Source organism: Mesocricetus auratus, unplaced genomic scaffold (assembly GCF_017639785.1).
Source record: "Mesocricetus auratus isolate SY011 unplaced genomic scaffold, BCM_Maur_2.0 Super-Scaffold_15014, whole genome shotgun sequence".
Classification (NCBI taxonomy): domain Eukaryota; kingdom Metazoa; phylum Chordata; class Mammalia; order Rodentia; family Cricetidae; genus Mesocricetus; species Mesocricetus auratus.
Window position 1 is genome coordinate 7,375,546 of NW_024429186.1, and position 135,095 is coordinate 7,510,640.

General features: G+C 48.0%; 3 protein-coding genes across 6 annotated transcripts; 2 read left to right on the top strand and 1 right to left on the bottom strand.

Annotated features, from left to right (window-relative positions):
* Positions 1–5,629: 5,629 nt before the first annotated feature.
* Positions 5,630–92,219, bottom strand: Tdrd9 (tudor domain containing 9). 2 transcript variants are annotated; one of them, XM_040742379.1, is made up of 36 exons: positions 91,890–92,208; positions 78,013–78,119; positions 70,583–70,680; positions 69,003–69,224; positions 68,402–68,524; positions 64,877–64,957; positions 62,620–62,784; positions 59,568–59,671; positions 51,374–51,438; positions 47,631–47,685; positions 47,424–47,508; positions 46,510–46,567; positions 43,879–43,983; positions 41,647–41,744; positions 40,401–40,532; positions 39,102–39,267; positions 38,961–39,024; positions 38,826–38,889; positions 38,508–38,552; positions 37,722–37,775; positions 32,215–32,331; positions 30,716–30,823; positions 28,929–29,029; positions 27,656–27,829; positions 25,635–25,746; positions 24,380–24,592; positions 23,118–23,207; positions 21,651–21,911; positions 18,099–18,254; positions 17,055–17,125; positions 15,116–15,225; positions 14,275–14,371; positions 11,039–11,177; positions 8,937–9,055; positions 7,696–7,768; positions 5,630–6,337 (listed from the first exon to the last, which is right to left on the bottom strand). In XM_040742379.1, exons 1-36 carry the CDS (start codon positions 92,114–92,116, stop codon positions 6,236–6,238), a joined length of 4,161 nt encoding a protein of 1,386 aa, XP_040598313.1. In that variant the 5' UTR covers positions 92,117–92,208; the 3' UTR covers positions 5,630–6,235. The 2 variants fall into 2 exon arrangements, 1 of the variants encoding a protein (XP_040598313.1); XR_005876087.1 differs by lacking the exons at positions 5,630–6,337; positions 7,696–7,768; positions 8,937–9,055; positions 11,039–11,177 and having other exon boundaries at positions 15,116–15,286; positions 91,890–92,219.
* On the top strand, positions 82,828–84,839 carry Rd3l (RD3 like). The gene is made up of 4 exons (XM_005068315.4): positions 82,828–83,007; positions 83,144–83,259; positions 83,617–83,913; positions 84,209–84,839. Exons 3-4 carry the CDS (start codon positions 83,624–83,626, stop codon positions 84,501–84,503), a joined length of 585 nt encoding a protein of 194 aa, XP_005068372.1. The 5' UTR covers positions 82,828–83,007; positions 83,144–83,259; positions 83,617–83,623; the 3' UTR covers positions 84,504–84,839.
* A 2,000-nt stretch (positions 92,220–94,219) lies between the features above and the next one.
* Positions 94,220–102,524, top strand: Atp5mj (ATP synthase membrane subunit j). Of its 3 annotated transcripts, none has more exons than XM_040742381.1 (4): positions 94,220–94,349; positions 100,593–100,716; positions 101,536–101,559; positions 102,348–102,524. In XM_040742381.1, exons 2-4 carry the CDS (start codon positions 100,593–100,595, stop codon positions 102,380–102,382), a joined length of 183 nt encoding a protein of 60 aa, XP_040598315.1. In that variant the 5' UTR covers positions 94,220–94,349; the 3' UTR covers positions 102,383–102,524. The 3 variants fall into 3 exon arrangements, with proteins under 3 accessions (XP_040598315.1, XP_012967537.1, XP_040598314.1); XM_013112083.3 differs by lacking the exon at positions 94,220–94,349 and adding an exon at positions 97,114–97,262; XM_040742380.1 differs by lacking the exon at positions 94,220–94,349 and adding an exon at positions 97,811–97,941.
* Positions 102,525–135,095: the final 32,571 nt, after the last annotated feature.

Below are 135,095 nucleotides of genomic sequence, written 5' to 3' on the forward strand. Positions count from 1 at the left end.
TGCTCATGTCCATCTCCATCTTCATGGGTCACTGGCTAAACCATAAACCCAGGATGACCTAGAGGTCACATCTAACTCACCCTCTACTGAAACATCACCCTTAGAGAGGACAGTGAGATTGTGGGTGGAGATGCTGGGGACACCATTTAGCCCACTGCAGCATGTCACTGAGGAGTCTCCGGGCTTCTTGTAGTTGATCACTCCAGCCACCCTACCCCACCTGGCCACTCCTGCTGGGCCCCGGGATCTCCTCTGGGGTGTTTGCCCAAAGATACAGCACTCTGCACCCCGTCCAGCAGCTGTATTCCCAACAGGTCACTGGGCCCCACCCTCGGCCCCGCCCCACCCAGACTCCCGCTAGGCCACACCCCTCTGCTCCCCAGGCCATCCGCACAGGAGCGGACCCAGATGAGGGCTCTGTCTCCTGAGAAGGGCTCTGCTGTAACTCCCTCCATGCAGGGCCAGGCTGCGGTGTGGAGCTTGCTCATTTCACCGAGTTCCGTGGCTGCAGCCTGACTCCTTCCTCATTCTATGCTTCCGCTATCTCCAGGAAGTCCGTGTGTAGGACTGCTCAGTGCGTGGGCCAAAGCCTGAGCTGGAGTGCTGCCCACTGTCCCCGTCTTCTGCAATCCGGCTCATGACCCCAGCATTGCCTAATTCACCTGCTATGGGGCTGCACACAGCACGGGGAGCTCCCACGGGACGCAGAAACGGGGTGCTCGCCACTCAACTCCAGGGTCCCCACACTGCCTGGGACAGCAGGTGGCCAACAACCGTTTGCTGGAGGAATGCGCAGTCAGAAGCAGGGGCCACCTCTGAAGAACACGGTTAGAGACAAAGAAAGCAAGCCAAGCCGTCACCGGTTGCCACTTTTCAAGGCTCCTTATGTAAATGTACCACAGAGATCACAGTGACTTTAAAACACGGGGATACAGAATTGTACAAGTGGAGGCAGAGCAGTTACTTTCTATGCTGAAGTCCTAAGTGTACTGTGTGATCAAACCGCATCACCTGGTTTTTACAGAAAATGAATCCGTCTTTACAAATCAGTCATCGGGTAGGAGGAGCCATTTTTAGACTGAATGGTGAATGCGCTGATGTCGGCGGGAAGGGCGCAGAGCGTGTGCGGTAGTGGACCCACATCTGCTGCTCAGCGATGATCACGCATGTGCAGAGAAAACTCGTGATGGAGCAAGTGCGTCTGTTGTGTTGTAGTCTGTTGGTTTGCTAGGTATTTACCCATTTCCTAAGCATGGCTAGGAAGCAAGCAGGCATTCACATCTGCTGTGTCCTGTGCTGCTGGCCTGGTGGTCAGGGTGCACACCACTCAACAATCCACCTCAGGCAGCCAGCAGTGGCCCTGTGGTCCCCACCACACCCACTTCAAAGGCTGAACAAAGCTAGTCAGGGCGGCAAAGGCTTGTGCATTGCTAGCTCAGGCCTGCCACCTGCTGGCAATGGCTGGGAAGCACAACCCCAGGATCCCTGGAGACAGAAGCCTAAGACACATACTGGTCAGTGTGATTGGCCCTGGGAGACCGTGTGCTTTGGGGTGGCTCTGATAACAAGTGGGGGCCCATACTGGTGCAGGCACCCGACTGAGCTGCCAGTGTTAAGGACACTCCTCCAGGTACAGCATTTCTGACTCAGCAGATGCCAGAGCCCGCAGGCCTTTCTTACCTGTTCTCCCGAGCTCCTACTGTCCACCCACACAGGCTTCTGCTCCTCCACCTGATGTCCGCTCAGAGTGAGCGCATTCAACAAGAGCGGGCTGTGGTGTGCAGGGTGAGGTTCCTTCAGGGACAGACCCAGGAGGTACTGCACGATTGAATGACCCAGCAACATTCAGCTGTTCTGAGGATCGCTCGTGTTTTCATAGCAGCCTTACTATTTCACATCCCTAACAGTACACAACGGTTCCTTTTCCTCCGTAACCTCACCATCATCTCAGAAAAAAGTAACTAACCTGAATAGACATGCAATCTCAATGTACTTGTTTGGTTTTACAATTCTTGTTGGAGATCGGATTTTACTCTGTAGCTCAGGCTACCCTTGAACTTGCTGCAATACTCCTGCCTCAGCCTCTCACGCGCTGAGCTTCCAGGAATGACCCACCACGCCTGTAAGGGTCCCGCCGTGTAGACCTGGGAGTCCTCGACTTGAGTTCCTCCTCCCTCGGTCTTCCACATGCTGGAATTACACAGAGTCAAGTCCTAAAGTTTGAAACTCCATTTCCACGCATTCTGGTGGGCTAGACAAAAGCCAGCATTCCTTGGGAACTTGAGAGGCCACTTCCTCTCTACCAAAAGGAGCCATTTCCCTTATCAGTGGCAGATGGGCAAATTACCTGTGGCGCCTATTGGTAAACCAAAGCCCATGCCGGCTGTCTGGCCCCCTCGGCGTCACATTAACTGTTGGGCATTTCTGAGTCCATGCTGGCTAGCATCCTAGCCCGTTGTCAGCTCAGGGCTTCCCGCTCCTCTCCCAGCCTCATTCTCCTTTGAACCCTGCTTCGGCAATGCTCGCTTTGTCTCCCTTCCCCTAGCTCTCCTGTTGCTCTCACGGCAGGCCCAGTCTGGGGCCATGCTCACTCTACTCTCTCTCTGCTCTGGACTCTCCCAGACGCCCCTGGCTGCTCTCCGTCTCACACCTACAATAAAACCTTCCTCTTAACCACACCACGGAGCAGCCGCGACAGCAGTTTCTTTTACACGAGCATCCGCCGCTTCGGTACAGTCTTGATAATGGCAAAAGATGGGCTTTTTTATGTAGTGGTGGGTTATCTGTACTTCCTCTTTCGAGAAGTGTCTCTTCAGGCCCTTAGAGCACACGTAGGTTAATTTTCCTGAGTTCTTTGTGTATTCTGCGCATTAATTGTCAGGCGAGTGGCTATTGCCAGGGCTCCACCCTGCTGCCGCCTTTGCTGTGTCAGTCTTAAACCTGGTGCAGCTCCAGTAGTCAGTTCTCACTCTCCTGTGGGATCCCACTCAGTCTGTCTACAACGCTATCCTGGAGCATTTCCTCTAGTTCTCCCAAAATCCCAGGTCTTCCTCCAAGGTCTTTAATCCACTTGGTTTATATTCAGGGTGAGAGATGGGTATTTTCAATCTTTTTGTGTGGTTAGTCGGTGTTCCTGGCCACATTATTGAAACAGCAGTCTTTTCTCCATTGTGGTTTTTTGATATCTTCATCAAAACTTGAGTGGCTAAAGAGCATGCTTCCGAGTCCTCTGTTTTCTTCCAGTGGTCTGTGTGTATACAGTTAGGTCACTACCATGCTGTTTTGTTAACTATGCCTCTGTAGTTTATTTTAAAACAGTATGATGGCATACCTTCAGTGTTGCTTCTGTTTTACTTGGTTATTTGGGACCTTCTATGTTTCTCTAAGTGAATTTTATGTTTTTCTAAGGTTTGTAAGTGTTTTTGGTATACTGACAGGAAATGCATCCAATCTGGTAATTTTTGGTTAATATGTAAACAATTATGTTCTCAGCCCATGAACATGGGAAATAGAAATCTTCTCATCTTCTTGTGCCTCTAGTTTTATAATTTTCATAAAGATGAGGTTTATCCCTAAGGTTTTGATATTCTTGAGTGTCTCACTCTGGAGGGTAGGCTAGCCTTAATCTCAGCATCCCCTCGTCTTCAGCCTCCTGAATTCTGGATTAGAGGTCTAGGTTCTTTCTTTGATCTTTTTTTTGTCTTTAGGATACCATGAATAGAATTTTTTGTTTTTGTTTTTCTCATCAGGCTGATAACTGAACAGCTGGTGTGTGTGTATGTGTGGGAGTGTGTACTCCCCTTGTGGATCCTGGAACTGAACTCAAGATCTCAGACTTGGCAGCCAGAGCCTTTACAGGATGAGCTCTCTCCAGCCTCCCAAGACTTGTGTTTCAAATGTAGGCATGCAAACTATCCTTTCCCCTCGGTCCTGGGTTTTCTGTATCTCATGGGTTTCTGGCATGGCATGCCTCTGTTTTCATCTGACTCTAGCAGCTTTCAACTCCACAGTCTCTTCAATGGCACACTACCTTTCAAAAGTGTACTATTCAATCTCCATGTATCTGTATAATTTTAGGGGTTCTCTTTATGTTTATTTCTAACTTAATCACATTAGATCTGGTAAGATATGAGACACTTAGATGTTTTTATCAATGTCTGTGGGAATTCCACAGGGAGGTATCAGATGCCCTGGGGCTGGAGTTATAGCTGGCTGCAAGGCATCCGATGTGGGTGCTGAAATCAAAGGAAGGTCCTCCACAGGACCAGCACATGCTCCTAACCACTGAGTCATCTCTCCAGCCCCACAATAGCAAGAAGCTTCTGATTTGTTGTTAAATGCTAGCTCTATATCCTGGAACAAATATCCATGATCTGATGAAAGAATGCTTATTCTTTAAGTCTTAGTGGGACAGTCTGTAGATGTCTACAGTGTAACCTTGACTACTATGTGGATAATGTATCTATTAGTGAGTGTGGGGTAATAAAGTCACCTGCTGTTGCTGTTTGGGGACCCACATCTTCCTTTATGGTCAGTAGTTTACTTCATTAAATCTGGTTCTCAGAGGTCCGATGCATATGTATTCATTCCTGGTAGATGTCTAATATTATGTGACTTGTCTCTTTCTATGATGCTTGCTTTCAAATTCCATTTGCTTGGGATAGCATCTTACATCCTTGCATTTTCAGTCTGTTTTCAACAGTGAGGTTTCTTTTCAAGCCCTTGCTTTGTATGTGTGGCATGCAAGTCAAGTGCATACAGATTGCAGCACATGTGGAGGTCAGAGGAAACTTGCAAGCATCAGTTTTCTCCATCATGGGTTCCAGGACTAAAACTCAGGTCATCAGGCTTACGAGGCAACACTCTTCACCCACCCCACCCCGGAGTCTCTCATCCACCTGACAGTGAGGCTCCTGTCTTGTAAGTTTCCCTGCACGGCTGAACACCAGCACCGCCCCTTCACTCACCCCCACGAGTAGCTCTTGGCCGTTGGGGGGGCTGATTTTGGCTTTTTGTTCTCAGGCAGGAACATGCTGAGGCTGTCCTTGAACTCCCTCACGCCGTGTGCTGCAGTCGCAGCATGAATCTCTCACCTGGTTTTCCTTCTGTGTCACAGAAAATGGCGACAGATGCTTCTAATGTACACGTGAATCCTCCAAGAGCTGGGTGTTTTAAGGTATCTGTGATCTCTTCACCATCTTTATAAAGTCTTTTCAGAATGAAATACTTAATTGTGGTGGTTTGAATAAGCCCTATATTTGAATGCCAGTCACCAGGGAGAGGCACTATTTGCGAAGGATGGGAGGTTAGGGGGTGTGTCTTTGCAGGCAGCATGTCACTGGGGGTGGCTTTGAGGTTTTAACAGCCCATGTCTTGGGCTCTCTCTGCCTGTAAATGAGGATGTGGCGCCCTCTCGGCTACATCTGCAGTCCCATGCCTGCCACACACACCTGTTGTCACGCTCCCCTCCATGATAATAATATGCTAAGCCTCTGAGACTGTAAACAAGTCCCCAGTTAAATGTTTGTTCCTATAAGAGTTGCTATGGTCATGGTGTCTCTTCCCAGGACAGAACACTGACTAAGATACATACTAGTGTCCTCTGACCAAACACTACCAGAAACAGAAACAAGGTCCACCACTTTTATTGTTCCATCAGATACACCCGTTGCCAGGTCACATCTCTGATTCCCAAAACACAGACCAAGAGGCTTCACAAAACTACAGGTCCTAAACATACACAACCCAAGTTATAACCAAAACCACATACTTTCATGAGAAAAAAAAATCAGAAAAATGCCACATGGTTTTTAAACACAAACACACACACATGCATATTTGGGGGTGGGGGTTCATGTGTGTCCCCCATGGTAAGTCATCAGTCTGGCTCTCTCCTGCACCCCAGGCTAAGCCTGTGACAGGACGGGCATACAAGCATACTCAGCATGCTCTCCTGGAACTGGCTGCTTGCATTTACCCTCGGACATTTAAAGCTGAATACAGCTTTTTCCAAAACAAAAATCTTCTTTCAGAACAACTTTTTCCAAAGTATTTAATACCATGACCCGATTTCTAGAAATGACTAGACTTTCCCATTTTCCCCACCAAAACAGAAACACCACTCTCCACTCTGATGGAGAAGCCCTGGGGTGCAGCAGGAATGGGGGCAGCTGCAGGGGAGCCTCCAGCAGACCTCCACCACTGCCTACAGGGCGCCTGGGCTGGCACTAGCCTGTCACGGGCCGAGCACAATAGGCCTGTGAAGTTGGTACAGGGACGTGTTCCTCCCTCGGCTGCCTTCCTGGTCAGCCTGCTCCATGACCAGCTTTGGATCCACCTGGGTGGGCAGAGAAGAAGACCAAGTCAGGCTCTGGGTGAGACCTGTCTAAACACCAAATTCACAAAATTACATGCACACAGATGTGGACATGGAAGACAGAAGTGTTTTTTTTCCATTTTACTAAACTATTTCCAGATGCTTCTTCACTGTCATAATTCACACTACATATGTGATCATCCATTTTAATAGGCATTGTGGGTTTTAAATTTTCCTTTATTTGTGTGTGTATGTGTACGCACATTCAAGTGTGCAGGTATGCATGTATGTGTCACAGCACGTGTAAGGTCAGAGGATATATGACAGTTGGTTCACATAGCCCTAAGGGGTCATCAAGCTAAACCATTTTTCTGGCCCCGATCAAACATTTCTAAACTGATGTTTAGCAATAGGGCACTAGGTGAGCTTTGCTGAGAAACCCGCACGCACGCACTGTGTCTGTGGGAGCAGTGGCTGCGTGAACACATTTAAACCCCGCGTCTCTAAAGCTCACCAACAGCTTCCCATTGTTCCCATCATCGCTCCACCTGAATGGCCTTGTGTGACAAGTTGTGGCTGCAGCACAAGCCTGCAGTGCAGACAGTGACAGTCCTGAGGACCCAGACAGAAGCACTCGAGGCACAAGGAGAGGCAGCGTGGTCTTGGGTGGGAACAAAGCCCTGAGGGGCACTGTGACAAAGGACAGGAAACCTGCCCAGCTGGTGACGTACAAAGGCGTCCCTGGCTCTAGAGCTGACACTGAGAACTGCCCTCTGCTCCCTACCCTCAAACAACTCACTCAGCCTGTGAGCCTGGAAGAGAAGAGAAGCTAAGGAGATGAGGGCCCACCCTGCCGCACCGCTGACGTGTGCTCTGGTGCTGAGGTGCTGGACTGTAGTGACGGATGCGAGGCTCTGGATGACCAGGGCCAGAGGAAGGGGACGCTGGGGACACCCTTGTGAAACCTCCAGAGTTCACTGGGCTCTTTATGCCATGGAGCACACAGCAGGAAGGCAGCCATGCCCTCAGACCACCCGATTCAGCCCTGTGGCACATCCCCTCACCAGGCCTGCCTGCCTCTGCCCAGTCCCCTGCCATGCATTGCTGTGTCAGCCTGGCAGACACACAACACCCAGCCACCACAACTAAGGCACATGGCAGGAATGACAAAGCGTTGTCAACAACTACCAGTTGCCGAAGGGTCCAAGCAGGAGCTCAGCCTTGCCTTTCCCAAGCCCTGCCCTCTCCAAAGGTTACACAGAGGATGGCACTCAGAAATGGCTGTCTCCTCCATGGCTACCTGCCCGGCCTGGGTCTGAGCCGTCACCTTCCCCTCCCTCCAGCAGCGGGCTGCCCCTCCAGGCACCCATCCCACATACCTGGTTCCACTCGTAGGGTTTTTCATGCCACTGAGGAGTAATCTTCTCTCGAGGCTTCAACCGACAAAACAAGCTACAATTTTAAAAACAAAACCAAAATTAGCTGCTGGCTAATTTTGCTTTGTTTTCTTAAGACTAGGTTTTGCTTTGTAGATAAGATTAGTCTTAGATTTACTATGTATTCCAGGCTGGTCTCAAACATCTGACCCCTGATGTCTCCTGAGCTGTGATTAGAGGCACACACCACCACCTCCAGCAAATTATTTTAATCATTCATTAGCATTAAAAGCAGTAAGATGGCTGGGCAGTGGTAGCATACACCTTTAATCCCAGCACTCAGGAGGGAGAGGCAGGCAGATCTCTGGAGACCAGCTTGGTCTACAAAGCTACATAGAGAAACCTTGTATTAAAGAAAAATAAAAGTAGTAGGATGATCTTTTTAAAAAATGTGTATGTGTGTTTCAAAGTCTACAAATAACTCAGAGTTAGAACTATGATAGACTTTCAAAGTGTCAAATTTTATATACTTACAATAATATTTTAATGTATAATATGTTTAAAAGTGGATAAATATAACACAGCAGACTTTAGGGAGATTATTATATACATTACCTAAAATTTCCAAATTTTCAACAACAAAAATGGGAAGACATTCCAGTCAGGAAGGAAGAACACGTGACTCCACTCAGGAAAAAGGAGCAGGGACACAGGCTCAGTGAGCAATCAGTCCACAACACTTAAAGGTAGCGCAGCCATGACAGACGCCACCCAGAACTACAGCAAACTACAGTAAAAGACTTAAAATATGATGGCAATAAGATAGAAAATGATAAGATCAGAGAAAAAGCAATAAATTAATTAACCTAAAATGGAAAACTATATAAAAGTAGAAATTCTATAGTAAGTATAAAATTGAAATGGCAATTCCCCAGATGTTATTTTTAAAACATCAACTATGATGTGAAAAAGACACAATCTGAAGGACAGCGAGGACAAGGCTGAAGAAAATGATCAGAGAGCAGAGCACAGTTGTCTCTCTGCGTACTCAAAGGCTGAAGTCACATACTCACACGAGTGGGACCCACACTAGGAACTTACGTGTCACGTCTTGTAAGTGATTTAGAATACCCACACATCAAAACACACACACACACACACACACACACACACACACACACACACACACACAGGCTGCATATTGTCTAATACACCTTAACACTATGTCACCATATAAAACTTACCCTAGAAGTTTCTGGCGTGCATTTTCCTGTAACTGTGCAATTCTTTCAGGGCCAAGATACTTGGATCCATTTGGTCCATCACATACCAGCTTGTTGATAGCAGCCCTGAGAATATTAATCTATAAAGGAACAGTGACAGAGTTGTATTTCATCCCATGGTAAATAGGTCACAGCATTGAAAGCTGTGTTCTGTGACCATCAGTCAACAGTTTACAGAAATAACACTCAAGCACGCACAGGTCATGCGGGGCGGTGGTGGCGCACGCCTTTAATCCCAGCACTCGGGAGATAGAGGTAGGCAGATCTCTGTGAGTTCGAGGCTGGGCTGGACCAACAGCCTCCAAAACAATACAGAGAAACCCTGTCTTGTAAAACCAAAAAAAAAAAAAAAAAAAAAAAAAAGAATGCACAGGTCCATGAGCCCACATCCAATCAGTTACTTTGTTACAGCTGAGAGATCAGCTGTGGATGTTTAGATTAGGCCCATTATCCATTGCCATCCTCTTCTCTTCCAGGACCCAGGTCCAAGGACCACACTACTGAACTAACATGTCTTCCCTGGTATGGGTGGCTTCCCAGCCTTTCCTTGCTTTACAGATTTTGGCAGGTTGGAGGTTCTGGTTGGGAATTGTGTGGCACCCTTCCTGATCTGGTTGCCACGGTTGAGAGGGTAGGCACTGTTTGCTCACACTCCATAGGTCTGCCTGCACCATGGGATGTGGCCAGGACAGCGGGGCTGACAACTCTGCAGGGCTTCTTGGCTATAACATAGCTCTCTTACTCCTGGTTCATGTGGCCTCACCTGTCCTCAGAGGCCCACAGGACACACCTCAACCCCAGCTAACTTTATAAGAGCTGTTTTCCTCCCCTGAGTTATGCAGTCATTTATTCCTCTATTTAGACAGGTGGTATTTTACATCTGGGTTACAATCCAATATATTTACTTTGTTCAGCATGGTTTCAGCTCTGCCCGCTGGCATCTTTGCCTCTCGCTGGCTCGTCTATCCCTGGGTGCTTCTCAGGCTCCTTTCCTTCTGGCCTTATAAAATTATCGGGGCACCTACACTTCCTGTTCCCTTCCTAGAGTAACACGTTTCTTCAAGGAGACCTGGCTCCTTGTCAGCATTGAGGACTGCGGTGCGCAGTCTCATTGTGAAGACCCCCGTCTGCAATCCCTCAAGCTACACGGCTTCTCTTGTGTTCATTTTCATCATACTCAGTCGCATGCTTTATTAGTGAATATAAGAGCTGCTAATATATTGTGGATATAATAAATATCTTCACCTAGTGTGCAGCTTTTCTTCATGGTCTTATTTTCCTTCATAGAGAGAACCTCTGGTATGTACATCCACAGACTCATGCCAAACCAAATTTCCATGCGGGCCCTGTTTGTTCCTGGAATGCTTGGTTTCCATTTTGCAATTAAATCTGTGGTTGAAGGAGCACTGGCCAGGCCCTGTGCTCCTGCTGCAGGGGTTAGGATGGCGTGACCCGGCGGCTCCTCCTCCCTGTCCTCATGCAGCTGTTCAGCTGTACCAGGGCTTCTGAGAAGGAAATGTACTCTGGAGTGGCATTTCTCAGGGTAATTTTAGAGGTCAGTTTTTAGTGTTTTTTTTTTAATGCAAAAAGACATGAGGCACTAGAGTAAGTAAATATGAAAACAAAAAAAGAAAAACATCTTTCATTAGCATCTACCCACTGGCCTGGCTCACACTAAAACCACCGCACAGGCACACCCAGCGGGTCTGCTCAAGAGACAGACCCTGGTGGCGCTCTCCAGGGAAATGGTATGTATTCCCCTCTGCAGCAAGGCCAGGTGGGGTGGGGTTTGTTTCTGTACCTCCCTAAGTGTACTGGCAGAGAGAATCGCATCGAGGTCTACGCACCAGGAGACAGAAAATGCGAGTAGAGGCCATGGAGAAGCGGCGCCAGACAACAGGGCTGGGTAAGCAGGCGTCCTTCTGCACGCTGGTGCAGACACCTACACCATGGGAAGCAGGCAAGCGCGTCTCCACCTACAGCCTACAGCACTGTGGCAGAGGCTAAGTCACACGGTGACAGCAAGAAGGAGAGAAGCGCTTTCCATGCATATGCCCACTGACCTCAACGATGTCCTCCACGGTGAAGCACACATCAAAGGCCAGCTCAATGTCGTGCTCGGGCAGGATAGGGGCCTCTGTGGTTGAATTCCATCCCAAGCCACAAAGAACCCCAGTATAGCATTTCCCATCTCGGCCAACTCTGAAAGGCATTGAGGGATTAGGCTAAGCCACTGTCTCAAGATTAGGTGTGTGACTAATAAAGTTACTTGGTGTTTTTCTAGCACCAGTACGGTAACTAAATTATGTGATTCCCCAATCTTTACATAGAAATACAGACTAAATATCACTATAAGGACTATAAGTTAAATATCCATATTAACACAATGTCAGGTTCCTATACACATTTTTAAATTTTTGTGTTATGTGTATGGGTGCTTTGCCTGCATGTATGTAGGTGTACCACATGCGTGTCTGGTGCCCTCAGAAGCCAGAAGAGGCTGTTGGAGTTACAGATGGTTGTGAGTCACCATGTGGTTGTGGGACTCAAACTCAGGACCTCTGGAAGAAACAATCAGTGCTCTTAAACACTGAGCTTTCTCTTCAGTCCTTAATGCTGGGTTTGTTAGTCTCTCTGGAGCAGATGAAATCATGAGATATGTCCTTTATCAGCCCAATAAAAGTGAGAGAATCCTGTGTGTAAGCAAACTTAAGGGCTGAAAACCAGAATTGAAGCTTGTAAATTGGGTTTTAAGTTATTTGCTTTGTAAAACAGTCAGAAAAATGTCTTAGGTCTAGCAGGTGACTCTGAATAAAGGCACCTGCTGCCAAGTCTAACAACCCAAGTTCAAACCCAGGGACCCCCATGGTAGAAGGAGAGAAGTTCCTGCTAATTCTTCATGACCTCCATGTGTGCACTGTGGTACACACATGCAAAATACATATAAATTCCCCATGTCCTCCATGTGCACACTGTGGTACACACACACAAAATACATACAAATGCATTAAGATGGGCTGGAAAGATGACTCAGCAGGTAACAGCATGGCTGCACTGGCCCAGGACCTGAGTGCAGCTCCTGTCACTTACACGGAGCCTCATGACAATCTGTAGCTTTAGTTCCTGGGGAATCTTACCTCGCCTTCTGACCGTGTCTGGTGTACATACATGTGTACATACATGAACATGCTTGCAGGCAAAAACACTCATACACATAATATAAAATAAATAAATCTAGTATGTTTCTTAAATGCAATAAAAATTAAAAATGTTTCCTTAAATTCTAAATTCTTCTACATTATTAATGTAACTTATTATTTCAATTTATACAGCCCCCATTTACAACAGAGATAATAAGAAGTCATCACAGCACCCTGGTTGTTCGCATGCAGTAACACACATACATTTCAGTTTCTTTCTTTCTTTTTTGAGACAGGGTCTTGCCCAACAGGCCGGGCCAGCCTTGAACTCGCTATGCAGCCGCAGGCTGGCCTGCCCTCACAATCCCCCTGAATCAGCCTCTCAGCTCGTATGCATTGCAGGTATGTGTCATATGTGTCATCACACCTGGGTAAAGGTAATGCAGACTGCAGCACCGTGTGGGGTGAGTCCTGTCTCCTGTGGGGAAGAGGTGGGGTCTGGAGGGGGTTACCCAGGTCTCTAAAGGCAAGTTCTTGCAGAATTCTGGGCCCCTGGCCCTCCTTTCTCTCTCCCTACTCACTGCCTCGAGTGGCTTTGCCCTGCCAGAGCCCTCAACAGCCCCAGTCACACGCATGTGGCTGAAGCCTGTGACGCTATGAGCTGCAACTACCTTTCATCCTCTAACATGCTTTTCTCAGGCACGTTGTTGTAGTGACTGTCCTGGGTAGTTTGTGTCAACTTGGCACAAGCTGAGTCATCGGAAGGACACAGCCGCAGCTGAGGAAACGCCTCCATGAGATCCAGCTGTGAGGCATTTTCTCAATTAGTGATCAATGGGGGGGGGCAGGCCATTGTGGATGGGATCATCTCTGGGCTGCTGGTCCTGCTTTCTGTAAGAGGGCAGGCTGAGCAAGCCATGAGGAGCAAGCTGGTAAGCAGCTCCCTCCATAGACTCTGCATCAGCTCCCGCCTCCAGGATCCTGCCCTGTTTTGAGTTCCGGTCCTGACTTCCTGTGATGTGGAAGGGTAAGCCAAGAAAGTAAAGCCTTTCCTCCCCAACTTGCTTGAGTCATGGTGTCTCATTGCAGCAACTGTAGCCTAAGACAGTGACCAAAGTTAGCACGGCCTCACTCCCACACTGAGAATGCTATGAAGCCCTGTGTGCTGACACAAAGCCTAACAGAGTACTCTCATCACACAGGTTTGAACTGAAGTCTCTGTGGGGGAATCCACGGTGGATATTGGCACAAGAGCTACAACCTCCTGAGCAGTTCACATCTTTGCTTCCTGGTTCCCCTGGGGAGAGGGGCCGTCAGTATTCCTCATTGACAATTGGCCATCAAAATGCCCATGGATACCAGGATGCCACTTTTATTTACTAGTCCACGTTTCTAATTATGTCATTTTTTTGCCAAGTTTTAATTCTGTTCCCTTGCAATGCTGTCCTCACATTTACAGCATCTGAGCTGCTCTTTGAGTAAGTTAAAACACAAGAACAGGCACCCTTCTCCATCCAGTGTCCCCACAGCCCAACCAGCCCATGATTCTTGTCAGTGTGATAGAATACCTGACAGGAACCCTAAGTGCTAGGGTTTGATCTGGCTCAGTTTCAGGCATTCTAGTCCACTGTGCTGGGAAGACAGGGCGAGCCTCAGCTGCTGGTTCCCACCGCGGCAGGCAAGACCTACAAGCTGCCACCATCCAGGCCTCATCCCAAAGGCCCCAGAGTGCCCCAGGACAGCGCCATCCGAGCCTCTGGGACACTCCAGACTCAAACCACAGCAGCATCCACGCCAAAACCACGCGAAGTGGAAAATGCATTCACTACACTCAGCCTTCGGAATACCACAGCTCTCTGACACGCTGGCCATGACACATGGACCATCAGCTACTGCAGCAGCCTGGAACTTGCTGGCATCACTAACCAGAGAACCTGAACAAGTGTTACTTTGTCATCACTACAAAACTAAACTTGACAAGTCCAACCCTCCTGGGTCAGAGGCGATGAAGGACAACAAGGAAGACTCACTGAAGCAGAGAGGACGCCGCACCACACAAGGCGGGTCACGAGCGAGCTTCTTTGCAGATGCTTCTGTTCCCTTTCCCACCTAGACTGACCGTGCCAAAGCTGTACACAGACCAAACAGACGCAACCTACCTTAACTCCATCACAGGGGCAAACAGCATGCTGAGGAGCGCTGGGAGGCCTGGGATGTGAGGCATGAGGGAGGTCTCTCTCAGGAGCATGGTAGACCCTGCCACACAGTAGACAGCCAGCATCAGACCCAAGCCACACACTGCCTAGGGTGACAGGACAGGGCCCTGCTAACCCTCCCATCCCAGCTGGGTCATCTGCTGAGTCTGGTCACTCGGGTTCCCTTCAAGGAACACATGTCCTGCCTTTGGCTCCCACACATCCTACAGATAGACTCCTGGACATGCCTAGGCACTTACCCCTGAAGACAGTAACTCATCTAGTTACTGTTTTCTTTATTGTCTTGCTAGACTATCTCATCAGGATTTCCTACAGCCAAGAACTTTGTAGACAAGCATGGAGGAACAAGAATCATTTAATTCCCACATCCTTGTATAAAACAAAAAGTAGCAACATTTCATTTCTTAAATTTGCATTAGCACTGCACTCAGGAAATAGCTTACTGAAGGTTGGAGATACGGGTGGGTGGTTGAGAGTACCTACTGCTATGGCAGAGCACCCAGATTAGCTTCCCAGAACCTACAAGATGGCTCACAACCATCTATAACCCCAGTTCTGGGGATCTGATACTGCTTCTGACTTCCATGGGCTCCCGTATACATATGGCTCACATACAAACACTCAGCCACATGCAAACAAAATGAAATATTTTTCTTAAAAAAGAAAACAGCTGAACAGTGTAATATATAAGCCTAAATTCACCCACTAATCACGAGTGAAGTAGCTCCAAGTAATGAAGTCAAGGGAAAGGAGGAAACACAGACAGCGGAAGTCATCTCATTACCAGTCTCGTTAACTGAGAGCGACGCCGCCACCAGCATCCTCTGGTGCAGGTCGGCAGGGCTGTCACTGATGACGACAGAGTTGATGCTCTCCTTCTCAATCCACACACATCTGGGAAGAAGCAGCAGAGTCCAGCTGTTGCCCCACTGGCCAGGTGATAGAGCATGCCAGCCTGTAAGCGAGCCTCAGAAAGATGGCAAACGCTGTGACCCACACACAGTTCCCGGACCCCTTCTTGTGCCAGATCTCACCTTCCTTCCCCCCTTCCGGTGCCGCCCATATCAGAGCTCTCAAGTCCCCTTTGTACCCTTAGCCCCTGAAGCTGCTCCCTGACTTCCAACTGAGCGGGCAGTGTGGCCCATCCATCTGACCCACCGCCCCACTGCCTCTGGGCAGAGAGGGGCAGCGGCTCCACCAAGACATCGTCAAGCTTCTTGTCTGTCATCGCTGCTCTAACCGTGTCCCATTTCCAAACGAGCTCATGAAGGTGTTCACACCTCTTCTCTGGCTTCAGGTTACACTGGGAACCAGTCTCACAGGCCTACTCTTACCCAGAATTCAGTGTACTCATCACAGACTTCCCTGTGCAGGCAGGCCTCCCGGAGACCTGAGCACCTGCACTGCTACCAGGATGACTACCGCTAGTCCCCAGAAGAGCTCAGAGAAGCTGGAGTTTGCCAGAGTGGGCCTCACAAAGCACACGCGTCAGCGCCTCTCAGCTGTCTGCAGACTTCTGAAATCAGACTTACAGAACCTGCCCATCTGTCACCAAGTCTGCAGCCCCTTCTCCCGCCACCCAACTCTCCAGCTGTACTTAGAGTTCTCACAAACTGGCTATCCTCCAGTTCACAGTAATCCTCCTGCCTCAGCCTCCCAACTCCCAAGACTACTGGCATGAGCCACCATGCCATGAGTCCTACATTTCTTTTCAAAATGGTTGTGCTGGCTAGTTTCATGTAAACTTGGCACAAGCTAGTATTATCTGGAAGGAAAGAATATCAATTAAAAAAATGCCTCCCAGATCTCTGAGTTCGAGGCCGGGCCGGACCGATAGCCTCCAAAACAATAAAGAGAAACCCTGTCTCATAAAAACCAAAAAAAAAAAAAAAAAAAAAAATGCCTCCCTAACACCTGGGTGCAGGACATTTTCTTAGTACTTGATGGAGGAAGATCCAGCCCATTTGTGATTGGGTCCATCCCTGGGCTGTGGTCCTGGGTTCTATAAGAAAGCAGGCTGAGTAAGCCATGAGGAGCAAGCCAGTAGCCATCACCCTCCATGGCCTCTGCATCAGCTCCTGCCTCCAGGTTCCTGCCCTCACTGTTTTTGATGGCAAACTGTTTTATGATACTATGAGTAAAATAAACCCCTCCTTCCCCACGTTAAAAAACAAGTTCTCACAAATACCAACTCTCAAATTGAGGCCTATGCACTGTCCCCAGAGCCACCCTCAACCCTCACCCTCGAGCCTCCCATACCATAGCAAATACCTTGTAGCCTTGGATTCAGATGGCTCTCGAAAAACCTCAAGAATGGCCTTGAAAGTGTGGCCAGGACCCCTAGATGCTTCCACATATCCCAGGATCCTGTCAAGACCCCTGCCACCCTAACCCTGTCACTAGTTCTCTGTCACCATTCAACCTACAACATTATTGAAGATGACAACTGCTTCCAGAAAACAGGTCACTTAGCAGTCCCTGCACCGAGGGAATTCACCCCCTGCTGAGTGACAGCTATAAGCAGCATAGAAGAAACTCAAAACTGTCCACTGTAGAACTGTTTTCACTGCAGAGGAAAAGACAGCCTCAGATCTGACAGAGGAGGGTCTTCAGGGATGGGCTAAACATTCTTGCAGCTTATATTCAAAGCCAAGTTAGTTTCCAATGAGGTCTACAGATAAAAAAACAGAATATACATAATAGGAAAATTAATTTAGTCATACCTGAATTTGGATATTCTGGTCAGACTGTGACACTTCAACTCATAAGGGTTAAAAGGTCCATGGAGAACAGCCTGCATAAACAAAATATATGTTACCAATACACAATATGTCACTTAATATAAATGGTGGCAGTCCCAAAGTTGGTTCATACTTAACATTATTAGGGTCTGGTGGCACAAAACCTATCATCTCAGCACCCAGAAAATGGAGGCAGGAGGATTACGAGTTCAAAGCCCACCTGAGCCACCTGACAAGACTGTCTCAAAAGAAAGATGAAAAGCGGGGGGAAAACTAATTTTGCATTGGGGAAACAGGCTCAGAGATAGAATACTTGACTAGCATGAACAAAGTCCTGGACCAGCACCACAAAACACTAAAAAGAAAAGGGAAGGAGGAGAAGGGGAAGGAGACAGAAAGAGGGAAAGAGCAGGAAGAAGACAAGAGGAAGAGGGGAGGAAGAGGAGGATGGGTTAGAGATCTTTCTTAGGAATACAGGCTCCACTGGGGGAAACGGACAGCATTTCGAAGACCAGGGAAAGAGTGGCAGGACAGCTGAGCAGGTACCTGCTGCCAACCTGAGGGACCTGAGCTTGAGTCCCAGGACCCACATGGAAGAGAGGACTGACTCACACAGACAACAACAACAAGGAAGACCAGGCACACTCTCTGATCCAGCACTCAGACGCCGAGGCCAGATGACCTTCAGTGCAAAGTAGCCTGGGGTAGATAACGAAGCCCTGTCTCAAAGAGATGTCCAGTGGGTAAAGACTCTTGCTGCCAAGCCTAAGGGCCTGGGTTCAAATCCCCACACCCCACATGGTGGAAAGGAAGAGCCAACATCCACAAGCTGTCATCTGACTTCCACAGGTACACTATTGCATATGCATGCTCCGCTTAGAGACCTGAAATGTGTAATTAAAAATGAAAATAAAGAAAACACAACAGAAAGAAGGAAAACCCATCATGGCCACAGCGGCAACCCTTGGCAAGAAACGCAGAACAAGTAAGCTGTAAGAGCACGTTTTAAATAGGTCCTACAATCACCTTGCAGTTTGGAGCACCCAGCCGATTAGAAGCAAAGCTCTCCAGCAGAATCCGGATGAGGTGCTTCTCATCATCCTTCATAGGAGAGGACATAGAAGCATCCGGCATGCTTTCCACTGACTTAGCAAAGAAACCCTTGAGGACTTCATAGCTTTGCTGAACAGAACAAGAAATGTTTATTTTATTAAAGGCAACAATTGAAGCAAAAGCACTAATTTCATATAAATATATTATTTTGACTTGAATGTCATGAAAACAGATAATTTTATCAAGTTCATTTTAAAATTCAAACAAAAATAAAGATTTTAACTACATTTCTAACACAACAGGATTTTAGAGGAACAACCATTTTTGGAAAAGAACTAATACACATTAAAAGCAGCTACTTTACAAAAATGATTTATTTGTGGGCTGGAGAGATGGCTCAGAGGTTAAGAGTGCCAGCTGTTCGTCCAGAGGAGCTGAGTTCAATTCCCAGCACTCTCACAGTGACTCACAGCCCTCTGTCACTGCAGCCCCAGGGGCTCTGTGGACACCAGGCACATACAATGTGCAGACACACATGCAGGTGAAAACACCCATACACATGGGATGATTTTTTTAATCTTAAAGAATAATTTGTTTATTGCATACACTGGCTTACAAACAGCAGAGGGTCTGCTATGTTTATTAGATAAATACCAGAATGTGTGAGAAGGGAGGGCATGATCTCCTACAGCCCAGGCTGGCCTCAAACTTGATTGTGTAGCAGGGGATGGCCTTGAACTCTGATCCTTCTGTCTCTACCTCTTGAGAGCTGGGATTCAGGGTCAGCTTCACAGGCCCAGTTTATGGATCTCACTGTGTGCTCTATTTACAGACCACCTACTTTCCTATGCTGATCTGCAGAGGCAGGGGAACTCTGCCTCTTAGACACACGTGACAGTACCGGGCACTGACACACACGCTCTTCTGTGTAGTCAAGACACGCGTGACAGTACCCGGCACTGACACACACGCTCTTCTGTGTAGTCAAGACACACGTGACAGTACCCGGCACTGACACACATGCTCTTCTGCATAAACAAATGAATATAAACTCAAGACACTTCCAATCTCAAGAAGTTAAGACAGAGCTGGGCGGTGGTGGCGCACGCCTTTAATCCCAGCACTCGGGAGGCAGAGGCAGGCGGATCTCTGTGAGTTCGAGGCTGGGCTGGACCAACAGCCTCAAAAACAATACAGAGAAACCCTGTCTCGTAAAAACCAAAAAAAAAAAAAAAAAAAAAAAAAAAAAAAGAAGTTAAGACAGGGTCTAGAGAGGTGGCTCATAGCTAAAAGCAGGTACCACTCTTGCAGAAGTCCTGAGTTCAGTGCCCAATAGCCACATAGTTTCACAACTGCCTATAACTCCAACTTCAAGGGAATATGGAACCCATTTCTGAACTTGGGCACACACAAATATACATAATTAAAATAACAATTGAGCATGCTTATAGCCCCAGAACTGAGGAGGCAGAGGCAGGCACATCTTTCTGAGGTTCAGGTCTGCCTGACCCTGATCTACATAGTGAAAGCCACACTAGCCAGGACTGTATGATAAGACTCTGTCAGAAATAAATAGATATCCCTATTGACAGATCACATGACACTAGATGTTAGAGATCCTAAAATAGTCTACCAAAAAAACTTCTAGAAATGATAAACAAATCCAACAATGTGGCAGGTACAGAATCAACTTGCACAAATCACAGTTTGGTTTTTTTAATACACCAATAACAAACACACAGAGATCATGAAATCCTAGTGTAATGGGTACTCAGTGGTTAATTGGACTTAAGACCCACTCAACAGGAAAGAACTGATGCCTGACACTGGAAACCTTCCATGTACCTGTGGCTAGTGAGGCCATAGATCTTAGAGAAGAGCCTACTGCTGCCACTGTTGGGAGTGAATGCGTGAAGAGCAGACCACGCCCTGAGGGAATGTGTATGGTTGACAAGGGTATGGTCTGAGACCACTGAAAATTGGCAGTGCCGTCTTCTGCCCTGAGTCCAAATGCTGTGTGTAAGAACTAGGGCATACAACTGACTGACCAAGTGTATGTAAAAATTAACAACTGCAGCTGCCTTCTCCTAGTATATCTGCAGCCTGAGATCTCTGACAGGCAGACCTCCTGCCCAGATTCTTAACTCGGTTGGTGCCACTTCACCACAGTGAGCACAGCCCACCTGGCTGCCCCTTTTCTGGGCAAATGTGTGTGCCTGCCCCTTTTTCATCTCTTACCAGCCCAGTCAGGGTTCCAGCCCCCAGCCACAGGAACAAAGCATGCCACTTCATCAAACCAGCATATCCCTAAAGCCATTCTAAATGCGCATGCCTGCAAATAATTATGGCCTTCACACCTCACAGCAGACGGACATCACTTTAGAAAGTCACAACTGGTCAAATGCAGAGAACAACTAACTCATCAGCCCCACCTGAAGCATCTGTGACACCAAACCCACACCTAAGGCTCAGGGAACATGTGGGAGATAGGGTGGAAAGATTCTAAGAGCCAGAGGACCAGGAAATCTGCTTCAAGGTTGCTACTACTAGAAATGAGAGGGAAGTTACAACCATGAAACCTCAACATCATGGCTGCCTGAGCAGCCTGAAGACCTGAGCAATGATCACACCAACAGACACGCTAACCTGGAAAGAGGGAACCTCACAGGGCCCACCTCTGAATGGAGAGCTACAGCAAATCCATGACTCTTGAGAGGGAAAGTTAGTCTTCCATGGGGATGAGCCCCTAATTGGTTACCTAACACGTCAGCCCTGAGAACACACAAGCAACACTAAGAGGACGCAGCAGGTTGTATTTGCATATGTAACAATAACAAAGAAATAGAGGCCATGAATTTGAAAGGGAATGAGAAGGAAGGAATTGTAAGGAGGAGGAGGGAAACAATGTAATAATATTTTAATTTTGGAAAATTTGCAAATAAAAAAGCTTTAAAAGAAGTTAAAAGAAAATTTGAAATGCTTAATATACATGACATGTGTATTGACTACTTGGATTATGGAAATAATTTTTAGAATCCATTTAAAAAATAAAACACAAATACAGAATATTTTCAAATTAATTTTCACTTCTAAAAGAAAATCATTGATTAGAAAGCTTCCCAAAATAGCAAGCATCCACCATAATGCAGTCCCCAAGAAATGAAGAGGATAGTTTAGACCATTGGTTCTCAGTCTGTGGGTCTTGACCCCTTTGGGGTCCCATATCAGATATTTACATTATAATCTACAACAGTAGCAAAATTACAGCTATGAAGTAGCAACAAAAATAACGTTATGGTTGGGAACCACCACATGATGAACTGTATTCAAGAACCACCACATGATGAACTGTATTCAAGGGTCACAGTTAGGAAGGCTGAGAAGCACTGGTGTGGATGGTTCCAAAGACCACACAATGAACATCTCCATCCATCATCTGCCCTGTTCCTCAGCACTAGCAGAGAGGAAGGAGCGCGCTCACTCCCTGCCCGGCCTCCCCTCCCTGGCACACAGAGCAGCTCATACTTTTGACTCGTAGGACTCCTCTGCCAGTTCAGCATGGCCCTCCCTGATGAGCACATCTCTGATGTTGACGGCGTCCTGGCCACCTGAGCACTGGTACACGTCCACATGCAGGACACTGTGCACAGCCGAGAACACCTTCACCAGGAGTGGACAGCCGCTGACCAGGGAGGCGAAACGCCCATTGGCCCCGCCACTCCAGTGCTCTCCACAGATAAGAGACTTCGCTGATGGGCGCATTTTGCAGATTTTGAATTCTAAAGCCTTTGGGACAGAGAAAAGCACGCTCAAACAGTTTCATAAATAAACAAAAACACTAAATGTGACTTTGTGACTCAGCATTACTAGAGAAGTCCTGAAAACTATGAGTAGTGAGGGTTTCCCAGCCAAATAAACATGGCTTCACTTTCTAATTTTTAATTAATTTATTAACTTATTTACTTTGGAGAGAGTTTCATTATGGCTGGCTTAGAACTCACTATCTAGACCAGGATATCCTGAATTCACAGAGATTCAAGTGTAGGATTAAAGATCAAGTGTGAGGCGTGTGTCAGCCTGCCAGGCTGGCTTCATTTTTATCCACAGCATTGTTTAAAATAAATTTTAGTGTGTTCTTGCTTGGGAAAGAGCATGCAAGACTGGTCCCCAAGCTACTAACAAACAGTATCAGAGTTTTTGAGTAAGAATGGCCCCCATAGGCTTATACAGTTGAATGCTTAGTCATCAGGGAGTAACACTTTTTGAAAGGATTAGAAATATTTCTAACCAGGGGCTGAAGAGATGGCTCAGTGGTTAAGAGCACTGACTGATTTTCCAGAGGACCAGGGTTCAATTCCCAGCACCCACATGACATCTCACAACTGTTTGTAATTCCAGTTCCAGGGGACCTATGGTAAAACACCAATGCACCTAATAAACAAACAAACAAACTTAAAAAATATTTCTAATCTTGTGTGGCCTCGTTGAAGGAAGTGTGGTTTCAAAAGTCCACACTGGGTGTCATCAGCCCACACTGGGTGTCATCAGTCTCCCCCCCACACACACTTGAAGATCAGGATATAGCTGAGAGCTACTTCTCCAGCACCATGTCTGCCACCAGGCTCCCTGCAGTGATGATAGTGAACTAAGCCTCTGAAACTGTAAGCCAGGCCCCAATTACATGCTTTCTTTTATGAGTGGCCTTGGCCATGGTCTCATAGCAATGGAACAGTGACTAAGACAACACCACTGAATTAAAAGTTTTCTCTTGCTCAAAGTCAGAGCCTCCATACATTCTGGTTTCCTCCGGGACTAATAATGGCAGCGATACTCAATACTATAATAACACAGTTTTTAAGAGTAGATACCAAAGTTGGCTAGTGTAACCCAGCCCTTCTCTGTTATGCGCTTCATCTGTAAAGGCCAAGGCGACCTCTAGCCAGTTTCCTTCTGGTATCTCACGCTCATTTCACAGTATCTTCTCTACCTTACCTGAAACGGAAGCTCCAGCAACTGACAGGGGATCTCCCTCAGCAGATCTAGGTCTACGTGAGACCTATTCCCATAATCTACAAAGAACACCTACAAGATAAAGAAAACAAGTACTCTATAGAGAGGATCTCATCAAGGTTCTCCATGAACAGTGGAAATGCAGCAGTCTTCTTTGATTATGCAGCTACACAGATGGTACTCAGTCTACACACGACCAAGTCTACACATAACCAAGTCTACATACAACCAAGCCTTACACACAGACCAAGTCTATGCACAACCAAGTCTACACACAGACCATCTACACAGGACTAAGTCTACACACAGACCGTCTACACAGGACCAAGTCTACACACAGACCAAGTCTACACACAAAGGAATTCTTTCCATTATCATTCTAACAGTGATCACTCTGCCTTTATTTCTTTTGGTTGTTGAGATATGGTATTCTATGTATGTAGCCTTGACTGTTTTGGAACACACTATGTAGATCAGGCTGGCCTTGAATATACACAGGCCTGCCTCTGCCTTCCAAGTGCTGGTATCAAAGGTGTGTGCCACCACATGCGGCTGTTAAACCCTTCATATTTCATTCCTACCTTTAACAATGCAAGATTTTCTACTTTTCTATGTATGTGTGCCACATGCATTCAGTGACCATGAAGGGGAGAAGATGGAGTTACGGATGGCTGTTAGCCTCAGTGTGTGCTGGAAATTGAACCTAGGCCCTTTGAAAGAGCAGCCAGTGTTAGTAATTAGGCATTTGTAGTGGCCTGCCCTTGGAGTTCTGACAGGATACACCCTAAGCTGCAGCCACTAAGAGTACCTCCCATCCTTCTCTCTCCTTCTCTCTCTATCTGCTCCCTCGCTCTGTCTTGCACTCTCCTCTCTCTCTCTCCCTCTCTCCTTCTCTCTCCCTCTCCCTCTCCTTCTCTTCTCTCTCCCTCTCCTCTTCTCCTCGCCCCTCCTCTCCCCCTCCCTCTCCCCCTCTCTCCCCCCCTCCTGCAGCTCCTGTCCCCAGGGGCTCATCGCCTCTTTCTCCCCCTCTGCTTTCCCCTTTTTATGGTCCCTTTCCCCTAATTTAAAAAACCTCCACTTGAACTCTGTCACATGGCGTCTTTCTGTCTTGTGATGCTTTTTTTTTTTATTACAACAGCCAGTGCTCTTAACCACTGAGCCATTGCTCCAGTTCCAAATTTTTCTACAAATTTCTATGTTTATTTCCTTTCTTTTTCAGTGATCTGTTAAACAGAAAAACATACCTCAGCAGAATTTCCAGAAACATAAAGAATTTGAGCTCTAAAGTAGCTTTCCTTATTGTAGTCAGTAAAAGGTGCCAGGCAGACCAAGTCTGGATGTGGGTGGACAGGCAGAGGGACCAGTTCTAGCCGGTTTATCTCAGCAGTCAATTTTCTCAGAAGCTCTGCGTTCCTTTCATCAACCCTGTATCCCCAGAAGTGGCCCACTTCCACCACCTGCAAGGGAAGAGTGTGCACAGAATGAGGAACAGGCCTGTTTCTGCATGCACGCATGTGTGCTCCACAGGGTTCTAACAGCCTTGATGAAGTAAAGAGGCTTCATGTCAGCAACAGCAACAACTACACGGACCATATGCCGTCCTCGGAGGTGGACTCAGCAGGTCCAAGTCCTCAAGGTTTTGAGAGGCCTGGATTTAGCCCAGATAAGTCAATACCATGGGGACTCTGGTGCCCTCTGAGCTACTGAGTCCAGGAATAAGAACAGCATGTGAGGTCGGGCAGAGAAAAGCCAACACTGCATTAAGACCCACATAGCAGCTTCCCCACAGCTGCCTCAGGCCACAAGGACCCCAGTTCCCAGTCTCCACCTGCTTGGATTCCAGATTTCTACATGAGATTTCCCAAGGACGTGCAGCAGATTACAAGAGAGTGCACATACATGCTGATTTATGTTTTGTGCTGGGGTTTGAACCCAGGACCTCATACATGCTAGACATGAGCTCCTCTACTGAACACCATCCCCAGCTCCATTTTATTTTAAAGGAATAAAAATCATACCCAAGGAGCACTTTCAACACTAGTTTTATAGATATAAACAATTATTCAGCATGTATCACGCCAGCTAATTTTTTAGGTTTATCTTGTCGAATGTTTAGGGTCCCTTGTCTGTTGTTGTTGCTGAGAGAGGGTCTTAGTGTTTGGCTCTGGCTTGCTTAGAACTCTCTATGAAGACCAGGCTGGCCTCAAATCCACAGCAACCTGCCTCTGCCTCCTAAGTACTGGGATTAAAGGTGTGTGCCATCACATCTGACTACTTTAGCATTTTAAATAATTTGACATTCTAAAAATTAACTGATTCTAAAATAATTTCTCGCTTTCCATTTTATCCACATTCTAATTTCACAGCACAGTCATTCACACTCAGCCCCATCCACCAGATGAGCTAGTCAGAGCACAGCTGCACACATGAGCCTGTCTCACGCCGCATTCTACAGATGTGCAGTGGGAAGGGCTCTGGGGCACCCAGTGGCACTCTCACCTCAGTGACATCGACTGTCAGGAGGAGATCTGCAACTGTCCGGGGTCTGTCCAAGGCGTTGAATGAGACTTGCATGGGATCTACAGTCTGCTTCTGGAAGTCCACGTTCACCCTGAGTAGCATGGGTTTGAAAAAAGAAAATGAAAGTTAAGTGCGTAAAAACCTCACACATATGTGAATCTCCACTTTACCTACTCTCGTACTTCCAGTGCTGCAGTCTGGTCCTTCGTGCTGGAGGCCCTGCCTATGGGCTCCTGAGGGCAGTAGGATCCCTGAAAGGTAGGGCCTGGCCCCAGTTAAGACCAACCACGGACTAAAACTTCCAAAGCCATGAGCCAAAATAACTTTTCCTCTTGCAAGTTGATCATCTCAGGTATTTATCACAGAAATGGAAAGCTGACATGACCAGTCTGATCTCACTTCAAAAAGAAATTTTTGGTGGCTTCCTGGGCTGTCCTGGAAGCAGTGCATACCCTAATATTACCCACTCCCCTCCAGAGATACATTCTAAAAGAATAATATCTACTTTCAAGAATATAAATTCTAAATCTAGTGCTGCAATCATTTCTACTTCTTCACTTCAGAAAACTACCTAGAAAAAGGAAGGAGCCAGGATGTACTTGAGTTGGGAGAGTGCTTGCTGCTGTGACCAGCACACAGATGGAAGAAGGGGCTGAGGGTGATGGCCGTGTGGTAAGAGAAGCCCCGCCCTTCCAAAGGACAGCAGCTCAGCTCCCTGCACCCACATCAGGCAGCTCAGCACCACCCACAGCTCCAGCTCCAGGAGGACCCTGGGCCTCTAGTCTTCACAGGCACCCATGCACAGACACATAACTATGCATAGCTGGAAACAATACATGGGCCGGGGGTGGTGGTGTGCGTCTTTGAACCCAGCACTTGGGAGGCAGAGGCAGGCAAATCTCTGAGTTTGAGGTCAGCCTGGTCTGCAGAGCAAGTTCCAGGACAGCCAGGGCTACACAGAGAAACCATCTCAAAAAAACAAAAAACCATACAAACAAAAAGGCATAAATGCACTTGCTCGTTTGTTTGCTCAAAGTAGAGGCAGGAAGAGCAGAAGTAGCTCAAGATCATCCTCGACCACAGAGGTTTCCAGCCAGCCTAGGCACAGGGGATCCTGATCTTAAAAAGAATGGTGTGCTAATGTAAGACACATGACTATCTAACTAGCTCTAGAAATCGCCACCTCTTAGAGCAGTATGACAGGAAGTGCTACAGGATAGGAAAACAAATTTAATAGACATCGAAGTGTTCATCTTGAAACTTGTATCCTAAAATGAAGGGAAAAAACGGGGGGGGGGGGGGAGACTGGTCCACGTCTTCCTTACGTGGGTAAGCAGGCTGGCCATCACCTAGCGTCAGGCTAGATGTCAGCACTCTGACTTTGGCAAGGATAGACAGGTATCTTTGAAGACTAAAGTTACCCTGCTCCTAAATGATCAGAAACCAAACCCTGGGCTGAGGACATGGCTCCATTTATAAAGCACTGATACAAGGATGAGGACCTGAGTCCTCAGGGACCCCCAAACCCATGTAAGAAGCCGGCAGTAACGCCTATGCCTATGATCTCAGCACCATGGATGAGCTTCAATGTCACCAAGGGATCTTGTCTCAAACAGCTAAAAAAGACAGTTAACCACCCTCTGCCCTCCACACTGACACTAACAAGAATATAACCACACACTAAACAAGCAAAAACCCCAAACCCCACACTCTGGGTGGACCTAGAGTAGCTAGATGAAGGCACCATCTCTCCTTCACCAACTGTTCTTAAGCATTCAAGCTCCCTGGTTCCTAGAATTACAAAGATTACACAGATGAAGAGATACGTTAAACTTTGAAAAAGCAATAAACAAACCCAGGCATGGGACCTCTGTCAGTCTGAGGCCAGCCTGGACTACGCTAAAGTTCCAGGCCAGCCAGGGCTGCACAGTGAAACCCAGTCCAACAGTCATGTGGGTACATATTTGAAAATAGGTGCAAGTGGAATGTTCTGGAAGTACCTTGTGTTCCTGAGTTTGGACACCGACCCGCCTTGCACCTTGCCTTCGATCTCCTCTGCGGCATGAACACTGAGCTCAAGGGGCACTTTTAACTGGGACATCTTGACAGCCAAGCTCACAGCAGGCAGGGTCTTGAACCTCTCTGTGGGGTTCCGTGAAAACTCCACGAAAGCTCTGCTCCATAAATAGGAATCAGAACAGATTTATCAGATACCTACTAAAGAAGAGTCATGCACTAACTTCTCTCAGGGTACTGACTACTCAAAGTGCTAATAACTCTTTGTTTTAATGAATCAATAAACATATTAGCTGGTTTAAAGACAGATTATTTGCTAAGGGAAGTAAGTTACAGTGACCAGTCCCCGAAGCCAGGCCTCATCCTTGTACAATATGATGCAGAGAGAACAAAGCTCACACAAAGTTTCAGCCATGGGTCTTAGTTTTCACAATCACAGCACAGGAGCCGATTCCTGCTTCAAGACTGAACCATGGGTGCAGAATAGCACATTAATGTAAGTTTGACAAGACCATTTGAAATGGCTGCTAGGTTAGTTAGCAAGTAATGTTGACAAACCACCCCAGCCCTTCCTCCACTCACTCCCCAGCTGCCACCTGTGCCTGCAGAGAGCAGGCTGCTACATGGAGGAGGAACACGGTTTTTCCTCTTTGATTGCTGTTTTAGGTCTCTAACTGGTCCTGGCATAATCAAAAGAACACGCTTGCTTCCCCCTGAAATACTGGTGTAACATTTTCATTGTGACTAAAATACCAAGAATATGAGGAATGCACGGCTCTCAGTCGTCAGAACTCAGAAAAGGAAAACAAACAAAAACCCATTTTCTAATCAATTTAAAAACTGCCATCTTGTGCACATAAGCATTTCCTCTCAGAAACAAAAGCTTTGGTGGCTTTTTTAAAACTAACCACTTGTTACTGACCCGCTAATAAAATAGGGCCAAATAAACTGAGTTTCTGCCCTCTGTCTTCCAAAGTCACTTATGACAAATGTGTGTTAAAGAAGCACCTAAGGAGAAACAGGGCACGCATGCGCATGCTCTATGCCACACAGTGTTAGGGAAGCCTCCTGCTTCAGCACAGGCCAGACAGCTGGAAAGAATGGTAACGCCCAATGACAACAAGGTAAAGTACAGTTCCCCGGGAGAGGCCTTTAGGAAGCCCCACTCTACACACATGCAGCCCTCAGAAGAGACCACATACACATGTAACATGGGGTACTTCTGTGATCACGGTTGACTGCAAGTCGACTACTTACTTAGCACCGTCAAATACAATGGATTTGACTTGGCCACACTGTCTAAAGAGAGACTGCAGCTGTTTGTAGTAAAGAAATCCATAGGGAGGAATGTGCTTCAGCTGTAAGATAGAACACAGTGCACATCAGAGCCATTAGTAAGGACAGATACATTACAGACTCGGCCGATCAGTGTACCTAACAACCGCATGACTTTAAGTCATGACTTTTAATTAAAGAATACATAAAATAAAGGCCAGCTTTTCCCTTGTTCAAACAGTTCAAAAGTTGAATGCAGTAAGAGATTTTCTTTTTTGCTTCCATGTTGCTACTTTAAAATAAGCCCCCTGACTACAGTGTGAAACATCACACTCCTGATAAAGAAGTGAAGGAAGTGGACTGACTGCGCATCACCAAGGCTGTTCCCTCCCTCCTTCCTCACGGCAGCAGAGCCAGGCTCCTACCCAGCAGTCTCCACTGCACTGCATCACGGCATCCAGCACTCTCCGCCCTCTACAGGCTTCACGACCACTCATGCTCTAAGCTCTGGGTCCCATGAGGTGCACATGCCAGGCCTTGATTACCAGCTGCAGGCAGAGCAGTAAGTAAGAGCTCAGTCCACGTCCCACAGATTGCTCATCACAGTGTTGGGGTGATGGTAAAGCCGTTATTTTAAAGGACTGATGTGAAGCTCAGAGAAGAATAAACTTTGAAAGCACTTGGCTTGTCACAGAAGTGCCCAAGCGAAACGAGCTATGATTCAGTTTGCATGACGCATGGTCAGCCATGTGTCGAGTGACTAGGCGGCTGGCACTGGTCGTGTGTCTGAAGTAGGGTCCTTTGGGACCTTTGCACCGCACACAGCTGAAGGACAAACCCAGCAGGGGAACTGCAGAAGCTAATCAAAGAGCTTCCTCCACAGAGAGAAGCAACAGAAAGCATGGTGTCCAAGCTGTCAGGCCTCAGAGCTACAGAATCCAGTGGCGGACTTCTAAGTGGAAGTCTTTCCCCAAGCATAGACTGTGCCTTTTCACCCTTCTCTCTTGCTGTGTTCTTGGAAGACATACACTTGGAATGTTCCAGAATCTGTGGCTCTGTTTTGTCAATCTTCAGGCTGTCCACAGTTGTAAAAGTAGTATAACAGAACCCAGAACTAAAGCAGGTGACATCTGAGTGTGCACTATAAGCCAGAAGCTAATTTCACCAAGTGCTTTTCACTATCCTATTCAACCCAGGAGTCTAATGAAAGCCCAGTTCTAAACAAGTTCCAGTGGCCACAGCTACTGTTGTGTAAACAAATGACCCGTTATAAATGCAGCAGACAATGCCCCAGCTCTGCCTCCCAGGTCATGCTATTTGCATGCTATCCCTCGGTCAATACCCTCTAGTGCAGACTTTGAGGGGCTCAGATCTGAACCTAACATTCTCTAAGTAGTTCTGCTGGGCATCAGAGCAGGGTCACTGCTACCTAAACCACAACAGTAAACTGTCAACCAGTAACAGCGTACTTTGTGTACTATTGTTGTTAATTAATAAAGTGCTCTTAGGGCCTCAAATCCTTGAAACGGCACACGATTAAATCGGCACTCACCCTGAGTACATACGTATCTAGGCCTCTGTGTAAAGTGCGGTCTGTGAGAATGAAGAGGAGCGGGTACTGAAACAGAGGTCTCTGAGGGGCGAACCAAGCCCAGCATTCACACAGCACTTACTCGGCTGCAACAGCCCTTGCACAGGCTGCACCACAGATCATCACTTGGAAACCCATACTCACACCATTCTCTTGGGCAGCTTCCCATGGCACCTACCACAACTGTCGTCTTTGGGTCTTTGCCGGCCAATTCCCTCACTGCCATCTCCTCATCTGGCTGTCCAAAAGTAAAGTAATTTGGATAAAAAGCCCCTGCCAGTACGACCTGGAAAAGAAGCACACGTTCAATTCTTCTTCCCACCACGCTCTTCTCTCGCCCCGAGCATTGGCACGACTGTAGCACGCGGTACAGGAGGGCTGTATCTCTCCCGCACCGTTATTCCCCCATGACAGACGTACTACCTGGATCTTTTCTTCAGAAGAGCTGGATTGCTTCTGAGAGCGAAGCAAATGGGACCTCACCAACAGTGCTCTCAGCCCTTTCTCTCCCCTCACTCAACAGTTCCAACATGCTAGACACTCTCCCAGGTGTGCAGACACAACTTCAATTGCAGCTCCCCAGCCAGACACAGCTGGCATCTAATGCTCACATCTGAAGGCGCTCTTCAGGAAGAGTCTGCCCGCATGAAGCCCACTCACAGAAGGCTCTCCCTGGACACATGGTAATTTCACCCCCACAAAAGAACTAGTATTCCCATCATACCTGGTTTGCAGGCATCTACCTCAAACACTTTTTGGATTCATGTGGTGGTTTCAATGAGAATAGCCTCCACAGGCTCATGTATGAAGGACTAGGAGGTGTGGCCTCATATGTGGGTGGGCTTTGAGGTTTCAAAAGGTTCACACCATTGGCTCTCTCTGTCCCCTACTTGTGGGATCACATGTAAGCACCCAGCCACTGCTCAGGCAGCAGGCCTGCAGGCCTTCCTGCTCCCACGCTCCCAACCATGACGGTCATGGACTCACCCTCTGAACTGTAAGCTCTTATAGACTCTTTCTTCTACAAGGTGTCTTGGTGTTAGTATCTCTTCACAGCAGAGGGCAGTGATAAGGCCATGCCATGACAAGCCTACTCTGAAGGCCTATGACAGAAGCAGTGTTCACGTGCAAAGCACACATCTCCAGAAAGTTCTTGGAAGGCCTTGCCCCACAGATACTCATCAGTGTCATGATCTAGAGTTAAAAGTGCCTTCTCAACCTAAGAGTGCTGTTCCCCACACAGCAGCAGCAGGGCATTCTTAGTCTCTGGGTCTTACAGCAAAGGCCCTAATACTGATGCACCATTACAGCAGGGCTCACTGGGAAAAGCAGCAGGCTGGGGTCATACCACCACCAGGAAGGGCATAAACAAGGAAGGGCTCCAACACATAGGACCACTACGGCATCAAAATCTCAGGGGTACAGCTGGCACCAACAGCAGGAGAGGACAAGCACATTCCCAACCATACCTGAATAAGAGCAACAACAGTGTGGTAGCCACACCTTTTGTCCCAGCACTCGAAGGCAGAGAGAGGCAGGAAGAACTCTGTAAAGTCAAGGCCAGCCTGCTCTACAGGGTGAGTTCCTGGCCACCCAAGGTTACATAGTAAGACCCTACCTCAGAAAGAGGGAGGGAGGGAGGGAGAGGGGAGCCACTAAAAGGGAGCCCCAGCACACCTGCAGGATAAAGCGCTGCTTGTACGGATGCTCTTGGTCCAACACAGGATGGCGAGGATCCACAAACATGTTGAACTGTGAGATTCTGTTCTTCAGTTCTTCATATAGTTCAGCTACCTAAGGTGCACATTGAAATCCTCTGTCTCAAAGCACAGATGTTGCTCAGAGTAGCAAAAGCAAGTGCACACAGTGGGGAGGGCTATACATCACAACCACTACAAGCCATCTTGGTCAACACTAATGAAGAATCAAAGTGACAAAGGAACCGACAGTGCAGCCACACCACACAACCGTGCCCAGAGCCTCAGCTCATGCATGTGATTCAATCTACAATCACAAGCACAACCTGTAGCAGGCTTTCTTCAACTATCAAGGCCCGAAGCATGACACACAGACTTGCTGTTAATTATGAATGTTCCGCCTTAGATTAGGCTTGTTTCTAGCTAAGCTTTTTTTTTTTTTAACTTAAATTAACCCATTTCTATTCACCTAGGTGCTGCCCCAAGGCTCCTTTACGTCATCTACATATGGTCCATCTTGCTTTCCTGCTCCTCTGTGTCGTGTCTGTCTATCTGGCCCCTGGCTGGCTGGCTCCCCTTTTCTCTCCACCCGCCAGCCCCGCCTATCCCCCCCTCCGCCTAGCTATTGGCCATTCAGCTTTTTATTAGACCAGTCAGGTGCATTAGGCAGGCAAGGTTTACATAGTTAAACAAATGCAAAATAAACAAAAGCAACACACCTTTACATAATTAAAGGTAGGATAAACAAAAGCAACACATCTTTACACAGTTAAACAAATATTCTATTCTACAACCACCTTATATCTTTCAAATTTCTTCACCTTCCTCCCTGAATACATTCTGCTTTTGTAACTGGAAATATAGTATGTGCAGACATGGTGACACATACCTGTCATTCCAATTTAGAAAGATGAGGCAGGAGGATCTCAAGTTGAAGACCAGCCTTGACTACACAGTTCAAGGCCAGTGTGGTTCATACTGTAAGACCTTGTCTCAAAACTTTTTTTCAAAGCAAGGTCTTGCAGTATGAACCAGAGCACCAGATCTCATTATAGATGGTTGTGAGCCACCAGTGACTGCTGGGAATTGAACTCAGGACCTCTGGAAGAACAGCCAGTGCTCTTAAGCTCTGAGCCGTCTCTCCAGTCCTGGATTATTAGCTTTTTGTTTTGGCTTTTCGGGGAAGGGTTTCTCTGTGGCTTTGGAGGCTGTCCTGGACCTAGCTTTTGTAGACCAGACTGGTCTCGAACTCAGAGAGATCCACCTGCCTCTGCCTCCCAAGTGTTGGAATTAAAGGCGTGCACCACCACCACCTGGATGGACATTAGCTTTTAAGCTTTAGATATGCATGTGTTATCTAGAATATCCAGATGCTGCATAGCTCATTAAGACCAGGGGAAGAAGGAGGCAATCTTCTAAGGAAACGAAAACAGAATGCAGTGTTAAAAGCAGATAAAGGGAAACTAGGATAATTAAATGAGGAGGGAGCAAGGAGGACAGGGTAAAGGAGAGAACAAGGGGAGGCGTAATTAACATGGAAGACCATAGGGAAACCTCCTAGTCTAGAAGAAAATACATAAAAGGAATATAAACTGGGATATCATATAATATGGGAGCCAATGCCACAACTAAAAATCTTATGCTACCAAGGAAAATTCCCAGGACAAGGAATGGGCTGTATTTTGTTGAGTCATTGGCCAGAGTGGTTCCCCTCAAAACCATCACAGGTTATTTTTAAAATAACTTATTTAACTATATTTTATATGCACTGGTGTGAAGGTATCAGATCCCCTGGAACTGAAGTTACAGACAGTTGTGAGCTGCAATGCAGCTTCTGGGAACTGAACCTGGGTCCTCTGGAAGAGCAGCCAGTGCTCTTAAGCACTGAGCCATCTCTCCAGCCCCATCATTGGAGTATTTCAAAGTCTACTGGTTACCCTTTACAACATGACGGTAAGGCCCCACCACTGAAGACACTTATGTACTCAAACATGGAGAGACAGAGATAGTGACTAACTAGACGGCTCACCCTGATTAATATTCATAGCACTGAAAGGTACTACACATGCTACCAGGAGAAAACTCATCATCAATCTCTCAGCTACAACCCTGTGACCTGAAACAGAAACCTGCCTGCAAGATATTACTAGTGCAGTAGTTATGGGAGTAACCAAGTACTTTTTGATATCCTTTAAGGCTTCCTCTATGAGATGGCACCCACACCTGACTCTGTTAACAAGATCAAGCCCAGATGAGACAGGTCATGGGCCTAGGGGAAAACTAATATTCGTCTGCCAAATCAGTGGTTCTCAACCTGCAGGTCTCAGATCAAATACCAGATATCCTGCATATCATATATTCTTTAACAGTATCAGCATTACAGCAATGAAGCTGCAGTGAAATAATTTTATGGTTGGGGTTACTACAACATGAGGAGCTTATTCCAAACCTAGATATGACTCCTAATGACATATGGCTATACAAATAAATCAGGGCCTTTCTCAACCCTCATCAGAGAAGCTTCACCTTACAGTAGACAGGAATTACAGGAATTAGAACAGAGACCCACAACCGGGCAGTGTGAAGACAGTGAGACCTTAGAACACTCAGTCCTAAATGGGTTGTCTTAATCAAGCCACTCCTTTTCAGGGAATGTATGTGGAAGAGGAGGTAGAAAGATTTTAAGAGACGGGTGTTGAGGCGGGGCGTTGGTGGCACATTCCTTTAATCCCAGCACTCGGGAGCAGAGGCAGGTGGATCTCTGTGAGTTCGTGGCCAGCCTGGTCTACAGAGCTAGTTCCAGGACAGCCTCCAAAGCTACACAGGGAAACCCTGTCTCAGAAAAAGAAAAAAAGAGACGGGTGTTGGATGACTCTAAGGAAACAGCATCTTCCAGACACAGCAGGTCAGGAGATGAGGAGAATTTTGGGAAGTGTAGGAGAACAGAGTCGCGATGCTGCCTAAGGAATTGCTGGGGCGTTACCAGATAAGCCACAACCTCGTGGCAATACATAGATTGGTAGAAATGGGTTAGTAGTTAAGACAGAGCTAGACAATAAGAAGCCCTAGTCACTGGCCAACAGTTTCTTAGTTAATATAGCATCTGTGTGTCTATTTGGGGCTCAAGGGCTGTAGGACCAGCTGCGACAAAAACTCTCATAACAAGACACTGCCCATCAACCTCTGCATGCACACAACCAAGCACATACATGTAAACACAGAGACATGCATGTACAGACATACAACAGACATGCGTGTACACATAGACATCCATGTACAGACACAACACACAGACATGTGTGTACAGACACACAACACAGACATGCGTGTACAGACACACAACACAGACATGCATGTACAGACACACAACACACAGACGTGTGTACAGACACAGATACACACACACACCCCTATAATCACAGAATTTAGGAGACTAAGGCTCAGGGACTTAGAGTGCTAGGCTAGCCCAGGCTAACAGGGAAAACTGGCAATGTAGGAAAAATCCCCCTAAAAGCACTGGTGATAATGTTTTTGGTTGTTTGTGTTTTATTTTTTAGTTCTTTTGTTTTATTGAGACAGGGTTTCTCTGTGTAGCCATGGCTGTCCTCCAACTTGCTCTGTAGACCAGGTTGGACTTGAACCCAAGAAATCTACCTGCCTTTGCCTCTGGAGTGCTGGGATTAAAGGTGTATGCCACCACCTCTGGCTGTGATAAATGGTTGTATTCGTGAAGTCAATCAAGATAAAATAAACATATTTTCAATTATTAAACTGTTACCAAAGTTATTCCTGGACCTGGGAAAATGCTCGTCCTACTACTGTAGTCTAATCTAATTTAGTACCAAGCTCTAAATATGATATATGATGGCCATTCTTGGTTGTAAACTTGACTACATCTGGAATTAACTAAAACCCAAATGGGCACACCTGTCAGGGATTTTTTCTTTTTGTTTCAGAACTGGGCTTTATTTTTAATTTCATTTTACATTCCACCCCTCCTCCTGCCCCTCCCTTGAGTCCCCCCAGCCCACCCCCCCCATCTATTCCTCTCAATAGGAAAGCACTTCCATTGGGAGTCCACAAAGTCTGGCACATTAAGTTGGGGCAGGACCAAGCCCCTCCCCGCTATGTTAAAGCTGAGCATGGCATCCTCTCATAGAAAAAGGGCTACCGCAAGCTAGCTCATGCACCAGGGAAAGACACTGGTCCCACTGCGATGGACCCCTCGGAGAGTGCAAGCATCACAACTGTCTACTACATATGGAGGGCCTACTTTGGTCCATTGAGGCTCCACAGCTGTCAGCCCAGAGTTCATGAGTTTCCACAAGCCTGGTTCAGCTGTCTCTGTAGACTTCTGTAGATCTTAGGGATTTTTTGTTGTTATTTTTCAAGACAGGGTTTCTCTGTGGCTCTGGTGCCTGTCCTGAAACTTGCTCTGTAGACCAGGCTGGCTTCGAACTCACAGAGATCCGCCTGCCTCTGCCTCCTGAGTGCTGGGATTAAAGGTATGTGACACCAATGCCTGGCTGGGATATTTTTTCTTAAGTAATTTGAAGTGGGAAGATCCACTCCTAATCCAGATGTTTGAGTTAGGAAGATAAACTTTTAGTCACATTTTTTGAGGTGGGAAGGTCCACCTTTAATGTGGCCCACGCTGTCTGCTGGGACGTGGAAGGACGTGGAAGAAAGCAGCCTTTCTCTCTTTGTCTGCTTGCTCTTGCTAGCAAGCCCATTCTTTCAATAGCGTTAGAGCCTACTTCTTCAGGATTTCAGTGTATACACTGAAGACCAGCTAGGACAGCCATCTTTGTGGATTAAGTAACTACTGGATTCTTGGACCTTCTGTTTGCAGGCAACAACTGTTGGATTAGCTGGACCACACTAATAATAGTAGGTAGGTAAGAAGATGCATATGTGCATATATACATACAGAGATAAGTAAGCAGGATAATAAAGACAGATAGCTATAGATAGGCATGTAGGTAGATATGTAGTTGTAGATGATATAGATATATATTAATTCCCTAAGTTCTGTTCCTCCAGAGAACCGGGCTAGTATAAGCTGTGCATGTGTATGCATCCCCACATATACCCACAGCCTCAGGACAGCCTCACTATAAAGCTACCGGCAATCAAAACTCAGCGATGTTAAAAATATCATCAAGGTGGTTTACCGTTTACTCCAAGAATACAAATTGGAACCAACAGCACACAGCCCATGTGTTTAATATGTTAGTTAATTAGTTAGTAATGAAAACACCACACGCTTATCTTGATAAATACCTTAAATATGGCTGCCAAGATTACACCTGTTCATCATGAAGTGGCATTTGGAGCGGCTTTCTGGGGCTGAGCAGTGACCCAGGCCTCGTGTTGCTAATGGTGGGATGGGCAGGGATTGGCCCTGTGCCCCGGGCACTGCTGCCGCTTCATGGTCAGATCTTGAGTCACGATCTGCATCAACCCAGTCACGAATGTATAGCTTACCTCTCGGATTCTCTTTATTTGAATGTAATTGAGCCGTCCCCAGTCAAGTTCATCCTTAAACACACAAAAGCACAGTGTCCAGCATGAGGCCTGTGAGTCAGATGGCTTAATCAGCTACTATAGTATGTACGTCTCATCTAGAGCCTCAACAAGGACTGACTTCTGCTTAGTCAGTGCACTCGAGTGACCATTTATAGGACGTCCTCTGTAAGAGCTTCCACCATTACACTGAAGCCAAAACAATACAAGACCCAAACTACAAACACTGCACAAGGATGACTCTTCATATAAGTTTACCTGTCCCCAAAATCAAAGGCAGAGTGACTCTACTGGAAAAAGATGTCACACTGTACCAACAGAAAGATTAAAGACCCACTGTGGCACAGCAAAGCTACTCACAGACGTGCCTACTGATGGCTTTGGAGCCTACTTACTTTAGAAGAAAAAGGCTTATCTGAAACAAGAGATGAAATATAGGCTCCTGTGAAACTGGGGTCATTAAATCTGAACCGACTTGTTGAGCAGGCAGAGCAGTGCGAGGCAGGGCTCTGCTAGCTGGGCAGCTTCCTTTCCACAAGCAACTCAAGAGGAGCAGCCTACAATAGGACTTGGCCACTAATGTCCTGGCCTGCCCCTCCCAGATGACAGCATGTAGCAACTACCTTCAGTGACCTCAGGTCTTAGTGCCACCACAGTGCACAGGCAGTGACCAAGCTGAGACAGAGCTGCAGGGAATCTGATCATCGCCAGCCATCAGTGAGGCAACAAGGAGGGAATGTGACCAACCTTGGGATGCCGCAGCTCTCCTCGGTGTCTGCAAGCCTGCCAGGCCTAAAACAACATGATCAATTTCAAACTAACTCACTAGGTAATTGAATTTAATTCCAATGTCAACACATCTATAAATTTACTGTTTTTAATCAACTTTGGGAAGTTGGCTGGCACCCACCCACTGGTCCCTGCAGCACTTGTTACTTTGTGGTGGCCATCAGAAGCCCTTACCAACCATGAGAAGAAAGCACTCTCCACTCTCATAGCCAGGGTGTGAAAACTCACTGGGGCTTGTGAGGCTACCTCGGCCTCCGGAGGACAAGACAGACTCACCCTGAATGCCTCCACGAGGGCCAGGCAGTCACTCTTACTGCTACCTGAGAAGTGCACTTTGTTCCTGCAAACAGATTAAACATGTCACCTTGTGCCATTAGGAAGGTGGCCCCTCACAGGAAGAATGGTAAATACCTGTATCCATCCAGATGCTGCCGAAAGGGCATTGTGAAAAAATTCTTCAGAGAAAGAGCTGCCGCTAGGGATAGAAAAGAGAAGATGAAGGCCAACGGCAATGCCGACACACACTTTGCCCACACCTGGCCCCACACTTACCTATAATGAGACACTCATCCAGGCACCCAAATGCATGTCCCAGCACAATGAGTTTACCCAGCTGCTGGCTGACAGGAAGCTGTGCCAGCACTCTTCCTAAGAAGGTCAATTCGCCATCATGGGGGTTCTCATCTTCTCTCTGCCCGCTAACCGCCAGTGCTCCAACCTTACAAAGTAAGTTAGTGCCATTAATGACACTGATGAATCCCACACTCCTTCTCCTTACAGAGGAAATGCAAGACAGCCAACACATACCAGCGTCTGATGACTTAGGTTCTGAAGACAGCTAGGCTAACAGTAAAGGGCTAGCGGCTCCAAAGAGCTCCCGAAACGCACTCCTTCCGTGTTTTTAGGAAGCAGGTCATGTCACTAGGGGACAGCATGCAAGGAGACTTCCCCAAGTCCACACAGTCTCAAGCTTAACAAACATGGCACACAGAGAAAATGGGTCCAGTGGGTTAGTCACTTACCACACGCACTCAATACTCTAATAACCCATTTCTGAGAGGAAAACATTATTGGCATTGCAACTTTTGAGGGTCAGAAGCAGAATATCCCTGGCCCCCAGTGGGATACAGTTGACCTAGGGGCCAGTGAGGACACACCATAAGAGCTGAGCTAGAGTCAAGAGTGGTCCAAGGAGAACAAAGTGGGAAGAGCATTTTAAGCAAGGGATGGGCAGGAGGACTAGGATGGGATAAAGAAGCAAAACTAGAGAAAAAAAAACAGACTAGCGGTGCCAATGAGAGTGGGACACTTCCTAGGGCAGGACCACAGGATGGAGAGGAGGTAGGCTTCCCAGGTCAGGACCGCAGGATGGAGAGGAGGTAGGCTTCCCAGGGCAGGACCGCAGGATGGAGAGGAGGTAGGCTTCCCAGGGCAGGACCGCAGGATGGAGAGGAGGTAGGCTTCCCAGGGCAGGGCCGCAGGATGGAGAGGAGGTAGGCTTCCCAGGGCGGGACCGCAGGATGGAGAGGAGGTAGGCTTCACAAATACCAACAAGATAAGTCTAAAGAGCAGACCTGGAGCCAGGTGGCACACGCCTTTAATCCCAGCATCCAGAAGTCAGAGGTAGATAGATATCTGTGAGTTCTAGGCCAGTGCCTGCCTGGTCTACAAAGCTACACAGAGAAGCCCTGTCTCAAAAAAAACCAAACAAACAAAAAACACCAGACCTGGTACTAGAGTCACACACTGAGCATTTATAACAACTATTGCTTTAATAATTATGAAATTTAGGCTGCCCCACAAAGCAAAAGGCTTAGCTTTCCCATCACTAAGTAAGTCCACAAGTCTCACCTCCTTTAGAAGAAGAATAGTTCGCTCAATGTCACTCAGACTGGGTGGAGACAGGGCAGTTGCCAATAGAGCTCTTGGTTCCCCCATGTCAAGCAACTTCACTTTCAATATAGTGCTTCCCAATGGACAGCGCTGAAAGGAACAGAATCTCAGTTCAGAGATAAGGTAGCCAAACCCATTAACCTGCTCATATGACTTGTGCTCCAAAGAGAATATGCAAAGGAGAGGAGGGGAAGAGAAGCAACAAGAGAAGGGGAAGAAAGGAAAGGCAGAGGAGGTTGGGTGAGGCTGGGTGTGGCTGGGTATGGCTGCACACCTCCAATCCCAGCGCCTGGGAGACAGTGACAGAAGGCACAGGGACTTGATAACAGTGATACTACAAGACTCTGACTCAAAACAAAGGAGAAAGTGGGGGAGGAGAGAGAGAAGTCAGGCACAGAATAATGGTACATGCTTGTAACCCCATCACTTAGAAAACAGGCAAAAGGATGTTGAGTTTGAAACCAATCTGGGCTACACAGTAAGACTGTCTCAAAAAAGAGGTAAAGGGGAGAAGGCCAAAAGCACAAGAGAAAGAAGGAAGCAAAAAAGACATAAAAGGAAAAGAGGGGTATGAGGAAAGTAGAAGGAGAAAGGAGGAGAGGGAATTCTACAATCACTCATTATGAGGAACAGAGCATATGCCAGGTAACAGAAAATGGTATTATAGAGCCAACAGACTCTAGGCAACATCTGTCTCATTAGGGGGGTGGGGGCTGCAGAGGTGGCCTGGTGGTTAAGAGTGCTGGCTGCTCTCCCAGGACCAGGATTTGGTTCCCATCACTGATCTGATGGGTTAGAACCATCTGAAATGCAGCTCCAGAGGACCCAGCACCCTGTTTTGACCTCTACAGGCACTGCATGCCCCAGGAACTGATCATGTCCAGGGGAAGCATCCATATACATAAAGATCTTTTTTAATTTAAAACTAATCACAAGCGGGGCTGGGACTGTGAGATGGGTTAACAGGTGAATGGTCCCTGTCACCTAATAACCAGAGTTCAATCCCAACCTACACAGTGAAGTCCAGTCTCCCACAGTTGTTTGCTATCACATGCTCTTGCCACACACAGAGACAGGTAAATCCCTGCAACTCCCTAGCCAGCCACCCTAGCCTACTAAGAATATTAGTAATATAAGGGCCAGAACAAAATGCACAATGCCGAGTAGACTACACACAAAACAAACACTGAGTGAAATTCATTACCAACATCTCAGGCACGACATGGTCTGGAATAGAGCTGTCCCAGAAATCCTTGTGGATCAGCCTGTAACAGTATCCTTTAGACACCCGTCCCGCACGGCCTGCAAGAGAGAGGCTCAGCCCATTTGGCACCGATCACTTTGACATTAGTGTGAAGAGAAACAGCCATTAAACACTAATCAGGAAAAACCTTATCTTCTACCATACTAGAAACAAATTATTCTAATGCTATCCCAAGTAAGATTGTCCTAAAAAGTTAGAATAAGTTAAATTAAGTGTTGCCTTAATGTTTTAAAATCTAGTCCAAGTTTCAAAAACAAACAACTTGGTCAAAATGCAATAAAAACAAGAGTACTTGGAATGACACATTTCCTGGAAGATTTAGCTCAAACTAGTAAAATCAGAGCTCATTACAGAAAAGCCATTTAGCTAGTGACAAAAGTGTGACTCACCTAGTGCAAATGATATTTGGATCTGCCAGCTTGAGGAGCAGCCCCGCCTGCCCAGGTTGCCACGGGTTCTGTGTGTCCACCTGTCCTACTATTTCCACAAGGCATCCTTCGACTCCATCATATTAAATGAGAACTGTGCATGCCAAGAGCTCAGAGCCATGTTCATCCCAGGAGATGAGACACAAACTGCTACTTTTGTGTGTGACAATTACTATTTGTGAGGTGAAAACAAATCTTACAGGGAAAAAAAGAGGTGGGTCCTAAAAAGATACACAACTTAAATAAGTAAGCCAGGTGTGGTGGTGCATGCCTTTAATCCCAGCACTCAGAAGCCAGGAGGATCTCTGAGTTCAAGGCCAGCTTGTTCCACACAGTGAGTTCCATGCCAGCCAGTGCTTAACCATGTATGGTAAGACCTTGACTCAAAAACAAATTAAGGAAATTAATAAATAAATCTTTAAAAGGTAAGAGATGGAGACAAGCATTCACTGAGGAGCAGACAACAGCAGGCAGCCATGAGGAAGGCTGTTTAACATTATGAACCGCTGTGGAATTGCACATCAAAAATCAGACACGATGGCACAGGCATCCAATGACAGCAAAAATAAAAACTTGGTGACATCATCTGCCAGCAAGGGTGTGGTGGGCAAGGGGCTCACACACTGTGGAGGTCATAGAGTGGCCACTGTGGGAGCCTTTCTTTCACACTGATGACACTCTTGACGGCCAGGGTAGCACGGAGCCTTCATCATCTCCTAGCTCTCTCTGGAAAAGGTGCCTCAGGAAAGTGGGCAGAGGGCAGCAGTCAAGAAAGAGGCCTGAAGCCAGATTTCAGGGTCAAATCTCAGCTTTCCCTAAGGAGAACCTTGTGCCGTTGGTAACTTTCCTGAGTCTCAGAACACAACATGCTCACCTCACATTCCTTACAAAGGTGAAGGAGGAAGGAAAATAGCAAAACCAGTGTCTGTAAGAATGCATAGGGTACCTTGCTTATGCATATATGTGTTTAATTCTGAAGCAGTAACGTCCCAGAAGGAATTCTTTGGCTTCTGCCTACCTCCCTCAGAGGTCTCTATAAAACCGAGCCATTTCTCAGGATGTACCACAGACACTGTCCCCTAAAGCCAGCTCCTGCTACAGAAGACAACATCTGGGCGAGGCATGTTACAGATGCACTTCTTCTGTGGCAAAGCATGCCATCTCCCAAAGGCCTCGCCCCTGCAGCTCTGCCTAGGGCACGTGTAGGGTGGACTCCCTAGGAAAAAGCCCCTAGAAACAGCAGGGTTTAGAGGTGATCCAAGGGAAGCTAGTCAAAATCACCAAAGTGATCCACTTGGCTTCCATATCTCCTAAATACATTTTTTTAAAAACTTCGCCAGGAAGCTGGGCATTGATGGTGCACGCCTTTAATCCCAGCACTCGGGAGGCAGAGGCAGGCGGATCTCTGTGAGTTTGAGGACAGCCTCGTCTACAGAGCAAGTACCAGGACAGCCTCCAAAGCCACAGAGAAACCCTGTCTCGAAAAACCAAATAATAATAATAAACATAAAAATTTCACTCTGAAAATGGTAAGTGCTGAGATAATAATAGGCCATCTGCTCCTTAGGGACTGACCTTAAAACACTGGAAGAGAAAAACATGGAGGCAAAATTGACTAAGACTAAGTGAGATACTGATGCTTCACCTTAGAATCAGTCTCAATAAAGGAAGTACCTGATGAGTGAAAGTGCTAAAACAAAGTTCTTGGGAAGACACCCAGTGCGCTCTGCCAAGGACACCTTACCTTTTCTCTGGTCACAGCTGGTCTTCGAGGCCCAGCTCAGTCGCAGACTCTGATAGTTTGTATCCTCATCACAAACCAGAGTCCTGGTCAGACAAAAGTCTATAACTGCCATTAGGAAAAACAGTATAAGCACCATGTGAACACGGGATTGTAAGAACCCACAATGTGAGCACCAGCTCCTGGAACTGGCATGCTTGCAGAAAGTTGTGGAAACATGCTGACTGCTCACTGTCTCCTCTAGATCAGAACAGGAAGCCTTTGGGTCTTTGTAAGGCCCATATTACCATAAAGACCTGCCTGGATGCACCCGAAAGATTAGACTTACTCCTAAACATCATTTATACTGGAGTAGCTGGGACAGGCTAATGTTCTGGATTGCCTGGATTCAAACCCTGGGTTCCTGTCTGTCTGTCTACTGGTAACCACTTATATTCTGTGCTTCAAGATAGTCATCTATCAGCCCCAGGTAAAGGAATCCCTTCAGCTCCCCTCTGGACAGCACCTCCTGTCCTCCGTATGGATGAAGTTGTCCTTTGGAGAAACAGAAGGCAGACTTCTGGTCTACCTCCCATGCAGAGTGCCTCCTCACCGCTACTACCCTCCTCAGACTGTGCCAACAACTCTCACCACACCTGACTCCCCAGTCGTCTCATACACAACTTTTGGTGACTTCAAGTCCAGCAAAAACAGTGCTGATCTTTCTCACCTCTCAGGGTCTTGAAGTCTCCCCTCTCAACACCCTTACTTTCCACCTTGATATCGTCCTATTATCAGACCCTCTATCCTGTCAGGCCACAGCCCTTCCTCCATCCAGTGGCACCAGAGCACCTACCCTCTTTCTCCCACAAACACTTTATCCTCGCTGGAACTCGGATCTGCAGACTCCTGCCACCTTCTGTCCTAGCATCCTACCCTACCCCTTGCTCTGGCTACCTCTGCTCACACTACACATCACAATTCCTTGTAAGCTCCCTCAGCAAATGTCTCTGTTCCTGTCTTCAGAATCAAGTCAGACCTGAGCATGTCTACCCCCGTGGTGCTGTTCCCCCCTCAGGCATTGCCCTTTCCTCTCGTTTGCCTCATTTTGGTCTGCACCATGTGATGCGGGCAAACGCCGTGGTGCCTGGCTCTCTTCTCCACCTCACTCATAAAGCCGTCCTGCAAGGCCCTGCATCTGTGGCCCAGGCCTTGCCCGCTTTCCTCCTCACACTGGCCTGGAAGCCCTGACCTCTGTTGTTTCATGACCAGGGCTAGACGTGACTTGTATGTTCTTTTCTGGCCACTCCCCAAAGTTCTCTCCTGTCCTGCCCGACCTTTTCTCCTTATGCTCACAAACTGTTGACTTGTGCGTTACCTCTTTAATTCTCACTCCTTCTTGGTGCTCCTAAACTCTGCCTTATGTCTGAATCACATTTTTGCACAGTTCACTCCTCATTCAGTTTAAGCCTTTGTTCAACACCATCTACTCAAAGGGGGTGTTTGAATGAGATGTTCCCCACTTTCTGCAGCGTACTCTCTCAAGCTGTTTCCTACTTGTGGTTCAAGATGAGAGTTCCTGACTGCTGCTACAGCTCCCTGCTGTCTGCTATCTCGGGTCTACCATGATGGACTATTACCCTCCGGAACCATGAGCCCCAAATAAACCCGCTCTTTGACCAGTTTTATCACAGTAATATAAAAGTAATATCACCCTGTACTGGATAGTTTAATGTCAACTTGACACAAGCTAAAGTCATCTGAGAGAAGGGAGCCTCACTTACAGAAAATGCCTCTGTAAGATCAGGTTGGTGGGGTATTTTCTTAGTGATTAATGGGGGAGGCCCATTTCATTGTGGGTGGAATCATCCTGAGTGCATGGTCCTGGGTTCTATAAGATGGCAGACTGAGTAAGCCATAGGAAGCAAGCCAGTGAGCAGTACCCCACCTCTCCATGGGCTCTGCATCAGCTCCTGCCTCCAGGTTCCTGCCCTGCCTGAGCTCCTGTCCTGACTTCCTCCAATGATGGACTACAGTATGGAAATGTAAGACAAAAAAAGCCCTTTCCTACCTAAGTTGCTTTTGGTCATGATGTTTCATTGCAGCAATAGTCACCCGGAACCCTTTTCCATGTTTCTTTTCCTATATGTCTGTCTCTACATGGAACTGTAATTCATCTGCTGTTTGTCTCCCAGCAGACCATAGTCACAGTAATAATACAGTCTTTTCTTTGGCATAGCACTGCACCTCTGGCTCAATCATGACTCATGAGTGAGCTAGTGTACAAATACATGTATACCAGGCCATGGAGCTGTCCAGCATGTCTTCCTTCTAAATGACCTTCAGAAAACAGTGCCCAGCTCCTCCCTAATACTTGCCTACATTTCTATGACAAGATGCCACACCAGGATGCCCCAAATTCTGCTTCCTACAAGATCCCCTGAAATTCCCTGGCATCTAGAGGCAGCCCTACCTGAAGGAAAAGGTATGTTCAGAGGAAACAGTGAGAAGCCAAGAATGAGGGAGGGGAACTTAGTGAGCCTCTCTGAGTCTCCCAATCATGGGGAGAGGGGAGGGCACAGGACAACTCCTGTGTTTCCGTAAAGCCTAATGACGCTGTCTTTTACATGGGGAAGTGGGCAGAGAATCCCTTACCATATTTCACATCTGGGACTGTGACAGAACTCTCCGCAATGTTGGTGGATAGAATAATCTGTGGGGCATCAAACAAAACAGGTTGACATTTTCCCTCTGTCTGGGACTATCAGAAAAAAGTCTTAATGTTCAATATTAGTGTAAACTAGGAACTAGCCATCTTCATATTTCCTGCAGATCACAACTATAAAGGCGGCACTGGCTTGTGAGAAATCAGATACGGACAACACAAAGGCACTTTATAAAGACAGGTATAGCATGACCAAGGATCTGGCTCATGAGCCTGTTATGAAAGCTTTAGCGGGGAGGTGTGGAATTTCTAGAAGCCATAAAGCACAAACAGGTCAAATCCAGAGCATGTAGTGTTACCCTGAGCACCCAGAGTAGCATCCAAGGTCTAGTTTTGTCTAAAGATTCTAAACATCCTCAAGAATACCAGAGATTTGAGCCAAAAGCTCAAGGTCTCAGACCCTGGTCCTCCTGGACATCTGTTAGTAATGGTTTTTAAAAAACTACCTCCAGAGGATTTAGACCATAGCTTCTGGCAAAATCACCATCCCAAGGCAGCAAATCCCCAGCAACAGTGCCCTGGATCCAGGAATTAAGTAAATGAAAACCTTAGTTTTCCAGTGTACACCTATAACCTCAGCACTCAGCAGGATGGTACAAGAAGACCTCAAATTCAAGGCCAGTCTATACTACATAGCAATTCCGTGTCTCAAAAACAAACTAAACATCTTAACTTTCTGTAAAACTGATTTACAAAATAAAGTGAACGGGTACAGATTCTTATCAACGTGATTTGCCTGGGTGGTTCGACAGCGGTCTGGGATGCTCTTGGGAAGGCGGCTAACGCACCAGCCGTTCTCCATCAACAATGGTTCCATCTCAGCCTCATCTCCCCAGCTTCCTACCTTTCTGTACCCAGGGACTGGGCTTAAGAATACGTTATTCTGTTCTTCTAAAGTCACACTGGAATGGAGTGGATAGACTTGTAACCTAAGAAACAAAGCACTAAAATAAATATCACATGACACAGCAGACACAAGTCACTAGTCAGTGAGGTAATGACAGTTATGCAAGGCATGAGCTACAAAACAAAGCTCATTATTTACACACACCTTTTGTGAATCATGTTTGTGAGAAGTTCATGCATATAATTTATCTCACCCAGACCTAGAAGGAAAGGGGGAAGGCAAACGTGAATTTATTGCTAAAACATAAACCTTTAAATTAAAATGACAACTCATTTTTAAGACTCCTTATATCTTTATCCATCACACAGAGATCACATACTTTGCCAGGCCCTGCAAATATACTCAACAAAACAAAGATCCCTGCTCCCCAAGGGATCATGTAGTAGGCCATCTGCCAGAGGCTACTGCTGTGTGCAGCATGAACAACAGGCGAGCAGGGCAGGTGGACAGTCCCGGGAGGAGGTCTGTGATTTTCAGGGTGCAGCAGGTCAGTACAGCCCTCAGTAAGATGACATCAATTTGATTTCTCCAGGTCGTATGAGTCAAGTATGTGGCATTTTCAGCTGTTCACTTGAATGGAATCACGCTGTGTATAGGTGACACATTTTTATTGTCCATCACTTGCTGGGTGTCTAGGTGGCTTTCATGGCTACTGTGGTTAGAGCAGCAATGAACACAGACCAACAAAAATACCTGTAATAAGATATAGAGTCCTTTGGATATGTGCTCAGGAATTGTAAAGCTGGATCATGTGATAGGTCCATTTCTCAGGACTGGAGAGATGGTTCAGAGGTTAGGAGCACTAGCTGTTCTCAGGGATCATGAATTCATTTCCCAGCAACTACATGGTGGCTCACAACCATCTATGTGTTCTGGTGCCCTCTTCTGACCTGCATTGCAAGCATACATGCAGACAGAACAGTGCAGAAACAGATACCCACAGCTAAACAGAGCCATATTCCTGGAATCCAGTTGCTGAGAGGGAGGAGGGATGAGCAAAGGAGCCAAGACTGTGCTGGAGAAACGTGCAGAAACAGTTTACCCGACCTAGTGAGAGCATGGAGACCCTTGTCTAAAGCTGGGGAACCAGCATTGGACCGAACCAGGCCCTCTGAATGTGGGTGCCAGCTAGGAGGTCAGGGCAGTCTATGGGACCTCTAACAGTGGAGCCAGGGTTTATTCCTAGAGCACAAATGGACTTTGGGAGCCCATTCCCTATGAAGGGATACTACTGCAGCCCGGATACAAGGGATACAACAAGAAATAGGGCCCTAGGCCCTCCCCCAAATGACGTGATGGACTTTGATGATCCTCCAAGGAGGGCCTCACTATACTTGGGGAGTGGGTGGGGGATTGGGTTGGGGGGGGCTTGGGGAGGAACATGGGAGGGCGTGGGAATGGGGGATTGATATGTAAATAAGAGTGCTTCTAAAATAAAAATTTCCTCAGCTATTATCTTATTTTGAGAATGCTGTTTATTTCCTTCTCCCAGTTTTTAGTTGGGTTGGGGTTTTTTTTGGAGGGGTAGTTTTCTGAGTTCTTTATATATCCTGGACACCAACCCTTGGTCAGATGCATTTTTTTCATCCTGTAAGCAATGATGTCCCATTTGCCATGTTGGCCTTAATACCTGCACTGAGGCCCTGTTGGGAAAGTCCTTCCTTTGCCTATGTGTGTACTCCCTGCTGCCTCTACCTGACTCTGGGTGGCAGAAACTATGTTGAAGTTCTTGACCCATTGGAATTGATTTCTGTACAGGGTGTGAGATCAGATCAGTTTCATTTGTTACATGCAGTATCTAGCTTGATCAGCACCATTTGGTGAAGATGCTATCTTCTCTCCATTGTGCATGTCTGGCTTCTTGTCAAAACCCAGGTGGCAGTAGATGCATGGGCTCATAAGTGGGTCCTCAGTGTATCATTTTCATAAGCTGTTTTTATTAGTATGATTCTATAACACAACTGAAGATCAGGAATGGTGTTTCCTATAGCAATGGGGGTTTTTGTTTGTTTTTGGTTTTTCAAGACAGGGTTTCTCTGTGGCTTTGGAGGCTGTCCTGGAACTAGCTCTTGTAGACCAGGCTGGTCTTGAACTCACAGAGATCAGCCTGCCTCTGCCACCCCAGTGCTGGGATTAAAGGCATGCGCCACCACCACCTGGCTGTAGCAATGTTTTGGGTTTTTTTATTTAAATTAGAAACAAGCTTGCTTCACATGTCAATCCCAGCTCCCTCCTCCCATCCTCCCCCACCCCCCCACCAGTCCCACCACCCAATCCCCACTCAGTTCCCCAGGGAGGGTGAGACCCCTCCAATATAGCAATATTTTTATTGTTGATTGTTTTTGCTATTCTGGGTCTTTGTGTTTCCATATAAATTCTGAAATTATTTCTTTAATTTCTGTGAAGAACTACACTGGAATTTTGATGAGGATTCTATTAGATTGTTCTGGGTAGGGTGGCCATTTTCACAATATTAATCCGGCAGGGGATATCATTGTATTCCTCAATTTCTTTCTTCAGTATCTTAAAATTTTCATTGAACAAGTCTTCCTTTATTAGATTTATCAAGATAAAATAACTTTTCAAGGACCTTACCAATTCAATTTCACTTTTTAGCCTTTTGTACCAGAACTAAATAAATGTGTCATGACATTAACTAGCAATAATTTATCTTGAAACATATACATTCTTTCAATGTTTTCCTTGCCACAGCAGTGACTAGTGATGAGTGTTTGCTATATAGGCAATTTCTTTCCTTGTGTTTCCCAAATTTCCTCCAATGAACACACAACATGTCTCTTATCAAAGCAGTTTTTAAACCAGACATGGCAACTTCCATCTGCAAATGCAGCAATTGAGAGGCAGAAGAGAATCTCCAGTTCCAAGCTAGACTGAACTACACAGCGAGCTCCAGAGTAGTCCAGACCACACAGGGTTACATTAAAATCCTGTCTCAAAAACAAAACGGACTGCAGTGTAATTCAGTGGCAGAGTTCTGTCTAACAGATCTGCTCAAAAACAAGTCAATTAATGGAACACGTAAGCACATACTATGCCAGACTTGGATTTATATTAGCATAGAACAGAAAGTCACACATTTGAAGGTAAAAATATCACCTGTGAACATCTTTCTGGGACAGTGTTGACCTCATGCTAGGTATTACTGAGTAGCAGCATAACTATGCTGTTGCTTTTTCCTTACATAGTATGTGCACACAGAAGTCATTTGACACGTATATAAAAGATGCAAGCTACATACCTAATGGTTCTTCTGGACATAAAATGAGTCTAATTAGTAAACTAAATGTGGCAAAAATTTGAAAGCACACGTTACATTCCAAAATTAAGTTTTTAAGTTTCTCTTGTTGCATGCTTTTGTTCCCATCACTACATGCACTGACACTCATGTGGTCTGCATCCTACCTTTCAACAACAAATACATGGAGTACTGTTATAACTTCATCAAACAGGACTCCTTGGTAAGTCATTCTGACGAAGCACCATTAAACGCACTGCGTCTTTCCACAGGGGTCCAGGAGGAGCCCTTCTCTGAAGCCCTGAGAAGGGGCTGTGAGATGGCTTTGACTCATTAAGAGCAATGCACTGAAGACTGACGACAATGGCATCACCACACAGAGGGACACTCTTAACAAAGCAAACGTCTCACCAGGAATTGTGAAGCTGGCAAGACAGCCTTTAAAAAGTTAAAGTCTTCATTACCACTATGAATTCTCTGCAGCAACAAATGCTATGGTAATGAGTCAAACTGAGTCACAGTTGTTCATGTTCTCAATGTCTAAGAGAACAGGTAGGCATGACCATCATTTTTCACAATATGTGCTGTCCAGAGTATTAAAATTCCAGTCATAAAATTATGACATTCACACCTGGCAGAAACACCAGCACGCTGCTCCGCTCCGACACAAATTGGGTCCCCGACCAGGTCTTGTTCCTGTCAAAACGTGAGGTGAACAAGAGTGAATCAAGGCTCAAGGGCCCCTGAGGCGTGAGACCCTCACGCTACCAGCTCTGCTCATGAAAACTCTTGCAGACCGTGTCAGGTAACCTTCTTTAGTTCTCACAAACAAGACAGGAGGCCAGCCGGTGATCAGCGAGGGCTCTTGGCTTCCATTGCATTTGCCTGTGAGACACACATCTGCAAAAGTTTTCCTGGAACTTTAGACACTATAATCCAGAACCCCAAGATATAAACTTTAGAATAACTATAAGCAAGCTTTATTAAAGTCCATATTATTACAAAGTATGCTCACAGATGCAGGTCTAAGATCACACCTCCTCACTGCCACGCTTCTGAGTGAAGCAGGCCTCCCTGCAATTCACACCTTCCTCCATGCAGTCTAGGGACAGCAGTAGCAGACCCAAGGGCCCTGCACTGCTCTGGAGCCTACTCCCAGTAGAGACAGAAAGGAAACAAGCAACTTAGTAGTAAGACTGAAAGAAACAAAACCAATGCAGGATAAAGGGTTATAAGCTGGGGCTGGAGAGATGGCTCAACTGTTAAAGTAACCTCCACGTGCCTGTACACACGTGCCCCCTACACACACACACACACACACACACACACACACACACGCACGCACGCACACACGCACACACGCACACATGCACGCACACGCGCACGCACACACATGTGCACACACACACACGTCTAATCATCCATTCATTCATTTCAAGCTTTGACCATTGAAAATACCTACAAATACTGACAAACCAGTAGCAAAGTGTGGAGTCGGAGCCTGGGTGTCCTTTTGAAAGACAGACTCACATTACTCAGTGCAGGAGCCAGACTCCCTGGGAGTGCAAGTGTTTTTCTGGTAAGAAGCAGCATCAGAACTGGTAGATGGCCAGAAACATCTAAAGCAAGAAATCAAACAAGTGCCCAAGGACGGGGTGGGCCAAGGACGGGGTGGGCCAAGGACGGGGTGGGCCAAGGACGGGGTGGGCCAAGGACGGGGTGGGCCAAGGACGGGGTGGGCCAAGGACAGGGTGGGCCAAGGACGGGGTGGGCCAAGGACGGGGTGGGCCAGGCCAAGGATGTTGTATCATCCCAAGGTGGCCAGCTCACTACATTTAGGACAGCCGGGGCACATATACAAAAAAATTGACTAAAATTAACTTCATACTTTAACAAAAATGCATCAATCTTTTAAAAATAAGATGACAAGCCTCAAGTATTTGCAGATCTTTTCTGAAATAACTGTTACCCGAAATACATAAAGAACACTTAAACTCAGCATAATTCTCTCTCTCTCTCTCTCTCTCTCTCTCTCTCTCTCTCTCTCTCTCTCTCTCACACACACACACACACACACACACACCTTTAATCCCAGTACTAGGAAGACAAAGGCAGGCAGATCTGTGAGTTCTAGACCAGCCTGGTCTACATATCAAGTTCCAGACCAATCAGAATTGTATATACCTTGTCTCAAACAAACAAGAGATAAATAATTGGATTGAAAAATGGCCAAAAGTAAGCCGGGCGTTGGTGGCGCACGCCTTTAATCCCAGCACTTGGGAGGCAGAGGCAGGCGGATCTCTGTGAGTTCGAGGCCAGCCTGGTCTACAGAGCGAGTTCCAGGACAGCCTCCAAAACAATACAGAGAAACCATGTCTCGAAAAACCAAAAGAAAAAAGAAAAAAAGAGAAAAAGAAAAATGGCCAAAAGTAAACAAATTAAATAGACCTATAACCCCTATGAAATTAGAAACAGTCATCAAAAGTCTCCCAACCATAAAGAGCCCAGGGCCAGATGGTTTAAGCATAGAATTCTACCAAAACTTCAAAGAAGAGCTAATACAAACACTTCTCAAACTGTTCTACACAATACCCTCATAGTCAAACCACACAGAGACACAACTAAGATAGAGAATACTCAATAAAATACTGGCAAACCAAATCCAAGAACACATTAAAAAAAAAATCATCCACCATGACCAAATAAGCTTCATCCCAGGGATGCAGGGATGGTTCAACATAGGAAAATCCATCAGTGTAATCCATCAGATAAACAAGCTGAAACAAAAACCACATGATCATCTCACTAGATGCTGAAAAAGCCTTAGACAAAATCCAACGCCCCTTCATGATAAAGGTCGTGGAGAGCAGGGATACAAAGAACATATGTAAACATAATAAAAGCAACAATATTTAACCCCCAGAAACAGCTAACAAGGGTTAACTCTTGAATCCCAGACTGATGCCTGGGAATCCAGCATGGGACTGATCAAGACCCCCTGACTGGGGGTGTCAGTGAGGAGGCCTAGGGAATCTATTAAGCCTTGGGCAGTAGATCAGTATTTATCCCGAGTATACAAATGGACTTTGGACTCCCATCCAACAATGTGAGATGCACTCTCACCCTGAACTCTTAGGGGAGGTCTAGGCCCTGCCCTGTATGAAATGACAGACTATGGACACCCCCATGGAGGGCCTCACCCTCCCTGGGGAAATGAGGGAATATTGGGGGGGCTGGGGGACGGCACGGGAGGAGGGGAGGGAAAGGGAGATGGACCTGGAACTGACTTGTGAAGCAACCTTGTTTCTAATTTAAATTTAAATTTAAAAATAATAAAAATAAATAAATAAATAAAATAAAAGTGACAACGAGCCAACAGCCAACGTCAAACTAAATGGGGAGAAACTCAAAGTAATCCCATTAAAATCAAGAACAATACTGTCCACTCTCTCCATGTCGATTCAATGTAGTACTCAAAGTCCTAGCTAGAACAGTAAGACAACAAAAGAAGATCAAGAAAATACAAATTGCAAAAGAAGTCAAACTTTCACTATTTGCTGATGATATGATAGTTTACATAAATGACCCAAAAAAAATTCTATCAGGGAACACCTGATAAACACCTTCAGTAATAGTAGGATACAAGATTAACTAAAAAAAAAAAAAAAAAGTAGCCCTCCCATATACAGACGATAAATGGGCTGAGAAAGAAATCAGAGAAACAACACCCTTTACAATAGCCACAAACAACATAAAATACCTTGGGGTAACTCTAACCAAACAAGTGATAGACCTGTATGACAAGAACTTTAAGTGTTTGAAGAAAGAAACTGAAAGCTCTCCCATGCTCTTGGATAGGTAGGATTCACATAGAAAAAACAAAACAAAACAACAACAACCACCAAAAGCAATCTACAGATTCAATGCAAAACCCGTAAAAATCCCAGCAAAATTTCTCACAGACCTCGAAAGGACAATACTCAACTTCATATGGAAAAGCAAAAAACCCAGGATAGCCAAAACAATCTTGTACAGTAAAGGAACTTCTGGAAATACCACCATATCTGACTTCAAACTCTACTATGGAGCTACAGTAATGGAAACACCCTGGTACTGGCATAAAGACAGGTGGACCAATGGAACTGAATCCAAGACCTGGCTATCAATCCACACACCTATGAACACATGATTTTTGACAAAGAAGCTAAAATTATAAAATGGAAAAAAGAAATCATCTTCAACAAATGATACTGGTATAATTGGATATTGGCATGCAGAAGAATACAAATAGATCCATAGCTATCACCATATACAAAATTCAAGTCCAAATGGATCAAAGAACTGAACATAAAACCAACCACACTGAACCTCACAGAAGAGAAAGTGGTAAGTACCCTTGAACACAGGAGACCAGTTCCTGAGCATAACACCAGTAGCACAGACACTGAGAGCAACAATCAATAAATGGAACATCCTGAGATTGAGAAGCTTCCGTAAAGCAAAGGACATGGTCATCAGGACAAAACTTCAGTCCACAGAATGGGGAAAGATCTTTACCAACCCCACAACTGACAGAAAACTGATCTCTAAAAATACAAAAAACTCAAGAAAACTTGACATCAAAAGACCAAATAATCCAATAAAAAAATGGGGTACAGATCTCAACAGATGGAACTCAAATGGCCAAAAGACACTTAAGGAGATGCTCAACATCCTTAGTCATTAGAAAAATGCAAATCAAAACAACTCTGAGATTCTATCTTACACCTATCAGAATGGCAAAGATCAAAAATACTGATGACAGTTTTTGTTGGAGAGGATGTGGAGTAAAGTAAACTCCCATTGCTCATTGGAGTGCAACCTTGTACAGCCACTTTGGAAATCAGTACTGTGGTTCCTCAGCAAATTAGGAATTAATCTACCTCAAGACACAGCAATACCACTCTTGGGCATATACCCAAAGGATGTACACCACACCACAAGGACACTTGCTCAACTATGTTCATAGAAGCATTATTTGTAATAGTCAGAACCTGAAAACAACCTAGATGCCCCTCAACTGAAGAATGGATAAGGAAATTGGGGTACATTTACACAATGGAGTACTACTCAGCAGTAAAAAACAATAACATCTTGAAATTTGCAGACAAATAGATCTAGAAAAAGCCATCCTGAGTGAGATAATCCAGACCCAGAAAGACAAATATAATATGTACTCTTTCATAAGAGGATACTAGACATCAAGTGAAGGACAACCAGCCTACAGGCCACAACCCCAGAGAAGCTAGGTAACAAAGAGGACTCTACAAGAGACATTCATGGATCTGCCTAGGAAGGGGAAAAAGACCTCCTCAGTAAATTGGGAGTATGGGGGGTAGGGGAAGGTTGCAAGGGAAGAGGGGAGGAGAGAAGGGGAGTGACAGAGGACTGTATCACCCAATAAAAAAAAAAGACGACAAACATTAGAGCCTGGAGAATCCTCTGGAAGGAGGAGATGAAGGATTGTAGAGCCAGAGGGGTCAAGGACATAAGAAAACCCATTGAATCAACTAACCTGGGCTCATAGGGGCTCAGAGACAAAACCAACAAGCAAGATGCCTACATATATGTAGCAGTTGTGTAGCTTGGTCCTCATGTGGAACTCCTAACAGTGGAGCAGGAGCTGTCTCTGACTCTGTTGCCTGCTCTTGGGACCCTTTCCTCCTACCGGATTGCCTCAGCCATCCTTAACAGGAAAGGAGGTGTCTAGTCGTACTGCAACTTGATGTGCATGGGAGGCCTGCCACTTCCTGAGGGGAAACAGGAGGAGTGGATGGGCGAGTAAAGGGAGGGGCTGGGAGCAGAGGATAGAGGGGAAACTTCAGGTGGAATGTAAAAACAAACAAAAATAAATACAAAAAAAGAAAAATGGGCAAAAGACATGAACATGCACTTCTTGAAAGAAGAACGTAGGAACACTCATGCCCATTTTGACAGCCAAAACCTACAGCACATACACAGAGAACTGGCAAAGCGCACCAAGCTACAGAACTCCGTCACTTGGTGGTGGTTGTGCAACACGGTGCAGCTACATTGAAAGATGAGTCAATGGTACCTTACAAACGAATCATGATCTTGTCATAGACGCCAGCAATTGTGCTCCTTGTAATTTACTCAGATGAACTGGATATCCGCATCTATGTAAGCCGGCATGCAGGGTTTTTTTAGCAGCTCTACTCATAGTTTGAGACTTAGAGACAACTAAGATGTAATTTGGTAAATAAATAACTGCAGTCAGTATAAACAATGGAATGCTATTCAGTGATTAAAAAGTTGGGGCTGAGCAGATGTCTTGGTGGGGAAAGTAAAAGGGGGACCTGAATGCAGATCCCCTGTAGACTTGGCAGCTTGACCTACAATCCCAGCACAGTGGGACAGAGGAAGGTGGGGGAAAGCGGGCACCGGGCTCCAGGGGCCATGCCGGCCACATAATCTAGCTAAAATGGAGAGCTTTAAATTCAGTGAAAGACACAATCTCTGAAACATGGTAGAGAGCAGCCCAGGAAGACATTCAACATCAGTCTTCGGTTTCCACTGTGTACACACAGGGAGTGCACATACATGCATTCACTATACACATAAAAAGAATTATATAAAATAGCAATTGACTTACTGCTAGACGTGGAAGTGCACACCTGTAATCCCAGACCTGGGAGCCAAAGGTAGGTGGATCTCTGTGTGTTCAAGGCCAACCTGGTCACCATAGTGAATTTGAGGACAGCCAGGGCTACAGAGAGAAATACTGCTTCAAAACAACAATTAGCCTGCCAAGCCATGAAATGATAAACAAAAATCTTAAATGCCTTTAAAATTACTCCTGATTAGCCAGGCGGTGGTGGCACACGCCTTTAATCCCAGCACTCGGGAGGCAGAGGCAGGCAGATCTCTGTGAGTTCGAGGCTGGGCTGGACCGACAGCCTCGAAAACAATACAGAGAAACCCTGTCTCGTAAAAACCAAAAAAAAAAAAAAAATACTTCTGATTTTATTTAAATATTTTTCAACGTGTGTATGCGTGCACATGCCTGGGTATATGTATTATACCATGTGTGTTCAATAGTTACAGGTAATTGTGAGCCACGATGTGTAGCACAGAAGCTGGGTCCTATAGAAAGGCAGTAAGCACTCTTAATCAGAGACCCCTCTTCAGTCCCTTCAATGTTTCTAAGTAAAAATTCAATAAGAAAAGGCTACAAACCACATAATTTCAACTGTCTGATGTTCTGAAACAGGCAAAACTAAAAGCCATCCGAGATCAGTGGGCCCAGCAATGGGGGAATAATGGATAGGGGCGCAGAGGGGCCTGGGGGGGCTGAACTGTTCTGTGTGACACTGGAACAGGAGAGGCCTGGTGTCACACCACTGTCAAAACCCGAGAATGCGCGCAGCACTAGAACTGAGCCCATGCAAGCAGCACTCCAGGTGGCAGTGTATCATGTGACAAATGCCTCTGGCGAGGCGAGGGCTATGGTAGGTAGTAAACTAAGCTGTGAGCGTGTGGAGGGTGGCAGTCCACAGCTCCCTGCACGCTCTTGCTCAATTCCATTGTGCACAAGAAAAGTCTATGAAAGAAGAAAAACCCACGTTCACTGTGACTTTTGTTTTCACTTTTTGTTTTTTGTTTGTTTACATTGTGAAGCAGGGTTTCTCTGTGTAGGCCTGGCTGTCCTGGAACTCAGAGATCCCCTGCCAATGCCTCCTGAGTGTTGGGATTAAAGGTGTGGCCACTGCCTCGTGGTTCACGACATTTTTTTAAAGAAAGAAGTAGAATGAGAAGAGGAAAAGCTTCCCTGCAGAGCAACCTTAGGAAGCACAAAACAAAGAATAGATCACAGCAAATACACTAAGGACTCAGACACAAGAAGCCACTAGCCGAGCCTGCCAATACTAGCGCTGAGACCCAGGGAGCCCACTCAGTTGCAAGCAAAGGATTCCTTACACTCAAGGGCTTTATCTGTTGACTTAGATTTTTTTCAAAGGATGAAACTGAAATAAAATAATGTTTTACCCAAATAAAAGCTAAGAACATTTACCGACAAAGTCTCTGAAGGCTGTAGTCTGGGAAGAAGGAAAGTGAGCCAAGAAGAGAAGTCCAAGTTTGACAAACAAGGGTTAATTCAGGGGTGTCCTAAGACCTATAGAAAAAAAGTCACCCCAGTAATCCAGCTTTGGTTACTAAGGGAGGGAGAATATCTATCATCATTCCTTGTTTCTAAAATAATAAGTGCTATTTATGCGATGCAATAAAATTATGACCACAGAGCTTCAATAACATGGTATTTTTTTAATTACAGACTAAAACCAGCACTTAGAACCTAAGCTGTCCTCAAAAGAAAAAGTCTCAAGTTTTTGTTTGTTTTTTTTTTAACAAAGTTAAAAGAATGAACGCCTGGATTGCCTGCTGGGTGTCAGGAAATATCTCAGAAACAAAGAAAACAGAGGCAGAGGAAGCCATGTGCCTGGAGAAGCCATCAGCCCACTCTCTGGCTCCAACGCTAGCTTAAAAGAAAAGATCCTACAGCTGCGCCCAGCACGGCTTTGGCTCTTGTAAGTAGAAACCTGCAGAGTGACCGGCCAGTGACTGCTGACAGGTGCAGAGGTTCCTACCGCTGGGTGTGGGTACACCCGAAACCCAAGCGCTTGAGAGCAGGAAGGACACTCTGTTGTTATGTATCAAGACTGTCTCAAAACAAGCCCAAGTGTCTACAACCATTATCCTTCTACTGTAAAAGCATGAGACATGTGTATGGGTCACATAAGGAAAGTGTAAGCTAGAGGGGTCCTTACCCACTCTCTTTCATGTCCAGGTCATCAAACATCTGAATGAGAGAGATGGCAACTTCATAGACATCCTTTGTTATCACTGGCTCCTCCAAACGGTAGGGGGGAAGCTGGAAGATACAAAAGAGAGTGTGTAGATAGAGCTGCAGGGAAATTGCTCAGTGTGCTCACCCCTTTAGCCACCACTCTAAAAACACAATAACAACAACAACAAAATAATAATGCCACCTACAGTCGATCTTGAAGGCGCGTGATGGCCAGTGCGTGACGGCAGTGTCTGATGGTCAGTGCTGCCTGGGATACTGGAGCTGAATGGCGTTAAACGTCAGTGGCAACATAGATGGATCAGAGAGACCAAGCAGAGACTACTTTGAAGGCACAGGATAAATTGCATCAAAGGCCTAGGCAACTTGGGAGTTGTTTCCTATCCCCGAGTCAGTGCCCTTCCAGGGTCTGAAATCCCCACCTCTAAGGGCCCTGACATCACAACATCTACACACAGGAACCACCAGCAAAAGGTAGTGCCACACAATTGCTACAACACAGTTTTCAGAGTCTGCTTTATATCCTTTGTTTTCCACCAAGAGCATGGAAACATTTTGTTTAATAACTGGATCAACTACTGTTTATAAACCCTCATAACTGATGTTGGGATGAACTCACAGAAAGGAGTCTTCAGGTGATCAGAGTCAGTCATATAGAAACATTACAGCTAATGTCCAAATACCCATTTCCCAATACGAATACAATTCTAGTAACTTGACTGTGGCAAGCTCACTGTCATTTAATAATGAAGCACATCTAACACATGCATCACTGACATACCTTCATTTTCTACCCTATCCTAACAGTGACCAATATTCCATAATGCAACTATTCCAAACAGGAAACAGGGGAAAAGTCCATGTTCCACAAACCCCAACAGTGACACTAAACCCACCTAGAAGTCTGTCGTGGACAAGCTATGTAGAAAAAACATGTGACTGAGTCACAAGAAACTGCACTGAGTTCTAAAACCCAAGCCCTCTAAATTGCTGTTCTTGTTACTGGTGTTTAAGACAGGGTCTCATGTAGATCAGACTGATCTTCAACTTGCTATGTATTCAAGGCAGGGTTTGAACTCATGACACTTACCACTATCTCCAGAGGAATGGGATTACAGGCATGTGGCTAACACTGTCAGTATTCTCAAAAGACCAAGTAAGCATAAGGCGGACCTTGCTACATAGTGACCAAAGGAGCCGACAAATACAGCTTGGGCTAAGCGGGGTCAGTGGAGTTGAAATGGAAGAAACAAGAGAGGCAGAGATCATACCCCTCCTCCAGACAGACACTGGGAAGGGCCACAGAGAAACCAGGGACTGGTCAGGAGCATACGGTGAGTGGCGGAGGCAGACAGTGGGCCAGGGCCTTCAGGAGGAGGTGGACAGGCAGGGGCAGAAGGGCTGAGTGGCACAGACAGCCCTAGATGACGAGACCGCTCTAAGACTACAGGAGGAAGGATGGTGAGCCTGAAAGCTCTCCAATGCTGAAAACTACAGCAGAGTAAACACAGAATGTCCTTCACAGTTAACAGCAGCACGCAGGGTTTGGGAGTGGAGGGCAGCTTAGACATGGGCCTGAGTTCCAACCTCAGCACCTCCCCAAAATGCAGTCTATGTGCTCTTGTTTGACCATGCACTGAAACAGTCACCGTGTGCCTTCTAGATACCAGGCTATGTGGTGAGCAATGGTAAATCTCAGTGTGCCTTCTAAACAGCTGGACACAACCAACAGTTGGCCAAAGGGCCCTAGCTTCTAGAAGTCGGCTTGATCCATTCACAGGGCCTCAGTTAGATGCCCACAGGTGACCTTACCCTTTCTTCAGCATAATCACAAATGTCTTACATTGCTGTCAGATGAAACCAAGCCAGCACCTCATTTCAGGAGAGCCCACTGTTCAACACTACAAATATCTCTAACATTAGCTCAACTACTACTCCATGCAACTGGCCTCCATCCATCAAACTGCAAGCACATGTCTTCTTTGTCCCAGCGATCTCTTTCCAGGCTCAGAGGCTCCAGGAAGGCAAGGTCCACACAGAGGTCTCAACATGACAGAGGTCTAGGAACATTTTTGGTTGTGGTAAGGAGAGGGATGTCACTTGCACTAAGTTCGTCAATAACAAGAAGAGACACCCGGCAGTGTTGAGGGTGCCCGCGCCACACAGACTGTCCATCCAAAACTGCCTGCAACGCTGAGGCTGAGATGCCATGCCCTACAAGACACGCCATCGTGTGCTCAGCAGCATGTGTCAGGGTTGTCACTGCAGCGCTGTGTAGCAAGAGCCGAGTCAGAGAGCGGCCCCTCCATGGAGGAAGAGAGATGCAGAAAAAACAGTTCCTGATATAAACACATGTGGAAAGCTAGGAAAAACTATATGCAGAGAGCATGCCAACCATCTCTGCAAAAGAAGTGATGCTGTATTTGTCTGGCAGGCCCAGCGTGTGAGGAAGGATCCTAAGAGCAGTCTTACTGGACGGCAGTCTGACGGCAGGCAGACAGGAAAGGGACGGAGTGAGGCAGTCTGCATGCCTTTTGGGCTTTGGCTCATGAGCCGGGAATGGAATGCAGGGTCTCACACAGCTGCACACGCCCTTTCTCACTGAGCGCTCTCTATTTGGACTTCTCTGACCTCAGAATGTACCACACATGTGAAAGCAACTCTACACCAGCCTCTTGTGAAAACATGTTCCCAGTCTTACTGCCACAGTACAATTCCAGGTTCAACTCAATGCACCTCACACCAGAAATGCACATTTAACCAGAATTCCGTCTCAAGTAAATCTGCCCATCCTCAAGTGAATGGTCTCGATGGTTCCCATGAGGTGTGTGATGTGACTATTTACTATGCTTACAGCTTACAACAAAAGCCCAGCAGTCTACTCCCTTTAGGTCTCTCTGCCCATCCCCCACATGTCAGCTCTGACAAGTTCTAACGGGCCTTTTAGCAATGGAATTTACAGTTAGTCAGAAACCAAAGTCCATTCGCTATAGAAGTGCTGCATCCCAACCTACCCCACTGTGATAAATGTGCCCCAAATCATTCAGGTAGTACTCTTCAATAGCGTGGGGCTTGCCTTCCACTTCAAACACATATGCAGGATTCATCTTGTTCTGGACAGGGACAGCAAAGTAGTCTGCAAACTCCTTGCAGTTGATGGTGGCAGACATGAGGATCACCTGCAGTGAAGATAACTCCACCCATGAGCAATGCGAGCCACCTCAGAACCTCAGACCCACCTTCTCCGCCTCCCGCCATTTAGAAACCACTCAAGTTTTAGACAGAATATCTTGATTTTTTTCTGGTGTATTATACTAATTAAAACAGTATAAAAGAATGCTCAAGACTTTATAGTTACGTTAAAACTGTTTTTTTTCTAATGAGAAACTGTTCTATCCCTGGAATCCAAGTGGAAGTTGTCCTCTGAGCACCTCATGCATTGTCCCACACATTGTCACACATCACACATGAAAATAAATACAACTTCTTAAATATTAAAATGAGAAATTGTATACTCCCAACACAGGTGAACTGTGACACTGAGAATGAAAGCCTTCATAACAAGACCAATTTTAAGGAGTGAATTTTAGGATAGTGCAATACAGGAAAATAAGAGGAAACCAAAAGAAGATTTGGAAAACTCTGGCTGTAGCTGAAGAGTAGAGAATCCACAACAAAAGTTGTGCCCCAGACCCAGGAGCCAGCCAGCCTAGACCCAGATCACAGGGCTTGAGACCAGCTGCAGCCACGGGTTTGCCGAGAATACACAAGAGCTGGGGTCTCTAAGAAAGTCAGCATCCGCAGCACACCAGACATGCCCTGGAAAAGTGGCAGCAGTCCCAAGAGTCTGCCTGCTGGTCCTTGGTCTCCAGAGCTCTCTGGCTGTTGGAGAATACTGGTGTCACATGACCAGCACCTTTTTCCTTTGACATTAGACACAAACCAGAAACCATAGTGGCTAGATTTCATTTTTGAAAAAATATGTCTGGGACAGAGGGATGGCACCTGTCTCGTAAAACCAAAAAAAAAAAAAGTCTGAGACAGAGGGATGGCTTAGGAAGCCACTTAAGGTACAATGGTCATCCCCCGGGAATACACCCAGGCACAGTGGTGATACCTAGACATCGATAACACATCAGACCAGCCAACAATAGGTGCAACATGTAAATGAGGGACTAAGGCTCCCAGGCAGCCCAGTGTCTCCTGCCCAACACACATCTGGTCCAGGGTGCCAGGGCCAGAGGACAGCAGACATGTACAGAGGAAGCCAGGACACAGGGACAGGGATTTCTACCATGTGCTGCTGCCCTTACCTTTCCAAACCTGACAGCAGAACTCTTATTAAAAGAGAAATAATGGTTTCCTGAGGATTTTTAAAAATTCACAAATCCATCTAATACCTGACCCTACTATACTATATATAAGGTTCTATGTTTAAGCCAGGTGTTAGTGGCACATGCCTTGAATCCCAGCACTCAGGAGGCAGAGGCAGGTGGATCTCTGTGAGTTTGAAGCCAGTCTGGTCTACAGAGGAAGCTCCAGGACAGGCTCCAAAGCTGGAGAGATGCACGTTCCTTCCACCATTTCTGAAATGTGGTAGAATTTTTTTTTAATTAACTCCACTCTTAACTATCACTGAGAACTAAAAACATTTAATCAAGTTTATTAAACAATTAAACTGTAGCACAAATAATATAAACCTGGAGACAGATATTGGGGTTCAAGCTGAAGATCAGAAAAGCAAAACAGCCGCCACTAACTCTTACCTCCACCTCAGACTGGGATGATCCAGTCTTCACGAATCCTCATCATGGCTGGAGACTGACTGCCAGCTCTGAGACCCTGCTCCTGTCTTATAAACCCTCTAGCGCTGGATTAAAGGTGTGAGATCCCAAGTGCTAAGATCACCTTTCTCTTAAGCTGTTTCTCTTTTTAGACTGGGGGTGGGGGCGGGGGCGGGGTGGGTGGGGTGGGGGGATGGGTGTGATTACTGCTTACAGCTCCTGGTCCCAGTCTCTCACTGAGGGAGTCAGGGCAGGAACTGGAGGCAGAGACCATGGCTTGCCCCCTCATGGTTTACTCAGTTTACTCAGTCTGCTTCTTTTATCATTCAAAACCATTTGTTCAGGGATGGCACCTCCCACAGTGGGTGGGGTACTTCCACATAAATCATTGCTAACAGATGTACCTAGGTTTGTATCATATTGACAAAAACCAACCAGCATAGTACCAAACTGTTAAAATTGAAGCAAAATGAAATCTAACATTTACCTTCACAAAACGTGAATTTGTTCTCAGGAGCTTACGGACTACCAGTAGCAGGAAATCCATTTCCTCAGTTCGTTCATGCACCTACAAAATAAAGAGGGCATCAAGAATGCACATGGTTAGCCGGGTGTTGGTGGCACCAGCCTGGTGTACAGAGTGAGTTCCCGGACAGCCTTCAAAACAACACAGAGAAACCCTGTCTCGAAAAACCAAGAAAAAAAATGCACATGGGGGATGGCTTGGTGGTTAAATAATTTGTTGCACAAGTATGAGAATCAGAGTTCTGATTCCCAGAATCCATGTAAATACTAGGTAAACACACTAGGTCTATAATCCCGGCATCAGATGGTAGAAACAGGAGAATCCTCAGAGAAAGCTGGCTAGTCATATAGGAATCTCAGGTTTGACTGAAAGACCCTATCTCAAAGGACAGGTGGAAAGTGATCAAGGAAGATTCCAGATATAAACCTTGAGCTTCCATATGAATGAGTATGTATATGTACATGCTTGCACACATACCAACACACATGCAAACATGCTTTAACACATGCTTGCACACATGCATAGCATATACACATTCATACCACACATGTGGAAATGGAATTTTACAAAAGAATGCACATGTCACTTGATGAGAGAGTTAGGTAAAGAGGGCTTTCATGTCCCTGTGAGACTTTTAGCTAAACCAGGTTTCTCAAGTCAGTACAAGCTTTTTAGGGGACTCAACTCCCGTCCTGCCTATGAGGAAGCAAAGTACATCTGCTCACAAGCCAAAGGCAACCACGTGGGTCTCTTTGGGACCCGCTGGCATGATGGCATAGCAAGGTTGAGTCCCTGCTGATCGCTCTCTGCCATGACTTGTTATTCTAGCAAGTGTGGGTTGGATGCGTGACAGTCTAATGCTGGCTGGGAGCAGCGAGGCATGTTCCATGATGAAAAGAGCTGACACCCACAGGAGAGAGAGGAGGTCGGCCCTGGAAAAGACGGCTGGTCACAAGATGGCAAGCTGACAGAACACCACCACAAAGGACACACAGGGAAACCGCTGCCTCCCAGTCCTACTCAGACGGGGATCCAGACTCAGCCACCCAGGGACCCACCCATACCATCCTGCCCCAACTACAGCAGCAGGGACAAGGGGCCTTTTCCCAAAAGAAGCTTAATGAGGTCAGGATATATGAGTGCACGTAAGGACAGTAATATTATATCCAGGTAACTCCCTGCAAGTGGAGAGAAGCAGTCACTAAACCTCAAGGACAGACAGGCTTCCTTCCATAGAAATCCCTCTTGGCCCTGTGGTCCTGTACCACACTTCCTATCAAGCAGAAATCCAGGAGGCAAATGGCAGAAGGCAAAAAGTTATCTGCTTCTCGAGGACAATGGCTGGAAATCTTCACATAATGCTGTAAAACTTCATGAGTAAGATACTTCATCGTAGGAGCTCATTGGCCCCAGACTGACAGCTGAGAAACCAGCATAGGACTGTCCCAGACCCCCTGATTGTGGGTGTCAGTTAGGAGGCCTGGGCAATCTATGGGGCCTCTGGTAGTAGATCAGTATTTGTATCCCTAGCATACCAACGGACTTTGGGAGCCCATTCCACATTGAGGGATACTCTCTCAGCCTAGACACACAGGGCAGGGCCTAGGTCCTGCTCCAACTGAGGGGACAGATTCCCCCATGGAAGGCCTCACCCTCTCTGGGGATCAGAAAGGGAATGGGACAGGGGGGTCAGTGGGTAGCATGAGAGGAGGGGAGGGAGAGGGAATTGGGATTGTCATATAAAACAAGATTGTTTCTAATTTAAATTAAAAAAGAGCTATTTCACCCTCTCACCAACTCCTGAACACGTCAACACAAGCCTCACCTTCCTCACTTAGAAAAATCAAATCAAGGCTATTGCCGATAAGGGACCCCCCAAGGTGATTATTCAACTTCTAGGCCCCACCCCTAAACTTCAGAGTAAGGACCTCAGCTGACTGTGGTAGCACACATTTGTGACCCCAGCGCTTGAGAGGCAGAGGCAAAAGGACCAGGAATTCAAGGACAGCAGAGGCTACGTGAGATCTTGTTCCAGACAAAAACAGTGACAACACTGCAGCCTTTCCTCTGTACTTGAACCCAGCTTCTCTGGTCCTCCAGGCCAGCTCTTCCTATCCTGCTGCCTGTAGGACTCAGCCCACTGCCCCAATACACACATCATTTCTGGCCCCACAGGCCGTTCCTTAACAGGAATACGCAGTTCAGCAGACACGAGTCTCCTGGGACCTGTGAGGGGCTGAGAAGAGAAACTGGGACTTGCTCGTCTTCACAACCCATTCACATCTTTCCAACTCCTCTAAAAAAATGAGTTTCTTAGGACAGCACCATTTTACAGTAATTCGGGAAGCAGGGGGACTGTATGGGCCATTTCCAAACCTTCTGAGAGACCAGCAACACAGAGCATCTTGAAACACTCGTTGAAATTATAAATATGAAATGTACACTCATCATAGTGGTGCATGCCCTTAATTTGAGGAGAGACAGGCAGATCTCCATGATTTGAGTTCCAGGCCAGCCAGGGATACTTGGTAAGACAATGTCTCAAAAAAAAAAAAAAAAAAAAAAAAAAAAAAGCAAGGAGGAAGGGAGGAAGGGAGGAAAGAAGGAAAGATAAACATGAGTTAAATATTCTGTCCTAATGAGGCAAGTCCAAAAAGTACAGACTAAGGAGATAATTAGGAAAACTAAAACAAGTCTTTGCAGTAGCCTGGGGAAGCTAAGGCACGAGGATCATGAATTCTAGGCTAGCCTGGGCTACAAAGCAACACCCTGTCTGAAAAACTGAATAATAATAATAATAATGATGATAGTAACAACAACAACAACAAATACGGATTTGTGGGTAAAAGTGCCAGTCTGGTGACCTGAGTTCAGTCCCCAAAACCCATAGTAGGAGAACCAACTTCCAAAACTGTGTGTGGTACAACACAACACCACACACACACACACACACACAAATTTAAAGTAAGGAAAAGAGAAAGCTAAATCAGGCACAAAAACAGAGTTCACAATACTTTCTTGAAACAGCGGTTTTCAGAGTAGACTAATATGCCTTGCCTTTATTAAAGGGCTTCCTTCAGTGCTGGGGATAAACTCAGGGCCTCCCAATGGCTAGGTAAGCACTCCTGCCACTGAACCCTCAGCTCAACTTTTGAGACCACTGTTGCCTTTGATTGGGTGGGCTGAGGACAGCCCTCTCCACAGTGTGAACCGTGAAACTGCTGCCCTCGCTGACACAGGCCAAGGCAGCTCAGGCCACACAAAGACAAGCGCAGAAAATGCCCCAGTAAGGTGTCGTCTATAAGAAGCAGGTGCTGACCTCATCTGGGGCTACACCTGCCTATGGAGCGCTCTTCTAACAGGCAATCTTTTCTCTGGGGCCTCAACATCTCACCTCGAGAGATTCAGTCACAAAGGGAACAGGACCCTTGTTGCGAGGACGGCACCCACACCGTGCTCTGGGAGCACGGACCCCAGCACACTCACCTCGTCAATGAAGACGTGCGTGAATTCCATCAAACTCTTGGCACTTACAATTTTCTGAAGCAGGACTCCAGTAGTCATGTAAATTAACCTAGTGTCCTCCGTTGCTATTTTCTCTAGTCCTACCTAAATTTGAGGAAGGAAGAGAGAGAAAGGAAAACACAGGCTTTAATGGTTCCCATTTACTTACCCAAACAAATTATATCTCTTTTACCTAAGGAAGGGTATAAAAATCACTATTTCTGAAGATATGTAGGCTCCAAATTAAAGTCAGGTTCTCGCACTAATTTTTTTCTGTTTTGAGCAGGGTTGGCTTACTCAGTGATGCTGCCTGGAGTATTTTCATATGACAAGACCTTACAGACTATAAAGGCCTAAGCAAAAAGATTAAATAGTACAAAACACCATTCTGAGAATTCTCCCTTCTCTCCTATTCAACTGGGGAAGAGATTCAAAATTACTTTCAAGAATCTTACTTTCACTCCTTTTAATTATACCACAATTCTGTTCTTTCATGTCCAGTAGAAAATAGTTACACTCCAACATCAACTTACATAGAACGAGGAAGCGAACAAGAAGACAAAGTTGGCGTTCTGTGTCTCACCTGGTAGCCCACCAAGCCACCCAGAGTCCAGGAGCGCTCCTTACTGATCCACCTGGCAATGCTGCTGGCCCCAATCTTCCGAGGCTGTGTGACCACGATGTTGCAGAAGGCAGAGCGCTGAGTGTAATGGTCCAGGATGTACTGAGGGAGCTGGGTGCTCTTACCACTACCCGTGGCACCATGTATGATCACCACAGAATTGCTTTCTATCAAAGAAATAACCTGTAATTAAAGAAAAAACACCTGTCACAGCTGGCATAGGGTACACTGCCACGTAAAGTATTGTCACCTTCAGAAGGCTTTCGGGTGAGTCACTTTACACTCGCAGGCACTCCGCCACCTGGACATCACAAGAACAAGGACTACACATGGTTGCCACCTTTAGGATCAATCCCACCACCAGTAACTGGGTGCTTGGGGGCTGGCCGGGTATGAGTCAAGGCCACACTGTGCAGCCCAGTGCATAACTGGAGGCTGTCCTGGAACTCACTCTATAGACCAGGTTGGCCTCAAACTCAAAGATTCACCTGCCTCTGCCTCCCAGGTGCTGGAATTAATTGTGTGTGGTTACCACTACCTGGCTCAATTTCTTCTCAAACAAAAAAGAAATGAAAATTTCAAACTTGATTTCTATGGCTCTAAGTCTAAATGTCTACTATTTTAAAACTTTACAAAAAGAATGAATGTAATATTCTACTTTTAAAGAAATCTGTTGGTGGCTCACACCTTTAATCCCAGCATTCAGGAGGCAGAGGCAGGCAGATCTCTATGAGTTCCAGGCCAGCCTGGTCTACAGAATGAGTTCCAGGACAGGCTCCAAAAGAATACAGAGAAACCCTGTCTCGGAAAAATTAAAAATCTGTTATTATAGTCTTATAGGTTTAAAATTTCATCTCAAATTCTTGGCATGGTTTTTTTTTTCAATACAGGCTTTCACTGTGTAGTCCTGGCTGGCCAAGAACTCACTATGTAGACTAGGCTGGCCTCAAACTCAGAGATCCTCCTGCCTCTGCCTCCCCAGTGCTGGGATTAAAGATGTGCACCGCCGTTGCCTGGCGGAACATTTCCTATTTTATCTAAAACATTTTTCGCTAATAATGGTTTAAATATACTTACTTTTGGCCATACTTAATAGCATAACTTTGTAAAACCCAAGCATCCCACTGCTGGAGGTGGATCACACTGCTAACTATGTGTCCATGTCTGACTAACCCAACCAGGAAGCTGGAGAGAGAGCACCAGACCCCAGGAAACCCCAGTGCAGCTGAGATGCTGGGGTGTGCTCCTTTTCCATAACAAGACCTGCTTTGTATGCCTTAACCAAAAAGCTCCAGGGGGGGCACACTACTGTTGGCTTTCAGAGTGACAGACCACAGGTGAGCAGGCACAGACCAGCCTGGCCTGGTTTTGTGGTCTGTGTGACAGCGGCTGTGGCTTTCCTTCTGGCCTGTGCACGCTAAGCCCTTCCCCCACCCCACCCCACCCCACCCCCACCCCACCCCCACCACACCACACCAAGAGTGCTGTGCTTCAGACATTCATTCAAGTAGTAAAATCACGTTAAGAAAAAGTAATTTTACCTCTTCTTTGCACCGATTTATAGGCAAATCAGGATATTTATAAGTTGTCTCTGAGATACATGTCACATTGTTTAACTTAGCCAATGGTGACCTTAGACCTGTATTCAGACAAAACAAAGTTATTTCTTAGCTGAAAAGAAAGTAAGTCAATGATCTATCTAATCTGTATATATGGTTTATAGACACACACACACACACACACACATACACACGATAAATGTATTCTCTACAGACTGACAGTCCCTCCCCCTTGTTGGGTCCACTGTTGGTCTACACTGCCTGCCTCCTAAATTAACAAATCTGACACACGGCACTCCACACCTGACTCAATAGCGGTTCGCTAATGTGGGTTCTAATAGTACATGCCTTGCTACAAAACGAAAAACACAATTTACAAGATATGGGTGTGGTTAAAGGGGCTTGTTCACTGTGCTAAAAAACATTTGATATGGTGCCGGTCTGGTCCCAACTATTTAATACTCTCTTGTAAAATCTGTGCACCTGTGCCACCTGTCCTACAGGCCCGAGCCGCCTCTGGCCACCACTTGGCAAAGGACAAAACACAACCCTGGAGCTCATGCCAAGGACTTCTTTTAACCTTCAAACTAACTCGTAAGCTTTCCTGTCCCTCCCCCAGACCACCCTGTCTGGGAACCCCTCTCCCTCCACAGCCCCCCTTCTCTCCCCTCTGTCTCATCCCTTCCTGTGTCTACAGCTCCTCCCTGCTCTCACCTTAAAATTTTGTGGTCATTTTTTTCTTTTATAATCAGTCTAACAACTTGTGATTAATTTTTTTTTTATTTTGTGGTGCTGGGGCTCAAACCCCAGGCTTTGTGCCCCAACCCCTATTGTATATAGAGACACATTTAAATTTTGGGGGGTAATATTAAAGATAAACCCAGGTCCTCTCACACACTTCTCTGGCCCCCTTTTTCTGGATCAGGATCTGAGTGTGTAGTAGCTGCTCTTCACTTCACAACCAGCAGATCAAGATCTGTTACAATCTCTCAAGGACAAACTATTCCTTCCTGGGAAAGAGGGCCTGTCTAAGCTATCCTTAGTCCTGCTCTGTGTGGGCTCTAACTACCTTCCTCACTCGCTGAAGAGAGGGGGGGTATGCTTGTTTTGGGGGGTTTTTTGTCGTTGTTTTGAGACTGGATCTCACTCATGTAGTCCAAACTGACTTTGAACTCTCTATACAGCCAAGGATGACCTTGAACCCCACTCTCCTGCCTCTATCCCCTGAATACTGGAATTGCAGGCATGAGCTACCGCACACTGCTTTGCCCTGAAGCTTTGTGGTTTTTTTTTTTATGTCAAACCATTTTATTTGAGAAATAAGGATAACCAAACCTGCCATCATCATAGCCCAGGCAGAGGCCTAGGAGTCTGGTAGATCCTAAGCTAGAACACATCACCCACTCTTGGAGACCCCTACATGTCTGACCCTGCTCTTAGGGACACCCACTTGTCCTGACCCTGCCCTCGGGGATACCTATTATGTCCTGACCCCACTCTTGGGGACACCTACATGTCCTAAAGCTTTTGTTTTGTTTTGTTTTTTGAGACAGGGTTTCTCTGTGTAGCTTTGGAGCCTGTAAACCAACCAGGTTGGTCTCCAACTCAGAGATCCACCTGCCTCTGCTTCCCAAGTGCTGGGATTAAAGGCGTGTGCCACCAATGCCCAGCTGTCCTCAAGCTTTTAAGACTGAGTTGTCCCTGCTTTCCTGTGGTCAGGAAAGGAAACCAGAGCAGCTGTGCAGACAGTCACGGCGAGGACAGAGGCACAGCTGTGCAGTCACGGCGAGGACAGAGGCACAGCTGTGCAGACAGTCACGGTGAGGACAGAGGCACAGCTGTGCAGTCACGGCGAGGACAGAGGCACAGCTGTGCAGACAGTCACGGCGAGGACAGAGGCACACACACGCACCAGGGATGAGTGGGATGAGGCTGAGAGAACTAGTCAAGGAAAGATGGTGGGAATTCTTTCAAAACCACCGAAAGGGTGGCCAGTCTATATTTTTGCTAAGAAACTTTGAGCCTGGTTCATGGTGCTAAAGGAGCCTTGTCACTCTGACAACATCAGTGTGACTTATAGGACTTGGCTATATCCCTTTTGAAGGTTGCTACTTAAAGACAGAACACATGAGAAAAAAACCAAAAGCCCTTGCCACACTCTAAACTACAGCCCTTCTCCATAGAGTACAAGACATCACCTGACATTTTTAGGTCACTGGCTGCAGCAGACCTGACACAGAGCAATGCCTTCACTGACATGCCCCAGGGTGGACAGCAAACCAGGGAGCAGAAATGTTTATGTGGCTGTTGGCTTTGTATAAACAAAATAAAAAGACATCAACGATAATTTAAGGAAAACCAACAAATCATATGTGACAAACTGAAGCCTAGAAATAGACGGAAAATACTACAACCTCAAAATATGCTGTTCTCATTTTTCCATTTTCTTTATCTGTTATTAAAATATTAAAATATTTTATACAAAGTGGGAAAATACAAAAAAAGCATTAAAACCACTGTTCTTTTCATTATTCTGTCTCATCACACCATCAAACAAATCTCAGATCTAACAGAAATCCAGAGGTTGTACAGGGTCTAAGGAATGAACTTTCACAGCTAAAGTCAATGTCACCTGGGTGACACGGAGAACAGCATATTTCTTATCTTGAAATCCAGACACTATCCAGCCAGATATGATTGGTGGTGCATGCATTTGATCCCAGCATTCAGAGGCAGAGACAAGTGTGTCTCTATGAGGTGAGGCCAGTCTAATCTATACAGTGAGTTCAAGCTAGCCAGTTACATGGCAAGATGTCTCCAAAAATAAAAACAACCTCCCCTCCCCAATCTAGATATAGCCATACAAAGAGTAAGCTGAGTTACTGGATGTATACCTTAGCTAGATAATCTTCAAAATAATTAGTAAGACATTGTTTTCCCTAAGTGTGTGTGTGGGGGGGATAATGTTTTACATTCAAACTGAACTCAGCTTGAAGATGGACACTCCCTTCTCAGTACCCCCTCCTCAGCGTTCTAGAGGCTGCTCTCTTACAGGGGCACAAGAAAAGCTCACAGGGCAGGAAACATTAAAATATCCCCACATGAGGCTGCAGGGATGGCTCAAATGTTAAGAGCACTGACTGCTCTTCCAGAGTTCAATTCCCAGCACCCATATGACAGCTCACATCTGTCTGGAACTCCAGGTCCAGGGGACCCAACACCCATGGCAAACACCAGTGTGGGAGAATAAGCCCACACTGCGAGCTCGAAACACAGCTCAGTGTTAAGAGTGCACACATCTCGTGCAGAGGACCCGATTCAGTTCCCAGTGTCCACATGGGTGATTCACAACCACCTGCAACTCCAGCTCCAGGAGGACCTGACACCTCTGGTCTCTATGGACACTGGCACGCACGTGTGTATACTCACACAACAGACACACAGAGACACACACTGTAAAATAAACTATTTCTAAATACTTACACATTAATAACAAGTCATTGAGGCTTTTGTTGACCACCATCCAGGACAAGTGAACATGGCCACAGAAGGCAAAGCATGGAAAGGCCACAGTCTGAAGCCAGGCCACCCTGCTAGGAAAGACCCCACCTGCCTACTCAGTCTTCATCTTTGGGAAATTACCTACTTTTAAATATGGACAAGTATTCTAATGTAACACACAAGGAACTCAGTGTGTATCCTTGAATACTCTTTTTGCATACTTACAGTGAAATCACATTAGTACCACACCAAACTCAATGGAATTTAATGAAAGTGTTCTGTCATAACTGGACATAACGTGGTATTTGTGTTCAAAGCTGTGGTCCTGACCTAGAAACAAGTATCCATGAGCTTTCACTAAAAACAGACACTGAACTAGAAATAACCATGTTATCATATAGGCTTTCATCCACAGGCATCCACACAGGGTCACACCTGGGCCAGGGTAGTTCCTCTTAGATGTCCTCCTCAGATCCACACAGCTTCCTCTCCTTCATTCCTGAAATACCACCCCAAACTATTCTTGAAGCACTAATGGAGACTCCCATTTCCCTCCACCTCCATCCCCGTAGCCGTAAGTTCGGCCACTCCGTTAGATGAAAAGCTGCGGTTGCCTCCTTCCTATTGTATCCAATCTACCTGCCAAGTCAGAGGTCACCACGAAAGAGGTCTGGTTCCCGTTGTAACTCCTCCCTTAAGTGAGTTCCTCTACACAGGGTACTTCAGCCTCGATCCATGCCTTAACCTCCATAGCAAGGGCCACCCAGTGGTCACTGTGACAGAGGCATGCCAGCCCATACTACCCACAAGACAGCCACACCGGGACTTCTGCAGACATCCCGCCCTGACTTCACAGCTCAGCCGCAGCTCCAAGTCTTACCCCTCATAGCAGGGGCCATGCAACCACCACCACAGCAAGAAGGCACACAGCGAATCCCAGGAGACAGAAGGCCACATTAGGAGTCCCCTCCTGTGGACTCTCCACCGCACTCAGCTTTGGTTTCTTTACACGGTGTTCAGGAACCAAGTGTCAGGGGACCTCCTACGGAGCCACAAGAAACATCTGCTCTCCCAAGGCAGGAGGGGCACCACCAAGCTACAGTGCTTTGTGAGGACTCCAAGAAGGCTGTGAGCCCCACCATCCTCTCCTCTCAAGCAAGAGAGTGCTGTAAGACCTGACTGTGAGGGTTCTGAGCGTCACAACCCTTCTGAGGAACAGAGGAATGGCCGCATCTGTGACCTGCCACAACCCAGGATCACCTGAGGAGGGACTCTAGGTCAGGTTGGTGTGGGCTGTCTGTGGAGGGTTTCTAGGTTGTTGACTGAGGGGAAGATCCGCACGTTTGACGTGGGCAGCCCTGACCTGCCGAAGTGAAGGAAGCTAGCTGAGAAGCGGCAGACACAAGCGGGACACGGGCACATTCCTTCTTTACTGCTCTCAGTGGTGGATGGGCACAACTAGCGCCTGTGTTCCTGCCTCAGTTTCTCCTTGAAGAATAAAAGGAAAATAAACTTTAACTTCAAGCCAGGCGGCGGTAGTGCAACCTGTAATCCCAGCACTCGGGAGGCAGAGGCAGGAGGATCTCTGTGAGTTCAAGGACAGCCTGATCTACAAGAGCGAGTTCCAGGACAGGTTCCAAAGCCACAGAGAAACCCTGTCTCGGAAAAAAAAAAAAAAGCTTTAACTTCAATAAGATTACCAATAAGCTTGCTTAGAAAACATTAAGTTACACAGAAAAGTTAGCTGAAGGGTATTACCACAAACATAACTTTAAAACAGGTAGCATACTAACCAGATATCCTAGAAACTGTAAGAGTTCTATAAAGTGGAATTGTACTCTAGCATAATGAGATGTAGTTCTGGAATTTGTCCATTGGAATGTTTGCTCACTAAACCCCTTCCCCTTATCGCCTCAACTGTGAGCTGCTCACAGGGGCAGCTCTGCTCTGTCTCAGAGATAACTGTGACCGACCACTTCTCTGGACTTGTGAAGTCGCTTAACTGCTCGAGAGACCCAAACCCTGCCGTGTCTGCCTCTCTATCGCTTGCCTAGCCGATCCATGTACCAACCACGCTGGGGGTCTCCAGGACAGCTGTAAATGAACGCCAGGTAAAACACAAGAGGTGACTCCAAACCTACAGAGGCTGTAGAAGACTTGTGGCTGTGCCATAAACTCCTGAGCAATGGCTGGGGGCTACAGCGGGTGCTTGGCAGACAGTGTCTCCTCTTCAGTCTGTGTGCCTGCGTGGAGCACACTTCCTGGAAGAATCAATCTACCACCACTCTCAACGAAGGACTGCAACCCTTTCCTATCCTGTTGCTTTTGGTAAGGGTCTGTCACAGCAACAGAAATGCAGCTAGGACAATGGCGACAGAAACGCAGAGCGCATCGTGAAGGCTCTGAAGGCAGAAGCAGACGATGCCACCAAAGCAAGAGAAAACATCAAAGCACTAGAGGTTGTTTCTGCATTGAGGTGGCTAAGAATATATGACACAGTGACCATAAAAAGTTAAACACAAAACCAAGTGAAAGAATGGGTTTAAGCACTGTCTCCAAATTTTCCAGAAGTATTACCAAGATGTGGGTATAAACCCCATTACTAGAGATTAATATAGTGCTACTGGGTATCGACTGCATGTTCTAATTCTTACAAGGCTAAAGTGAAGAGGAAAATGCTTCCATTACCCAGTGACACCCTTCAGTGGGAGGGAGCATGGGCAATCGGGGCAGGAGCAGGCAGGCGGAAGAGCTCCGCGGCTTGGTGGGTACGAGGCAAAGCTCCCAGAGGAGCCTCTTCCACATGAACAGGGCATGGCACTAATAGTTAAAACAGCCAGAGCAACTTAGCCAAACCTTCACCAGTGCGCCCGCCAAGGGTGTTTAAGAACAATCTCAGCAGCCATGCACCAGCACATCTCAGTCCGCACTCACTCAGGAGGCGACGGCAGGGGACTGTCCATCTGAGGCCAGTCTGACTTGCACAGTGAATTTCAGGTCAGCTAGTGCAACATAGTTAGACCCCGGCTCAAAAAAATAAATACGATACTTTACTTTTTACTTCATATACTCCTACTCTTTGAAGTTCTGTCTTAATGTTTACTGCTAAAAGCACTCAGTCTTTGTATGTGTGTGCGGTACATCTACATCCATCTGTTCTGGTGGGTGTGCTCACGTGTGATCATGAGTGTGCATGTTCAAGTGTTCACATGCATGTGGAAGCCAGAGATATGCCAAGTGTCTCCCTCAGTCACTTGCTGTCTTAGTTTTCCAGACAGTCTCTCACAGAAGTTAGAGCTCACCCACTTGCTGGACAGTGGGCTGCAGGGATCCGCCCACTCCCGCTCTCCCTCGCAGCACTGGACCACAAGTGCACCCCGCCACTCCAAGCTTTGATCCAAACTCAGATCCTCATGCTCATGCCACGGACACTTTCCCAACTGAGCCATCTCCCAGCTCCTTCCTAAGTTATTCTGGTTTACTTTTAGAAATGGGAGTCTCACTGTAGCCCAGGCTGACCTGGAACTCGATTTGTAGACCTGGTTGGCCTCAATGTCAAAACAGACCCATTTGCCTCACTCAGCTTCACAAATGCTGAGATCAAAGGTGAGCACCACCACACTCAGCTAAAGAAATACATTAACTATCCTTAATAGTCAGGTAAGGGACCACTGTTTAGTCTTCCAAAGGACAGGTTTTTTAGGTTCTATATTTAAGATAGAAAAGAATTAACACCTTATAATCTACCATACACTCATTGCCCCCAAAAAATCTTAAATTAAGAAGCCTAAGTTGGGTCTGTTTTGTTTTGTTTTATTTTTAGCAAGATACTGTATTTCTTGGGAAGATGCTGTTTTAATGCATGAACTGTCCATGCATCCTATATAAGACATGGAAGGACACTTGCTTACCTGGCCCACTGGGTGGCTGATCCTGGCCATACATATCAAGTTCCTGTGCTTCAAGCTGTCTGTATTTGTTAATATATTCCATTTCTGAGCTCCTCTGGCTGAGTGACCTGCAGAGAACAGTAAAAAAACAGTCACCAAACTTCTACCCCCGGGGGAGTTCCTGAGTGGTTGTTTTATGGAAGTCATGGAGAAGATGCAAATGGTCAGCAAACCATTTTAAACGCTCCTATTCATCACTCCAGCTCTGTGGGGTCTGACGACCTTTTATGGCCTCCACAGGCACAAGGCACGAAAGTGGTGCACAGACACACACACACACACACACACACACACACACACACACACACACGAATTTTCTAATCTTTTCTTAACGAGTGAAATAAAGTGCATGGATACGGAGCATGGGGAAAACAGTGTCAGAAGAGAAGGGGCAAGGAGAGCTACAGGTAGAATAGCCATGTTAGGCATGTGGGGGAAAGCAGTCCAAAATGGTCCTGAGGTCCCGGAGTGTGCCTGGGGCTTTGGGTGGGAGGAGCTGGGGCTGAGGAGAGCCGGAGGACATTGCTGGCCTCAGCACGACCTGTTTTGGCCAGAGAGAGAAGAGTGACAACATCTGAGACCTATTTGAACAGTGACAGGGATCCTGGAGAGCACTTCCCAGATCACCAGCCCCAAGGCCAGAGGCCCCGAGGCTGTGCAGCATGCAGTGTGGGCAGAGGAAGGGAGGAAGCCCCTACAGTGCGCTCAGAGCCCACAGGGAAGGGAAGGCTGAGACAGGCTGACTGGTGAGGACGCCACAGCAAAGCACACCAAGCCAGGGTTCCCTATTTCCTTCTCCATCTCCAACCAAACTCACCCCAGCGTAGGGTTAGGCAAGGGAACTCGCTGTCTTAGATGGGACAGAGCAGCCACCAATCACCCACTTCCCTTTCTTCCTTCACCTTGCACACCGTGACCCACAGGGACTCTGGCTGGGAGAGCTTAGGGCATTTGTGACATGCCGGACTCACCCGTGCTGCTCAGGCATGGCCTGCCATCATACCTTACCACGCTATTGAGTAAATCAATGGAGACCATCCACGCAGGCCTTTTGCTCACTTGGACTCTCAGGACCTGTGAACAACTGAAGTTTGGAAAGACCCAGCAAGGGCGGCTACAGGTTTGTGCACATAAGAGCTTTTCTGGGGATGTTTGCAAGGGTTCTCCCTGTATAACGTCCTGGCTCTGTTTTGTTGAGTTTAACCAGTGGCTCCATTTTGGCACTGACAAGTCTTCTAATTTTTCTTCCACAGTTGCTCTGGTAGGATTTTTGGTAGCATACTGAACACAGTGGTAAAATGGGAGTCTTAGTTTGCCACTGTTGGCAGAGGACTCTTCATAGAGGCACTTATCATAAACAATTTACCCTTACTTGTATTTTGTCAAGTATTTTAATATTTAAATAAGTACATAGAAATGTGATTTTTAACTTTAATAAAATGAACCATTAACCCTGATTTTTTAACTTCATAGCAAAAGAATTTAAGCAGAAAAATATTAAATTTCCCACAATGAAAAATCCTTCTGTAATTGCGAACTAATGCTGTTAGAAACATGTCCAGTGGCCTGGACAATAATGCTGACAAAGTCATCCCTTGCTCCTTAGCCAGCCTTCAAAGGTCCCTGATTCTCTTTCTAGACTTATCTCTTTATGTTCTTTGTCATGTAACTTAATGTTGTACAGATACACATATTATGAACAATATAGCACCATTTCAAGTCACTGAAGACTTTATTTAATCAAGTGTAGCCTAGAAAAACCAGGATAACCAAAGCTGCAGAGACAGCTCAGCCGTTAACATGGTGGCATCAAACCTTCTTAACACCAGTTCCAAGAGATCTGGTGCCCTCTTCTGGCCTCTGCAGGCACTACACACGTGTGCAGACATACAAGCAGGCAAATGCTCATCCACATTAAATAAAAATGAAAAAAAAAGCAAACAAGACAATCAAACAGAAAATGACCCAACTGTTCCATATCTTCCATACAAAATAGCTTAATAAGGTTCTGTACATAAGTGGTCCATTTGTGAACTTAGAACGTAGCTGATAAACTATGGGAATCTGTTTTTAACCCTGATAAACAGAAAAAAATGTTTAAAGAGAATTGCCTATCATGCCTACAAATATGTTCTTTACGTGGCAGTAGGAGATTATAGAGACTGGTATCTGGCATCTGCGTCAATCCTAACAGTTCCAGAGAAAGGAGAAAGATGAAAACAGTAAAGTAGCACAGACTAAATACTAGAAGCTTGTTTTGTACAAGTGCACAAGTGTGTGCAAAGGAACAGTGCTCAGCGTGAACTGAGGAAGTATTAAAGGTCTGTCAGCGTGAGCAGTGTCTGGACAGATGCCAATACGTCAAGTAGAGAAGCGAGATGGCCCTCGACAAATCTGTGCCCAAAGACCAGCTGCTGTGGCTGATGCCAGTAATCTACTTAAGAGGTCTGATTAAAGCTTGAGCTATGTAATGAGACCCTGTTTCAAGAATCAATATACAAATCCCTGTTCAGAAGAATTAGCCCCCGGGGGTGGAGAGATGGCTTGGTGGCTAAGAGCACTGGCTGCTCTTCCAGAGGACCCAGGTTCAAGTCCCAGCACCCACATGGCAGCTCACAACTGTCTGTAATTCTAGTTCCAAGAGATGTGACAGCCCTTACACAGGCAGGGGAGATACCAATGCACATAAAATAAAAATAAATCTTAAATAAAAAAATCTAAAAAATTGTATCAACTAGAAAGTCCTTCCCCGACCCCTCATCGAGCTGAGGGGTAACTGGAAGAACGTTATCATAAACAACCTGTGAGGACCTCACTCATGCTCATTCATCTGTCCCTTAGAACACAGACAACCTGTAACGATCTCACTCACGCACATTCATCTTTCCCTTGGAAGCGCAGCCCATGAAATCGAACTAGAACCATCTAGTGAGCTGAGTCATCCCAGGTGCCACCCTCCAGACTACAGAGACATCAGTAAGGTTAGCTGAGCAACTGAGCATCAACAAATACAGGACATGTGGCAGGATTTCATCAGAAAACATTCAAAAAGGGAAAACTAAAACAAGTTCAAAGAAGAATAGACCCAAAAAATGTTGAAGAAAAAAAAAACAGAATTGAACAGGAACTAAAAAGTAAAACAAATACAAATAAAAGAAATAATAAGCGTTTGAGAAGTCAGTATATCTAAATCTTGGGAGTAGTGCGGTGATCCACACCTTTAATCCCTGCACTGAGGAGGCAGAGGAAAGTGGATCTCTAGGAGTTTGACACCAACCTGGTCTACACAGTGAGTTCCAGAACAGCCAGGGCTACATAAGTGAGACCCTGTCTCAAAACCAAACAAAACTGAAACTGCAGTGTAAAACAAGTGTCCTCGGCATTGGAGAGCGTCAGCAGGGAAGTTGGGTGGGGACAGTGGCGTAAGACGGAAAGAGCAGAAATCAGGTTTGTTCTCCTTTCAATATGGTTCATGCTGGTTACCACTTCAGAGAAGGCATCTCTAAAGAATTACAACGTTTTGGATGTGAGGGCGATCTGGCTGAGACATCTGTCACCCCACTGATCGACAGGGTTGATTGACTAGGCTGTCCTCCCTCACTGCTCGGTCAAAGAGGGTGACCTTCCCGGAACAGAGGAGGACTGGTCTTCAGTCAAGGATGCCTGTAGCTGCACCCCCCCTGCTAGGGCCGCCAAACAAGCTCTCAAGAACTACAAAGTTTCAAAGCTGCATGCTTTGGTACAATCTTGGTTTTTAATTTGGAAGGACAGTCTGTCACCATAAACCTCACCCCTTTCCCTCTCCTGCTATTACAGGCAACATAACGTGAAAGTCTCCTCACTGAGGGGAATGAATCCTGACGTCTGGCCTTTTCCAGACATAATAGGAATTGTAGCATGACCACACATGTCACTCTTGATCACACATGACATACACGTCTGATATGAACAATGTCTATTATTCTTGGTTCATTGGGAAGAAAAGCAACAGAAAAAAATAAAGATTATAAAAGGAAAAGCTACAGTTTCATCACTTGAAAGCTAAGAAGCGAAGACCTGCTATACTCTATCTAGCCTCTGTTTCACAAGACAAGCACCTAGACAGAAGAAAGGTACAATAAAGCCCAAGGACACCAGCCTTCAGTCAAGCAGTGGTTACCAATGTTTCGTCTGCAGCTCTGAGACTTGAACTCTGTATACAGCCTGATACTTCCAATACTCCTTCCTCCATATCCCAGCGCTGACATTACTGGCATGCAATGCTACCACCTCATTTTACGTGCTGCTAGGGATGGAACTTGGTTCACACATGCCAGCCAAACACTCTACCCAAGTCACACCCCACCCTGTATAGTTCTATTTGGAAGTTTGTACATTTTCTTATCTCTGCTTTCACTGATAACGCATCACTGGCTTACCACCATGAACACAGATTGCCAAATACACACTACTACCCAGGTGCTTCAGGGTCCTCTAGCATTTCAACTTCAACACACAGATTTGCTATTTTATAAGCAATAAATGAATGTAGAAAGTGATATCTGCTAAGCATTCCACACAGGACTGATGTCGCATGTGCTGCCCACTATTCTGAGGTACAATAAGCTTTTGTGGAGTGTGTGTCTTGCTTTTAGTCAGGTCTGATCTGCTTTTCCTGCTTTCATTAGAAGGGACAGTGACCTGGCTTCCAATGGCCTGAAAGTTAAGCTGGAGAATAAAAGCAGTGTGGTTATTTTTAGAGCGCTACGGGCATAAAAATACAGCATGGAGCTGTGACCCACAGCTAAGCACAGCAAAGCAGCACATCATGCGACAGCCTTCGCCTCGGCTGGGAGAGCGTCGGGAGTGCTCACACGCCTGCTTCCGTTCCGTTTCCAGAGACATTGCAGCTTACATCTGGGAGCAGCATTATAGCTGCCGGCATCTTTCACAAACAAAATAAGCTACATTCAAAAGGTAGACAACGAATGTAATTTGTGAAGATGAGATATATATATATATTTCTTTTAGCTTAGTTACGAGGTGAATTAGCAGGCATTCTCTCTAAATAACAGAGCTTCATTCCTAACATGGAAAGTTGTGTTTCAAACAGTTCCAGTGGGTAAATGAGGAGACATTTCCTTCAGTGGAAGACGTCCAAGAAAATGAGACCCACCTGAGTGAAGCAAACTCCGCAGCGTCCCCACAAACTCACCTACTCCTCGGCAGGTAAGCTTTACGCCTTCTGCACAGAGTAAGTCAAGAGTGGGTTTGCAGACAGCACTTTTCAAGACACGGAAACGTTAAAGCCCCCAAGAACTTCTAATAGCAAGTGTTATTTTCAGAAATTGCTCAATTTGTATTATCTTTGGTTTTATTTAATTTCTGTGCAGTTATATCTAAGTATTTCCAAAGGCTAGTTTTTAGCACTGACCTAGTTAGAAACTATAAGACTTTAATCCATGTTCTAATCTTATTGTGAAACTAGTGAAAAATTCATGAATTTTTTTCTGGCAATATTAAATTTTAAAAATTCACTCGTAAAAAACATTAATTTTCTGAAAGTAAACATTACTATCTCCACAGTCTAAAAATGCCACTTTTTAGCTGGATGAAATGGCCAAAAAATGATTCTTACAAGCAAACACATTATCCTGGCTCAGATATCGTGACAAAGACTCTGCTTCGGGAATTAGGATGGCATCTAAAGGAGCGTGAGAGATTAATACAAGAGATTGAAAATGAGCAGAAAGTGAAAAGAACAGGTGTTGATTACACCTGGCTGGGAAGCCCTCAGGCCACCATCCCAGCCCCTCAACAGAGGCAGCTTGAAGTTCTTTGCTCCCAAGTGCAGCCTTGTCAGATGGGAGCCATTCTCAGCAGGTACCAGACTGCCCTCATCTTGTGCATGAGCTGCCCCTGCCCCTCCTGCAGACCACAAACTGCCCCGTTCACGCACTCTTTAACCATACGTACCAGATACCCATCTGCAAAAACCCTATATACCTCTTAACAGCTTACTGGTAGAAATTTATTTCAATATTTTGACCTTTAACTACAAAGCTTTCCTGGTTACTCAAAAGGCCAGTACCTAGTACACGATTACATGACGTAAGCTGCATTTGGGAGGTAGGGTACAAAAGAAATTTCTAAACATTCACCCCTGAATCCCCCTTAGATTTCGAGAACTTCTGGCAGAAAATGATGTCCTTCCCTGGGAAATAGTCTACATCTTCAAGCAAGTTCTCAAAGACTTCCTCGGCAGTGCCGACAGAGGGGGTCAGCATGCTGGCCTGTGGGACTCTGACATCACCTCTTCCCCTGCCTCTGTGCTCCCAGGTGAAAGCTCTGAGAGGCCAGACAAAGTTGAAATACCCACAGTATCAAGTTATGTAGACAGAAATGCCAAGAACAGGTTTCCGTCCTGCTCACACAGAGTCTGGAACCTACCATACTATTACCCACCAAGCTAAGGAATACCACCATCACCTTCATGTCAGAGCGCTGAGCACTAACCAGAAGAAACAGCGATGTGACCCCAGATTTCTTTGTTACAAGGTCAGAAGTTGAAATCCCTGTGTCATCAACCTATTTTAGCAGCATTGTCTTTTAGCCACTCTAAATATTCAATATTTTCATTGATTAGTATGGTTTTAACTAAAATGTTACCTGCTTGTTAGAAGTATTTTCTTATTCCTCAAACACATCATAGAACTAAGGAAATCTAATATGTTTGACTTTTTGTGAAACCTAATTAACCTTAACTTTTTCTAAGAAAGCCCATGTGGAGAATAAATGATTAATGTGAACTTTTCCTTACAATGCAATACTGAAATGAAGTCAACCCCATAACTTGATGTTGCCCTCCACAGAAAAGAGAGAAAGGGGCCATGGGTGTGGAAGCAATCCTCAACTGAAAAGCACAGCAGTGCTTTCCCTGTTTCTGAGAGAAGTTCCTATGGTCGCAGGTAGGCGTTTAAGACAGCAAACTCGTGCCATTTGAGCTGGGCATGGAGATCAGTCATGAGGCAAGTGAGCCGCTGCAGGACAAAGGGAACAAACAAGCCCAGAGTAGCTTAGGGATGCTTAGGTTCCGGCCAGCATTCAAAAGGAAGATGAAAAAGAAAAGTCATGCCCTTTCTGAGTTCTGACTCAGATTCAACAGAACCTCACAGCAGCTCATGGGGACAGCCGGCAATCTCATTTCTAATCACGGTTAACAAATCCAGGGTTTTATATCTCAAGCTGTTTACAACATCTAAATTTGGTGAGGGATAAGATTAAAGATGTGTGGACGTGCATGCATTCATGGGTGTGTTAAGTACTTAGGACCTTTGGGGCGCTTCAGGTACATTTTATTGAGAATTATATGGGCACAATAGCTAAAATTTTTGGCTAGGGAATAGAGAAAATAAGTTCATCCACAGAAAAACAGCTGCACAGTACTTTACATAAAAGTTGTCATCACTAACCAGACCAATCTGTTTAGCAATGCTCAAGTCATTCTACATTCTGAGTACTATGCATAACTTCTCACTTAATCTGAGATGTTACTCTCACTTGACAAAGGAGTGAACAGCTCAGACAGGTTCAGTGCCTTGCCAAGTTCAAGGTAACTAGGAGAGCTGGAATCACACCCAGCCTGTCGCACCCCAACCCCAAGCTACTTTCTACATTCCCAATGCAAATAACAGTTGCCTATCTGACACATCCTCTTGGATGCTTAAAGGGAGCATAAAATCAACATACTCAAAACCAAAATCTCGGCAGGTTTGTTTGTTTCTTAAAGAGATAAAATTCAAGGAGTTGGGGTAGGGTAGAAAATAGCTCTTTTTGTAATGCACTTGTGTGCAAGCTTGAGTGCTGAATTTGACACCCAGAAACCACATAGAATGGCTGAGCATGTAGCATACACTCTAAAAGCAGATCTAAGGAGAAAGGAGACAGAGTCAGGTAGACCCCTAGGGTTTGCTGGCCAGTCAGCCAGCTTAGCCTACCTTGATAAGCTCCAGGCCAATAAGAGACCGTCTTCAAAAATAAAATATTAATAGGGCAGACGAGATGGCTCACTGGTAAAGGCACTTGCCAACAAACCTGACAGCCTGAGTTTAAGAGGCACAGAGAACTGACTCCTTTGAGTTGCACTCTGACCTCCACACATGTGCCATAGCATACACACAAACACACACATGCACAAACCCCAGACTAGCCTCTGACCCACACAGATGCACACAAACTCAAAAGAGGAACAAGCCAGATGTCCATTATCACTGAAACTGCATCTAACACACAGCACAATTCTTCACGCTCTTCAACTAGCGCAGATGACAAAACTACCTACCATCCAGTTAGTTACACAAGCCAGGATCTCATTTATCATCCCGGTTTCCTTGGGATGGGGAGAGTCCAAAGCCAGAAGAAACAGGCGAATACAAAGATGAGTGACAAGGCTGGTAGCTGTTAACACAGGAAGAGCTTGGGAGTCCAGGAAGTGCTCAGAAAAGGAAAACTGTTGAAACTGACCAGAGAAACTAGGGAGGGAGGGAGGGAGGCAGAGGAAGAGCTCTTTAGCTCTGGAGAACATGGAACTTCTCCGAGGAGCAGATAAATTTGAAGAGGCCCTAATAGGAGCCCATTGCAGGAACACACACACACACACGCGCGCGCACACATGCACACACGCACACACGCACGCACGCGCACACACGCGCACGCAAACAAGGGGAGAGCCATCCACTCACAAGAGCAAATGCAGAAGCTGCAAGATAAGAGCAGGGCAGGAGCCTGGCAGCATCAGTAGATCACGGCAGATTCAGGCATGCACTGGATACAGAGGGGCCACAAATAAGAATTCAAGTGCATCCAATAGTAATATCCCTCAGAAAATCACTCACGTATTTAACCTTAGGTGAAAGTGTTGGTATGAAAACCGGTTCATTCTATAAATAGTAAATGAGCATTGGCCTCATGCCAGACATTCTTCTAGGTGTTAGAACAGTAAACCAAGAGAAGCCAGATCAAAGATGTACGGATCTTGCAGTAATGCCAGCAACAGACATGCACTCCTGCAGGATGGTAATGTATGAACAGTGAGCCACCCTCTTACTCTGGACACACATTCTTGTTTTCACACCCGGTTAACTGCACACTTACATAGCCTCGAACCATCCTTAGGGAAATCAGCCATATGGCCAGGAGAATAAGGTACGCCTTATGAGTCAGTCAAGGCAGAGTCAGAAAGTTGCTAGGTACAAAGGAAATGCTACTCTCGATTCTGACACCAAAGCAGCCACTCCTCATCACACATGGCTGCTGTCCATGGTGCCTATGAGCACAGCAGAGTGGTGCCAGCCTTCAGGCTCTGGTCAGCTCTTCTCACTCAGCCCTGCCTCAACTTACCTCCGGGACCATGGCTTCCCTGCCCCACACTCCCACGTAACCCCCCCTTCAGCCATCCGCTCCCTTGGCGCTCTCCCCTCTCCCCCTCTCCCCCCTCTCCCCCTCTCCCCCTCTCCCCCTCTCCCCCTCTCCCCCTCTCCCCCTCTCTCCCCCTCTCTCCCCCCTCTCTCTCTCTCTCTCTCTCTCTCCCTCTCTCCTCTCTCTCTCTCTTCCTCCACCCCTCTCACGGCATGGTCCAGTCTGCTGGCCATGCTTACACGACCTGTTTCTCCCCCTGCTCTGGACTCTTCCAGATGTCTCTGGCTGTGCTTCCCTCGTATCTACAACAAAACAAAGCGCCCTCCCTTCAGCCACACTTGGAGGGGTCACATCCCTCTTTAGACAGGAACAACTCTGCTGTCCAGAACAATAGCTGGGATCTAACAGGCATTTCATTCATTCCAATACCTCAGTGTCTACTGTATGTCTGCGGCTGCACACAGTAGAATTCTGTTGAATTTTCCACGGGAAACAACACATAAAACAACTCCAAGAATGTGCAGAGACACATGCATGAGCAGGACACCCTCTGCTCAGGCGGCCTCACCCCATGGCCTCCCCTGCTCCTTCCACTGCCCCCCAGATCTCTCTGCTCAGTCCATCTTGCTAACCTCTCAAGTCCAGACACGGAGATCAGCTGCGGTCCCTTCCCTACATCCCCTGAGACCTACCATCCCATCTCAGTGCCCCCGTCACACCCAGCTTAGACTCTTACCCAACGTAAATTCCAGCCTGACCTCTCAACCCCTGAACCACATTTATGGCTAACTGTCAAGTCAAAGTTTACCTGTTCAAATCAAATCAGTGTGATAGTCCCCCTCCCCCAGATACCAGGTCTTTCAAAGGCTTCTCTTGGTTTTTTATGGCAACACCTTCTAATTGCTCTGACAGAAACCTGTGTCACCTATGACAAATTGGCACTTGGTCACATTTTTTTTTCAGTTTTTTGAGACAGGGTTCTCTGTGTGACAGTCCTGGCTGTCCTGGAACTCACTTTGTAAACCGGCTGGCCTTGAACTCACAGAGATCCACCTGCTCTGCCTCCAAGTGCTGAGATTAAAGGCGTGCGCCACCACTGCCCGGCTCACATTCTATTTCTGGCCCTGCTATAAAGTGCTGTCCCTATCATGAGAACATGTCCAAGGGTTGGGATGGGGCTCAGTGTGTACTTAGCTGGCATGCATAGGGCACTGGGTTCAATCCCCAAGCTTAAGAAAGCATATTCCCAGCTGTGAGGATGCACGCCTTTAATCCCAGCACTCGGGAGGCAGAGGCAAGCGGATCTCTGTGAGTTCAAGACCTGCCTGGTCTACAAGAGCTAGTTCCAGGACAGCCTCCAAAGCCACCAAGAAACCCTGTCTCGAAAAACTAAAAGAAGAAAAGAAATATCTCAAATACAACTGTCCCTCTCACCTCTCCTCTCCATACTAGTCTAAACACCTTTTGCTTGATATAGTAGGAATCCTTAGAGAAATGCCTGTAAGCATGTGTTTGGAGAGATTTATTCTAAGGAATCAGCTCACACAATCATAAAAGAGCACGTTCAGTAACTACAGGTAGGCAAGCAGGCTAGAGATCCAGGGAAGAGTCAAAGGCTGAGTCCAAAGACCTTCTGACAATAACACAACGATACCATAGAGGACAACGTGCTCTATTCAAGGACACCAATTTAAAAAAAAAGGTCTGGTACCAACAAAATGGCTCAGAGTGTAAAGACGTTTGCTATCAGTGCTGTCAGACAACCTTGACAATCTGAATTTAGTCCCCAGAACCCACACAGTGCAGGGAGAGAATCGATCCCTGTAAGTCAGCCTCCACATGCATGCTGTGACACACACACCGATACAAATACATATGTGTGCCTATATGTGTGCCTGCATGCATACATACCACACAGTAAAATATCTAATCTTAATTATACCAGCAAAATCCCTTTTTCCAGGACTGAAGAGAAGGCTCAGAGGCTAACAGCACTGGCTGCTCTCCAGAGGACCTAGGCTTAATTCCCAGCACCCACACAGTGGCTTATAACCATTTAAAACTCAGTTTCAGGGAATCCAACCCCCTATTCTGGCCTCCTTGGATACCAGACACTCACATGGTATAAGCAATACATGCAGGCAAAACATTCATACACATAAAACACATCTTTTAAAAAGAAGCTTGTCCCATGTAACACTGCATGTTCAGAGGTTGCAGCACACTCTGCCACAGGAATTAGGCATGTCACTTTGCCAACCAAGTCTATTTTTCCTTATAAAATCAGCGCAGATGATTAACTGCTAAGAGTCCAATAACGTCAAAGCATTGATGTAAGGACTAAATGTCGTAGCTGCATTCTGTCCGAGTGCCTACCACAGCAGACATGCGTGTATGTAGAGTCCAGGAAGGCACCGCAGAGAAATGCCACCTCTCAGAAAAGCACTGCTAGTAACGCATTAGGCAGGCGAGTTAAAACAGTTATGGCAATTTGACAATGTAAATTTGGTATGTGCCAGTCTATTTTTTAATGACACTTTTACCTTTTGTCATTTCATTGCTCTGAAAATTCACTGTTGGTTTAACAGGTCTCAGTTTAAAAATTGTTCCTTAGAACCCACAAAGACCGCTGACCGGACAAGGGGGAATCCCCAACAGTGTGGGGATTGGGTGGGGGACTGAGAGGACTGGTGGAGGGACAGGGGAGGAGGGGTGGGTGGGAGAGAGAGCTGGGATTGACATGTGAAGCAAGCATGTTTCTAAATTTAAATAAAAAATATATGGAAAAAAGTGTTCCTTAGAAATTAAAATGGCAAATGAATCTATACTTTTAGTTTCTGACAAGGTCAAAAAACATTTAGTTCCAGTGTCAAAATAAATTAAAACATTACAATTCTCCAGGAAAGCCTAAGGCAGTTGTAGAATCTTAAGTAGGGCTTAAGATTTACCAGAGTAATTCAAGGAAATAAAGTCTGAAAAAAACATAAATTAGCCATTCTCTGTGTGCCAGTTTCCTCCAAAAAAAAATTACCCCAAAGATCTAAAGGTTGTACTTGACTCTACAAGGACAGAAGCAAGAAGAATAACTTTTAAAAATTAAAACACTAGCTGGGCAGTGGTGGCTCATGCCTTTAATCTCAGTATTTGGGAGTCAGATGCAGGTGAATCCCTATGAGTTCAAGGCCAGCCTCATCTACATAGTGAGTTCCAGGACAGCCAGAGCTGTTACACAGAGAAACCCTGTCTTGCCACACAAGCTTGATGACTTGAGTTCCATTCTTAGAACCCACATAAAATGCCCAATAAAGTGGCACTCATCTGTAATCCCAGCACTCCTATGGTAAGGAAAGGGCAGAGACAGGAGAGTTGTCTAGAAGCCCTCCAACCAGCTGGCATAGAATAAACAGAATCAAGAAAAAACCTGAGCCAACATGGTAGAACAAGAGTGCTGCAGAAAGCTGTCCTTTGACCTCCACAAGCAGATCATAACTTACCTGCTTACATGTTCACTCTCTCTCTCTCTCTCTCTCTCTCTCTCTCTCTGTCTCTCTCTCTCTCTCTCTCTCTCTCTCTCTCTCTCTCTCTCTCTCTCTCACACACACACACACACACACACACACACACGCCATGTGTGCAACACCACGAAAGACCGTAGTGGCAATCGAGGAGTCTGGATAATAACCCTTTGCCACCCCAATGCATGTACGTTAAGGACAGTAGGAAATACAGAAGGAAGAAGACATTTTGGTAACTGCACAAGGTTTCTGGAAACCTACAACTAACTTCAGGAGCCAGAGTCTGGGGAGTCTAGAGAGAAGGACCAGGGATTAAAAGTGTATAATTGTTTTACAGAGGACCGGAGTTTCAGTCCCAGCACACAGGTCAGGTGGCTCAAAATGACCTCTAACCCCAGCACTAGCCCCACCCCCTTCTCAGAAATAAATAAACCTCTAGACAGGAGAGTAGAGGCAGCACCTGGGTCAGTGAGAGGACTCAGCTGGGTAAAGGCACTTGCCAGCAATTCCAATGACCCGAGTTCAATCCCCAGGAGCCGACATAGTGGAAGGCCACTCACTATCAGACACACACACACACAAAGAATCTTTGCAATGAAGACTTTCAAAGCAGTCTATGGCCTGGGGCTGGGAGCATACACCTGTAATCTCAAGACTCGGGGAGGTGGAGGCCAGGAGATGAGAAATACAAGGTTATAAATTGAGGCCAGGCTGGGCTACACACAAGACCCTGTTTCGGAAGGAAAAGCCAAAAGCAAGCAGGGAATTAAAATAAGTAAATAAACCAACAAACAAACCACCGAATTCTTGGGAGGCTCGGCTTCTTGCAGGAAAACCTGGGCAGGCACCTGTCTGCTGAGGGCTCGAGCTACATGATGCTCTTCACCTGCTAGTCCCGCCCTCACAAGACCCTCCCGGTCTCCCTACCTCCCGGAGGCTGAAGCTGGCCGGGCCGGTGTTGTGGCCACAACTGGACCTGGAACCTGGGCCTGGACCACAGGGGCCTCGCCGGGGGCTGCATCCGGGCGCTGCAGCTCCTCCCGGGCTGCCTCAGCAGGGAAGGCGGGCGGCAAGCCCAGCAGCTCCACATTGGTCACAGTCTTGCCTATGGTGAACCAGTCGTTGATCTGGTCGACCGTGAGCTTGCGCAACATCCTCGGCGCCCAGGAGCTGCCTCAACTGCCCGGCTCCAAAGGTGGCAAAAGCCTCAATTGAAGCCCCCCTTGCCCGGCGCGCCACAACGACCGTTCCAGAAGCCCTGCCCCTCCCCCTGTTGAGGCCGTCCAATCAGACTGCGCCACGCAATAGGGAGGGGCCAGGCCCTGCACGTGCTGCGCCCTCCTGCCTCGTGCCCACGGGGCCTGTGAGCAGCTACTGCCTCCTCGCGAGGCCTGCTGGGACAGCTGGAGTCAGGTGACCCGCTTCTAGCGGGCTTGATGGTAGGACCTGCACAGTTCGGGCGGGTGCTGATAATAGTTAACAGCGCTCCTGCGGCCAGCCTGGCCTAGAACCCTACAAGGAAGGGCTGGCCTCAGCCTGAGCTGGGCCGCAAGCCTCGGAGATTATAGCTTTACTCCCCAGGGGCATCTGAGCAGTCGCTGAACAAGGATCTCGTTGGCCCAAACAAGGTTGCATGATGGTCCTTGGTGTTCTCTTCCCACGTGACCCAAAGATCAAAGCTCACGGGGACCTCTTGGAATCAGGCAGTTCTTAAAAGGCTCTAGGTGGTCAGCGCTCATGCAAAGACTATGAGTAGCTCTCGGGCCTTGGCCTTTGGGGCAGATTTGGCTTCTTCACAGAGCAGCTGGAGGTTCTGAGAGAACACGGGATGCAACATTTAGCAGTGGAGTAACAGCTGACAGCATTTAGCAATGGAGGAACTATTAAACAGCTCTCTGCACAAAGCAGGAGAATGCGCTTAAAGTTCGCCCGAGCTTTTAGCCTCGGAACACTGCATTAGGCGCTTTGAGTGAATCTGCTGGGACAGATTCACTCAAATATGTTATCAGTGTTTGGGACCTAAAATTACATTAAAAGCTCTTGTCCTGTTTGCAACTTCGTCTTCAAATAGCTATGATGCTCTTCCTGTTAGCTCATACCTGTAATCCTAGCACTTGGGGGGCCAAGACGGAGGAATTGTTGGGCGTTTACCAGCCTGAGCAACACAGTAAGAGTTTATCGAAATAAAATATTCTTTTTGAACTACATCTTAAACCTGATTTAGGTTCCAAGACCCTTCTTACACTACTCATAGTGTACTCGTAGTGACTTGGGAACCTAAAGAGCTTTTGTTTATGGTTTATATCTATGGGAGATTATAACCAAGAAAGGTTTGATGTGTGCAAATGATCTTCAGCCGTCAGTTCGGCACAGCTGAGGGTTATCTCAGGGAGTCTTAAGTGAGGGACTGCCCACATGTCTGTCCGAGATTGTCTCGATTGATGATTGGTGTGTGAGGCCCAGCCCACATGGATGACCCATTCCACGTGGGACTGAATGTAAACCAGTGAACACTCTCTCAGCGGTTCCCGCCTCCTGCGTCTTCCCTCAGTGGTTACTTTGTGACTTTTAGTATAAGCTGAAATAAACCCTTTCCTCTCCAAATTGCCTTAATTAGAATGTTTTATTAAACTGTTTATTAAAACATTGATGAATTTAAAATAGCAATCCAGACCTCATCTGTTGTCAGGCAATACTATTTATGAAAATCACTATATTTTCCAAAAAACTCATATGTAAGAGTGACACTTTTTGGGCTGGAGAGATCGCTCAGCCGTTAAAGGCTAGGCTCACAATCAAAAATATAAGGGTGACTTTTTAAAAAGTTTTTATTTACATGTATGTGCACATGTATATTTTGTGCCAGTAGCCAGAAGAGGGCATTAGATTAGCTGGAGATCCAGGCACCTTGTGAGCTGCCAAACATGCGTGCTGGGAACCATATTCTGGCAACTCTTTCAGAACAGCTGCTGCTCTCAACTGCTGAGCCATCTCTCCAGCCCCAGAGTGACACTTAGTAATTTTCACCAGTCCCTTAGTGCCTCTCTGAATGAAAAACAGCAGCTTTTCCATCTCTGTGAGGCAGTGTGATATCACAAGTCTCACAGCCTCTGGAAAATTCCATTGTGCACATAAGAGAATTCTAGCAAGAAAAGACAAATACTAACTATTGTGATGAAAACAGCCTCGGAGGCCTTAGAAACCTCTGAGCCTGGAGACTCAGTACCCTAAAATAACAAGCTGCAAATTTTCATGCAGCTTCTGGATCCAAAGCCCCTTTCCCTCCAAAGCAGGGCTAGGGTCATTGCTCTGCACTCTTCCCTGCATCCCCATCCTCTGATCCGAGCTTGTTTTCTCTTGCCTGAATAAACTTACTGTAGATCTGTGGTAAGTATTCCTTCATCTTTAACTTGTTCAGAACTGCGTTTCACCTTTGCTAAGTGCTGCTTCTCCTATCAACGGGATCCTAGATGGGCAGTCACTGCCATCATTGTTAGGGTCATCTTGTTTGGTGGTGCCAGGAATCGAACCAGGCGGACTGGCACTTGCTAAACAGACACCCTTCCCCTGAGCTACAACCCTAGCCCCGGTCTTGGGTTTCATTTCTCTGCCTGACTGGTTTCAGTAAGACTTTTCTTAGAATTCCTTTCGGGAAATTCCCAATCAGCTATTAGCTCTTTAAATATGTCTACCCTGCTCCCCAAGACCGGGTTAGCTGTGTGGCTGAGGGGAAAGCTCAGTTGTAGCACTCTTACATTGTGGGATGTCCCAGGTCCATCCCCAGCACCACGAGAGAAAGACGCTGTCCACACTGGCTCACTCCTGTAACTCCAGCACTTGAAAGACTGAGGCAGGAGAATTGCTTGGGGCCATACATATATGCAGGCAAAACTCCTGTATATATAAAATAATAGTCATTTTTAAATTGAAAGCAACAACAACCAAGGCGGGCTAGCTAGACAGTTTGGTGGGTAAAGGTGCCTAACCCCTTGAATGTGATGCCGGGACTTCCACGTGAATGCTGTGGCGCTTTGGATCACCCTCACACACACCCCACGCCCCCAGCCCCTAACCCCCATCCCCCCGCCCCACTTCATATCCCCGTAGTAAAAGTTTTTAAGGGTAAAGAAAGAAAAGAAAGGAGGGGAGAAACAATACCAGCTGCCCTTGGCTGATGCTGTGGACTTTTCCTTCTGTGAGGCATCTTTTGTCTTCTCTTGTTTTTCTCCTTTATTTATCCTGTCTTCTACTTCTGTAATAGCTAAACATACCCAATTTGTTCTTTTAGGTTTTTGCTTGTTTGGTTGCTTTGGGTGTTTTGTTTTGCTTTGTTTTGGGGCCAGGGTTTCTCTGTGTAAAGCCCTGGCTATCCTGGAACTTGATTAGTACGAGGCTGGCCTCGAACTCACAGAGATCTGCCTGCCTCTGCCCGGATTAACGGCATGGGCCACCACCTGCCTTTTTTTTTCCTTTTTTGTTATTTTGTCTCCCTCACCCACCCGCCCCCAGCTGAGAACAAAACCCAGGGCCTTGAGCTTGTGCGAGCTCTCTACAGCTGAGATAAATCCTCAACCCCACCCCAGTTTGTTTTAATTCAATAGATGAGTTGTTTTTCCAGTGTCTGCTGAGGTTTTAGTAGTTCTTTAAGCAGAAGTATGGGGCTGGAGAGATGCCTCCATGATTCAGAGCACTTGTTGCTCTTCTGAAAGACCCAGGTTCAAGTCTCAGCACTGATGTGGTAGATCACAACCATTCATAATTACAGTCACAGGATATCCCATGTTCCCCTTTGACCTCGGAGGACACCAGGCACACACTTGGTACACAGACAAAGCACTCATACACATAAAAATAAGTCTTTTCAAAAATAAACCAACAAGAGTGTCCTTTTGGTTTTTTGTTTGTTTTTAGAAACAGGGTCTCCTGTAGCCCAGGATGGTCTTAAAGCCCTAATCATCTTCTGCTTTCCAAGTGCTAAGATTATATGCCCGCCGCACTCACCTAGCATGCTTATTTAAAAAAAAAAAAGCCAGGCTGTGGGGGGCTGGAGAGATGTCTCAGGGGTTAAGAGCACTCCGTCTGGTCTTCCAGAGATCCTGAGTTCAATTCCCAACAACCTCATCCGTAATGAGATCTGGTGCCCTCTTCTGGCCTACAGACATACATGCAGGCAGAATACTGAGTACATAATAAATTAAATAAAAACAAAAAACTGCTAGATCCAGTCCCTGTAGTTCCTGCAGAAGTCGTTACATAACTTTACAACATCTTTTAAGGATAGTTACGATGCTCACAATAGCCACTTAATCAAATATGCTGCGCAAAAAATTAGCAATCCTGGTTGAAATGGCAAGAAACAACAACAACAACAAAAAACCCTGGTGTAATGTTGCTGACCTTTAATCGCAGTATTCAGGAGGCAGAGGCAGGCAAATTTCTGAATTCGCCGGCAGCCTGATTTACATAGCAAGTTCCGGACTACTCAGAAAAACCCTATCTCAGAAATAAAGTAAAAATTTTTTAAAAAATCAAGAGGGCTTCCTTTTTTCTTTATTGTTTTGTTTCCTTTTGGTGTTGTTTGCTGGTTTTTTGTTTGCTATTTATAATACCCTAGTGTCAAATTCCAGAAAGGCCCCCTCCAATCCCTCACCTCACCCCCACCCCGTGCCTCTTGTCTCCCAAGTGTTAGGATTAAGACCTGTGCCTATATGCCCGGCCTTTGCTTTGCGTTTTTTTTATTATTTATTTATGTATTTATTTATCTATTTATTTATTGAGATGCGGTCACTGTACAGCTCTGGATGTCCTGAAATTCGCTCTGTAGACCAGGCTGACCTTGAACTCACAGAGATCCTCCTGCCTCTGCCTCCTGAGTGCTGGGATTAAAGGCGTGCGCCATCACACCTGACTTTTGCTTAGGTTTTTGCAGCAGTCTCACACCGTAGCCCCGGCTATCCTGAAAGTTTATGACAACCCTGCTGCCTCTGCCTCCCGAGCGCTGGCGTTAAAGGCATCAGCCCTGCAAAGGGTGCTTTCTGCTTGTTTTCCTGAAGGTCATTTTGTCTGCTGCTTTCAGCTTTGAAAGCCCAGTGTTCCCGCAAACCGGCCAACCCCCGCCCGAGCTTGCAGCACCCGGGGGTGGCCACCGGGGGCGCTGTGGTGCGCAGGCGCGGGAGAGTCCGCAGCCGGCGCCTCCGCTCCTTCCGCTTTCCCGACGGGCCCCGCGCGGCGCCTGCGTGCTCAGTGACCTTTCCCAAGCTTGTGGAAATCTGGTGTAGCCTGTGGCCCTGGTACCGCGAGGTAAGTGCCGGGCCTGGGCTTTTTCCTGTGTCCCCGACAGCGGGGGCTGGAGAGCGGCCGGGACGGGGTGCGGTGGGGCCAGGGTCGGTCGGGAGCGCAGGCCAGGGACTCGGCGATCCTCGCTGACCTTGGGTCGGTCCCCGCGCCGCGGACGGCAAGCAGGGTCCCGGGGCTCCCCACGACTGCAAGCTTGTGCCCAGGGGGCAGTCCTCCAGCCCGCCAGGAAGATGCCCCGGGCTCAGCCATGCCGACTGAGGCAATCAATGCACGGCGGTCGGGTCTCCAGACTGCAAAGATGTCGCTTCTGGAGTCGGCCTCCCCGGTTGTGCGGGGGGAGGGGTTGTTGCTGGTCCTTCAGATTTACAAGGGTCTGTGAGGGTGAGCTCTGGGATCTTTTCGCTATTCTGATACAGGAGGGATTATTCCTCAAGACTTTGAGGGGAGGCGCCTGGAATCGTCACAGAGGTGGTGTCCCGGGCCTAGGTTCTGGTGGGGGCCCACCTCAGTGAGCGCTAGCCATGTCCTTTCCCTGGCACTGACCCGTGAATGGACCTGTGTAACCATAGGCTTTAGGAGACGGGCATGCCACCATCAACTGTGAGCATCCTGTTGCCTGCCCCAAGTTACTCAACTAGTTAGTGATGCGGCTAGAATCCAAGCCAAGAAACAGCACTCCAAAGTTAGTGCCTTTTTTTTTTTCCTTTTATGCCGCGGGTTTCATCCAGGTTGGGCTTTGGCAAGGGGCGGATGTTCGAAGTTGTATGTAGCCACATAATAAACCTCAGACTGTCACATGTCTCCTCTTTCCAGTGTACTGCCAGGTAATACCTTGCTGTTACTTAATTTTCAAAAACTTTGCAGGCAGCCGGGCGGTGGGGTGGCGTTGGCCTTTAGTCCCAGCACTCGGGAGGCAGAGGCAGGCGGATCTCTGAGTTCCTGGCTGTCCTAGTACTCTGTAGGCCACGTTAGCCTTGAGCTTTCAGAGATCTACCTGTCTCTGCCTCCCAAGTGCTGGGATTAAAGGTGCGCTCCACCACCGCCTGGCCTAGGTACCACTTCTTTTTGGTTTGGTTGGGATTTTTGTTTTGTTTTCAAAACAGGGTTTCTCTGTATTGTTTTGGAGGCTTCCTGGAACTCGATCTGTAGACCAGGCTGGCCTGGAACTGACAGAGATCCACCTGCCTCTGCCTCCCGAGTGCTGGGACTGAAGGCGTGTGCCACCAACACCCTGCCTGACACCACTTCTTAACACTTCTACGAAGCCTCGGAGAGGAAGAGAGGAAATCTCCTTCAGTCCCTCCTCAGGATCCCAGTAACCTAGGGATTACTGCTTTCTGTTAAGTTTCTGTAGCAATTCCTTGTTACTGGTTTGGTCATTTACTGAGTGCTTACTCTGCACCAGGTACTGGACTGGATCCTTGATATTTCAAGGGCCCTGTGGAGCAAGCAGGAAGTCCCTGTTTGATAGAGACACACCTGACCCAGGAGATTTAGGGAATTCCTGAAGTTGAGAACAAAGCTGGGGTCCCCAGAGTTCTAACCCACTGGTCCTCTCCAACGCTCTCTGAGTCCTTGCCTGTCTGGCAGAGCTGCCCCTCCACTCTCTTGATGGCTAGGGTTCTTCAACTTTCCAGAGGCCACCTCCGAAGGCTTTCCAAGTCTGGACTGTCAGTTAGAGCATTAGGATACAAATATTGGGAGGTATTTAGGGACAGATACACAGGCCAGGAGAATATAATCGCCCCACCCTATGAGTTAACTCTCTGGGCTAGCTAACCTTCAGGCCATTCCTCAGTTTAAGTTCATTCCTACAGTCGAGAGCAGGAGGCAAGGCCAGAGAGTTAGGTTCCTATACTAATTAGGAGTGTGGACCAGATTTGCTATGATCTAGTCTTGTTTGGATCATGGGTAGCTTTGGGGGGTTGGGAGGTAGTACAGAAGTCTGTCAAACAGTAAATGGTGTTATTTAGGTATATGTTTTGCCTGCATGTAAGAATGTACATTCTGTGTGCGCCCTTGAAGGTCAAAAGGCGGTGTCAGACCCCTTGGAACTGGGGTTACATTGCAGATGGTTGTGAGCCACCATGTAGATTCTGAGACCAGGACCTGCTGAGCCATCTCCACCCCCTGGGGAAAATCCATAGATGAGAATCTAATCTCAAGGCCCTAAATGGTGTGCACATCTTCCCTGCCTCCCTGGTTCAACAGTAACGTTCTATGTAACAAGCACTTTTGACAGGATACCAGGTGCTGCGTGAATTTAACATACACTAACTCAAGTGTTGTAGCCACCCCTTGATGTAAAACTGCTCTACTGTCCCTGTTATACACATGAGCCGATCTAAATGAGTGGTTGAAAGCGGGGTTTGTATCTGGGCGGCTGTACGCCTCCCTGATCTTCAAGTTCATTATCAGCGCTTCTGCTGAAGGTGCCTCTCCCTTTCCAGTAGCCCGGCTTCGCCCTGTCCCTTCCGTTAGCACACGTGCCCTTCCCTTTTGCTGAAGGATATGGTCCGGATTTCAGTAATCACGGGCAGCCACTGGCCTTTGACAAGATTGAGAGGGCACCAAGTTTCATTATGGATGGTTGTGAGCCACCGTGTGGTTGCTGGGAATTGAACTCAAGACCTCTGGAAGAGCAGCCAGTACTCCTAGCCTCTGAGCCATCTCTCCAGCCCAAGATTGAGCTTTTTTGAGGATCTGTACTATAAGATTGACAGAGGGTTGTGGTAAGCCAGAGAACACTGAAAGGTAGAATTCTGAGTGCGGTAATGATGTAGAGCAGGGGTTTCCAAGTCAATTGAGAAGGGCTCAGGCAGAGCTGGATATCCCTGGCAGCTGTTGGAGTCAGGTTTCAGAACCTCATTGAGAATGAGAGCATCTAGTTTGGAATGTGTAGTAAGTTGTAAAAGAAATGGGAAACATTACTTTGAGAGCTATCATTTGGCTCATCGTGTACCATTTTTTCTATATTCATCCATCAATCTCAGGACGACTAGAGGTTTACCAGACCTGGGTATTTGTTTCCTACAGAAATGACCACTCCTGGCCCTGGTTTTCTTCGTTCATTCGTTTTTGTTTTGCTTTGTTTTTTCCAACTTGAAATGCTAATAATGCTGAAAAGAGTATTCCACCCAAAGGCCAAAAAAGTAATACATGACTTGGGGCTCGCGTTAGTGGCAGATAGGCTTGTGGGGGAGCCTGCTGGCCCGGAACTGGAGGGGTGTGAGGAGTTGGAATAGAATAACACTCTGTCAGGTAGCAATGGTGAAGCTATCTTGCCAATTAGGTGTACGCCAGCAGTCACCTTAATGCTTATCTCTTTTTCAGATGCTTCAGAGCCTCATCAGGAATGTCTGGGTCCCCATGAAACCCTACTATACCCAGGTTTACCAGGAAATTTGGGCAGGAATGGGGTTAATGACCTTCATCCTTTATAAAATCAGGAGTGCTGGTAGGTTTATGTTTTCTTTGAAGTTGTCAGGGTGGGTGTTTCAGACTTTTAAAAAAAATCACAATTTATTAAGAAACTATAACTTTGGAAAATTATTGTCCTGTGCATGTACATACACATGATGTGTGTGTATGCGCCATAGCATGTATGCAGAGGTATGCAGTTGGTTCTCTCCTTCACCTATGTGGGTTCCAGGGGTTGAACTCAAGTCATCAGGCTTGTACAGCAAGTGCTTTTACCTGCTGAGCCATCTAGGTGGCCCAGAACTGTGATCTTAGATATCCATTAACAAAAGAATGGATAAAAAAGAATATGGAGTAAAGTAGCTGAAATAACCCTTGTTGGAAGAGTTTAGACTGAAAAAACTATTAATAGATATGCACAGTGGAATTTCATTCAGCCATAAAAGAAAAAAAATGCTACTTACAGGAAAATGAATAGAAGTAAAGATTATCCTGCTAAATGAGATGTCAGAAAGACAAATATTACGCAGTTTCTCTCATGCACAGTCTGCTTATGCATAGACGCCTGCTGTGAAAGTAAAAAGAGGCTGCAGCAGAAGGCAGAGACCAGCTGGGAGGGGAGAGGAAAGCAGTGAGGGCAGAGAGGAGGAAGGCGTGAGCAGGACTTGACGCAGGAGGGTTGCCTGTTGTAATGAAACCTCCTACTTTGTGTGCTAGTTTGGGAAAAAGCAATGACACACAGCCATAAGTTAGCTGAGAGCATGCTATAGTGCTTCACCCAGTCTGTGAAGCCTGCAGTCACCGACTGAGCACTTCTGTGGGGCACTGGTGTAACTCATTTTCCCTTCTGTTCTAGATAAAAGAAGTAAAGCTTTGAAAGGTAAGATTTCTGCTTCTTGGAATGGTTGGGGATTGAATAAGGCCATCATAGCTAAGATACAGTGAAGATACTAAAGATCGTGACGTTTGCAGTTAATGCTAAGAAACAAAACAGCGTGCATCCCTTTGGGCCAAGTAACGCTTCCAGCAGTGACAGAGAAAGTGGGTGGCTGATGGATGCCACTAGTAGGGGGGCACGGACTAGCTGGGTCAGCATGCTACTGACATTCCTGTTCCAGTGTACCTTTGGAGGACAGTGTCTGCTAAATTTGTGCCCTAGCACTGAGTGTCTCTTTACTCTTTCTCTGGTGCCACTGAAACTGATCATTTGAGATTTACACAAACCCAGAACTGGCTTTCTGAGCTTTTGCAGGGAGACCTTTCTCTGCTCCTGTAGGTAGACTACTACATCAGCCTCAGTTGCATAGACATGGAACTGTGCTGAGTGTTCACATAGAAGTGGCTACCTCACCCCCATTCTGGGTGGGGTTTTTTGTTTGGTTTGTTTTCAGTTGGATTGGAGCAGGAATTTATTTTGTTTTTGAGGCAAGGTCTCACTGTGTCAGCTTAGCCGACCTGGAGCTCACTATATAAACCATGGTGAGCCTTGAACTCAGAGATCCTCTTGCTTCTGCCTCCCACGTGTTGGGATTAAAGGTGTGTGCCCGTGCCCAGCCCCCATTCTGTTTTGTAGCATTGAAAATGAATTTTCAGACTTGTTACTCTAAACAATAAACTATATTCTGCTCCTGCTCCTAAACTGAATGATTTTGTTGTTCTCTTTGGAAGGCTCCAGTGCTGCTCCTGCCCATGGCCATCATTAACCAACCGCTCCCTGAGTCGACTCAAGATGAATCCTGACGGCTAAACTTAAGCAAGCTGGGTTAGATGGGAACATGGAACATCGCTGTACAATTACTAAGTACCATACCATGTGGCATTAATAAATGTATCTGAGCACCACCACCCCTGTGGCTACTGCTCTCTGCCCCCCCTGAGTGAGTGGTTTGGAGTGCAGCAGGTTCCATCAGAGCCTCTGAGCCACCTTCCTTAGGAGCCTGAAGAATGAGAAGCAGTGTGTTGCCATAAAGATTGGCCGTTAGTGTCTAGATGTGAACTCCAATTCCAGTGTTCTCTAGTTATTTGTTGAATTGTTTGGCCTCTGCTTATCTGACTTCTCTGATCTTGTTTTCATGTTTTGGGAAAGAAGATGTTAATTATTTTAAAGGCTAACTTACAATGAGAAGGTAAGAGGAAAACAAAACACTAAACTGTGAAATGCTGAAATGATAGCATAAAACAAGCATGGTGTCACACACCACTAATCTCAACTGAGCAGGAAGGATCACAGTTCTGGAGTCCAGGGCCCAAAAACGTATTTAAAAAATGAGTGGAAAGGAGCCTAAAGGACGCTCTCCATCAAGCAGTTTACGAACACTTGTTGGCTCTGGCTCCCGTGGACCCCACACCCTTTGGGCATCCATATACTTACAGCGTGCGTGCAAGGCTGGTGCGATGGCTCAGCACGTAAGCGTGTCCCCAGCAGACCTTTGCAGTGAAAGCAGAGCCAGCCCTTAGAAGTTCGCTGGTCCCGGAGAGATGGCTCAGAGGTTAAGAGCGCTGTTTGCTCTTCTAGAGGTCCTGAGTTCAATTCCCAGCAACCACATGGTGGCTCACAACCATCTGTAATGCAGTCTGGTGCCCTCTTCTGGCCTGGGCAGAACACTGTATATATAATAAATAATTTAAAAAAAAATTCCTTTGCCGGGCGTTGGTGGAGCACGCCTTTAATCCCAGCACTTGGGAGGCGAGCGGATTTCTGTGAGTTCGAGGCCAGCCTGGTCTACAGAGTGAGTTCCAGGACAGCCTCCAAAGCAATACAGAGAAACCCTGTCTCAAAAAACCAAAAAACAAAAAAAAAGTTGGCTGACCTCCTTTGTGTTGGTGCACACCTACAACCCGGCATTTGGGAAAGTGAGACAGCAGGAGCACATGTTCTAAAACACCCTGGGCTATGGAGTGAAGTCTTGGCTCACAAAGAAGCCAGATGTGCCAGACTCTCTCTTTAGACCACGGACCAACTCCCAAAGACTTCTTTTTAGCTAAGAATGCTTGGCCTAACTTAGGCTCCTTTCTGGCTTGCCCTTTTAACTTAAGTTAACCGCTTCCTCATCTACCTTTAGCCTCGGGGCTTTTTACTTTTCTCTTCCTATTTAATCCTCTCTGCCCTCCAGCCTTGGTTAGCCTTTTTCTGGCTAGCTATTGACCGCTCATCTCTATTCATTAGAATTAAACAGATGCTGCCGAGCGGCCATAGGGCACACCTTTAATCACAGCACTCAGGAGGCAGAGGCAGGCGGATCTCTGAGTTCGAAGCCAGCCTGGTCTACAGAGCAAGTTCCAGGACAGCCTCCAAAGCAATACAGAGAAACTCTGTCTCAAAAAAACAAAGCATAACTAAACAAATGCAGCGTAAATAAAAGTAACACACCTTTACACAGTTTAAGTGATATTGTATAGCATAAGCAAATGTAACACATTTCCACAGTTAATATTCTGCAGTGCAGACAAATGTAACACGTCTTTGCCTAGTTAAAATAATATTCCACAACAGCCAGGCCTGTGATCTCAGCTCTTGAGAAGTTGAGGCAAAGGTTCTGAGTCTTTGTTAACTACGTAATGAATTTGAGGCTAAACTGGGCTTCCTGGCGGATGGATGCGTGGATGGATAGACTGACTGACTTATTGATAGATGATGGTGCATTCCTCTAATCCCATAGCTCCTGTCTGAAAGGTAGTTACTATTGCTGTGATAAAACATTGCCCAAAAGCAATCACAGTCCATTGATGGAAGCCAAGGCCGGAGCCTGGAGGCGGGAACTGATACAGAGGCCATGGAGGGATGGCCTTCTTAAAGCACCGAGGACCACCAAGCAAGGGGGTGGTACCACCCACCATGAGTCAAGCCCCTCCCCCCCAATCACTAAGGAAATGCCTACAGGCTGCCGACTGACAGGCATTTTTTCAATGGAGGTTCACTCCTCTCTGGTGACTCCAGCTAATGTGAAGTTGGAAAAACCAGGCATGGGCTTGGGGCCTCCCCATGTCTCACCCAGTAATCTGGGGAAGAGCTCGACAAGTTAATACTTCTAGGTTCCCCAGATATGCTTGATGCCCAAGACCAGGTCTTAGAAATGGCAGACCCCCAGGAACAAGCCTGGCAGTTGCTGCTGTTCGTAGACACCAACCTCGAGCATAGCACAGTTTGGGCTGCCGGGTGCCAGGCCAGCAAGGACTCAGGAAGACTGAGCCCATCTACTGGTGAAGCTGGTTGCATCTGCCTCGGAAATGCTTCCCGCACAGGCTGGGCAGTTGCTCTTCCCCCATTGCTAAGTGTTCTTCAGTTACAGAAACCAGAACTGGTGGGTTCTCCATGTGGGCTGAGGAGCTGAGCCTGCGGTGACACGTGCCTCTTCTCAGCACTCCTGCGCCGGAAACCAGCCCTGTTATACAGTGAGGGCGTGTTTGGTTTTTGGTTTTCTGTTTGTTTGTTGTTTCGAGATGGTTTCTGTGTGTAGCTTTGGATCCTGTCTTAGAACTCTTTATAAACCAGGCTGGCCTCGAATGCAAAAGAGATCCGCCTGCCTCTGCCTCCCGAGTGCCGGGATTAAAGGCGTGCGCCACCACCACCTGGCAAGAGCATGTTTTTTTAAAGATGAATCACGTTAACAAAAGAAAAAGAAAAAGAAAGCCCTAAACGTGCCTATCCAGACCCCATTTGCTGTCTGTAAATGGAACACATTCTGAATCCATCAGGGTTTTGAAAACAGCAAGTCTTGTACTGAAAGTGGCCTGTAGGTGGTGCCAGAATGTGGCCAACCCGTGGTCACCTAGTGGCCATGTGGCCTGAAAGCATAGGTGACAGCTGTGCTGTTGGCACTGTACTGGACAAGGGACCAGTGAGAGAAGGATCATGGCTTTGCTGTTTTGGAGGTTTCAGTGAAAACCAGGATGGTCTGGCATTTACTAGGTGTCATAGGCTGGCTTCAAATGTGATGACAGTCCTGCCTCAGCTTCCTAGTGCTGGGGTTGCAGATGTGAGCCACGACATTAGTTACCTTTGAGAGTGGAATTCTGAGGAGCTTTATTTGGTTGATTTGGGTTTTGGTCTTGGGTTTGATTTGGTTGTTGTCATTATTTTATTAAGCTGGTTTGGGGTTCTTTGAGACAGGATCTCACTGTGCAGCACATGCTGGCCTCAAACTCATTATCTTCCTGCCAGCTTCCCAAGTTCTTGGACTATAGGGGCACATTCGGCATTTAAAAAAACACTTGTTTTTTAATGTGTGTGTGTGTGCATTTATTAGAGTATATGCCATGTGTGTTCAGGTGCCCTCAGAGGGCAGAAGAGGGCATGGAGGTGGCAGCTGTGAGCCACACAGTGTGGGTACTGAGCCCTCCGGAAAATCAGGAAGCACGCAATTCCGAGCCATTTCTTCAGGCCCTGCGCTCTGGTTTCCTGATGAGTTTAATTGAACAGGAATGGCAGTTAGGTAGGGTCATGATCAAGTGTTATATGCATCTGTAGCCCCAGCCAGTTGCTTGAGAGACTTAGCGAGTAGAGCCTTGGCAGGTCTAAGGCCAGCTTGAGCAATGCAACCAGACCCTGTATTATTTACTTCCTTACATAGTGCACTTTCTAGCACTTAAAATGATGCTGCTCTTCATTTGTCCTACCAAGCGCCTGAATATGAGTGCATCTGGGAACCACCTGATACACACCCTAGAGCTCTGGATGCCTCTGAATGAAGACGGCAGAAATGGGAGTGGAGGACACTCATCAACAAAGTCCCACTGTCCCCTTCCCACCCATGTCTTCAGGTGACCCGATACCCTTAAACCAAGGCTTGGGAGCATCATGATGGACTACTGGTGTCCTCAAGTATCCAGGAGACTGGCAGGAGGCCACCACCTCTCCTGGCCCACAAAGGGACTGCTGTGGGGACAGTGAGGAGCCTCACAGAGACACTACCTGTCCTGACAGGCTCAGATTCTTAGGCCACAATGAAGTCACTCTGCTATAGAAATGCAGGCTTTTTCTCCTTTGAATAGGGACAGAGTGAGAGCTTGTGTTTTTGTCCCCACTCTGGCCTTGTAGCTGAATAGCTGTCCTACTGAGACTGGCACAGGTGATCTTCATGCCTCTACCCAGGCAGCCAGAGTGGGTCTGAAGCCCCCTCCCCCATCCGCAGAGACACCACTGCCTGGCAACCTGTGTGGCTGGCCTGCTCCCCCCCCCCCACGTCACCTAGAAGGGCCCCCGGGACGCTGCACAGCGTGTCCCAGCTCAGGCACTTCGGGCTTCTCCCCGCTCCAACAGTGCCTGCCTCTCCAGCCACAGGACAGGAGAAAAAGGAGGGCTATTTCCTTCACCTTGCCTCTAGGGATTGTTGAGATTCAATCCAATCAGTGCTGGCCTGCAGCACCCAGGAGCGATTCCCCAGTGCTCCAAGTGGGGTCCTGGAGCAGGACAGACCTACTGCATCAGCCTGGGAGGGCCGAGTGCTCTGCGGAGCCCCTGGAGGGCTGAGGTGCACAGAGGAGCCAGTGGGCTCCACGGGCACGCCTGTAGAGAAGGCCTGAAACAAGGCTGTCACCACCTGCAGATCCTGCTCAGAGCAACCTTCCTAATACAGTGCCCACGCTTGTACAGAGTGTCCCTCTCCAGCCCCAGACTCCAGACTCAGGGCTGTCGCTTGGATGGACGTCTGTCCTGCCTCCCCCACCACGGACCTCCACATACGTTCCTGCCCTGGCAAAGGCTGCATGACAATGGCCAGTATTCTAGTACAACACAGAGGCTTGGGAAGGGGATCCATTGCTGGTCCTCTCCTATCTCCCCTTCCTGCTTGGAGGCACATTAGGCCAGCAGACTGAGCTCCCCTTGACCTTGATTCTCAAGTTTACGTTTATCATCAGACAGCCGGGCGTTGGTGGCTCACGCCTTTAATCACAGCACTCGGGAGGTAGAGGCAAATAGATCTCTGTGAGTTCCAGGGCAGGCTCCAAAAGGTACTCAAAAAACAACAACAACAAACATTTATCACCAGAGGATCTGCCCACCTCCCTGGGGCAGTACTTCTTAGGACATACATGCTCTTCCAACCCTCAATATTCAGTTCTAAAATACAGTCAGCTCTTAATATCCACAGATTCCGTAAAAGCTTTTGAAAACTTCTGAAATACTTATCCTTAAGTGTATGTATGTTTTCCCTGCATGTATGTCTGTGTGCCAAATGTGTGTCTGGCACCCACATAGGCCTTGCTGCGTGCTGCTCTGAGGGCCTCTGACGCATGCCCTTGCTCCCCGCTGCTCTGAAGGCTTTTGACGCACGCCCTTGCTGCGTCTGTCTTCGGCTGCCCTCCTGTGCACACTACCAAGACTGGCATCATTCAGGGGCCTCTAGGACACCCACATGACATTTGCCCACCCTGTCCTGCCTGGAAAGTGATCCCCTCCTCTCTTTCTGGTCCAAATAACCTGCACAGGATCAAGTCACCAGCCTTGCTCATCTCTTTGTACCAAGCCATGGGTGTCTCTAGCAAGGCCTGGGCACACTGCAGCCCAATCAGAGCAGGCGGCAAGGAGAGAGATGGCCCAATCAGAGCAGGCGGCAAGGAGAGAGATGGCTTCCTTTCCTCCCCACGGGTCCCTTCTCCACCTCTGTCCAGCATCCTCGTCTAGATTTTTAAAGGTTGGCATGCGAAGCTTTCTGCAGTACCTGTTGGTTTATTTTTGTAGTGTCAGAGATGGAACCACCACGTGTTAGACAAGGACTCTGCCAGCAATTGCCACCCCTCGCCCCCATGCAGTTTTACTTAATCTCTAAAGATTGACAGGTATGTCAGCCGTTGACCCTGATCTAGAATCCCAGGGTGGCTAATGGTGGGAGCGGAGCTTGGGACTGGGCGTCATGGCCTTGGACAGCCTGTCCCCACCCAAAGCCCATGTTGACTGTTTTTTCCCAAAGTAGCTGATGTGGGTGCAGTGTGGGTGGACAGACAGGTTCCTTGTCTGGGCAGAATAAACACAGCCTTTGCTGGACCTCCACTTCACTCCAGCCCCCCCTCACCCCCCCACCCCACCCCCCACCCCACCCCCCGCCTCTTGGGGAAGACTAACTGCGAGGCCACTGTGTCTGGTTTTCAGGGTCCTGGTCTCAGGCCCCCTCGCTGCTCCTGAGTCACTGACAGGATGGCTGGTCATCATCTGGGCAGAAGTGGCCATCGCTTCCCTCCAGGAAATTAGTTCAGAACTCAACAGCCAGTATCCAATTTCCTGTTAAAAGAGTAACTTACACCCCATATTACATCTGAGCCTGGGAGTAAATGTCCAGGGGAAGTGTTTGTTCTAGTGGATGAACAAGGCATCCTTTGTCCACTGACTACACCAGCCCCAGGCTCTCGCCTGACAGGATCCAGCCGGCTGAGTCCTAAGGAATGCTTAGTCTCATGGTCTTGCAGATGGGCTCATCCCACAGCCCTTTTCTCTCGCTGAAGTGGGGTCTGATCCGGCTGGCACATCGTCAAGGAGACAGGGAGGTGTTTCTCTCTCCCTGCCAAGATCCTTTGGGGGGGAGGGGTAACACAGTGGCAGAAACCACCAGGGATATTTGTCCTCACCTGGCAGCAGCTGTCTGTTTATCTGGAAGGAATCTGAAGGAAAGATACTGGTGACCCTTAAATGGGCCCAGGTAAACCGGTCTCTTACACACACACACACACACACACACACACACACACACACACACACACACACACACACACACACACACACACCTTGGAAACCCTCCACGTCCCAGAGCTCAACCCTGGCTGCTCCTCCGAGTCTCTGAGAGAACTTTGCTCAAGCACACCTATTCTAGGCCCTAGCCTAGAGTTCAGTTCCTGGAGTGAATCTGGTACATATTGTTAACAGAAAGCCCCTTGGGTGGCTTCAAAGAAACAGGACAGAAGGGAAGATATGATATATGGAGGATACAGAAGAGAGGATGGCCATCAGTTGGTAACTGATGGCTGCATGCAGGCTCTTCATGGGTTCTGTTGCTTCTCTGGAAAAGCTCCATATAGGAACTCAACAGGGCTTGACTTCTCCCCAAAGCACAGTATTTCAAACACTGAGAAGGCCCCGCTGGTAAGATTTGATGGGGCTGAAGCTAAGCAGGTAGGGGTGCAGGCCCAGGCCGCAAGAAAGACCCGCCATCTCTCCGTGACCATGCAGGGAGGATGCAAAAGCAGAAGCAAGCATTGGGCAGACAGCTGTTACCTCTTTTTCAAGCCACATACCCTGCTCTTGCTGGCAAAACCACCGCCATGTTGGTGGCTGGTAACTCAGACCCCTTCTTACGGTTCACCCTCCAGGCTCTTTGCTTTAAAACTGATGGAACTGTAACTGTGCTGCAAGCCCACCAAGCCGAACAGCTGCCCCCGATAGCAGCTAACAGAGCAAAGAGCTCCAACCATTTAAAACGGATTGTGAGCCATTATGCTTACACTTCACCAAAGACAAATGTCTAAATATTTTTAAAAGGTTAATGTTGTGAAAAACACAAAATAAGCCGGGCGTTTGTGGCGCACGCCTTTAATCCCAGCACTTGGGAGGCAGAGGCAGGCGGATCTCTGTGAGTTCGAGGCCAGCCTGGTCTACAAGAGCTAGTTCCAGGACAGCCTCCAAAGCCACAGAGAAACCCTGTCTCAAAAAAAACAAAAAAAAAAAAGAAAAGAAAAACACAAAATAAGAAAGAAAACTAAGCCTTGAGCCTTATTTATGTACCGAGCAAAGCCAGACCTAGTGAACAATGCCGGCAAATGACTTACAACAAGGTGAGATGGCTCAGCAGGGAGGGTCCTGCAGCCATGCCTGACAGCCTGAGACTGACGCTTGGGGTTCGCACGGTGGAGGGAGAGAACCAGTCCCCAAGAGTTGTCCTCTGAGCTCCGCTCCAGTGCATTGGTGTGTTCGTGTTTGTGCACGTGTCTGCACATGCGTGCGTGTGCACACACACACATGCACACACGCACGCACACACACAATAAAGAAAGTAAAATCATGCATGCAACTAGTGAAATATTGCAGCAAATTGATGTCTTATGCAGTGGCATCTTGTAAGTCCACTGGTGAAACAAGATGCCACTGCAGTTTTACAGATCCTGGGAAGAATTTTTAGCAAAGTACAAAATGAAAGCATTTTTCTATTTAGTCTTGTAATTCTTTGCCGTGAAATGGCTTAGGGTGTCAGTTCTGTTTTAAGTAATAGAATTGACAGCTGAGCGAGGAAATGTAATTTGGATTATAAAATTCTTGCTTTAGCAAAAATTTCTTGCCAGGCATTGGTGGCGCATGCCTTTAATCCCAGCACTTGGGAGGCAGAGGCAGGCGGATCTCTGTGAGTTCGAGGCCAGCCTGGTCTACAGAGCGAGTTCCAGGACAGGCTCCAAAACAATACAGAGAAACCCTGTCTCAAAAAAAAAACTTAAATAGTGAAGAAAAAAGTTTAGTGGGAGTACAGCTAGCCTGGCCAGCCCCATGGTCAGCTGAGCAGCAGATCAGGGTCATAGGAACCCTCAGACCAAGCCCAGGAGGGGACACCTCTTCTCGGGGATCCACCAGTGCGTGAATGTTTGAAGGAGAGGGAGGCTGGACCTGCCAGCATCGGTGCCCTTACCCGTTGAAACCTGTGGCTTTGTGTAGCTAGTGTTCTCCAAGGACAGTGAAGTAAGGTGGTCACATTGGGCCAACCCTGGGGAACCAGGTCGAGAACATCCTGGAGATGAAGTTAGCCTGGTCAACCTGACACCAGGGACGGGGTCAAGTCAGCTGAGGGAGACCCATTTCAGAGACTGAAGCAAGACCCACAGTCTGGCCCCTGAGTTTAGGGCTTTTAGTCTCTGCAGACTGGCAGATGGTAAGCCAGCCTTGAATCAGGGAAGCTGGTGGCCACCACCCTGCACTCCTCCTCCTGCTCTTCTGAGGGATGCCTGCCCTAATTAGCACCTTGGCCCCTTTGTCCAAGATGGAACCCTTGTATTTCACACCCTCACCTAGCAAGCTTGACCTCTCTGTGACGGCATATGCCTGGCTCTGACCCATGTCCTAGGGGACAGACACCCCGCAGAGAGGCCACTCCAAGCTGGTGAGGTGGGAGGATTGGCATTTCCCCCGTAGGAGTAGGGGTGATAGCAGCTGGGTGCAGCTCATGTGGAAATGGGTCAGAATCAATATTTTGCAGGGCAGGGCCAGTTGGGGAACTACCCAGCTTTGCAAATCTAGCCCAGGCCAGCAGAGGAGCCTAGTGCCTGGGAAGGAGAACATATGGGTGGATATTATACCTCAATAATCCCTCCAGGCCCCAGAGTGTGTAGTCATCAACCCCCAGCCCCCAAACCCAACACAACTGGGATCACAGCGTTTCCCAGCTTCCCTAGCCGCCCTGGGGCCTGGGGCCCAGACTGCCACTTTTTGCTGGCCAGTCAGGCCTGCTCCTCCTAGTCCTCTCCCAGACCCCGAGCCAGTCATTCATCCGCCCAGAGCCCCAACCTTCTCATGGATAAAACGGGGTGATCTTTGCTGCAGAGGATATGGCTGTAGACCCTTTGCAGCAAGGGGCAGGTTCTAAGTCAGTCCCGTATATTAATTTAAGAGCTCCACGAGGAATCTGCAGAGGGGACCACATGTGCAGTGATACTGTTTGATTTAAAACCTGCATATATTAAGCCAGGTGGTGATGGCACATGCCTTTAATTGCAGCACTTGGGAGGCAGAAGCAGGAGGATCTCTGTAAGTTCAAGCCCAGCCTGGTCTGCAGAGTAAGTTCCAGGCTAGCCAGGACTATCCAGTGAGAACCTGTCTCAAAACAAACACCATGACTACTACCACCACCACCAACAAAAACATGAAAATATGTAAGTAATACAAAATCAACCCCAAAACAAAATAGTAAAGTATGCCATGATACACTTCACTATGTGATCAGATGGAACTTACCCAAATGAACTTTAAATTTATGGGCAATACTGCAATTTTTACAAAACTGTACTCAAGAATTACTGTGAGATTTTATTTCTTCATTTCATTTGCTTTTTCTTGTTGCCATTTTCAGGTAGGGTCTTGCTATGTGTAGTCTGGGGGTTGCTATGTACACTAGGCTAGTTTTAACCTCATGGCTGTCCTCCTGCCTCAACCTCCCCAGTGCTGACATTATGGATATGGAACCATCAGGTTCAGCTTCCTGTGTGATTTTAACTAAAGAAGATGTAAAATAGCATGCTCTTGCAAGTTTGTAGAGAAGACGCTACCCTTAGAGTCTGACAAGGGTCACCTTGCTGTCACCCTGGCTCTCCTCATGTCTGAGCCTTCAGATAAAGTCAGTCACCCACTGAAGAAGCAGGACCAGCGCTGCCAGTATGCTGACCTCGGGCCGTCAGAGAGGATTCCTCCCCCGCCGGTTCTGGAGGGACTCTGGAAGAGCCAGATACCAGGAATTAGCTCCAGCAGGTATTTCTTCTACATTGGGAAGATCCCAAACCAGCTACCATGTTTTCCATGCCAAACACTTGGGTGTTTCCTTCAAAAGGGAAGATATATCAGATCAAAGTGAACAAGATGGGAAAATCCACAACAAAACCAACAGGGGTCGAGCAAACTGATCTCCAGGAGCAAAGAAGTAACAGAAAGCAGATAACTCCAAGTGTCTTCCCAGATGCCTGCCACACACTCATGGCCTCAGCACTTATATGATCCTTCCTGCCTGCTGGGCTAGTTACAGTGCCTATGCAAGTCCTGCAGGTGGACCTCCCCCATGGGTAGCCAGGCCTTTCCAACTTGCTTTTCCCAACCCTTCCTCCAGGCCCAAACGCTCAGGCCTCTAAGCCAGCCAAGCACATCCACCACCTACCCCTTTCCTGGGCAGAACCCGCAGTCGCTCCCTGAAGGCTACTCCAGACCAGACCCCACCACCCATGGGCTCCTCACTCACCCAAGGCCTCTGGTGGCCTCCTCAGATCTGTCACCTCAGTCCTAAAGATCCTACTGTGACTAGGAGTATGTGTGACTGTAGGTCAGCCTATGGCCTGTCGGTCCCAGGAGAGTAGCAGGAAAAACAAATTCCAAGGCCACGTTCCCCGGAAACCTCGCCTGCTGCCCACTGCCCACTGAGCTGAGGAAGCTGAGGAGGAAGGAGAGCCTGCTGAAAATGGACAACAGGATGGTCACAGGTGGGGGGGGTGCCAAGGTGGCGGATGGGGGTGTGTGTGCGTGGAGCCAGTCCAAGGCTTGCAATGGCCCCACCACAGGACAGTAGGTCTAAGAGGTAGCCTGGCAGGCCGGAGGATGCAATGTAGCCAGCAGGTGGCGCCCAAGAGCAGAGATGTCCCCAAGAAGGCAGCAGAACCCAATGCCTAGGCCTGGGCCTGCCAGAGACCTAGCCAAGAAAGTTCTGGACCCCAGACAACAGCATCCCAGCAAGTGGTCCCGGCTCCTGAATCAGGCTAAAAGTCCTGTGGTTGCCTCTACTTTCCAGACATGGCCTCCCAGCCTGGCCTGACACCTGCGTGGCAGAAAGATGAATGACAGAACTCTGTACTGGGGTCCAGCCAAGGGTGAACTGTAGGTCTAAAACTCTGTCCTCCACTGTGGACCAGTCAGTCAGCAAGGCAGCATAGGACCATGTGACAATGAACTTAGGTGACCCAAGTCCCACAGGACACAACAGTCAGATAGAGATAGGTAAGGAGCAGGAGCTGGAAGTTCAGCTTAAAATCAGGGACAGAGACAGGACTGCTGCCCCGCTGTCCTGCCGCCCTGCTGTCCTGCCGCCCTGCTGTCCTGCCGCCCCGGCCATTCCAGGAGAGAGAAAGAGAACCCGGATGTGCAAATTGTGGAGGGCCCCGCTCTGCAGGAAGAAGGGCTCCCTAGGAGCCAGCAGCAGATGCCCCTGCCACTCTGGACAGCCGCCCCCAGCCATGCTCACCTCCCTAGGAGCCAGCAGCAGATGCCCCTGCCACTCTGGACAGCCGCCCCCGGCCATGCTCACCTCCCTAGGAGCCAGCAGCAGATGCCCCTGCCACTCTGGACAGCCGCCCCCGGCCATGCTCATCTCCCACTGGCGGGTACTCACTCGCCCTTCCTCTCCCAGCCCCACCCAGATGAGGCTAAAGGTGAGCCCGGCCGGCTCAGGGATGACCCAGGAGCAGAAGGAAGTCCTGACTCACCCTTGCTGGGAGCAGGAAGTGGTTATCAGAGCCAGAGTGTGACATCACAGCGGTGACCTCACCAGCAGGGATAGGATGCAGGCTGCCTCTGCAAGCTCCCCAGCAGCCAGCCCTGTGCTCCCCTCTGTCCCTCTGTTCCTCTGTCCCTGTGCTCCCCTCTGTCCCTCTGTCCCTCTGTCCCTCTGTCCTTCTGTCCCTCTGTGCTGTGCTCTACCCTGAGCACTGTGGCTGAGAACAGCTGGGGGAAGGCCGTGTCAGCCTTCAGAGCTAGCTGGCAGGCAGGCAGGGTTCAGAGCTAGCTGGCAGGCAGGGTCTGGGTGACTAGGAGGTGGGGCCATGCTTGGGACTGCCCTGGGGAAAGGCTTCCCTGAGTTCTTGGTGATGTTTCCATTGGGGCTTTGCGGGGCTCTGGGCCAAAAAAGATTCCATTGTGAACTGTAAGCTTTTGTGAATGTGGAAGGTTTGTGACTAGTTTGACATTCTTTTCCTTTCATTAATTTTTTTTTCTACCCAACCACACATACAATGGAAGTGGTCCTGGCCTCAGAGGTCCTTGGGAAGCCAGGCTGCAAGACTGGAACCACAGTTGAACAAACAAGTTCCAGGGGACAGGAGGGAGGAGGACCTGGCGAGAGCCTGGCAGAGTCCCTGGGCACCTAGAGTCAGTCCTTTTCAAGTGCCACTGTGTTCAGAGAAGAGGGAAGGAGGCTGATGCCATCTGGCTATGGAGGAGAGTCAGGGGAGCCACCTAGGGGAGCTTGGTATGAAGGCTGCCCTTAGGCCTGACCCTGCTTCCATGGCTGGGGCACATTGAGGACCGCACAGGAAGCAGGCTTTGCCCTTCCTTCCGGGCAGGCGCAGCCTCCTACAGCCTCACTGTGCGTGAGACACCTACCACAGAATGTTAGGATGGGACCGAGTGTCCCCCCAGTCTCTCTCTCAAGGCCCACGTGCAAACCATCAGAGCCTTCATCCCAGTGGTCAGCTTTGGGAAGCATCACGTCTCCAGAGGGATCCGGAACTGTGCCCAGCCCTCGCTCCCGCCCCCACTCAGATCCTGCACAGGAAGCATCTGGGCAAACGAGATAGGCAGCACACTGATGATCACAGCAGCCTGCGGGGAGGGGACCGGCCAGCTGGCTCAGCAGCTTTTACTGAGGCCCCAGGAATACGGTGTGGTGGATGGGTTCTAGTTGGGGAAGGACTAGGGTTCATGGCATCTCTCTCTGCCGGGATCTTAGATGAGTTGTGGTTCTGGTGAATTATGATGAGGCAAGTCATCCCATCATGAGGAGATACCAACAACATCGCCCGCACACACTCATGCTTAAAGAACTTTATCATGCGCCCACATCACCTCTATACCCAGAAAATAACAACAGGACACTTCAAAACCAATAAAGTGACAGTCCCCAAGCCCGGCGGGCTGCAGATGATATCACACCAGGGCAGAGTTGAACTCCCAGTCAGGTCAGTGTCCAGATGCTCCAGGCCACTGACAAGTGTTGTGACCTTGGTGACCAAGCCTCATGGGCCTCCAGGGAGGCTGCCAGGTGACTCAACTTCTTCCTACAGTCCTGTAAATAGCCTGGGCCATCCACACTGAGGCTGTGTGGAAATGCCTCCGCCAGGAAGGCCAGGGGTTTTTGTTTTGTTTTGTTTTGTTTTCAAGACAGGGTTTCTCTGTGTAACAGCTCTGGCTGTCCTGGAACTCACTTTGTAGACCAGGTTGGCCTTGAACTGACTGAGATCCTCCTGCGTCTGCCAGGATTAAAGGCATGCGCTACCATGTCTAGGAGAAAGGGCAGTTTTAACTGGCCCAGAGCCCCGCAAAGCCCCAATGGAGACATCACCAAGAACTCAGGGAAGCCTTTCCCCAAGGCAGTCCCAAGCATGGCCCCGCCTCCTAGTCACCCAGACCCTGCCTGCCAGCCCTGAACCCCACACTGTGATGCCTATCAGAGCTAACACAGCCCTCCCCCAGCTGTTCTCAGCCAGGGTGCTCAGGGTAGAGCACAGCCAGAGGGACAGAAGGACAGAGGGACAGAGGGGAGCACAGGGCTGGCTGCTGGGGAGCTTGCAGAGGCAGCCTGCATCCTATCCCTGCTGGTGAGGTCACCGCTGTGATGTCACACTCTGGCTCTGATAACCACTTCCTGCTCCCAGCAAGGGTGAGTCAGGACTTCCTTCTGCTCCTGGGTCATCCCTGAGCCGGGCTCACCTTTAGCCTCATCTGGGTGGGGCTGGGAGAGGAAGGGCGCGTGAGTACCTGCCAGTGGGAGATGAGCATGGCCGGGGGCGCCTGTCCAGAGTGGCAGGGGCATCTGCTGCTGGCTCCTAGGGAGCCCTTCTTCCTGCAGAGCGGGGCCCTCCACAGTTTGCACATCCTGACTCCCTGTTCTCTCAGGAAGTTAGGGGAGGAGCTGGGTTTCCCAACGGGTGACCGGGAAAACAGAACTTTCAGGGGGCATTGTCTGTTTAGTAAGGGATCACCCTTGAATAGAACTCAATATCTTTCCAGGTGGGCAGGCTAAGGCCAGAGGAAGGAAAGTCTGAGTCCTGATTGGCCAGGAAAGCGGTGTGGTCAGCCTGGAGAAGGTTCACCGGTGCTGGTGAAGCCACAGTATCCACGAGCCCCGACCCCCACCACATCACCCACCTGGCAGAAAATAAACGGTGGATGGGTTGGACAGAAGTAAGGCGGGAAGTGCATCCCCAGCAGGAGAGACTGGAGTAGTGGTGTGCTCCATGTCTCCAACAGCCCTGGCTTGAAACTGTCCAGGGTCAATGTGCTAAGCCATTCTACTTAGGAGGTCAGGTAGACCTGACTTCTCCTCAGCCGCTGGTTCTGGGGCTGGCTCCTTGCACAGGTCAGGTCCTGCAGGACAGAAAGGCCTAAAAGGCACAGCGGGAGGACTCAGTCCATCGGAGCCCAGCTCTGCCTTGCAGAGCCTGTTTTAGCCCTTAATCTGGGACTGACTGACGGGCTGACCGACAGGCAGACTTGCCACCCTCATGAATCACCATAGTGCCCAGTCCGGAAGGTCCTTGTGGCCCAGAAGCAGCGGGAAGGAGGCCCAGCAGAGCTGGAGAAAACGCCGACGGGAACGTGCAAGCCCAGCTCCTAAGTGGCGTCTCTGGAGCTGCCGGGACTAGCGGAGCCTCTGTTTTCACAGGCACGCTCCCCGCTTCTTTTCCAGTTCTAGGTAAACGCTAGTGTCATGGATCCTGGAGTTGTTTCTGAGAAGCCAGAGGCGGTGGGGCAGCCGTCTTGGCCTCTTATCTAACCCTGATTCTGCTCTCTGGACTGAGTGTGTGGTTTCTATGTGGTCTTGCTGCAGCGGAGCCTTGGGGCTTCACTGTTCATCAGGGCTGAGCGGGAGGGCTAAGGGGGCTGCTCTGTCTCCCTCCCTCGTCCAGCTCATTGTCTGACACATAGTCTGACCAGAAGGAACTAGGGAAGAAGGAAAGGGGGCTGGAGAACTGGAAGGAAGCTGCTCGGCTTTTGCTTTTTTTTTTTATTTATTTTGGGTGCATTGGTGTTGTGCCATGGGGTCCTATCCCATGGAACCAGATTCAGAGATAGTTAGTTGTGAGCTGCCATATGGGTGCTGGGAATTGAACCCAGGTCCTCTGGAAGAGCAGTCAGTGCTTTTAACCGCTCAGCCACCTCTCCAACCCCAGCTTTTTCTACAGAATGTTCTAGAGCACCTATAATTCAACACTCAGTAAGCTGAGGCAAGGAAGTCACTGTGAATTCAAAATCACCTTAAGCTGCATAGTGAGGTATGGACCCGCAGGGCTGCAAGAGTGTGAGAGTGTAACGTCATGCTGAAACACACACACACACACACACACTCACACACACACACTCACACACTACTAAGGTTGGAGAGATGGCTCAGCAGTTCAGGGCGAGCACTGCTCTTGGAGATGACCCAAGTTCAGCTCCCAGCACCCACCCTGGGTAGCTCACAACCACATGCAGCTCTAGGGGATACGACAATTTCTTTTGGCCTCCGTGAGAATTTTCACTCACATGCACATGTGAGCACACACACACCTCACACACACAAACATACACATATACACAAACATACACAAACACATACATACAAACACACACACACATACACATACAAACGCACACACAAGCCGGACATTGGTGGCGCACACCTTTAATCCCAGCATTCAGGAGGCAGAGGCAGGTGGATCTCTGTGAGTTCGAGGCCAGCCTGGTCTACAAGAGCGAGTTCCAGGACGGCCTCCAAAACAATACAGAGAAACCCTGTCTTGAAAAACAAAAAACAAAAAACAAAAAACAAACCATACACACTGCCGGGCGGTGGTGGCACACGCCTTTAATCCCAGCACTCTGGAGGAAGGCAGATCTCTTGAGTTCGAGGCCAGGCTGGACCGACAGCCTCCAAAACAATACAGAGAAACCCTGTCTTGTAAAAACCCAAAAAAAAAAAAAAGCAAAAAAAAAAAAACAAAAAACAAAAACATACACACACTCAAGTAAAAATAAATCTTGAGAAGAAAACCATCCCAAGCACAAGCACTAATTCTTAATGCCTAGGCTTTGGGTTCAGAACCCATGCTTGCACCCCAGCTAGCTGTCCCTCACTTCAAACTCCCCCCAGCCTCAGTGTCTTCCCCTGAGAAGCAGGGGTTTGGGGGAGCCTCCTCTCAGATGGGCCATGACCATGGCAGAAGGCAGCTTTGACTCCTTCAGACACCAACTCTGGAAACTACCACCAGAAGAAAGTGAGGGGTCTTTGGGTTCAGGGGTCACCTTAGGGAGACAGGACAACTCCCCAAGAGGGACAACAGGCCCACGGCAAGGTCCACAGGTAAAGATTTATTTCTCCTGAATCAGAAGAAAATAAACTTTCAGGCTGAGGAAAATGTGCTAATGTGTTCAATGTTTTAGTTGACATATTTGTCTTCCTATTGGTAAGTACAGAATCTAAGAAGCCATTGGGAAAGCAGAATAAAAATCACAGTGGAGGTACTCACACATGTTACTCATTGCCAAACCTCGCCAACCGGAAACTGCCGGTTATCTAACCTGAGTGGCTGGGTGTTAGCCAGTCAGTTATGTCTCCAGGCTCCCTTTACAGGAAAGAAACTGAGAAGCAAGTGCTCTGATTTTGGGGTGGTTTCTGCTCTGTCTGCCTTTCTGTGTCCTTAAATCCAAGAACACAGGGCACCGGCACACTTGCGAGTTTAATTTGATGAAATCAAGAACTGCTGCATTCTATAATGGGAAAATAAAGCCAATTGAGATCTTGACACTGACATTTGCCGTAACTTTGAATTCTGACAGCATCAATGCAGATGGCCCTGCCTCCAGTGAGGTCCCCGGGGCTCCTAGCCCACACAGGAACCACTTAACTGAACCTGGTGGGGTAGGCTGACCTGCCCTGCCCTGATCTGGACATTGAGTCACAAGGAGAATGGGGCTGTCTGGGAGTCACAAATGGGGAACCCCCAGTAACAAGAGGACCACTCATCTCCACACCAAGCACTGACTTTCTGCCCTGTCAAAGGTGGACGGAAATAGCAGCCCTGGAGCACAGGAAGCCAGGTTATGGAGGAGCAGGCTACCTCCATCTTGGATATGCCGCCCTCACAGAAGTCCCACAGAGAACACTGTGACCAAGACCACCTTCAAGGTCAGCATTGCCAGCCACAGACTTGACCAAGGGAAGCCTCCAGGTGCTCCTGGAAACCTTGCAATGGGCTGGAGGACCACCCAAGTGAGGCTGCCACAGGGTCCTGACAGTTACTGGGGGAGAGGAGAAGTCGGGGTGGGTAGGTGGGGTAAAGGATTCTTTGAGCCAAAGGGATTTGGAATGTGTTAGCAGATGGCCCCATCCTTACTGGCCCCCCCCCGGTACCCTTTGTGTCTCTGTGATAAGACTCCATCAGGCAAAGAGGCACATGTTGCCGCAGAACAGGCCCTGGCTCTGAGCGCCAGTTTACTACTCAAGGCCTGGGGGAAGGGTGTGGGAGTCAAAGACTGATGTGGTAAGAAACCATTCCAAACTAGCTACAGCCGGGTGCTGAGTGGCAACCCTCTGAACCTGGGACAGAACCTTCTCAGGCCCCTTGCAGGCACAGGGCAAGAGGACCCACTGTGGAGAAGCCGAGTGTGTGACTGAAGCTGCCAGAGCCCCGATCCTGTCACCCGCCTCAGGGTGCTTGTGTGTGTGAGAAGGCCCAACCTGGTGACAAACACTAAGAGCAAGGTCCCAAGCCGGGGCGGGGGTGGCGCACACCTTTAATCCCAGCACTCAGGAGTCAGAGGCAGGCAGATCTCTGAGAGTTAGAGGACAGCCTGGTCCACAGAGAGAGTTCCAGGACAGCCTCCAAAGCTACACATAGAAACCCTGCCTTGAAAAAAAAACAAGCAAAACAAAAAAACAAAAGAAGAAGAAGAAGAAAAGAAGAAGAAGAAGAAGAAGAAGAAGAAGAAGAAGAAGAAGAAGAAGAAGAAGAAGAAGAAGAAAAGAAGAGGAAGAGGAAGAGGAAGAGGAAGAGGAAGAGGAAGAAGAAGAAGAAGAAGAAGAAGAAGAAGAAGAAGGAGGAGGAGGAGGAGGAGGAGGAGGAGGAGGAGGAGGAGGAGGAGGAGGAGGAGGAGGAGGAGGAGGAGGAGGAGGTGTCCTGGGTGTATCCCAGAATGCAGCAAGCTTGCACCAAGGGGCAAGGGGCTCTTTCCTGCCAAAGCAGATACCCTGTGTTAGCAACCAGGACTGACCTCAGACAGGGCATGAAAACTGAGCTCCAGAGGGTAACCAGGCCCACCTGGCTAGAAAGCCTCTGTATTTTTGTTAAAGACCCTAGGATGCCTCTGAGGAACTAGGAAAGTACCCACAAGTGAGTGTTCAATGAATGTTAGTTGAGGAGGTGTCTGTTCTGTCTCTGGCCCTTTCTTTCTCGGCCTCCCAACTCCCAGCAATGCTATGAGTTTGGGCCCTGCAAGTGGGTGTCTTTTAGGAATTAAGATTAAAAAAAGGAAGATCTCCTACCCCACCCCAGCCCACAGCTGGCTCCATGCCAGGCTGGACTTTCAATGTGAAAGCCTGCCCTCCCTTCCCAAGGAGTACTTCTCATTCTCCTCCCATCACCGCATGTCCCTGGGTCAACAGCCCATGCTCTGGGCCTCAGTTTTCCTATCTGCAGGATGATGAATCAGGGGGAGGAGCTGCAGTGTCTGTACTAGAAGGCCTCCAACAATCAGTTTATCTCGGTGGCTAATGACCTACTAACTGGTCTCAGGAGACAGACCAGAGTAGGCCTGAGTTATAGCTACAATGTCCAGGAACGACAGGATATTCGGGGAATGGTTGACCAAGGCCCTGCCAGCCTCCTACACACAGGTCACCTTCCCACACACTCTCTGTCTCACCAGAGCTGGCTGCACTTTGTACTGTCCCTTTCTCCTGAGGTAGGCTAACAGGCTTGTCCTCAGTCAGATGGGGCCTGCCTGAGGCTCAGACCCTCCACTGCTGGTCCTCACAAACCCAAGTGCAGGTGTTTATGGGACCCTGGAGACCCCACCCAGACCAATCCATCCTACCCCAGGACCCAGACATTACCATTTGGCACGTAAAGTACGCAGGAGGAGCTTGGCCTAGGCCGGGCTGGGGGGTGGGAGGCTTCCAGGACATCTGGAAGCCATCACCTGCCTCTCCCATGCTTACTGGAGACAGCACAGCCTATTGGCTGGGAAGATGCGGCTAAGCTGAGCTCTCAATGGCAGCTCTGGGAGGAGGCAGTGGTGCCTGTCCACCCCGTCACCACCCCCACCCCAACACAGACGCCATCCTCTGAGGCCCACACTTAGCTTGTTCAGGAGTGTTCTTCCGAGTTGCTGTTTGTGCTGGAATGCACCTCGGTGGTTTGTGGGGAATAGAGTTGTTAGATGCCCAGCTCAATCTAAAACAAACCTTATCTTCAGAATAATGTGCCCTTCTTCTCTTAAAGGACCAGGTCCACCCTGTGACCCTAACACTTGGGAGGTAGAGGAGGGAAGGTCAGAAGTTTAAGCCGTCTTTGTTGACATAGAGAACGCCAAGCCAGCCTGGGCTTCGTGAAACCCCATGTCAACAAGGCACAGAGCAAGGGAGACCAGCTGGGCAACCACTGTCCTCTGTCACCTCCCAGGGAAGGACTCAGAAGGCTTGTTGCCAAGGAAGCAGCGTCTACCCTGGGGTAGTGGGGCTGGGTTTCTTAGCAGGGCCCAAAACAGGCCCAGGACCTGCACGGGGTGGAGGTGGGATTTCCAGATCCCCAGGGTCCTCTACCTTAGTCTCCCTGTTTCCTGGATTCTGGGAAGATCAGGGGATAGCAGTGGGCGAGCTCCGAACAGAGGTGTGCCCACCCAGCAACTCTGGTCAGCTCATTCCCTGAGGCTGATCACACAAAGGTGGTTGAAGTTTCTGAGAGTGTGTCTGGCCATGAGGGGGTGGGAGGGGGGTTGGCAGGCCCCGAAGGTCACACAGGCCTGAGCCTCACAAAACATCAGGAAAGGAAGCTGAGCCACAGAACCAACAGGGAGGGATGGACGGCCTGGGGCTATTGAGGAAAAACAGACAGCAGCTGCCTGAAGCCCAGAGCTTGGCCTCTCTGCAAGGCCCCAGGCCTTTGGCCTTTTCCTGTCTGAGCACTTTTGGCTTGACCTGCCTCCAAGCTGGACCACCACTGGCCAGCTCTCATGAGCTCCAGGAGTTGTGTGCTGTGACTGTCCAGGAGCAAGCCTGCTCCACGGTGGGGACATCCAGACCCAGAAAAGCTCTGGGAGGATTAGTAGCAAGACTGTGAGGGCACACTCTAAGGTTCTATCCTCTGCCTGTGGAGCAGGGCTGAGGGGACAGACGACAGCTGTAGATGCCTCCAAAAAAGGGGTCCTCTGTGATGCTAGGCAGTCAACATTGCAGGTGAGTCACAGGGGACTGAGCTCAAAGGGAGCAAGAGCTGATCTAAGAGAATGTGAAGAAGGGGACCCTGGGAAGCCAGGGTGGAGGGGAAGAGGTTGCAGACAAAAAAGCAGGGATATTACCATCCTCCTCCCATGATGGTCTCCCTGTGCACTGTCCCCTCACCCCCCAAATGCTAGAGCAGCAGAAACAGTTGTGGCTGTGCCTGATGGGATTGCCCTGTGGGATGGGTGGGCCAGCAGCTGCCTTAAAGAGCGTTGGAAGTGGAGGGGGAGGGGGAATGGAAAAGGACCCGAGCTGGCAAGGTAACCCTACCTTCAGAAACACACGCCATACCACCCTGAACGCGTCCGATCTCGTCTGATCTCCGGAAGCTAAGCAGGGTCAAGCCTGGTTAGTACTCGGATGGGAGACACAATCGCAGACAATGCACTCACTCACTAGGTGACCGAAGCGCCAAGGTTGTGGCCACCGCACTGCCCCTCCCGTTACTGCCTGGACCCAGCCTAGGCTAGGAGAGTGGGGGAGCACATAGTTTTCATTCAGGACCCCAGAACAGGGGGGTAGACCATTTCCCCCCAGCTCCAGATAGAAACGCACAAAGTGGGCATGCCTGCAGGATACTCTGCCAAGCCCCAGAGCCGCAGATGGTGTGCCCACCACGGGGAGGGTCTGAGAACACCCCAAGGCGCTCTTGTGCCGGCCAGCTCGTAAGCGTGTTTCCTAGAGGCTTTCTCACAGCTCCAAAAGACTGACTCTTTGGTGATGTCCCAGGGAGCACAGACACCAAGAGACGAGCACAGGTTAATAGACCCCTTTTCATTTCAGCCTTATCAGCTAAAAGTGATTTTACACAAAATAATGTGTCAGAGATAATTGCTCCTGGGAACAGATCCCAACTCCAGCCCGCAACCAAAGGTAAACGTGCCCATTAATGATTAAGCCTCTACCCAAGGAACAGAGCTCTGGAGCAGCCCAGAACAGAGACCCCTCCCCCAGGGGCCTGGCAGGGGCCCAGGCAGCCCTGCCTAACAGGAACTGATTCCTGCCCAATGGGAATAGGGGACGATCCTCCATCGAGGGAAAGCCAAACATTGTCTAATTCCAACACCCTTGATGAGGGAAAAACAGGTTTTTCTTTGTCTTTTGTAGAGCAGGTCACGGCTGCCACTAGGTTTGCACCCGCCTGAGGTCAGGATGAAGGTTCCGGAAGCAGAGAGACAGGTCCTGCTGCTACAATCCTCCCCTGTGCTAAAGGGCCTGCTCAAGAGAGGTGTCTGAGTGCAGAGAGGGCTTGAGACATGAAGAACCCTGTACCTGCTGGCAGAAAGCAAACGTCAAAGCTGGGTGTGGTGCACGCCTGTAATCCCAGTACAGGCGAGGAGGCAGCATCAGGGGAATCAAAGCTCTAGGGATGGATGGCACCCATGCATCCCTGCCCACATAAGGACAGCACCAGGAGAGGTTACAGAGACCCTGGAGGGAGGGGGTGGGGAAGAGAAAAGAGGGGGGGGATGAGGAAATGTGGGGGGGTGAAGACAGAAAGGTCTGGGCTTCTGCAGCACCAATTCTGTTACTTGTTAGGTGCATGTTTGTAGCCCAGGCTAGCCTAGAACTCCCTATGTCCCTCCTGAGTCTACTGCCTTCATCTCCCCAGTGCCCGGATTAAAGTTGTGTTCCCCATGCTAGGTGCTGGGGACAAAGCACAGGGCCTTGTATCCTGGGCAAGCGACCTCTCAAGTGAGCTACCGCCCCAGCTCTGTTGTGTTCAGTTTTTTTTAATATTTATTCTACTTTATGCGTATGTGTGTGTGCCCAAGTGTATGTATGTGCACATATGTGTTCAGGAGCCCTCAGTGTTCAGAAGAGGCAGGGATCCCCCCCAGAACTGGAGTTACAGAGGGTTGTGAGCCGCCTGTGGTCCTAGGGGACAGAACCTGGGTCCTCGAGAGGAGCAGTAAGTACTTTTAACCTCTCAGCATTAATCCAGCCCACACTGTCTTGTCTTCTCTGAGACAAGGTCTCACTCTGAAGCCAGGCTGGCCTGGAACTCACCATGTAGAGCGGGCAAACTTTGAACTCGTGACGATCTTCCTATCCATGTCTCCCGAGGTCAGGGATTACAGGCATGGGCCACCACGCCCTGATTACGGCCTTTTAACTGTAAAAGACTTTGTCACATGGTATCACTTAGCCTCTGTTTCTTCCTCTGTAACTTGGGTACAGGATTTTTCATCTCAAGGTCATAAGGAGGCCTAATGTGGTGATGCACATAAATCCCTTAGTAGACGTAGCCTTGTCATCTAGTAGGCACTTGGTGGACTGCAATAATTTAGGATTACAATCATGGCAGGGAGGCCTGGTCCTTTACAAGATCCTTCTCCAGCCTCAGCCTCCTGCCATGTCTTAGTATTTGTTGATGGCAGACAGGGTTCATGGTCAGGGTTACGGGCTGAGCACAGAGATCAGAGGCCATAACCTCGTCAGGTAAAAGTACACTGTCTTCATAAATAACAGTTCTACCCCAACATACAGCTCACATGCCACAAAACACATTCCTTTATTATTTATTACTCATTTTAGATAACAATATCTTTATTAGTCATTCATTGATTTTGCTTTTAGAGAAAGATCTTTTTGTTTGTTTTTGTTTTTCCAAGACAGGATGCATATATGCCACCAAGCATATATATTTTGTCACTTACTTATTTTGATGATGGAGATAAAGCCAGGACTTTAAGTATAAGCACACATTCTATCACTAAGCTATATCCCCAGTCCCAAAAATGTACCCAAAGTGTCTAACTGGGTCGTTTTTATTATGTCCACAAGGTTGCTGTAATTATCTATCGCCACTATCTAACCCATCATTTTGTCACTGGTGAAAGAAACTCCACACTCATTAGCACTCAGCCCATGCCCTCGCCACACAGTCCTTAGCAACTGCTAACCTGTTTTCCGTCTCTGTGGATTTGTCTTTTCTGCATAATTCATATAAATGGTGTTATATAAACTATAGTTTTCCTTGTCTTTGACGAAATCTTTTTTTTTTTTCCTCCCCTGAGACAGAATCTCTGTGTAGCCTTGGTTGTCCTGGAACTAGCTCTTGTAGACCAGGCTGGCCTCGAACTCACAGAGATCCGCCTGCATCTGCCTCCTGAGTGCTGGGATTAAGTGCTGGGATTAAAGGCGTGTGCCACCAATGCCCGGCTCTTTGGCTGTTTTGTTTTCCAAGGCAGGGTCTTGCTTTGTAGCCCTGGCTGGCCTGGAACTAGATGGACCAGGCTGCCCTTGAACTCACAGAGATACTCATGCCTCTGCCTCCTTCTAGGATTGCTAGGATCAAAGGCATGCGCCACCACACCTGGCCAAAGGCCAATTCCACGGTCACTAGGGATTTAACTCAGGGAGTCAGGCTTGGCAGCAGACATCTTGACCCCTCAGCCATTGCACTCACCCACAGATTTCATCACAGCATTTCCATAACATTTTGTGTTTGTCCATCATCCCACCCCATCTCCCAAGCCCGAAGTAAATATAAGTAAATATTAAAGGTCAAAGGGCAACATGTATGCGCTAAATTTCTACAGGATCAGCCTGTACATTGAGAAAAGAGCTCACTCGGAGATCCCTACCATGCTTGTTCGGAATCCCCTTGGGTGAGCACTGGGGGCCCTAGCCATTCTGTTTTTCCATTGCGTACTGGCAGGAAGAAGCTGGTAGAGAGTTCCCAACACGGGGCTGTGCTTCTGAAAGCATCTTTTCCCTAAGTCAAGTCAGAGCATCCAAGGTGTAGTCCGTGGGAGAGAACAGACATTCTTGAGCTGAGACCCTGGCTTCCAACAGGCTCTGCCCACCCTCAGGTCCCACGCAGGGGAATGACCCTCACTGTGAAAGAGTACACCCGGGTCTTTAGAAGATCTTGTGGTCTAGCCGGGCTGTATTGTTAGCGGCCACTGCAGTAGAAGTGTGGATCTGGCTACTGTGATCAGTGGCTCATCTGATGACCCCAGAGTTGCACTCAGGGGCAAGACACTACCCACCTTCCATGAAATCTGAAGCCTACCCTGAGGGGCTTCCGTCTGCTCCCACATAGCTAGCTCCGTCCGAGAGGGATCGAGGGGCGCCCCTGTAGACGCAAAGTTAAGCTGAATCCCTTCCTGAGGGACAGAGGGCAAATTGTTGAGAAAGAACGGGGTGACGGGCCAGCCAGGGCTACAAAGCAAGACCCTGCCTCGGAAAACAACACAAAGCAAAACCAGCAGTTGAGTAGGAGGCTGAGGCGGGGTCATTTGGTGACCCCACTCCACTTGGGTCCTGGAAAAGGTGTCAGGTGCACACACTTCCCGTATTGTCCATACAGTCGTTGACTTGCAGCCCAGAACACGAGACGGAGAGGTGTGAGAGGGCAGGGAAGGCGGGGCAGGGAAAAACAGGGCAGCACGGGGGCTGCGGTGAAGCCCACCGGAAGGAAGTGTGGTGGGCGGGAGGGGCTACTACTCTCAGGAAGGGGAGCCAGGAGCTGGAGCCACGCCTCTGGGGGGGGGGGACAGGCCCACACTAGCCACACCCACGCAGGCCGAGTCCCAGGTCCCAGTCCACAAAAGCTACACACCCACACAGACCTCAGGATACTAGGGGGAATACCTACAGCCTGGAGAACCCCCCACACCTCCCCCCCGCATCTCCCCCCCGCGCACCCCCCCTGCTTTCCTAGCTCTCCCCACTTCCGCAGCATCCAGGAAGGTGTGTATCAGGAGCTTTCCGGGTTCCTTTCACACAGGCCCCACACCCTGCCCCTGCATCAGATGCTCTACCACCTGTCTCTGAGGCTTTTCCCCAGGAGGAACTCCGGACCCTGCATTCTAACCTCTAGAGCAGGAAGAACGGCTGGTGGACAGCTGCAAACATAATATATGGACAGCTACAGCCACCAGAGCTGCTCCTGCAGCTGCCCTACAGTGACACACCTGAGGATTTTGCTTCATTAGTAACTGATCCCTCTGACCAGCTAGTGCCCAGGGGGCTGCTGTCAGTATTCAGGCATCTGTCCTGGCCTGCCCTTGGGGCTCTGACAAGATAAGTCCTCAGCTGCAGCCACTGAGAGCAGCACCTGTGCACATTCACTATGATCCCTTTTAAAAGGTTCCTGCCCAACTCCCATCTCTCTCTCTCTCTCTCTCTCTCTCTCTCTCTCTCTCTCTCTCTCTCTCTCTCTCTCTCTCTCTCTTCTTTTTCTTTTCTTTTTTTCTTTTTGGTTTTTCGAGACAGGGTTTCTCTGTATTGTTTTGGAGGCTGTCCTGAAACTCGCTCTGTAGACCAGGCTGGCCTCGAACTCACAGAGATCCGCCTGCCTCTGCCTCCCGAGTGCTGGGATTAAAGGTTGCATTACCACCGCCCGGCTCTTTCTCCTCTCTCTCCATCCCTCCCCTCCTCTGTTTCTCCCTCTCCCTTTCCCTCTCCCTCCCCACCTCTGCTTCTCTGCCTCTCTGTCTCTCCCACACACATACCCCACTTATCTTTTCTCTTCTGCTACATCTGTCCCCAGTGGCTGGTCTCCCCTCTCCACTCCCCTTTGCCCATTCCCTTTCCCCTAATTAAAAAATCAAAAAACCCTCCATGTGAGCTCTGCCAAAAGGGGCAAGCATACTCAGGAGGGACAGGAGGGCTGCCTGCCTAACAGGGGGACAGAACCCAGTCGCAGGCATAAGGGGGGTAAGCCAGGAAGCCCAGCCATGTGTGACAAGGACAGACCACTGGGCAGAGGGTGACCAAGGACTGGGACACAGAAGGTGATGTGACCCCGAGGGGTGGGACAGGATTTAGTGGGCAGAGTTCAACAAGGCGACTGTCAGAAGTTCATTCTGAGTTGTAAAGTTACTTGACAGCGTTCTGTGCAGAGCAGACCTCAACTGACCAACTGTCGCCCGCTCTCATCTGGCCAGGTCCCTGGGGATGGGTTGGAGCAGGCATGGAGTGGGTTAAGGGCCAACCAGATTCCACCCACAGGGGTCAGAAGCCAATTCAATGTCCCACATACTTGCCTCTGACCATCCTGTCTATCTGACCAGGCCAGACCAAGTGGCGGGAGGCCGGGCAGCAGGAAGAGCCTTAGAAATCCACACAAAGTGCAGCCTCACGCTGTGAGCCCTGCTTCCCTTGATCTTCAGGGATTGGAAGCAGAAACAAAGAGCCAGGAAGGAGCAGAAGGAAGGTCAGAGCTTATCCCGCAGGCCATCAGAAGCCAGAGGGTTTCGGCATGGCCCAATCTGATTCGGGATTGGAGGATACTGTGTGGACACTCGGGAAGAGTGGCACCCAAACAGGAAACCCAGCGAATGACACCAATGTACAGGAAAAGGGTGCACGGTCCTAAGCCTGGCGAGAACTAAGGGGAAGATGCTGCATAGGGCCAGGATCCAAGGGAAGCTGAGACGTAGCATGCACCTCCGGACACACACAATGGCTCTGCAGATCACACACGCACACACACACGCACGCACACACGCACACACATACACGCACGCACGCGCATACACACACGCACGCACACCTCCTTGCTTTCCTGAGATGCTCACCCAAAACAATGGTGCTGGACTTCCCAGAAGCCACTTGTGGAAACCGCCCCTCTGTGGCCTGGTGCCAGGGCTGCTTCAGTCACCTAGACAGCTGAGCTCCATATGAAGCCAGCTGCAGGACACACAGCTGTGATATTAGGATGCCTCCCATGCCTGCCTGGAATCTCACCTACCACTGTAGCTTCCTGGAGCCTTCCAGAAACCCAGATGTCATTTGTGATTAAACCAAAGCCCTGGTTTACGGTATCTTGCATGGCTTGCTGCCTGCTGTCATTGGTGCAGCCTCTTGGTCTCCCTGGGTCTTGGCTTCCCCATCTACAGGATGAGAGAGATGGCAGGTCTCTGAGGCCCTTTCTCAGCCTCACTCCCACGCACCGCTGTGTACCGAGACCTTGACGTTTACTAGCGGTGCAGATAAGGGGAAGGATAAACGTGCAGGAAAGGGGAACGTGTGACAGTGGGTTGGAGGAGGTCAGGGTGAGGGCATCAGAGTGGGTTCACGGGGTCGGAGAGATGGCTCAGAGGGTGGAGCGTTTGCGGCTTGGGCTGGCTCCTGCGTGTCAACCCGACGAGAGCTATAGTCACTAGAGAAGAAGGAACTTCACTGAGAAAGTGCTCCCACCAGACGGGCCAGTGGACAACCCTGTGGTGCATTTGCTTACAGAGTGACTGATGTGGGAGAGAGTGCCTCAGCCTCACCGGGGGGCGGTGACCATCTCTGGGACTGCGGTCCTATAACCACAGCACCCGTCCTATAACCACACCCGAGGAGGGGAGCAGAGACGAGAGGATCGTGGGAGCTTATTGACTGAAGGTCTGGCTCTGGTCCAGTGAGAAACCTTGCCTCAAGGGAATATGGCAAAAATCAAACAAACAAACAAGCCCAGGAAACAATAGAGTAGGACACCCAATATACTCCTGTGACTGCCACCAGTCCATACACAAGCACCTGTAAACACACCTGTACACACACACACACACACACACACACACACACATACACACAGGTGCGCACTTGAAGGGTGTGAGAGTTGCAGAACTCAAGCTGCTATACTCTCCTCTCCCCCAGGCGCTTGTATGGCTGATTGAATCAAGTTGTCATTAGCAGCAGCTACCAATACGGAGGCCTGACGTGCTGCAGCCTGCTGCCTGGCACTAGTCTCCTGGTCCTCCGTCTGCAAATGAAGAGACTGAGACTCGGAGCTAGTGAGTAAGCAGGTGTGTGGGCCCTGAGGGGCCGGGGGGTCAGGTGTGGAAGGCCTCTCCCTGCAGCCTTTGGCAGCCAGCTTTCCCCACCCATAACCTTGAGATAGCCCAGCCTTCAGTGAAGCCCCTAGTGACTCGCCTCTCAACCCTAAAAGGGTTGCCCTGGCCCATACCCTTCCCTCCAGCCAGTACTGTTTGGAGTAGGAAGTATAGACCTACGTGGCCCAGGCACAGGTAGCCCAGGAAGGGGAGTGCTTGAGTTGGGCCTTGAAGGTCAAGTTGATAATAAAGGAAACAGAAAGGAAGACAGCAAAGGCTGGGCATGGGACAATGGAGGATATGACAGGGGGACACTTGGAACAGGCAAGACCAGCCCTTGATAGCCGGAATAGAGGCCAGTGGACCTAGAAGCCAGGGCGAGGAAGAAGCCTGGCACAGATTCCTTCCACATCTGCCTTCCTTGGGACGCTGGAGACTGCTTCTCCGTGGGACTCTGAGGCAGATCCTGGGGATGGAGCTGGGCAGGGGGGGGTATTGAGGAAACAAGATCCAAGCTTCGCTTCCTTTGCCCCTGGAACTAACCTTCCTGGGCCTGCAGGGTAACCTAGCTACAAGCAAGCCCGCCAATGATGGCAAAGAGGGCAGGGGTCCAAGAAGGTGGGGGCAGCATACGGAAGTGTCGGTGGCACCAGGAGCCTCTCCTCACTGCTGCCGGCTCACACGGAGGCCCCTGGGGAGAGAAAGGCTGACTCTGATGGCCTCCAGACTGCTCCTCCCTGCCTGGCAGGCCTCTCTGCGGCCAGCCCAGCGCTTACAGCCCAGCCTGAACCCCTAGCCCACCTCCCGCTGCCTGGCAAAAGCCACACCGCAGGCCTCAAGCCAGGTTCTCATGGTAGCGGAACCACAAGCGTAGATCAAGGGGCCTGTGTTGCTATGCGGCCTCAGATGGCAGCTGTGGAGCAACTCCAGGCCTCTGTGTCCACTAAGAGGCTCACACGGCAGAGGGGGGAGCTAGGCAGCTCACCCCCAGACTCGCCAGGACTACCTGACACTTCACACAGCCTTTAAGAGAGTCACAAAATGGGATTTATATGGTGGGGTTTCTAGGCTTCCAACAGGAGTGCTTTGGAATGCAGACCGTGAGCCCTCTCAAGTGCTCCTCAGACGGTGACCTCCTAGCTATTATTCCGCACAGCCCACCTCCTCTTCGTCCCCTGTGATGTCACTTGCAGTGTAATGCCTCCTAGGGCTCTGCAGTGCGTCCCTGGGCTTTGGAGACTGGACTAGAAGTGCGAATGCTGTCATGTTCCCAGGGACTCCCTGTGAGGCCCTCTGCAGAGCATGCTCAGCATGCAGGCTGTGGGGCAACCCCATCCTTTCTGAGGTACCACTTCTAGGTGGCTTCCTCTGGGATGAGGGAGGCAGCACCTTCTCTGGAGGGCGCCAGGAAAGAGGAGCAGCCTCAAAGTTCCTGTCAACAGCCCCAAAGCACTTGGCGGGTCGCTCAGCCCCACCCCAGAGGCCTAATTACAGAAAACACTAGTGTGGCCTTCCTGTAGAAGGCTTGCCAGGGCAGGCACTCCTACCACCACAACAAACTGGACAGACCAAGCCAGGAAAATGTGGGCTGTTAGGTAGAACCCAGGGTTCTGTGGGCGGGGGCCTGGGTTCAAGTTCCCACCTCGACAAGTAGCAGCCCTGCGCCCTCAAACAAGTTACTTAACCTCTCTGATTCTCTCTTCACTCACCCAAACCGTGGGAATCCCCATCATGGTGTCTTTCCTTTTCCCAAGTTAGTCAGGGCCTACAAGGAAACCGGGTCCTCAAACAAAGCGAGCAAACTGGGGCCAGAGAGACAGTTCAGCAGTGAAAATCACTTGCGGTCCTTCCAGAGGACCTGGGTTCAAATCCCGGCACCCACGTCGAAGCCCACAACTGTCTGCAACTCCAGTCCCAGGGGATCCAGCGCCCTCTTCTGGCTTCTCGGGGCCCCAGGCATGCAGGCGGTAAGCAGACATACGCGCAGGCATGGAGAAAGAAAAGCTAACACACTGCTTTGGGAAGGGCAGAGAAAAGGACAAGTGGTCTGTTTGGACTGGACAGGAGGGAGCTGCCTCCCGGGACTCCGCAGTCGTGAGGAGCAGAGGGTCTGTGTGCACAGGGATGAGGAAATGGCACTCCATGGGGGGTCGGAGCTGCTTGAGAGGCAGCTGGGTGAGCCCAGAAGGCCTGACAAGAGGGCCGTGCACCCCAAAGGGCACGGGCGTAGCAGAGCCCTTTCTCCCCATTTGCGCTCCCATCCGTGCAGTCAGTAGCTACTGGCCTGTCCCGGGTGCCGCAGAGACACGGGCCTCCAAAACCAGCTGTCCTGGGGCTGGCATGTCACCTGGGCTGCCCTGCGAGGTTAGTGCAAGGAAATGACAGCGGGCAGGGAGCATACCCGAGGAGGAGGTGGAGCATTCCTGGTGAGCGACTCAGAAGGCGGGATCCCATTGGGTCCTCCTTAGATGGGACATGACCCGACTATACTGGTCAAGCTGGCTTTGTATGCCAGTGTGGTGGGAGCATGCGCCATCGAAGGAGGGCCCACTGCAGGCATGGGCTAACCTGCTGCACTTCCCATCCATAGCAATTTCATCTCCGTAAGCAAAGTCCCGCGGGATCCTGAGCTTGCCCTTGGGATGAGAGCTTGGCTCATAGGTGCCTTCTGTCTCCACTGCTCCCAGACTCCCCAGGGAGTTCCCTGCCGCTCCCCTGACAGCTGGCGGGTACCCCAGGCCCTATCATATATACAGGTGCTGTCCCAGCACAGCAGAGTCACTGATCCCACGTATGGGAACGTGGGCATGAGTTTGAAGGCTTGGGGTCGGCCTATGTGCCCCATGTCTTCTCAGGGTAGGACAAGGACTTGACTGGTCCTACCCCAAGCTGGTAGAACAGCATGGGGGCAGATGGGTGACTCAGCAGACAAACACATCTGACCCACTTCCTGTTCGGACACTGAGAGTTCCCTGGAACAGGCCACAAGCCTGGGGGTCACACATGAGATGGAGAGGCAGGCTTTCCTGGCCCAGAGGAGGGTTCTTCACCACTGGAGTTTGTGCCTTGGGTTCTGATCAAAGTTGAAAGCTCATGGCGAGCATGCAAGTGCCCCCCAAGAATATGTAGCATTGAACATTAAAATCCATCAGGATATGGGGAGAGGGCACATCGTGCAAGAAAGGGAAGCATTTCATATTTCAGTACACTTGATGCTAAGTTTTCCCTCCTGCCTTTAATTTATTTGGTACTGGGAACTGGGCCTAGAGCATTGTGACACGCTAGGCAAGCACTTTATTACCTACCTGTAGCCTGGTCCTTCTAGTTTATTTCATTTTTGATCACATTTATTTATGGGGGGCACGTCAGGTTGTGTGTGTGGAGATCGGGGGCAATTTGTGGGAGTCAGTTCTCCCTTTCCACCCTGTGGGCCCCAGAGACTGAGGTCAGGGCATCAGGCTCGGTAGCAGGTGCCATGCTACCCACGAAGCCATCTC

Bases quoted from the DNA above. Each gene is read 5' to 3' on its own strand.
- Tdrd9 (XM_040742379.1), bottom strand. From the start codon at position 92,116: ATGTTGCGCAAGCTCACGGTCGACCAGATCAACGACTGGTTCACCATA. The intron at 24,593-25,634 runs GTGAGAGTGCCA...CTTCCCTTGCAG, and splicing joins TGACAGTCGATGTCACTGAG to GTGGTGGAAGTGGGCCACTT. The intron at 17,126-18,098 runs GTGATTGTAGGA...TTGTTTATGCAG, and splicing joins TGGGTGCTCCAAACTGCAAG to GCTGTTCTCCATGGACCTTT.
- Atp5mj (XM_040742381.1), top strand. From the start codon at position 100,593: ATGCTTCAGAGCCTCATCAGGAATGTCTGGGTCCCCATGAAACCCTAC. The intron at 100,717-101,535 runs GTAGGTTTATGT...CTTCTGTTCTAG, and splicing joins TTATAAAATCAGGAGTGCTG to ATAAAAGAAGTAAAGCTTTG. The intron at 101,560-102,347 runs GTAAGATTTCTG...TCTCTTTGGAAG, and splicing joins AAGAAGTAAAGCTTTGAAAG to GCTCCAGTGCTGCTCCTGCC.
- Rd3l (XM_005068315.4), top strand. From the start codon at position 83,624: ATGCCACTTTTTAGCTGGATGAAATGGCCAAAAAATGATTCTTACAAG. The intron at 83,914-84,208 runs GTACCAGACTGC...AATCCCCCTTAG, and splicing joins ATGGGAGCCATTCTCAGCAG to ATTTCGAGAACTTCTGGCAG.